We start from the raw sequence: 126,731 nt of genomic DNA, 5'->3' as shown, positions 1-126,731 counted from the left end.
AAAACTCCCAAAACATCTTTGGTTTATAGCTGGCTTCCATAAATCTTCTAACGTAAGTCTTTAGACTTTTCACCAATAATCTGAAGTACTGTAATAAATTAACCTGGAATTCAGTTCAAGTTGAAACACAACTTATATACCTTTCAAATTGATTTAAATAATATATTAAGTCTTTAGATTTTATAACAATGGAAAGACGATTATAGTCAATTAAGTTAGAGCAGCTAAGCGAATATTGAAAGCTATCTAATAATATTTTTTAATTAAATTATTATAAAACACCATTTCCCGTTTATCGCTTATTTACTAGTACTGTTTTCTTCGTTTTTTACATTTTTTAATGTTGCTTTCATTTATTTCCAATTGATTTGTGTCTATACAATTTTTAACAAAAGCTTGGAAAAATTTAACAGATTAAACTGGAGATAAATAAATGTTGAACATTAAAATATATATTATGTATACACTTTTTAATAATAGTTTAGATAGAGTACTGTTATCCATTAATCTGGCACTAATTCAAAATTGAAAATCAATTAATAACATTTTAATAAACTGCATTAAAACTCCCTAAACATCTTTGGTTTATAGCTGGCTTCCATAAATCTTCTAATGCAAGTCTTTAGACTTTTCACCAATAATCTGAAGTACTGTAATAAATTAACCTGGAATTCAGTTCAAGCTGAAACACAACTTATATACCTTTCAAATTGATTTAAATAATATATTAAGTCTTTAGACTTTTTACCAATGGAAAGACGATTATAGTCAATTAAGTTGAAGCAGCTAAGCGAATATTGAAAGCTATCTAATAATATTTTTTAATTAAATTGTTATAAAACACCAACATACTTTTGATTAATAACTAATCTCTTTAAATATAACCCTAAATTAGTCGTTTTCAACTGATTTAAGTCTTTGGACTTTTCACCAATAATTTGAAGTACTGTAATAAATTAACCTGGAGTTCAGTTCAAGCTGAAACACAACTTATATACCTTTCAAATTGATTTAAATAATATATTAAGTCTTCAGATTTTTTAACAATGGAAAGACGATTATAGTCAATTAAGTTGGAGCAGCTAAGCGAATATTGAAAGCTATCTAATAATATTTTTTAATTAAATTGTTATAAAACACCATTTCCCGTTTATCGCTTATTTACTAGTACTGTTTCGTTCGTTTTTTAGATTTTTTAATGTTGCTTTAATTTATTTCCAATTGATTTGTGTCTATACAATTTTTAACAAAAACTTGGAAAGGTTTAACAGATTAAACTGGAGATAAATAAATGTTGAACATTAAAATATATATTATGTATAGACTTTTTAATAATGGTTTAGGTGAGTACTGTTGCCCATTAATCTAGAACTAAGTCAAAATTGAAAATCAATTAGTAAAATTTTAATAAACTGCATTAAAACTCCCAAAACATCTTTGGTTTATAGCTGGCTTCCATAAATCTACTGATGTAAGTCTTTAGACTTTTCACCAATAATCTGAAGTACTGTAATAAATTAACCTGGAGTTCACTTTAACTTGACACACAACTTATATACGTTTCAAATTGATTTAAATGATATATTAAGTCTCTAAACTTTTTAACAATGAATAGACGATTGTAGTCAATTAAGTTGGAGCAGCTAAGCGAATATTGAAAGCTAACTAATAATATTTTTTAATCAAATTGTTCGACAACACCAAGACGCTCTTGATTAATAACTAATCTCTTTAAATCTAACCACAAATTAGTTCTTCATTTTTAATATTTCCAACTAATTCAAGTTTAAGTGAAACAACTTACATAACTTTCGAGTTGATTTAAATGATACATGAAGACTTTAGATATTTTAAAAATGAATAATCAATTAAGTTAGAGCAGCTAAGTGAAAGCTAACTAATATTTTTAATTTTAAATTGTTCTAAAACTCCAAAATACCCTTGACATAACTGTCCTCCTCAAAATGAAAACCTAAAATAGTCAATTTTTTAATGTAGCTTTAACATATTTTCAACTGGTATAAATTTTTAGACTTTTCACCAATAACTTAAGTAAATGTAGTACACATGTGTATGCGTATGTTAGTTGTGGGTGTACGTTGATTATTCACACATATTTCTTATAAATAACTTAAAGATCACGTTTTGTTAATAAAAATGAGGTCTATAATAAATTTTAAAATATAAAATTTTAATAACAATGTTCTTTATTCTTACTAAACATTAAATTTGATAAGGATTCTATCAATTTATTTTGTAGTTACCACGTTGACACGTATATATTGATAAGAATATGTATATACAAAAGATAAATATCACACTCCAATGTTATGCTTAACAAAACCAAATAACAATATATTTATTTTATTCATATTTAAATTACCGTAGTAAATAAAAGGAAGTGAGTAAGTCATGTCTTCTACTGAAAATTCTACTTGAAAGTTAAATTTTAAATTGCATTCAACAATAACAACAAAAATCATAATCATGGTGAATTTTGTACTGTTATACATCGTAGTAAGTACTTGAAAAACATCAAAAACTAGAACAGAAAGACGTTTGTCTATAGGTAATTGTACGTAAGTATTTTTTTAAACAACTATTGAAATCATATCTACATAATTATGTTTTATTCGTCTGAAAAAATTAAGTGGGGACTCACAGCTGACTAACACACTATCACACTGGGGGTATACAACAAAGTTAAGGGCCGTATCTGTAACATTTTCTAATCTACTGAGATAAGTCAACGATACGAGATTCGAATTTGAGATGATGCTTTAAAATTTTTTATCTTAACACCGATTTATAAATTCAAAAGTGAAAAATATTTATAATTGAGCCATAAAGTCAAAACAATAATTTTATTATAAACTGAATAAATTTAAAAACTAAATAATTTTACTTATTTTACTTAATTTGTTCATAAAGGTATTTTTTTACTAACTTGTGAAACTATTTTAAAAATATATTATTTTTTAAAATATGTGGTATTTTATTTAAATTGAATAATTAATAATAAATATTTTTTTATTTAAATTTGAATAATTGTTTTTGTTTATTTTTATTTAAATATATAAAATTACATATATAATATATATAATATTAACAAATTAAATAATTTTTAAAATTTGAATCATTTAGTTTCATTTATTAATTGTTAATAATTTTAAGAAGATATGTTTTCTTGAAAAAGTTTAATTTTTGAAATTTTATTTGTTTAACATTTATTTTTTATATATATATTATGTAATTATACGTTTATTTATATATTTAAAATATTTTTTTATTATAGTGATTTATAAGTCTAAGACAATTTTATACATTTAAATTTTTAGCTTTTACTTTCAGTGATTTAATTTTTTAATTAACTTTTTTGTTGATTAAAGTTAAATTATTTATCTTATGTTTTTAAAATTCTTTATAAAAAAACGTACTTTAAAAATATATTATTTTTTAAAATATGTGGTATTTTATTTAAAATGAATAATTTATAATAAATATTTTTATTTTTAAATTTAAATAATTGTTTGTTTTTGTTTATTTTTATTTAAATATATAAAATTACATAAAAAATTAACAAATTATATAATTTCTAAAATTTGAATCATTTAGTTTCATTTATTAATTGTTAATAATTTTAAGAAGATATGTTTTCTTGAAAAAGTTTAATTTTTAAAATTTTATTTGTTTAACATTTATATTTTATATATATTTTATGTAATTATACGTTTATTTCTATATGTAAAATATTTTTTTATTATAGTGATTTGTAAGTCTAAGACAATTTTATACATTTAAATTTTTAGCTTTTACTTTCAGTGATTTAATTTTTTAATTAACTTTTTTGTTGATGCAAGTTAAATCATTTATCTTATGTTTTTAAAATTCTTTAGAAAAAAAACTAAAAATTATAATAAAAATCAGTGTGAGTTAAATCATGATTATTTACCAATTATTATTAAATTTAAATAATAAGGAGAAAAAATGTATATTTAAGAAAATATATAAATAATTATGAAACAATTATTTGTATTATAATGATACTTTTTTTTGAAACAGTAATTTATAAACAAATATTTATTTGAATAAAAAAACTATCCATAACTAAACTCTGAATAAAGTCACATTTAAGACATTTTATATTTACAAATAGTTTTATATAAATTAAAAAAAAACTAACTTTGAAGATTAAATTTAAATTTAAAATTCATTGTCTAATTTTTTTGTTATTATTTTTATAGAAATTTTGTGAGTTTTTATGAAAATTTTGCCAATGCAAATAAAAAGTATAATACAGATTTTATTATAAAATAAAACAGTTATTAAATTAAAACATGTTAATAATTCACAAAACACTTCAAATAAAATTAATCTTTTGTAATATGTTGTCGAAATTCTATATTTTAGGAACCATTAATAACGTACAATAATTATTTTCACTATAGACTGTTGAAAAGGGAAATCCATAGTTATAGTGCACGACTGCAATAATTGTGCTTTAGATAGCAAGGGTGAGATCTTGGTGACTAGTGGGGCGATACACCAGGTGTTCGAAGCGAAGCCACTACTCAGTTGTATCGTACTCGAACACTCGCCAAGTGGAACAACCAAATGCAAGCATATATGGGGTAGTTGCATCAGGGCTGAAAATATATTCCCACCCTTAATACTAACGTCAAATTTCTCTTTTCATCATACATATTATTAGTTTACACTCTTGGTACTTCTTACTTATTTAATTTTTGTTATACTGATTTGTTTATTTTTTAAAGTCTGTTTCTTTTTTAGAAAAATGTGTCTATTGGACCAATAAAATTTAATATGGAACAGTTGTCCCGGGAACAAATAATACAACAGTTGAATTACGACCACCAGATCATCTGGCCCAACAAAACGTCTAGCAACACAAAAGTACCAGCACGAGTGTAAAAGGTGGAATAAGTTTTGACACCCATCTTTTTTGTTGGGCCTATGCACAGATGGATGGTAAGGCACACTGCACGCGTTCTTGGACAGGGTCGGACTGTTTCAGTGGCCAGAATCGTTCATAACCCAACCATATGGTATTTCCTTTGTTCCACTTTGATACCCCATACGTCGCTTGAATTCTTTCAAGCTGTTATCAGAAAATTTCACGGTGGCTTGTTGCAAATGTTCTTATACGTTAATTTTAGACGCCGCAAGACGCTGCCGGACTGATTATTTGTTGAATATTTATGTGGAAGGCACGGGCCACACGAAACATTTACATCTATGGCACGAGGCATGGTGTTGGTTATGAGGAGAAGCACATTTCATAGAAGACTTCGTTTTACTGAAACTCTACGAAATTAGAAGACCTTATTTTAAGTCGATTATTTACATTAAATTTACTTATGTTTATTTAGATTTTCTGATCTGTTTCGTTTACTTTTATAATTATTTACTTCTTAATAAACACAAAAGGCCTTTTATTAGAACAGATTGTTAAATAAATAACTTTCGCAACAATTAAAACAGTTGTAATCAAATTTAGTAGTAAAATATCTTAAATTTGGCAGGAATAATTTTTTTATTTCTATTTTTTACGAGTATTAATTATAGTTTTATTATTATTTATTTTTTAACAATTTTGACTTGTTAACAACTGAAAAGTGAGCCAAAAATTGTATCAAAGTATTAATTAATAATTACATATTAATATTTTTATTTACTTATTTTATTTTATTATTTATCAATTATTTACTTCCTAATAAAAATAAATTTATTTCAGTATTCAGTAATTTTAAATTTTTACTTTTTTTATTTCATTCTCATTTTTCATATTAAATAATAAATAAATATACATAAAATATTATAAATTTAGCATAAAGATTTTTTCTATTTAACTATTTTTTCATTTTGGGTTGACTTTAAATAATTATTTATTAACTATTTACTTCATAAAAAATTAGGCCATTCTTATTTTTATTCACTTTGTATATTCTTAGTTGAATTTAATCAATATTAGACAGTTAACTGAAAATCTCTTTAAATTATTAATATTATAAATCTTTTTATTGTTATATATCTTTTCATAACCGAATTAAAAATAAAATAAAAATTGAAATAAATAAAATTTTAAAAATGGAAAACAAAATTATTTTAATAATTTTAATTTCCATCATATTTCTTTTTGGAAATCAGTTTAAATAATTATTTATTAGTTATTTATTTTTTAATATTTTTTTTTCAATTTTATTCAATTTCTATATTCATAATTAAATTCAATACAAATTGGAATAAGAATTTATTTATTTAAATCGATATTACTTTCTACCATATAAAATTTTATTATACATTGTTTCAAAATTGAATTAAAATGAAATTTTAAAATACCTTAATGTTACCATTTAAAATTTTAAAAATATTAAATAATTAAATAAAAAAATAAAAAATATTATAAATTTGACATTATAAATCTTTTTCTATGTGACTAATTTTTATTTTTTTTTTGGAGGTCAGTTAATAATTATTTATTCCACAATAAATATATTTTTAAAATTTTACTCACTTTCTGTATTCATAATTAAATTCTATACATTAAACTAAAAATCTATTTAAATTATTAATATTACTTAAACTACATAAAACAAAAACAAAATGAAATTTTAAAATATCTTAATGTTACCATTTAAAATTTTTAAAATATTAAATAATTAATTAAAATACAAATATATAAAATATTATGTGACTAATTTTTATTTCTTTTTGGAGATCAGTTTAAATAATTATTTATTCCTTAATGAATATATATTTTTTTAATTTTATTCATTTTCTATATTCATAATTAAATTTAACACAGACTAAAATATATTTAAATTATTAAATAATAATAAAATAATTATTTTTATATTTTCTATAATTGAATTAAAATGAAATTTTAAAATATTTTAATGTTATCATTTAAAATTTTAAAAATATTATAAAATATATAATATATGTAAAAAATATAAATTTGATATAATTTTTTTCATTGATATATTTGTTTTTTTTTGGGGGGGGATCAGTATAAATAATTATTTATTATTTTTTCCTTAATTAATAAAACAATTTTTATTATTATTAAAAATAAATTTTAAAATGGTTTAATGTTACCATTTAAAATTTTATTAAAAATATTTTAATAATTTTGACTTTTTTTTGAGTAGTTTCTTTAAATATTTATTTGTTATTAAAATACTATATATACATTTTTCTCATATTTAATTAAAAATTAATAAAATATGAATTTAGGCTTATTAATTTGATTAATTTTTAATTTGATTGGGGGACGATTTTATATTATTATTTAATAATTATTTATTCCTTGATTAATAAATTTCTAAAAAATAAGTAATTATAAATTTATAATTTAATTAGAGTATATTTTAAAATTTACTCCTTAATAAATAATAAATAAAGTTTTTCTATTCTATTAGAATTTCAATTTTATTATTATTTTCTAATATTTTTTATAAAGGTATTAAAACAGGTATTTTAATATAAACAATGTAACTATTAAAAATTTAAAAATGTCTAAAAGTATTTTGATAATTGTCAATTTTAAAATATATAATTAAATTATATACAATTTAAAGTATTTTAAAGAATTTTATTATTATTTTCTATTATTATCATTTTTATTTTTTTTATAATTTTTTATAATGGAATTAAATAGAATTTAAATGTATTTTGATAATTTTCAATTTTAAAATATATAAATTTTTATTTTTATTGTAATTTTTCATAATTAAGTAAACAAAAAATAAATTTGGCACAGTGATTTTCCTTATTTATTGATTATTTATTCTTTAATAAATACAATCATTTTTATTTTTATTCAGTTTATTTAAGAACAATTAAATTCAATCAATATTGGCTTGAAAATCTATTGAAAATTGTTGTATGTTTGCGTAGGTAATAAATGAAAATCGGTTTAATGCATTAATTTATAAAATTAAAGAATAAATAAAATCAATAAATAAAGTCAATATATTTGTACTTCCAAATTAAAAATAAATATTTTCGTAGGTAGACGTTGTAAAATTTATTATAGCAATCAAAACTTCAATTCAATACTTCTTATATCCAATAAATGAACGAATTAAGTACTGCCAAGTTTCCGGTATTAAAAATAAACAATTACTATTAATTGTGACCGGCAAATTACTTAAATTGCTAATAAAAATGTTTTGAAAAAAAAAATATTATAATTGTATCTTTGAAGTACCTGATTTAGTACCCATCTAAGCCTATTATTACAAATTGAATAAGATAAATAATTAAAAACATCCCCCAACAATCGTTGCAGCATGTATTTTTTCAACGCTATCGGGCAAAGATACGAATGTCCACGTCCATTGTGCTGTGAGAATAGCGATTAAATCATTTTAGCTAACAGCTGCCGTTTTTCATTGTTACGGTCCTAGGTCGGAACCACCCCATTCAAAAAATTACGGCGACCGAACGCCGGCAAATAAATCTACGATAAATAGACAAGAGGTAGGTAGATAGCAGATTTGCATAAAATTTTTATCAGCGATGACACCAACCCTGCAACTATTTTCGTAGTGATTAGTACCACGGAACCCTCGTCGCGTTTCCTGTTGGATGTATTTGGTCTAGTGTTACGGCATTGTTTTACTTGCACTTCATGCCATGTGCGCCACTCTCATACAATTTTCGAACGTTGGGTTGAAAAACACACCTGTGTGTGTTTAGGCTCGTGCGCCACTGCCGAAGCTGAAGTTAAGGGTTATTGCACTGACGTGTGAAATACAGGAAAGCATGGCGCACATAAATATTTCAGGGATAACTCCTTAATTTACATGTTGGCTGATTAGATATGAGGTAATTCATCTATCAGCGAAACGTTCTTGTAAAAACAAAATCTTATGATGTTTAGGTTTACGGATTATGATCCGACGTGTTCTGGACCCGGTGGCTGATGAAATCTTAATCAAATTAAAAGTTTATGTCTTACACCAATTTTAATAGCAGTCTTCTAAAAATGATTTATTTTAGTTTATCCAAATAACTAATAAGAACTTTTACTGTGCTTTCTGAAAGCTTATTTCTAAGTGGTTTTAAGTACTAATTTTAATAGGTAATAATATTATTTTGTATTTTTTTATTTTATTTTTTTACCTTTAATTTGTAATGTACTTTTATACAATGTCTGTTTCATTTTTAAATAGTCAGGTGTATTTAAAATTTTTATGCGAAGTGAATTTTGAATTTATTAAACTAACTGAAGTTGAAATAAATATAATATATATATTTAAGAAGAAAATTAACTATTACATAAAAATAGTCAAGTTTTCTTTTCGTTCAGAAAAATAAACATTTTATACAAAGTTATAAACTATATCAGATTTAACTGGTTTAAATACACCAATTTCAATTTTATGTGAATTTAACCAACTAATAGAAATATATAATTTGCTTGTAAATTTGTGTTTGAAAATTAATTGTTTTAACTTTGTAAAAGATATTAGTTTTTATAAAAGGTTAAGGTATACTTTGGAAACTTATCCTATTGTAGAGTATGTATATTTTTATTCGATTTTGGTTAATTTTCTAGGTTTTATATATTTTATACATATTTTTATCATATCGTAATTTACCTATACAAAAAAGTAACTGGAGAAATTCTATAACAAATATAACATGTACAACATTAGAGTAGTTTTTAGAAAAGCTTAAGATGCTCATTGAAAACATACTCTATTTTTGAATAAGTACAGTTTTATTTGAATAATGGTTAATTTTAAAGTTTTTTATTTTATTCTCTTATCTACTATTCATATTTTTTACTATATATTAATTTGCCTATACAAAAAAAGTAACTGAAGACATTGTAAAACAAATATAAATGTATACAAGATTACAACATTAGAATAGTTTTGAGGAAAAGTTAAGATGCTGAATAATGATTTTGAAATTTTATTGTATTATTATACTTTTCTTATTTAGTGATTTACTTATATAAAAAAGTAACAGAAAAAATTGTGTAACAAATGTAAATGTGTATAATATTAGAATAGTTTTTAGGAAAGGTTAAGATACTCTTTGAAAACGTACTCTAATTTAGAATAAATATATTTTTATTTGAATAATGGTTACTTTTAAAATTGTCTACTATTCTACACTTCTTTTTTATCATTTCGTAAATTATCTATACAAAAAAATATATGGGGAAATTGTATAACAAGTATAGATGTATATAACATATACATACATTAGAATAGTTTTTAGGAGAGGTTAAGATACACTTTGAAAACATGATCTAATTTAAAGAAAGTATATTTTTATTTGAATAATGGTTAATTTTAAGGTTGTCTTTCTTATATTCTATACATATTTTTTATTATATGGTAAATTACCTACACAAAAAAGTAACTGGAGAAATTGTATAACAAGTATAGATGTATATAACATATACATACATTAGAATAGTTTTTAGGAGAGGTTAAGATATACTTTGAAAACATAATCTAATTTAAAGTAAGTATATTTTTATTTGAATAATGGTTAATTTTAAGGTTGTCTTATATTCTATACATATTTTTTATCATATCGTAAATTACCTATACAAAAAAGTAACTGGAGAAATTGTATAACAAGTATAGATGTATATACCATATACATACATTAGAATAGTATTTAGGAGAGGTTAAGATACACTTTGAAAACAATCTAATTTAAAGTAAGTATATTTTTATTTGAATAATGGTTAATTTTAAAGTTGTCTAATATTTTATACATATTTTTTATCATAAGTTACTTATACAAAAAAGTAACTGGAGAAATTGTATAATAAGTATAAATGTATATAACATACAAAACATTAGAACAGTTTTTAGGAGAGGTTAAGATACACTTTGAAAACATAATCTAATTTAAAGTAAGTATATTTTTATTTAAATAATTTTTAATATTAAAATTGTCTTATAATATATACCTATTATTGATCATATCGTAAATTACCTATACAAAAAAGTAACTGGAGAAATTGTATAACAAGTATAAATGTATATAACATATACATACATTAGAATAGTTTTTAGGAAAGGTTAAGATACACTTTGAAAGCATAATCTAATTTAAAGTAAGTATATTTTTATTTGAATAATGGTTAATATTAAAGTTGTCACATAATATATACCTATTTTTTATCATATCGTAAATTACCTATACAAAAAAGTAACTGGAGAAATTGTATAACAAGTATAGATGTATATAACATATACATACATTAGAATAGTTTTTAGGAGAGGTTAAGATACACTTTGAAAACATAATCTAATTTAAAGTAAGTAAGTATATTTTTATTTAAATAATGGTTAATATTAAAGTTGTCTTATAATATATACCTATTATTGATCATATCGTAAATTACCTATACAAAAAAGTAACTGGAGAAATTGTATAACAAGTATAGATGTATGTAACATATACTTACATTAGAATAGTTTTTAGTAGAGGTTAAGATACACTTTGAAAACAATCTAATTTAATGTAAGTATATTTTTATTTGAATAATGGTTAATATTAAAGTTATCTTAAAAAATATACCTATTTTTGATCATATCGTAAATTACCTATACAAAAAGTAACTGGAGAAATTGTATAACAAGTATAGATGTATATAATATATACATACATTAGAATAGTTTTTAGGAGAGGTTAAGATACACTTTGAAAACATAATCTAATTTAAAGTAAGTATATTTTTATTTAAATAATTTTTAATATTAAAATTGTCTTATAATATATACCTATTATTGATCATATCGTAAATTACCTATACAAAAAAGTAACTGGAGAAATTGTATAATAAGTATAAATGTATATAACATACAAAAAATTAGAACAGTTTTTAGGAGAGGTTAAGATACACTTTGAAAACATAGTCTAATTTAAAGTAAGTATATTTTTATTTAAATAATGGTTAATATTAAAATTGTCTTATAATATATACCTATTATTGATCATATCGTAAATTACCTATACAAAAAAGTAACTGGAGAAATTGTATAATAAGTATAAATGTATATAACATATACATACATTAGAATAGTTTTTAGGAAAGGTTAAGATACACTTTGAAGGCATAATCTAATTTAAAGTCAGTAAGTATATTTTTATTTAAATAATGGTTAATATTAAAGTTGTCGTATAATATATACCTATTATTGATCATATCGTAAATTACCTATACAAAAAAGTAACTGGAGAAATTGTATAACAAGTATAGATGTATATAACACATACTTACATTAGAATAGTTTTTAGTAGAGGTTAAGATACACTTTGAAAACAATCTAATTTAATGTAAGTATATTTTTATTTGAATAATGGTTAATTTTAAGGTTGTCTTATATTCTATACATATTTTTTATCATATCGTAAATTACCTATACAAAAAAAGTAACTGGAGAAATTGTATAACAAGTATAAATGTATATAACATATTAGAATAGTTTTTAGCAATGGTAAGATTCACTTTGAAAACATAATCTAATTTAGAGTAAGTATATTTTTATTTGAATAAATGTTGATTTTAAAGTTGTCTTATATAGATATTTTTATCATATCGTAAATTACCTATACAATAAAATTACTGAAAAAATTGTATAAAAAGTATAAATGTATATAACATGCACATACATTATTAATTAGTATTTTCTTTAACAACCTCGTAGCACCAAAAACAATTTCCGCTGTTTGAAAACGTGTAATATCCAAAATATTTCATACTTGTCAATCAATATCAATCTATAATAGTGTGCACATTGTTTGTTTCTTCTTTTTTCAATGTATACAAGAGGGAATATACACATAAATCCGATAAATTAAACATATATTGAACGGCTTGGAACATGTTGTTTAATGGTGGACGCGTTAGTGTACATGAATAGTTATTATGTCTAATTTCGTTATAAAAATAGATTTTGTGCAGTTGTCCTATGTTTGGGGAAGTAAAATGTGATTTGGCTACAGCTAATTCGTGTTCATTTTAATATGATTTTAAAAATCACATTTTCGTGCACGTTTATTTAATGTTTGGCTTAATGCCGTTACTAAACTTATTTTACAATCCATTATTTTATTAAGCCGATTAATAAACATAATACCGATCAATACTGGACAATGTGGTGTCTGAAAATGAGCAATTAGTGAACGTTTCAATCAGCAAAACGATTCTAATTCCGTAAAGTAACATTTCAAATGGGTCTAGAAATAAACTCTATATATCATATACTGATGTCTCAAAATGTACAAAAAATATGCTCCCCACAAACACTAACATATGTTTCGAATTCATCTCGGGTATCATTTCGATTTTTATTGTCGTATTTTGTTCTAATTATGTTGAAATTGTGCTAATTTTAAACGTTATTATTAAGGTTATCGACATTTTCGTTTATAAATAATTTATTGACTTGATTGTGACCTTTCAAATGTTTTTCCTAGTACGAATGTAATTGGGAAAATAAGGTGACCAAGGAAAATATTTCGTCAATTTGCCTCCAATTTTTTTCCTAGTTCAAACTTAATTGACAGAAGATCATTAAGGGAAGTGTTCCACCATTGAAAATACTTCAATTTGCAACTAAGCATACACAGGGAGGTCTTGAAGTGCCTCTCATAATGACGAGTGGGTAATAAATGAGCCTCATCGGTTTTTTTATTTAGTTTTTTTTTTTTTTGGCAGAATAATGTGCTTGTAAAATTTTTTTCAGTGGTCAAATATGTACAGAAATTGTCCAATTGATTACAGATGATTGTTATGCAAACGATGTTGATAGCACACATTTATCAATACTGTGTGTTTACACAAATCGAAGTCACCACTCGTTTTACCACATAATGGATAGGGAAATCTTTACAATCTTAAGTGCATGTCCATTTTCCAAATCGATTAAAGTACAAATACAGCACAAAAACAGTTTTATAAAGTAAAAGGCGTATGTTATAAATAACCGAACAAGTTACGTAAGTTAATTTTGTTGTAACTCGAAAAAACTACACGATATTTTGGGAGTGAAGAGGAAGTTGAATTGTTTTAAATCGTTTGCAACGTCTTCGATGGGAGATTTCAGAGTCTATTTTCGGTGTCCCTTAGTTAATAGTCACAGCTGTTGCATATTTATCAGATGTTGAACTGATTTTGTTACTTCTTCTAAATCGCGCTCATAGTTTATTTTCTGATCTACAATTTTTTTTATGCGACTATAATTAATTTTATTGTTTGGTCGGTGATGTACTGTGGATGATTTAGACTAATGCACCGGCGATTATTGAGGCTAATATTTCTCCGGATAATTTCGAAAATGTTACACTGTTCTGTTTTCGTATTTTGCGTGTGACATTTATTTTAGAAATTTCATCAAAGCAGGTCATCAAGTGAAAATTGACCAACTGATGATGTTCATGAGAGTGGCAATAAGGAAGGTTTCATGAAGCTTTGGACTGTCGTCACCTTTGGCTCTTTGCAATCTTGTACGACTCTAGTCCAAAACAATATTATTAAAACTAATTATCTATCTAATTCAATCAGTAACCAACCAGCGTCTAAGTTGGAAGTTAAAAATCCTCTGAAAATGATTTTTTTGAAATGTCAAGATGGATTTAAGCTTGTTCCTCCTAATGACATATTTTTAACCTTATTTTTATTTAAACATCAGTAAAGCAGCCAAATTAAAAGGAAGCACAATTCATAATTTAAAACTTTATTATTTGGAAAGCTTACTTTTCTATGATTCTTTTTTTAACATTTTTTTAAGGTTATTATTAGAGGATTGGGCTGCCCATTGAAGACATTTCATGTATAATATACACAAAATACTGTACAATGAACAATCAAAGCTCAATATTAAATACACATTATCCAATCAATAAAAATATCTAGCTCATCTATCGTTTAAATTATGAAATCAATTTATCATACATATACAGTGAGGGTCAAGGAAATGGCACAATTTTTTAAGATATTTCATAAAGGGATTGAATTGAAATTTTGTCGTCAGAATAAGAGATATATTTCAATATTCTATACGTTTTTTTTTTTTGCTTTTTTTGTCACACATCTAGTAAGTATTTAATAAAACTCTTAATAGTAAGAATTTATTCTTACAATTTTATTGAATAACTCACTTTCAGAAAGTAACGTAGCATTCCAGAAAAGAGGAAAATAATAATTAACATGAAAAATATTAAGATGCTCCTGAAAAATGGTTTACAATGTTATTAACGAATATGAAATAACACACTCAATTGAAAATACAATAAGAAAACGTGATAACAAAAAAGCAACTCCTTTTATAGACCGACAAACTGGAAGAATCAGTAAACGAAATCCTTTCTTGTCTTCTAGGCACATAAAAAATGAGTTAATTGAGTCATACAGTATCAGTGTGTCTTGTGAAACATTCAGACGTCGACTGAATGAACAAAAATTGTAAGGATGTATTTCAGTAAGGAGTCCATTGGTATCAATTTTTTAAAATTTTAAGACAAAACATTTTAAGAAGTTCTTTATAAAATTAAGATAGTTACGAAACGTTTAAAGAAATTCTCCATAAAAATGAGAAAGTTATTAAAGTTATTTTGTTCCAGACAATTATAAAACTTATTAAGATATTTTTTATAAAATTAAGACAGTTATTAAACTTTTTAAGCATGCTTTTAATTATGAGAGTTACGAAACAAGTTCTTAAAAAATTAATACAGTTACAAAACTTTTTAATCGAAAGTTGTGAAATTTTCTAAAAAGTTCTCTATAATATTGGGACAGTTATAAAACTTTTTAAGATATTATTTATAAAATTAAGATAATTAGGAAACTTTCTAAGAAGTTCTCTATAAAATTGAGAGTTGTGAAATTTTCTAAAAAGTTCTCTATAATTTTGGGACAGTTATGAAATTTTTAAGATATTATTTATAAAATTAAGATAGTTACGAAACTTTCTAAGAAGTTTTCTATAAAATTGAACCAGTTATGAAACTTTTAAACAAATTCTCTATAAAATTGAGAAAGTTAATAAGTTATCTTGTTTCAACCAGTTGTGAAACCTATAAAATTTTTTTTATAAAATTAAGACAGTTATAAAAATTATCTATAAAACTTATTAAGATACTTTGTATAAACAGTTATAAAACTTTAAGCAAGTTTGTGTAAAATTAAGTCAGTTACAAAACTTCTCTATAAAAGTGAGACTGAACTATAACTTTTTAAGAAGTTCTTTATAAAATTAAAATAGTTACAAAGCTTTTTAAGAAATTCTCAATACTTAATATAACGACACTCTATATTCGGACAAGACTAAAGTTTGCACAAAAATATATTAATTATCCTTTAGAATTTTGGTGAACAGTACTTTGAAATATACATATATTTTGGTAAAATATAGATATTTTTATTTTAAATAGTGATTTATTTATTTCACATAAGACATAAGAAATGTTTTCAAGAATTCTCTGTAATTGGTAACTCGCAGTACTACCCAGTTCTTACTACATCTGTTCCTCAGCAGCTTAAGTCAGCTACAAATCGTAAATATATATCATCCTTCAAAAGAAATAATGCTTGAAGACTCTTATCCAGAAGTACCAGTGCAGTCAACAATATCTCCAACCTTATTTTTGAATTCGTAAGAAGCAATCCCTGTAGAATCGAGTTTAAATGTGCCAAATGAGCTACTTATTTCCTGTAATTCTTATGAAGACCAGTAAGTGTGACTACCATGACTTTTATGAGTACACAACCAAGAGGCCTTAAAAAATGAGAAGGTGTACCACAACGAGAAGAAACAGAACAGAACAAGAACAAAAAGAGGCAAAACTGGAAGACTATGAGGAGTACGACTAACCCTCTTGATAACATGAAATGATGCCTAGGCAAGAAACGAAGGGTACTTTGAAGTACTCCATGTTCAGTAGAATAGGATCAGATGGTAAACAATACGTCGTCCTCTTAATAAAACACGGTGGAGGAAACGTTTTGGTTTGATTTTCCTTTTCTTGATATGGTAGAAAATTATCGGTAAAATCGACGTTTCATGTGTAAAAATATCATGAGAGATGTGATGAAATCATTTGCCATGATAATGATCCAAAGCATGAACGAAAGTTGTTCAAAACTTGTTGAAAGATAATCATGTTGATGTTCTCGATTGGCCAGAGCAAAATCCGAATCTAAATTCAATTGAAAACTTAGATTAAAAACCGAAAACCATCAAATTAAATGAATTGAGGTTATTAATTGAAGAGTAGTTTCAACGAATTAAGGATACTCAACAAAATGTTAACAATTTTTTTTAAGTTATGTATAAATTATTTAATAAGTATATATTTTTTAAATGTATAATATTTCTGTGAGGAGCCTCATTGGTCATTTATTTAACATTTAATTTAAGTATAAATTAATATTATTTAGGTTCAAAATGAATAATTATAGAAAGAATATAATGTAATTAAATATAAAATTGTTTCAATACATATAATTTTCTCTGGTCATTACTGTACATATAATTTTTGTAAAACCTTAACGATATTTACAACAAACTCGCGAATAAAATTATATTTATTTAACAACAAAACTTTGATACCAAAATACTGATAAGGAAATACTCAAACATTAACATAAAATATTCCACTGTTATGAATTATAGTAACAGTTAAATTTTTATAGATTGCAATTAGTCACATGGAAAAGGAAACCTAATATACAAATGCAATAGAAAATATGGGGTAGATAGAAAGAAGATACGGTTAAATTGCTGGATTTAACGTTGTCCTTTGGGACATTAGCGTAGAAAATGACATGAAAAAATAATTCAGAAGTAAATTTCCTGTTACACATCAAAGTTACCCATCATGGAACACTGGTTTTATATATAATTTATTTTGCTAAATTAGTTAATTGTTCTACAAACTAGCTTTTGTGATAAAATAATATAATTTTGTGGCCTGCTAAAATGACCTGAATTGAAGTTCAATTGGACGGCACTGGACATAGCATAGCCTCATAATGTTCATCCTATCTCTCATTTCGATCTACAATTAAGCACGATACACCTAGAGTATAAAAAGGCAGCAAACATAAAGCTTCGCATTTGAAATAATATTTTATTAAAATTACATTAGTAAATTTGCCCATGTGTTCAAAACCGTCTGGCTGGAAATTGTACCATTCAAGGTTGGCACAACAACAAAAAAGAATAATAATCACAATTTATTATTCATAATATTTATCCAATCAATATTCCTCGTACACTTCATTTTCGAAAATTGTGTTTTTATTTGCCTAATACTGATAGAATTGTGGGTCTGTTATTACTTCCATTCAGTTAATATAAATTATTCACTTGGACTTGTGTTTTCCCTGGGCGTTTAACGCGGACAAAAGAAATGTCACTTGTATAAATAAACAAAGGACTATCTGGAAATAAAACTTTGGCAAGCATCCTAAAAAAATCCGGCTCTGCCAGTTTTAGACCATTTGAGAACAAATATGTGATATATCATGCCAGCAGTTACACGATTATTATTAACACAAGCCCCGGAATAAAATCGCACTCGAAGCTGGCCATTCTTCCAAAATAATCGCTTGCATAATGCGACAATGCGACACGGGAGTATCAGTTACCACGAACGAAATAAACGGTGTGGTTTGCCCTCAAAAGCAATTATCCCCAATTAGCAGTAACGTGTGATGTGGCGTTGATTTTTATTCAAAGCAGCAAAGATAAAATTCGTGCAGGAAATATCCAACGCCATACGGAAATAATCAAGTTCCGACCCTAAATTCACACGCATTACATGAAAAATTCATCGTTGGGGTGGAATTAAAAGTTTTCTCCGGCACTTGGCTTGTTAACGTTGTAGGAAATTGGTGAGCACCATTAATGTAATAAAACAGCAATTAAGGCATTATTTATTAAAACCTCACGTTGCGTGCGTCAAACGTCGGATTGCTAGAAAATTTAAGAAACAATTCCACCCGCAATCGTCACCAATCATCACGTTACTTGTTGCGACATGCCGTTTTCTATCGGGCTTATTTTCGATTCGGTGTTTGTACACAAGGGACATTTTGTGCGTCTATAAATAAATTATTAAATTTAAATGAAGCTATACAACTGCCACTTTGTAATTTTTTTGAAAGTGCTGCGTAGGTTCTTATTTTATATCATCGTTTCTTGGCACCAATTTCCTGGCATTCTTGCAAATGTTTCAAAATCCCATGTGAAATAAATCACAATTCAAAATGAAAATATCTATGTTTTATCAAAGTGTATGCATATTTACAGACAATACAAACCCACACCAAGTGTTAATAAATTAATTAATAGTCAAATTAGTCTTTTAAAAATGTGATGTACTTCACTCAGATCATGAAGTTCTTGTACAATATCATTTCCACTAGCTACACTTTCGTACCAATCACTGTAAGCTGAGCCAGTTGGAGTACCGTAAGTTGTACGAATTTCTTCATTCCCATTCGATGGCCCAAAACCTAAAATATGTTAATATCACTTTTCGAACACATCTTAGACTAGATTCCAAAATTACTTAATTATTACTGGAGGAATTTGATATTGTATTAAAAACACAGTCCTTATACTCTTCGTTTAGTGGTAACAAAGTAACAAAAAATATCAGTACTTATCCTGTGGTATTACTAGGTGTAATATTTGAAGCAACAGTAGTACCATTCAGAATATTATTAGTCTGTGTAGTTGAACCACATAAGCTAGAAGTAGTTGTGGTGGTAGTTTCTTGTCTCGGCCTCATTTTATGTTATCAAAAGCATTAGTCATACTCATCATAGTCATCCAGTTCTGCCTATTCTTGTTTTTGTTCTTGTATCTGTTTCTTTTTTAAGGCCTCTTGGTTGTGTACTCATAAGAAACAAAAAATGTCAGTACTTTCCTTAACCTGTGGTGTTACTTGTTGTATTATTTAGAGCAACAGTAGTACCATTCACAATATTAATAATCGTTGTAGTCGAACCATATGTGCTAGAAGTAGTTGTTGTGGTAGTTTCTTCCTTAGACCTCATTTCATGTTATCGAAAGGGTTAGTTGTACTCATCCAATGCTGCCTCTTCTTGTTCTTTCCTGGCAAATGTTTCAAACTCCAATGTGAAATAAATCACAATTCAAAATGAAAATATCTATCAATATCAAAGTATATGCATATTTACAGACAATACCAAGTGTTAATAAATTAATTAATAATCAAATTAGTCTTTTAAAAATGTGATGGACTTCACTCAGATCATGAATTTCTTGTACAATATCATTTCCACTAGCTTCACTTTCGTACCAATCACTGTAAGCTGAGCCAGTTGGAGTACCGTAAGTTGTATGAATTTCTTCATTCCCATTCGATGGCCCAAAACCTAAAATACGTTAATATCACTTTTCGAACACATTTTAGGCTAGATTCCAAAATTACTTAATTATTACTGGACGAATTTGATATTGTATTAAAAACACAGTCCTTATACTCTTCGTTTAGTGGTAACGAAGTAACAAATAATATCAGTACTTATCCTGTGGTATTATTTGGTGTAATATTTGAAGCAACAGTAGTACCATTCAGAATATTATTAGTCTGTGTAGTTGAACCACATAAGCTAGAAGTAGTTGTGGTGGTAGTTTCTTGCCTTGGCCTCTTTTTATGTTATCAAAAGGATTAGTCGTACTCATCATAGTCATCCAGTTCTGCCTATTCTTGTTCTTGTTCTTGTATCTGTTTCTTTTCGTTGTGGCACATCTCATTTTTTAAGGCCTCTTGGTTGTATACTAATAAGTAACAAAAAACGTCAATACTTACCTTATCCTGTGGTGTTACTTGTTGTATTATTTGGAGCAACAGTAGTACCATTCACAATATTAATATTCAGTGTAGTCGAACCATATGTGCTAGAAGTAGTTGTGGTGGTAGTTTCTTCCTTAGACCTCATTTTATGTTATCGAAAGGGTTAGTCGTATTCATCCAATGCTGTCTCTCCTTGTTGTTTCCTGGCAAATGTTTCAAACTCCCATGTGAAATAAATCACAATTCAAAATGAAAATATCTATGTTTTATCAAAGTGTATATTTACAGACAATACAAACCCACACCAGGTGTTAATAAATTAATTAATAATCAAATTAGTCTTTTAAAAATGTGATGGATTTCGCTCAGGTCGTGAATTTCTTGTATAATGTCATTTCCACTAGCCTCACTTTCGTACCAATCACTTTAAACTAAGCCAGTTGGAGTACCTTAAGTTGTACTAATTTCTTTAATCTCATTCGATGGCCCAAAACCTAAAATACGTTAATATCACATTTGGAACACATTTTAGAATAGATTACAAAATTGCTTAATTATTATTGAAGGAATTTGATATTGTTATAAAAACACAATTCTTATACTCTTCGTTTAGTAGTAACAAAATAACAAAAAATATCAGTTCTTATTCTGTGGTGTTACTTGGTGTAATATTTGCAGCAACAGTAGTACCATTCACAATTCTAATAGTGTAGTCGAACCACATGAACTAGAAGTAGTTATGATGTAGTTTCTTGCCTTGGCCTCATTTTATGTTATCGAAAGGATTAGTCGTACTCATCATTGTTATCCAATTCTGCCCCTTCTTGTTCTTGTACCTGATTCTTTTCGTAGTGGTACACCTTCTCATTTTTAAGACTCCTTGGTTATATACTCATATGATTCATCGTAGTCACATTCACTGGCACTCTCTTCATAAAAACTTACAGGACTATTGGGCTGAAACTTTCTTTTGGGTTTTTTCATGATGTATTCCTCATAACTTTTGTAATAATCATCGGTGGTGGTGGTCTTTCTTATTTTGATTTATTTCATTTTATTTGAGTAATACTTTTACGTTTATCTTTTCTGGTACTTCTTTTCTGCTATCCTGTCTGAACTCATTGGTCACTTTTTGTCTTTTAACACAACCTGGATTCTACAGAAATTGGTTCTTACGAATTCCAAAATGAGGTTGGAGATATTTTTGACTACACTGGTACTATATATATATTTACAATTTGTAGCTGACTTGTTAAGGGTGTGGTGTATCTGAAGAGCAGATGTAGTCAAAACTGGGTAGTACTGCGAACTGAGTGTTACCAATTACTGGGAATTCTTGAAAACATTTTAGTCTTATGTGAAATAAATAAATCACGATTTAAAATAAAAATATCTATATTTTATCAAAATATATGCATATTTACAATATACAAACCCACACCATGTATTAATAAATTAATTAATAATCAAATTAGTCTTTAAAAAATGTGATGAACTCCAATCAGGTCATGCACCTTTTGGACAATGTCATTTCTAGTAGCCTCACTTTCATACCAATCACTGTAATGGGCGTGGTACTGCGGATAATTTGGTGGACCGTACGAAGGTCGTGGAGGACCATACGCTGCTCCATTTTGACCAGTTGGGGGACCATAAGTTATACTAATTCCTTCATTTCCATTCGATGGACCGTAACCTAAAATACATTAATACCATTTTTAAAGACAGTTTAGATTAATTAAACTACTCTAAAAGACTAGACATCTTAATTAGTACTGAAGGAATTCAAAATTTAATACTTATCAAAACAAACAATATCAGTACTTACCATACCCTGTGGTGTTGCTTGTTGCATTGTTTGGAGCAACAGTAGTACCGTTCATAATGTGAGTAGTTTGAGTAGTAGTCGAACTACTTGAGCTAGACGCAGCTGTGGTCGTAGTTGTAGTTTCCGTGGTAGTTTCTTGCCTAGGCCTTATATTAATGTTGTCGAAGGGGTTTCTGTAATTAAAACCGTAGTCGTACTCGTCGTAGTCATCCAGTTCTTGCCTCTTCTTGTTCTTGTTCTTGTATCTGTTCCTCCTCGTTGTGGTGCGCCTCCTCTTTTTGTACGGCCTTCTGGTGGTATACTCGTACGATTCCTCATAATCATAGTCGTATTCACTGGCACTGTCTTCGTACGAACTTACAGGGCGTTTCGGCTGTGATTTTCTTTTGGGCTTTTGCGTGGTGTACTCCTCGTAACTTTCGTAATAGTCTTCGGTTGTGGTGGTCTTCCTTCTTTTGTTGTTGTTGTATTTCTTCTTATTGGGATAGTATCTTTGGGTTCCTCTTTTCTGTTTCGGTCTGTAAGTTGTGGTAGTTCTTCTTTTGCTATTTTGTCTGAACTCCTTAGGCACTTTTTGTCTTCTAACACTTAAACTAGATTCAGCAGGGATTGGCTCTTGCAGATCAGGGAACGAGGTTGGTGGTATTGTTGACTGCACTGGTACTTCCGGATAAGAGTCTTCTATCACTACTTCATTTGAGGGATCGTGTATATTTACGATTTGTTGCTGACTTGCTAAGGGTTTGTCTAGGTGGTGATGGTGATGGTGTATCTGAGGGGCAGATGTTGTCAGAACTGGGTAGTACTGCGAGTTATCATAAGAACTGGGTTGCCAGTTACTGGGTTTGAAGTCTTCGTGACTGTAGTAGTTTTCATATCGATTCCAATAATTCGGTGGTTGATTGTAGGCTAATTTCAGGGAACCAGTTGGTGTGAATCTTGCTGTGATTGGAAGAGCTAGGAGGTTCGCTAGAAATGCACCCAACAATGGACCATAAAACTTTGGATGGCGATTGGACATTTGTTTATCAGTTGCTAGAAACATAAAATATGATCAATTTCAGTTGTTTTAAAGAGATTTTGACAAACTTAATCGGGTACTTAGTCCAAAATGCAAAATTTCCAAAGTACCACAAACTATAGTGATGAATAATATACTCACATGAATTGTTTAAATTAAGAGCAGCTGAAATTACTAGCATATTCACCAAAACCCAACTGACATTTTTCATGATTCTGTGTTTTAAAGAAAACTAAAACTGTTTGAAAGCGAAGTCGGGAAAGTAACGTCAATGCGGGTTCATTTGCAAATAGTACCCTTATGATTTTTGTTATTAAGCCATATTGAACCTATTTTCATAATATCGCATAATGAGCTAACTGCACTAGTTTTTATTTCATCTAGCGATTTGAAATTAAAACTTTTACATATGAAACGCTGTGCCATCTATGCGGAGAAACTGACACTATCAAAGCTTGTGCATAGTAAACTTTAATCTTGTCGATTATGCGAATGAACCAAATAATAGTGGTCCACACAAAGTATAGTATGGTACAAGTAAAACACATTTACTTATATAATTAATTATTAGTTGACATGAATTAATACATTTTTACTTAACGTTTAATTTTGTCTGTTTTACTGACAATAAGTACAATAAGTACTGTGAAATCCTTCGAGTTATTTTCAGTAATTTGATGTATTTCGATGTGCAGCAACCTAATAAGTCCCCTGAAAAGAAAATCAATCTTGATGCTTTTGTAAGACTAAGAGCATTTATAATCTTATAGAGGGAAAAGTATATTTTACACAGCAGTCGTACACTTTAGTATAAGGGAAAAGCCTTTATTAAAGGGTTAATTTTATTATCAACTCGCTGTCTATCTATGAGAAATTATTTAAAAGAATTCTTTGATCAGAACCGTCTTTTATGTCATACTTAGGAGCTTTTTAGATTCATTATACAGGTAAACGATTTGGCAAGATATCGATTGCTTTCAAAAAGAATTTTTCTTTTGTTGAAATTTAGAAGCGAAATTAGTCAGTAACTAAAGTGAGTGAGAGCCAGGATAACGTAATAAATAAATTACGGAGTTGTTTGTGATAAATTAATTAACTATCAAGTTTCTTAATTAGGTCCGTGATTGAATTGATGTAGTCTAGTAACCATAGATTAATTGAGTTATATGAATTCGATTTTCAGGATATTAATTATCCTTTGAAGCGTAAAAGTGCATCCCAATTAAAAGGACATGCCATTTAGTATGTTTGCTTTTTTCGGATAACCCCCTAAATGGAAATGAAATCAGCGAAATCCTTTTATCTCCTAATTCTATCCGCAACGTTGGGGTGAGACGACGACGGGAAACGCTCACCCCAACCGATAATGAAGTCATTCTCGACTTTTTGCTTATTATTGCTTTATACCAATGATATCACTCTGTACAGTCGTTTCTACAATTCGATAAGTATTATTGGTGTCTTTTAATGGTTTCAATTTTTCGCCCGACTATGTTTCCTCTTGCTTAAGATTTATTATTACGCACGGAAATTAACTGGTTTAAATATGACGATTTTTGCATTTATAGCAGTTTAACCGAGATACTATTAAGACTCTAATGGTATACATTTTAAAATACATTTGGATAATGTAATAGAAATTTATCCAATAATACATATAAAGAAATCTTTGGTTTAATTAACTTATTTGTACTCGTTTTGTTGTAAGAACAACCAACAATGTTATGTACAGGAGTGTTTTTTATAGAAATATATGCAGTGGTGACCACAGAAATAGACCACTAATTAATGTTAATTAGAAAATATGCACCACTAATTAAATGCATTTTATATTGTTTAAAATAATTACGTTATATTCTTTCTACAATTCTTAATTTTTTAACTAAACCAAAATAATTTCTACTTAAATTAAACAAAATAAATGACCAATATGGCTGCTCATAGAAATCACACACATATATAAAATATATTTATTAAATAATTTATTTTATAACATAAAAAAATTGTTAATATTTTGTTGAGATATCAACGATGATGGTTGGAAATTAACGGTCTATTTCACCAATAAGTTTTTCTAATGGTCCTATACCATGCCAAGAAAGGGAACCCCAAACCATAACGTTTCCTCCATCGTGTTTCAGTTTTTCTAACGTATCTAAGGTCCAAACTTTGATTTGCAGGACGACCAACGTAGTCGAACCACATGAGCTAGAAGTAGTTGTGGTGGTAGTTTCTTGTTTAAGCCTTATTTCATGTTATAGAAAGGGTTAGTCGTATTCATCAGTCATCCAATTATGCCTCTTCTTCTATACTTTCCTGGCATTCTTGCAAATGTTTCAAAAACCTATGTGAAATAAATTTCAATTCAAAATAATAATATCTATGTGTTATCAAAGTATATGCATATTTACAAACAATACAAACCCACACCAAGTGTTAATAAGTTAATTAATAATCAAATAAGTCTTTTAAAAATTTGATGAACTTCACCCAGGTCATGAATTTCTTGTACAATATCATTTCCACTAACATCACTTTCGTACCAATCATTGTAAGATGAGCCAGATGGAGTACCTTAATTTGTAGTAATTTCTTCATTCCCATTCGATGGCCTAAAACCTAAAATACGTTAATATCACTTTTCGAACATATTTTAGACTTTACAATCCAAAATTACTTAATTTTTACTGAAGAAATTTGATACTGTTATAAAAACACAGTTCTTATACTCTTCGTTTAGTGATAACAAAATAACAAAAAATATCAGTACTTATCCTGTGGTGTTACTTGGTGTAATATTTGGAGCAACAGTAGTACCATTCACAATATTAATAGTCTGTGTAGTCGAACCATATGAGCTAGAAGTAGTTCTGGTGATAGTTTCTTGCCTTGGCTTCATTTTATGTTATCGAAAGTATTAGTCGTACTTATCATAGTCATTCAGTTCTGGCTATTCTTGTTCTTGTTCTTGTATGTTTCTTTTCATTGTGGTACACCTTATTTTTAAGGCTTCTTGGTTGTATACTCGTCAGATTCATCGTAGTCACTTTCTTTTGGGCTTTTGAATGGTGTATTCCTCGTAATTTTCGTAATGATCAACGGTGGTGGTGGTCTTCCTTCTTTTGATGTTATTGTATTTCTTTTAATTTGAGTAATACGTTCCTCATTTCTATTTCGGTTGATACATTGTAGTACTTCTCCATTTGCTATTCTGTCTGAACTCATTGGTCACTTTTTGTCTTCTAATACAGAAACTGGATTCTACAGGGATTGGCTCTTACGAATTGGAAAACGAGGTTGGAGATATTGTTGACTGCACTGGTACTGCCGGATAAGAGTCTTTAATCATTATTTCATTTGAGGGATGATGTATATTTACTGTTTGTAGCTGACTTGTTAAGTATATGGTCTATTTGAGGAGCAGATGTAGTCAAAACTGGGTAGTACTGTGAGTTATCATAGGAGCTGAGAGTTACCAATTACTGAGAATTCTTGAAAGCATTTCAAAGTCTTATGTGAAATAAATAAATCACGATTTAAAATAAAAATATCTATATTTTATCAAAATATATACACATTCCAAAATACTATTCTTCAAAATTCTGGAGGATAATTAATATATTTTTCTGCAAACTTTAGTTTTATTCGAATATTCTCTTTTGATACCAATGGCTTCTTTATTGAAATACATCCTTGCACGCTTAGTTCATTCAGTAGACGTCTGATTGTTCTACTAGACTCACTGAGTTAATTTTTTATGTGCCTAGTAAACAAGAAAGGATTTTGTTTATTAATTCTTCCAAATTGTCTGTTTATTATTAAAGGAATTGATTTTTGTTAGGAAATTCCCTTATTGTATTTTCAATTAAGTGTGTGTTAATAACATTGTAAATCATTTTTTGGGAGTATTTTAAGTTTTTAGCAATGCCAAGAATAGAAACCTTGGTGTTTCATGTTAATAGTTTTTTCTCTCTTCTCTGGAGTGAAATGTTCCTTTCTTCCTCACTGAAAGTGAGTTATTCAACAAAACACTATAAATCCTTCTAAGAATATATTCTCACTCTTAAGAATATTATTAAATAGTGGGACATATAAATCAGCGTTATTTTTAAAGGGATGACAAAAAAGCAAAAAATAGATAGAAATATATTTTTTATATTGATTGGATAAAATTTCAATTAAATCTTTGTTATGCTATTTATCTGGTCATGTTAACACCCTTTTTATATAGAATTTTAATAAAAAAGGAGGCTTTAACATCAGAAGAAGAGGTAGACCCTTCTATAGATTAAAAAAAAAATAGGGTAGAAGTATTCCAGTCCCCTCAAATAAATCGACTGACTCATTCAAAAGTCAATAAAATGTTATTATAGATATAATATAATAGTTAGTTCATCTCTAAACACAATGTACACAACGAAAATGCGTGAACTAAAACGGTGTACCAGGAAAATCGTCTCGGATACGTCATGAACTAAATATACATATAATATACATGAGTTTACGATAAATTTTTATCTAATCGTAGAATTTCATCAGCAACTTCAGTACCTGCGAGGCAGTGCTCGTGTTCACACAAGATGATTCATCCCACCGCACTGTTACGAACCGACATCGATGAAGATTCACCGCAGTACACGTTCTGTGCACCGGCCGACGCCGCCAGGTCCACCGACCAGGTGGACTGCGGCCTGAAGATGTTTCCCAGCTGGGAAAAACGGCTGGAAAAGTTCGCGACGCCCGGTATTTTTGTGACGGTGCTCTCGATCGTCGCCTTCCTGCAAGGCATCGCGTGCCATTACTTCAGGAGCACGTCGGAAATTTGGGGGAGGCATTACAATATTGATGCAAACATTTTAGGTACGTGTGTTGTTTGTGTAGATAACATTTATCTTTTCTAACTAGGTTATTTTTTCCGTGCGTTGTTTATCAACATTATTTTTATGATCAACAGGATGATTGTAATATTTGGTGATAGAAAAACGTTTGCTCCCTCTGAGTCTGGTCTTTGTGTGGTGCAAGACTCAGACGGAGTAAACGCCCAACCTCTCCCAACTAGATTTTGAAACACAAAATTTATTGTCCAGCTCATTTAATCTACTTGAACGACGTACTGGTTGGAGTGTTTGCCTTAGCTGTAGCTTATTGGGGCAACAGAATTCACAGACCTGGCTGGATTGGAGTAATTGCAATTTTCCTATCAGTATCTGGACTGATAATATCAATACCAGAAATATATAGTCCTTTCACGTCGGATGATGTCAGCGACGTTATAGAGCCAGAACTATGCAAAGCATCCATGTTAAAACAAGTGAAAAAGCAGAAGGAATTTCATTTGATAGCATTCATTGTTATCATAGTTTACCAGATGAATTTTGCTATGTCTTCGATATCGCTTTTGTCTCATGGTGTCACTTACATAGACGACAACGTTTCCAGAAACCATAGCCCTGGATATATAGGTAAAAACCTTCTTTGTACAAGTTTTGTGATGGCCTAACATTAAAATGTTTAGGTTGTGCCTTGGCTTGCTTCGAGATAGGAAAACAAGTCGGAACATATTTGTCTTGGATACCTGTAGCACTGAATGAAACTAGTTACCACAGTATTTTTATGTCACCCGGTAAGACGTTAAGACAAAATATAATTTACAATACCTACAGTTCATTCCTTTATAGTTTGGCTTACAATATTGACATTAAATTTTATATTTGGGTTCCTACTGGTGTTATTCCCAAGGGTGCTACCGAATTTGCTCATTGCTAAGTTGTCGGCTTCGATGGCCAGCCTTGACACCGTAGACGACAGTGAATTCATTGTCATATCCAAGGATGGTAAGTGATTGATTTCAGCAACAACAATAAATTACACAAATTAAATTATTTTAGGATTCTTCACAACACTAAAGAGGTTACTAACAAATAAAATTTTGCTGCTAAACATCTTAATCATACTTATATTGCAATCAGTTCTTCTAAACTTCGAGATATTTGAAGACTTCTTCAACCAAACCAGATACTTATTCCCCCTGAAAAACGACTCCACAGGCTTCAGTGACCCTTCAATGATTCAATACACCACAAATTTACTGAAACAACCGTTTATATTTTTTACTTTGTTACTGACAGGAGTTTTATTGGCCAAATTGAAACCAAAAGTTAAACATTTACTGGTGTGCAATATTGTAATTTTGGCACTGTGTTTGGCAACTTTCGCCGCCACCAAAATGCAAAAATGCAACAACACCTTGCACAATGAACTTCCTAATGAGCTCGCCTTGTCAACTTGCAACGTAAAATGTAACTGTTCAAAAAATGAAGCCTTTAATCCCGTGTGCCTTGAAGGAAGAACATATTTCTCACCTTGCAGAGCCGGATGCGACAGTTACAACGACAATAACACCAATTTTATGGTAAAATTCTATTAACCCAATATACCTAGTGTGGTTAATTAATCACTTTTAGTTGTATCAAAATTGTCGATGTGGTCGCCAGACAACCATCGCCGAAGAAGGCCCCTGTACGGACACATACTGCAGGTTCATATTTGCTTTGTCTCAAGTGAACAACGTGGTTTCTGCAGCCCTTTTATCAACTGTCACGTTGAGCAACCTACTTGTGACGTTACGATGTGTCAAACCCCAGGATAAAGCCACAGCTATTGGCTTACAAGGAACGTTGTTTGGGCTTATTCCAAACATACCTGTACGGGTTGCTTACTTTTGTATTGTTGGTGAGTAACACCTTTACAACAAATTAAACTTAAAACTAATTTAACTATTTATTTAAGACATTTTCTGTAAGTTCAGAAACACTGACACTAACGAGTGCAAGTTTTACAAGCCTGAATTGGGAACATTTTTGTTTGGTGTGACCTTGGGAGGGATGGGACTTGCTTTAGTTTTATTGATAACATTACTATTTTGTATTGGTAACTTGGAGCTTTACACAAAGAAACGAAAGTCTAAATACGATGATAATGATGGATACCAGCAACGACAAGAGATGCAAGACATGACTCAATCTGGATCACTTTTGGCAATTAATCATAGGTCAGAAAGGGAGTCCGCTGGCTCCTCAGAGTCTTTAAGACACTTAGCAGACAACATAGGTGATGATTCCGGCAGCATAACAGAAACCGACTTCTGATTGTTGGTTTCTTAAGTTTTGAAGCTCTCTAAAAGTTTGTACATAAATATTATTTTTTGTACGTCTAGGTTAGGTAACAAGACAACGTAAATTAATAAATATGATCTGTTTTATTAGCTTAAAGATATATGACAAAGTAATATATGTATTTAAACTTGTATATAATTTATTATCTAATAAAAATGTGTATAACACATTTACTCAAACTGAAACGAGTTTTCTTAATTGGTGGTGAAGTTCTCGAGTTCTAATTCGACAGTTTCATCGAATATTTTGAGACCCTTGACAAAATACCACACTCCAGCGTCGAACAACGTACCAATGAGCACGAAGGTGGCAGCTGTGAAGTTCATCGAGTACCTCAAAGCTTCGCCATTGTAAAGCCAACAGTTACCGTTACCTGTGCAGGTCTTACCCCAAACCAAACAAGACTTGTCTGCAAATTAAAAAGCGTTACAACATTATTTGTTTATTGTTTTTGAGTTTACCTAGAATTGTACCAAAGAGGATCGGTGATGGCACGAAGGCACAGAGACTCATGAGCATCAACCCAAAGCCCATCGCCACCGGTTTGTCTTTTTCCTCGACACATCTTAAAGACAATCAATTAGTTCATTTTATTGTATTTGCATGAAATGAGTAATTTTAATTCTTGGTATTACTACAATGTGAGATAAGATAAATTTTTAATACGACGTTAAAGGTTTATGATTAATATATTAACTGTAAAACTGATAAGACCCGGTGATAAGGTTGCGAAGCATTTCAAAGGCGCAGTTCAATACTCAACGTCAGTTCTGTGAGTTTAATATCTTACCTTACTGTAACTAAAAAGTTAGATGCTCTTCCTGTAGCACCGCTGAATTTGAGAAGGCAGACGACAACTAAAAATATATAAAACTGATACAGACAATCGACTTGACAACTTCCCGACTTGGCGAAGCCGTGCTCCAGATAACCATGTTCTTTTATGAAAGACTTTTTCATTTGTATCGTTGCTTGCTGTTGAACAGTTTTATTTGTGGTTATACAGGAACAATCCGAAAATATATCAGTGCCATTGATTTTTCTAACTTGTGTACAGCCCGCATGGCAGGCTGATATGAAGCTTGTTTCACCGTCTTGAGAACACACCGGATTGTATTTTACATAATCGCAGTTGCAGTCTTGGTTGCATTTCCTTTCAACCTTCAACCTGAATTAATTAGCCCTTAATCAACAATGGGTGTCTTAAATCTATGTAGACTACTTACTGTCCGTCCGGAAGAAGCGGTGCCCTGTTATCGTTTTCAGCACACCCAAGATAGGCATAAGATATTATCCCCATTACAGATATCCCTCCAACGATGACGTTCCAAGCAGCTAAGTATCTAGCTCTTGGTTTGTATCTGGATATTATTAATCCGGACAATAGTATACCTACTGCTGAAAATAATAGTCCGGCACTACCTGTAATGAGGCTGGATGCTGAAGCTGATTGTCTATACTGAGTCTCTATGTATTTTGGTAGGAAGATCCAGTAAGGCATGTAACCCAGGAAGTAAAACACGGCAGCAAAGTTATTGAGCATCAATATGGGATTAGTTATCAGTCTTCGGAATGTTTTGACCATATCTACAAAGCAACTACTTATAGATTAAATATCTACTGTCCTGAAGTAGAGTTTTTGAAGAAACTCTTGAAAAATTAACCTTATGTTGTGATTAAATACCTTTAAATGAGGTTTTAATTTCTGGTTCTGGCTCACTCTTTTTTGACGCCTTAGAAATTTGTCTGAGTAGCTCTTTCCTGACGGCAGCTCTGGGCAACGTCTTTGGAAATAGAGCCAACAAAGTGGAAAAGAAAAACAGTAACACTCCAAGTATAATCCAACCTAGCCACCAAGCCCCAAGCCACCTGGGATCTTGATTGTTAATTGTAGGTGTCAACGTTGGTGATATGTAAAGCTTCAAACACACTGAAGCTAAGCCATAACCAATGGCAGGCCCCAACATCCGAATAAAATAAGAAAAACCTAAAATAACAAAAACTAAATGCAGCACAACGAAACCCCGACGAAGCACTTTAAACCGTGCTGGTAAAGTGAAATAAAGATGCATTTAAGTTAACACATTAAACAAATACGGACTTACTGAAGAGTGCCGGCGTCTTAGACCTTTTAATATTGTCATCCATATACGATACTCCCAGCGTGTAATAAAGTGGACCACCAATTCCAGATATAAATTGTGCAGCGAATAAAATTAATTGCGGGGAATAAGTGCCGCTTTCGGTTACACATTCTGAGTTTGTTGAATTTTTAGTGTGACACAGGGACTTTTTGCGTTGGTGTAGCAGAGCGTCGAAGGAGTCGTTGCCGTTAGTTCCGTGCTCGAATGTAAGGGATAATGCGTCGGTTCCAGGGCCGTACAAAAAATGTGGCAGGGCTGTGAGGAGACAGAACATAACCACCGTGTACATCCCCAGAGCCATCCATCGGGGCCTGTGACCTCTGCCCGCATAATAACTCAGTATTACGGAAAGCAGAAGCTGGCTTAAGTCATTGCCCACGGTGATGATTCCTGCAAATGGTGAAATGTTATGTCAAGGTTATAAGGGTGGTCGTAAAGTTGTAATATGTGATTTTGTATTGAATGTTGTTGTTGTAATTAATAAATAGATCAATCTGTTTATTCATATAGTGTTTGGCGCATCTTATTCAAGGTCATATTATAGATATGCTCAGCAATATTGATTCTCCTGTTCACAACCTAGTTGTAAAGTTGACACTTCTTAGGTTGATAAGAAAATTATCTACCATGAGTAAATTTACATAGTCAGTTTACCACCAAACATTTGTAATTTAAAAATTTTTATTACCTCTTACTAGATCAATTATTTTATTTCAATTCAACCTTACAAAATAAAAAATAATAAATTTTATATATTTTAATATTTTTACAAGGAAATAAAACATATAGCACCATATTTGCATAATTTCTTATCTTTTTATTTGAGCAATATGGTAATAGAAAAGTGAAATGGATCATTTTTAGTCAAAAATAAAAATATGTTTCCTGTCATAAATTGAATTTTAATAACAAATTATAACTTAAAATATATTTTTAAATATAGTATATTTATCAATTATTTAATGAATTAATTCAATAAATATAACATTGTAGATACATTTATTATAAATAAAATTATATTTTTATTTATAACAACAAGATTTACATTTAGAACATTTATTAAAAACACGATTCACAATTTAGAAAAATACATTTAATGTTTTATTAAATATTTTTAAAATTCTGAAAATAATAGTTTCTAAAAATCATAAATTTGTATTTAATTTGTACAAAAGAAAAAACGATGAATTAAAATTTAATTTACTGACTTTTAAAATTATTTATAATTAAATAATATAATAATATAATATAATATAATAATATAATTATAAATAATTAATTATTTATATTATATTTATTTATTATTATTATATTTATATATTTTTAGAATATTTAATATTTTTTATATTTCTTAATTATAAAAAATAATTTCAATTTTAATCTAACAATTTCTAAAAAATCATTAATTTAACAATATTTTTTATATAAAAACATTTTATCACAATAGATATGTAGATAAAAAAATGAGTTTACCAAATTTAAGTATTACGAACCAACAATTAAATAATAATTATAGATTACAAGAGTAAATCATTTTTTATATTTATGATTAATTATAAAAAATGATTATAAATAGAAAACACTTTATCATACGAGATATGTAGATAAAAATAAATGCTGTGCAATAAATTAACTTACGAAACTAATTATATAATTATGATGAAATTTAATTATGTTGAATTAAATATAAATAAATATATATGTGAAAAATAATAATAAAAGCTCCTTAAATCTGGTTACCATTGTAAATAATATACGAGACATTATTTATATGCTAATATAATATAAATTATTGTCAAGAACTTATATATACTACGTAAATAATAAATTAGATATTATTTATGAGTTAAGTAAGTACAACAATAAATTCAGAATTATTACTCTGAATACTATTTTTTGAAAGTTTATCTATTATAATAAACGAGTTGGTCATAAGTCTGTAATATAATTAGCGTAGAATAGAGAAAACATTTTCCACTAATAAAACGGTTGATGGTAGTATCCAATTTCATATAAACCAATTTAAATAATTGTCAATAACTAAATATTACATGTAAATAATAAGTCAGGTATTATTTATGTGGTAATATATAATAAATTCAGAATTAAGGAATACTCTAAAATTATCTTCAGTTGTATAAACATTGATCTGTACACCTATTTTTTGTAAAAATATCGAATGAATAGTATTGTTTGGAAGTTTATCTACTATATTAAATGTGTCGTTCATAAGTCTGTAACATAATTATCACGAAATAGAGAATAAAACATCTTCCTTTAAGGTAATGGCTGATACTGTTCATTTGGTATTGTTCAATTTGTCACAAACCAGCTTAAATTATTGTAAAGAATTATATATTACATGTAAATAATAAATGAGGCATTATTTATGTGCTAGTAACTATTGTAAGTACAACAATAAATTCAGAATTAAGGAACACTCTAAAATTGTCTTCAGTTGTATAAATATTGAACTGTACATCTATTTTTTTGTAAAAATATTGATTTTTTAGTAATAAACACTGAATAGTATTTTTTGGAAGTTTATCTACTATATTAAATGAGTCGTTCATAAGTCTGTAACATAATTACCATGAAATAGAGAATAAAACATCTTCCATTAAGGAAATGATTGATACTATCCATAAGATACTATCCAATTCGATTCAAACTTATTTAAATAATTGTCAACAACTATATATTATATGTAAATAACATATCAGGTATTATTTATGTGCTATTAAATATTGTAAGTACAACAATAAATTCAGAATTAAGGAAAACTCTAAAATTGTCTTCAGTTGTATAAATATTGACCTGTACATCTATTTTTTTTTTGTAAAAATATTGATTTTTTAGTAATAAACACTGAATAGTATTTTTTGGAAGTTTATCTACTATATTAAATTAGTCGCTCATAAGTCTGTAACATAATTACCATGAAATAGAGAATAAAGCCCCTTCCATTAAGGAAATTATTGAAACTATCCATATGGTACTTCCCAATTTGTCACAAACCAACTTAAATTATTGTCAAGAATTATATATTATATGTAAATAATAAATGAGACATTATTTATGTGCTAGAAACTATTGTAAGTACAACAATAAATTCAGAATTAAAGAATATTCTAAAATTATCTTCAGTTGTATAAATATTGATCTGTACACCTATTTTTTTTTTTGTAAAAATATCGTCTTTTTAGTAATAAACACTGAATAGTATTGTTTGAAAGTTTTCTTACAATATTAAATGAGTCGCTCATAAGTCTGTAACATAATTGCCATGAAATAGAAAATAAAACATCTTCCATTAAGGAAATGGCTGAGACTGTCCATATAGTACTGTCCTATTTGTCACACACCAGATTAAATTATTGTCATGAATTATATATTATATGTAAATAATAAATGAGACATTATTTATGTGCTAGTAACTATTGTAAGTAGAACATTAAATTCAGAATTAAGGAACTCTCTAAAATTGTATTCAGTTGTATAAATATTCATCGTACACCTATTTTTTTGTAAAAATATCGATTTTTTAGTAATAAACACAGAATAGTATTGTTTTGAAGTTTATCTACTATATTAAATGAGTTGTTCATAAGTCTGTAACATAATTACCATGAAATACAGAATAAAACATATTAAGGAAATGGCTTATATTGTCCATTGTCCATTGGTTTGGGACAAATTGGACAGTACCATACTGTCCAATTTGTCCCAAACCAGCTTAAATAATTGTCAAGAACTATACATAATAAGAAAATAATAAATAAGATATTATTTATGTACAGGTAACTATTGTAAAAACAATAATTCATAATTAAAGAACACTCTAAAATTGTCTTCAGTTGTCTAAATATTGGTCTGTGGTACCATTTTTTTGTAAATTGATGATATTGATTTGCTAATATTGATTTTTTTGGTTTAACGTTATAATAATTTTATAATCAAACTAACATTCAATAAATAAAAACTATATAAAAATAACTTCCACATATAATCCATGTGTGTGGATGTATTCAAACAATTAATTAATGTCATAAATAGGAGATGAATAAGAACATTTTATTTTTGGCACGAAAAACACATGACACGACAAATTCTCCTAGTATCTTACACATGTAGTGATTTAAAGGATTACACAATTGTACATAAATTCATTATTTGACGTGTTTTCAAACAAACCTCAATATTATTATATTATATTATTGATGTGCAAGTAAAACTTAAGGTAATATAACGTGATGGGTGGATGTAACGTTTGTTACCTGTGGTTCTGCTGGGTATCTTGAACCTCTTCTCCAACGTCGTTATGGTCCCATTAAAGTAGGCGTACGCAGCCGAAAATATACACCCAATTATGCCATACAAACACACGTATGCCTTCTTATTAGCGAACCTCTGTATATATTTCCCTTTCATGAACCAAAAGCCGCATGTGGTGTCTTCGTCCATCGTCACTTTCTGTTCATTCGGCAACAGCAAATCGGTTGCCGGTATCGTCTTCGACATGTCATTCGTAATGTTCGCGTCCATTTTACACGTGTTCATGAGAATGACACTATTGGCTCACACATGATGAATTTATGCGATGAATGAGATCTGGAAAATGTTTAAGAGAGTATTTAAAACGTTTTCGTATGGCTGGCTACGTACATTTTTTTGTTTGCTTTACATTTAAACGTTAATGATAACGGCATTGACGCAAAACATTCTGTCACAGATTAAAGACGTACCTGTGGACGTTCTAAAAGGGACTTACAATTTTTGTTTCCCGGCCCGATCAAATGAACATGATTACTTTTTCGGTGAGGTCACTGTGTAATACACGAAATGAATGAACTCTACGTGGATAAACATTTGCTCAATTACTCAATCCGACTGTGACCAGTAAAGACGCTTGATATTATTCAATTACTTCCTACTACACATAGCATTATTTTCAATTTATTTTCGTGTCTAATTGAAGAACCACCTAAACAATAATCTTGTATTATCAAAACACCACTTATTATCAGGCCGGACTGTTTTAAATCTTTGTTAAATGAACGTTTTTTTCTTGTTTGCGGTGTTTATCTCGTATCTGGATTTTGGGGATTAATTTTGGTGACTTTGATTTAAGGTGCAAGCGTATTTTCACGAGTTCTGGAGGTTAATTATCTTTGTTTCCTCGTGCTCACGCTTAAGATGAAAAAAATGTAAATAAACAAAACTGGGGGGTAAAGATAAGAGATAGCTTCAGCTGATAATAAAAAATATGAAAGCAGTTCTTATAAATATAAATAATATTTTTGTAAATGCAGGATTTGAATACAAATATTAACAATTATAAATATAAAAAAACATATACAGGGTGTCTCTGAAAGATCTGATGATTTGCCATAGTTTAATATTTGATTAAAATTGAAGTAAATACATCAATTTAAAATGGAAACTAACTGTAATAATTTTGAATATTAACAGCATAGAAGATCAGAAAACATTACGAAAATTGATATTTTTAGTAGTTCTTACACAAATTCTGAAGGTGAAAATAAATTGATTTGCCTTATATTATCTTAGTATAATATTTAATTAAAATTTAAATATACACAGTATGGTCAATATAAAATAGAAACCAACTGAATACTTTTTATTTATGATTCAATTTTGATGATTAAAAGCACAGAAAATTAATAAAAAAATACGAAAATTGATATTTTCTAATAAAAGTCTGTAACAAACTTAAAAATCAAATTTTTAAATAAATTTATTCCTGTAATTCAGAGGAATAAAATGTCAAAATTTTTTGAGAATATAAATAGAGCAGTATTAGTGCTTACACAAATTCTGGAGGTGAAAATAAATTAATTTGCCTTATCTCAATTTAGTTTAATATTTAATTTAAATTTAAATATATGGTCAATTTAAAATGGAAACCAACACTTTTTATTTATTGATTGAATTTTGATGATTAAAAGTACAGAAAGTCAATAAAAAATTACGAAAATTGATATTTTCTAATAAAAGTTTGTAACAAACTTAAAAATCAAATTTTTAAATAAATTTATTCCTGCAATTCAGTGGAATAAAATGTCAAAACTTTTTGAGAATATAAATAGAGCAGTATTAGTTCTTACACAAATTCTGGAGGTGAAAATAAATTTATTTGCCTTATTTTACCTTAGTTTAATATTTAATTAAAATTTAAATATACACAGCATGGACAATATAAAATGGAAACCAACCGCATACTTTTTATTTGTGATTCAATTTTGATGATTAAAAGCACAGAAAATCCATAAAAAATTAAGAAAATTGGTATTTTCTAGGAAAAGTCTGTGACAAACTTAAAAACCAAATTTTTAAATAAATTAATTCCTGCAATTCAGTGGAATAAAATGTCAAAACTTTTTGAGAATATAAATAGAAGCAGTATTAGTTCTTACACAAATTCTGGAAGTGAAAATAAATTGATTTGTCTTATCTTACCTTAATTTAATATTTAATTAAAATTTAAATATACACAGTATGGTCAATATAAAATGGAAACTAAATGTATACTTTTTATTTATGATTCAATTTTGAGGACAAAAAATCAATAAAAAATTAAGAAAATTGATATTTTCTAAGAAAAATCTGTGACAATCTTAAATGTCAAAATTTTCTGAGAATATAAATAGAGCAGTATTAGTTCTTACACAAATTCTGGAGGTGAAAATAAATTTATTTGCCTTATTTTACCTTAGTTTAATATTTAATTAAAATTTAAATATACACAGTATGGACAATATAAAATGGAAAACAACCACATACTTTTTATTTATGATTCAATTTCGATGGTTAAAAGCACAGAAAATAAATAAAAAATTAAGAAAATTGATATTTTTTAGGAAAAGTCTGTAGCAAACTTAAAAATCAAATTTTTAAATAAATTTATTCCTGTAATTCAGAGGAATAAAATGTCAAAATTTTTTGAGAATATAAATAGAGCAGTATTAGTGCTTACACAAATTCTGAAGGTGAAAATAAATTAATTTGCCTTATCTCACTTTAGTTTAATATTTAATTTAAATTTAAATATACACAGTATGGTCAATTTAAAATGGAAACCAACTATACACTTTTTATTTATTGATTGAATTTTGATGATTAAAAGTACAGAAAGTCAATAAAAAATTACGAAAATTGATATTTTCTAATAAAAGTCTGTAACTAACTTAAAAATCAAATTTTTGAATAAATTTATTCCTGGAATTGAATGCTTTAAGAAGTAAAATTTGGGTCTTGATCTTTTGATCTCTTGGTATATGTTAAATTCCATATGCAGCCTCTATAATGGTATATTCTTCGCAGTTTTATGTTGCATGAACATTTTACACGACATATTACTTAATTTCTCGACCTTGACGTTATTCATCTTCAATGCAATCATAGTCATTTTTAATTGAAACAAAAATGGTGACACTGAAAGAAAGAAGCTTTCAGATATTATATAAAACATTAAAATTATAGAAATAAACCAGCATATTGTAGCGGAAAAAGAGAAAGAAAGAGATGTAAATTTTGTAAGTTTAATGAAACGCAATTAATTTAATTGGATACGGTCCTGTCAATGGTAGCAAGAGTAGGCGACCCGTAAACCGAAACATTATAAGAATGCCGTTGGAATACATTAGGCGATCAAGGAAAGTAAAGGAAAGAGTTGGGAATCCAAGCTGGAAGAATTACACAACCATTATACGAGGATTAAGGCGAAATCACGAGCGCGTCCTTAAGAGGAGAGGACATGGCGGGGCGTTTTTCGGCGGGGCCGAGGGGTGTGTTGGCTTGAGCGTCGCTAGGAGTATTCCACTCGCAGCCAGCGTCGTCCTCATCGTCCTCCATCCTCCATCCTCCGTCCTTAGCTGTTCTTTCAAGCATTGTCTCGGACCGAGTCGTTTGGAAAAACGAATAAATATTCCCGACGAGATACCGAAATACTTCTGGCATACCGTCTAATTCCGCGCAATGTGCCATAAGACTATTAAAACTCTAAACGCAATGCGAGCCAGGCTTTCATTATTTGTAATCTAACGGGACTTATGGAAAAAGTTTCCATTTATTTTTAATTCCTTATATTCTACCCTTTTATTGAAAGACCAAGAATACATCTTACCTTAGGCCGCGGCATAAACCTCCCAAACACAACGAATTTAACGTCTTTTTAAGTGCGCCAAACCGCACCGATTCTCTATATTTATTCATTCCCTTTTTCTTTTATATTCAATTTTGTACATCCCAATTCAATTTCACCGATTCCGATTCCGACTCCCTATGTAAACGATAAAATATTATTATAATCTCCCACAAATCAAAATATAATTCGAACAAATTTCACTTTTGCAGCCGTACAACAACAGTTTAAAACCATTTTTAAATGTGCATTAATTAAAATTTATTATTTATGATCACAAATTTAATTTGTTAATTCATTAAAATCTAATAATAAAATTAATCCAACTCCAATCAAATCATACTTTAATCAATTGTTTATACAAATACAGGCCATCAAAATGATTTTTGATTTTCCAAAATTTCATGTATTAACTCTACTTTTAGGAAAAGGGTAAATGTTGGGGGCCACATTTTATATGTAAAATGTTGACAATTTGGAAAGGAAAGAAACAATCCCTACTTTCTTAGCATTGTTTAGTATTATAACTCTAATCTAAACTAATAACTCTTTAAAAATGGCTTATCTAGCATAGTTTAACATTAAATTAGCAGATCAGGATAAATGTTGGGCGCCACATTTTATATAAAAAATGTTGACAATTTGGAAAGGAAAGAAATATTCCCTAGTTTTTTTTTTTGCATTGTTTAGTATTATAACTCTAATCTAAACCACTAACTTTTTAAAAATGGTTTATCTAGCATACTTTGACATAAAATTAGTAGATCAGGATAAATCTTGGGCGCCACATTTTATATGTAAAATGTTGTCAATTTGGAAAGGAAAGAAACAATTCCTAGTTTTTTAGCATTGTTTAGTATTATAACTCTAATCTAAACTACTAACTCTTTAAAAATGGCTTATCTAGCAAACTTTGACATTAAATTAGCAGATCAGGACAAATGTTGGGCGCCATATTTTATATGTAAAATGTTGTCAATTTGGAAAGGAAAGAAACAATTCCTAGTTTTTTTGCCTTGTTTAGTATTAAAACACTAATCTAAACTACTAACTCTTTAAAAATGGCTTATCTAGCTTACTTTGACATTAAATAAGGAGATCAGTATAAATGTTGGGCGCCACATTTTATATGTAAAACGTTGACAATTTGGAAAACAAAGAAACAATGCCTAGTTTTTTAGCATTGTTTGGTATTGTAACTCTAATCTAAACTATTAACTCTTTAAAAATGACTTATGTAGCATACTTTGACGTTAAATTATGAGATTGGGATAAATGTTGGGCGCCACATTTCATATTTAAAATGTTGTAAATTCGGAAAAGAAAGAAACATTGCCTAGTTTTGTTAGTTTTGTTAGTGTTGTTTAGTATTAATCTCTAAAAAGGGTTTATTTAAAGTATTTTGACGTTAATTTAAGAGATAAGGATAAGTGTTGGGCGCCACATTTCATATGTAAAATGTTGAAAATTAGGAAAGTAAAGAAACATTGCCTAGTTTTTTAACATTGTTTAGCAATAAAATTCTAATATAAACTACACACTCTGTGAAAAGAGTTTATCAGCCATATTTTGACGTTAAATTAGGAGATAGAGTAAATGTTGGGCGCCACATTTCGTATGTAAAATATTGAATATTTGGGAAGAAAAGAAACTAGTTTTGAAGTACCATTGCTTTAAAGAAAACACAAAACAGTCATAATGATTATCAAATTTATTAATGGAAACAATAGACACAAACAGACATATCCTAATCTATGTTAGATTGGAGGATGGTTCAAAAACATCAACGTGTGATAAAGAAAAGAACAGTAACTTTGAAGCAATTTTAACAATTACTCAACGTTTTAATTAGTAAAAACTGGACAACCTCATAAGAGACCTGAACATTTCAAAATATTGATTTATAATATAAAATGAATAAAATAAACAAACTTTTATTTTGCAATATTTGGTTTAATAATAAAATAACTAATTACATTTAAATAGATAATGTGTAAAACAACAAAAACATAATTTTGGTAGAAATAACAATATAAAATATCATAAATACAAATAAATAAAATATAAACAACTGTTATTTACCTAATTTTACAAACAAATAAACATTGTTTTAACGTTTAACCAGAACTAATTATTAAGTTATTATAAATTAATTAAAATAGTACATTCAAATTTAATTTTAATACTTCCTCTTTTTATTTATTTATGTATTTTAAAATTTAATGTTATAAGATAATATTGTAATTATTAAAAAGCAAAAAATTATTACTAAAAATTATGTTTTTATATAATATATATAATTAAACACAGTGTACAATAAATTGTGAAACGTAATAACGGCACATACATCAATTAAAAATGCAATTAAAATGTTTAATTTGCATTTTTCCATTGAGACTCAATTCAGACAGCCGCCCCCGGGGTCGTTCTTAATCCTTTATTTGCAAGATTATTAGAAAAATAATGTAACGTTTCAGTTTTTAATTAAGATTTTGATGGTGAAAAAATCCTTATGCAAATTTCGAAAATTTTATCTGCTTGTCGAGGGTCAAAGCTCGAAGGCCCCTTACATTTAATCTCCCAAAGAAGGAGATTAAGCATCACTTTGTGTCCGTTACGACGAAGGAATATAAAAGGAGTATCACTAGAGAATTGCGATAGTCTGTATTAAAATACAATTGTAACATTTTATAATAATAATAATAGTAGTACACGTTTCTAAAATTATTATTTTTATATACAATTAATAATAATTATTATTTTCATAATTTGACATATTAACCAAACATTTTTACAAGATGAAACAATATAAATAAAAAAGTTACTATTAATATTTTATTTTTAATTGTGCTGGTTATTATTTAAAAAATTATTTAATACTTTTTTATTAATATTATTATATTTTAATAAATATATATTTTTGGTTAAATTATGAAAATATTAATATTATTAAATTTAATAACACAATTTTGTGTATAATTTAATAAATAGAATAATTAAAATGTTTATTTTTTATTATTATTCTTTTAATTTTGTTGATGAACTTATGTAGTAATAATAAAGTAGATGATGAATAATATTTTTTTTTTAATATTTTATTAAAATTATTTTTTAACTATTTTAATTTCAATAATTATATCAAAACAATATAACAAATTCAATAATTAAAGGATTATATTTAAGAATTTTGTCGAAAAACTTTAAATTTATATTTATTCAAACATTAAAATAAATCAAATTAAGGATAGTAAAAACATGACAATTCTAATTGTTCAGTAAAATTAGTGGATAATATTTAATATTGATTTTACGACCTTTGTAGGTTTTGAAAACATGCAATAACTCAAAGTTGTTTTTGTTTTTAATATCGCGTAGGTTGTCGCTTCTCCTACGCCACATTTCTAATTAATTAAAGCATCGGAAAAAGGATAATAAAAGGATTCTTAGTAATATCAAGAAATAAATACGGGGGTGTAGGGTAGGGTGAGGTTTTCCGATGGCTTTGCGAAAGTTGGTCGATTTGTTCCGGCTGCTTAACATTTTTAACGGACTCGCATTTAGACGCTGTATCAGGAGTCGAGGATTAAAATGTAATAACTTTGCTGCATGCTGAAATTACATTTTTAATTTGAATAACTTATTTTTCGTGTTGATTTAAGCATTTACCAAGCGGCAAGGCCGCTTAGACGTGCCAACGCGGTAAAAATTGCGATTCACCACTAAAGCTAAATGTATAATGGTGAAGATTGGAGCTTAAAAATTATAATGGGCTGAAAAGGGAGTTAAATAATGGTTGAAAGCCATTTACCCCAAACTCATTTGGGTCGTTCCAACAGAAAAATGTATTCACACACCAAATGACTATTCATAACCACCGCAAGATCTTGATGTCGTCACTCCTTCAAAGAGCGTGGCAATTAAGCACGAAAAAATATGGCCGACATCCTTTTCTTTCAATGCTTCAATTTATTGGTCCAGTTTAGTAAATTACTCATCTCTCCCCTTTATAATTCGTCACTCTTCCACTCTCAACAATTAGAGCACTAATTGTAAGCCAATAAAGTACATAAACAATTTTTTTCCTGCCCCGACAATGAAAAAAGGCAGAAGTGCAAAAAATCTTGGTCTGGAATGTCCCAGTTTTCAAGTGTAAAGCTTGGCCATCGCGGAACCCATCGGCTTGACTAACATCTGATCAAATCTAATCACGTTCTGTCTTTGATCTCGGCACGTAATGAAAAATTACACGTTCGTTATAGGAGCAAAAGGTGAACCGACCTGCTTACTCCTTCGTTTCAACGAGCCTCCTGAATTTCTCCTTAAGACGACAAGAATAAATGGCGTTCGTTTGCGATAACTTTCTTCAGCTTTTTTACACACCCACAAGGAAGCTTTCCATGTGTCCTTCAATCAAAACTGGATCTATTCATATTTATTTAGTTTTTTGTGTATATAAATTTGTTTTTATTTAAGCAATGATTAGATTTAATTTCTATTTTATTTGTTTTATAAATATGAATCAAATATTTTACTAAATAAGATTAATATTATTGAATAAGATTATTCTCAATTAAATCATAATAATGCAATTTTTACAACAAATACTGCACGTCAGATTCACAATACCTTTGGAGAAGATGCTGTAAGGGATGAAGATTTTGGTTTCGTCAGCTTAAGTGTGGAAATTAATGAATTGAAGATGAGCAACCTCAAGGTTGTCCTGAACCTTGTACTAAAGAAGAAATTAAGCAATATTTCGTGCAAAATCTTATTTGGAAATATTTCACTACTTACACAGTGAAGAAAGATGCTTCATACAATTGACAATTGTCAATTTTCTCATTGTACGCAACGCAAATGAGCTTTTTATTGATTTCATTGTTATTTGCGTCAAAAAGTGAGTTGATTAAGACAGTGTAGTAATGGATTGAAGCTTGTGAACCTAGTGGAGCTATCTTAAACTCAAAAACCAACCAAGAGGTTAAATGATCAATGCAACTGCCTACTGCTCACAAATAGACCAAATTTATGAAAAACTTCTTCGAAGGTTGTAAGATATAGGCATTATTTTTCTTCATGTCAAAGCAAGATCAAAATGTCGCATTAAAAACTTAAATAAAGCTTCAAAATGTCAAAATTGAAGTCCTAATTCATCCACCATATACTCCAGATATTTCTTTGTATTATTAATGTTTGCCACTGTCCAATATTTTACATTAATTCTGAAGAAGAGGTTGATGTTTTCTTCACTTCTTTTGTTATTTTAAATCTTATTTGATTAAATGATACTTTTGTTTGAATTCACTCTGTACATCTCAGATTAAAGAAATTTTGAAGGACATTTGTTAGTGGATTAATATCAATAAGACAAAAAAGCTTTAATGTTTAACTGGAGCTTTTGTAAATTTAAACTCTTCTTATCTTAGAAGCTTAAGAAACTTATGCAAATAAAAACACAAAAAAATTAAGTTAAAAAACTATTAATTGTGTGATTGCAATTATGAAATATTGTGTATAGTTTCCTATATTTAATAGCCCATAAAATTTGCCTGTGTATTGATATTAAGTTTCGGAATGATGGGCAGAGCGAGAGGGAGAGCCTTCAGTCAAGTCAGGATTAGGAGTAATGAGGAGGAAAAGCAACAGGAAGGAACCCGGACAGAAGTAAGAGGATAAAGGACATGATAAATATTTATTATTTGTATAATTGTGGTTAAACCGACTTGATGGATTTTATGAGACGAAAGAATAAACGACAAAAACAGTAACCCACTAAAGCACGGAATTATTTTTCGCAATCCCCGTTTTAGACTTTCGGTCTTTAACTTAGTGCCGTTCTAAATAAAAGTTAATTTGTAGTTCCGAAAAATAATTATCGACGTTTTGTTTCGTTAAAAATTTCGAAGAACGGCAACAACAAAAGACGGGGTTGGATATTTGTGTTTGTAAACCATTTAAACGATTGTGTGTCTGCCGTTCATCCCCTTTTCGGACTTATACAGCCAGGTGGGAGCGAGAGAGCTGTATGGAATAGCGTGCTCTATCCGCTCAATTACCAAAGTGGCTGCCGCATGATTGGATAGAGATCGGGATGGAGCTTTGATGCGGAGTTCAACAAGGAACATTTTTATTTCTCTCAAGTGGAAATTTTGTAATTTACTCATCAGCATCGGCTATATGAGTTAATGTCAACTAAACTCTAGCAAAGTAAATATTAGTCGTTGCATCATAGGACTTTATTAGTGAAATTAACCTACCATACCATCATACCAATTACTGGAGCATTACCAGATCAACCTACTGAAATGTTTAGTAAATAAACGTTTACCGACAAGAATGTTAGCTTAAAAATTAGCTTTTATGCGTCCCGGATTTTCATCGAAGCCATATCATTTATTTCCTTACTGTTTGCACAAACGGTTTATATAATTAATTTCGTTAAGTTCGTTCGTTATTTTATTCGCCCGCTTCCTTTTTCGTTTATTTTGTTATCCGTTCGTGCTTTTACTTTTATTCGCTCTTTTCAATACTTTATTTACATATTTTACTTCTTAATTATCCTTTCATAATTGATTTTTAATACTTCAGTGTTCTAATTGTTGGTTCTTTTTTACTATTATTACAATTAATTAAAAAAAAAAATGCTAAGATGTTCAAGTGAATTAAGTGAATGTTTCAAAATATATTATTATCTCTAATAAAACTGATGTCATCAAACTCCTCAGGAAATTTACAAGTCAAACTTAATTAAAATTAAACAGAAAAAACTATAAACCACTGTATTTTTTTTGTCAATACTTGGTTGGTCCCCTCTTGCTCTATGAAAAATTTCCACCCTCTTTGACTTACTCAAAATTAGTGAATGAATAAATTGTTACACTTTGTGAGACATTACACATTTGGACTATTTGTTGTTTTAAATCTTAATTATCCTTTCATAATTGATTTTTAATACTTCAGTGTTCTAATTGTTGGTTCTTTTTTGTTATTATTACAATTATTTTTAAAAAAAAGCTAAAGTGTTCAAGTGGATTAACTGAATGTTTCAAAAATCAATATATAAATGGCATTATATTATTACCTCTAATAAAACTGATGTCATCAAACTCCTCAGGAAATTTACAAGTCAAAATTAATTAAAATTAAAAAGAAAAAATTATAAACCACTATATTTTTCTTGTCAATACTTGGTTGGTCCCCCCTTGCTCTATGAACAACTTCCACCCTCTTTGACATACTCAAAATTAGTGAATGAATAAATTGTTACACTTTGTGAGACATTACACATTTGGACTATTTGTTGTTTTAAATCTCAGATAGTCATGTTCCGAAATTGTAATTATAGAGGCAAAATCTTCAGAAGAAAGTCTTCTTTGAGGTATTTTATGGTGCCAAACAACAGATAAATTAAAAATGAATCGAATAAGATGTGTTCAAATACTCAAAATGTGTTTTTTGGAAATAAAAATTGTACAAAGAATGAATTGTGGCTTTTTTTCGTGTCTATTAAATATATAAAAAGTAAAATAAATCTAAAATACTGATCGTCTAGATCTTCAAATATTCATATTAAATCTATTTAATCTGGGAAATTAAGGTGGTTAAATATTTTGAGTGTTGATTCATTTTAACAATTTTATAATTTAAATATTTTAAAGAAGTTGTTGAAGTGTTACTTCTTAATTCATAATTGATTTTTAATACTTCAGTGTTCTAATTTTTGATTATTATTACTATTATTACAATTATTTTTAAAAAATGCTAAAAAGTTCAAGTGGATTAATTGAAGGTTTCAAAAATCAATAAATAAATGGCATTATATTTTTACCTCTAATAAAACTGACGTCATCAAACTCCTTGAGATATTTACAAGTCAAAATTAATTAAAATTAAAAAGAAAAAACTATAAACCACTGTATTTTTCTTGTCAATAGTTGGTTGGCCCCCCTTGCTCTATGAACAACTTTCACCCTCTTTGACATACTCAAAATTAGTGAATGAATAAGTTGTTACACTTTGTGACACATTACACATTTGGACTACTTGTTGTTTTAAATCTCAGATAGTCATGTTCCAAAATTGTAATTATAGAGGCAAAATCTTCAGAAGAAAGACTTCTTTGAGGTATTTTATGGTGCCAAACAACAGATAAATTAAAAATGAATCGAATAAGATGTGTTCAAATACTCAAAATGTGTTTTTTGGAAATAAAAATTGTACAAAGAATGAAATTTTGCTTGTTTTCGTGTCTATTAAATATATAAAAAGTAAAATAAATCTAAAATACTGATCGTCTAGATCTTCAAATATTCATATTAAATCTATTTAATCTGGGAAATTAAGGTGGTTAAATATTTTGAGTGTTGATTCATTTTAACAATTTTATAATTTAAATATTTTAAAGAAGTTGTTGAAGTGTTACTTCTTAATTCATAATTGATTTTTAATACTTCAGTGTTCTAATTTTTGATTATTATTACTATTATTACAATTATTTTAAAAAAATGCTAAAAAGTTCAAATTCATTAATTGAATGTTTCAAAAATCAATAAATAAATGGCATTATATTATTACCTCTAATAAAACTGATGTCATCAAACTCCTTGGGAAATTTACAAGTCAAAATTAATTAAAATTAAAAAAGAAAAAACTATAAACCACTGTATTTTTCTTGTCAATACTTGGTTGTCCCCCCTTGCTCTATGAACAACTTCCACCCTCTTTGACATACTCAAAGTTAGTGAATGAATAAATTGTTACACTTTGTGAGACATTACACATTTGGGCTACTTGTTGTTTTAAATTTCAGATAGTCATGTTCCAAAATTGCAATCATAGAGTATTTTATGGTGCCAAACAACAGATAAATTAAAAATGAATCGAATAAGATGTGTTCAAATACACAAAATGTGTTTTTTGGACAAAAAATGAAATGTTGTTTGTTTTTGTGTCTATTAAATATATAAAAAGTAAAATAAATCTAAAATAATGAGCTTCAAATATTCATATTAATTAAATCTATTTAATCTGGGAAATTCAGATTATCCACACCTAAAGTTAGATACCTAATTTATTTAGAAAATGTAGTTAAATATTTTGAGTGTTGATTCATTTTAACAATTTTATAATTTAAGTATTTTAAAGAAGTTGTTGAAGTGTATAAATAATTCCGACAGACTAGACAACATCCTGTTTACCTTCAAGTGTGGTATCCGTATTTAGTAGATTGGAATTTATGGTGGAGGTGCCGGTTTTAGCCGGCGTAATCATAGTTGCGTTAAATTGTATAGGACACTTTATCAAAAACGTCGTGGTATTAAGTATGAACTTTCGTCGGAAGGGATTATATGTTAAGTAATTTTAAGCCGCAGCTTTTCTTATTAGCTAACTTTGTCTTAAACAGTTTACTGCAGTAATTCTGTTGTTTTTTGGCAGAAGTTTATCGATTAGTTAAGACTTTGATCAGTTTTAAGGCTGTCAGATAGTTGAGACCTTATCTGCATCCGATAATCCTCTTGCGGAGACGTTTGAACCGCGTCTAAGATGTACAGCGACACGAAACGGGTTAAGATAGAGTTTCAAGACAAGGTATGATCATGCTAATGCTTTTACTATGCTTCGGCACCACAAGGGAGAGAGAATTAATTCGGCTCAGCGCTGTATTATGTCTAATATGCGAAAACACATTTGGCTAATTCCAAAAAGACATGTAACGCCCCGCTCAACTCTCAGTAAATACGTTTGAGAAGAGCTCTCCGAACTCCACCTAGGATGAATTAGTTCATATTCCAGGTACGCCCTTTAATCTTTACTTATTCACTCTCACATGACAATGAACTTTAACTAAGCATCTGATGGAAATCCTAATAAGATTACGCTAAAGGGTTAAAAATTCTATCCGAACTTTCCCCGCCATATATCATCGTTCATCGTATTTCCCAGGGAGAATTTCTTAAAGGCCCCGCTAAACACTTTAAGTGGATTTCACGTAAAATATATCCTCTTACCCCGTTATCTATCGATATAACCGTACAATAAATTAATAATTTATGAACATTGTCCCCCACGTTGGCAAAACAAAATCGTTCCAAACGTTTGCATGATATATGCATCTTAAATCAGTGTCCATTCGTCGAAGATAGTTTACCCGTATATCATCCCCCTATATACATAATTTCTTATATTTATTGCCGAAGATTATCAACAGTGGAAAACTTCAACTGGGTGTCCTGCATGAATGCAAATGAACCTGGGATAGGGATATGATATGAAATTTGTGCTCCGACCAAAATCGATAAGAAACTTTATTTTTTGTTGTAGTGTTTTAATTTATCGCGGTGATATTTCAACTAAATTGAGACGCAGAAGAATTTTTAAGTGTCTGTAAATTTATTAAATAGCCTCCGTGAAATATGTAAGTGGTTAGCGGTTAGGGTTGTCTTTATGCCGAGGCGTGGACTTGAGTCTTGTGGAACAATTATTCTAACTACAGTATTAAAACCATTCTTTCCATGGCAGGGAGCGGTTAATGCAGAGGAACTGCTCGAAAATAGAGCAAATACAAAAGATTGGCATTATGCTGTCGTTTCCCGGGGCAGGAGAGTCCCTTGATGAGGATGAACGATAAATGCCTTCGCCCGAGAACAGGTGGTGATTTGGTGCCGTTACGTTTTGCATAACAATTGCTGGTTAAGTAGAGACGATTTCATCGTTTTCTTTTTACGTTATTTATGACGGAATATTAGAAAGCACTAAAGCTGTCACAGTCAAGACGACAACATAATCTTTAGACTTGGCCATTAAATCTTGCCACTGCAAAATAAATGAATTTAAGAAATTACTTTCTCCTTCTTTTATCTGAGGTTATTTCTCGTATACATTAAAGTTTTAAGCTCCCGAATCTCTTAAAATAAGCCGGAATAAAAGCTCAAGTCAAAGAGCAAATGCCATAAATTATGATACAGTACTTAAAAATACCCGGACTTTTTCAATTATTCATGGATTATTTTACTCGCTAATCCATTCATTACGATTCCATAACAACATTGATTTTATTCGTTTACCTTTTTTTAGCACAAAATTACCTCCAAATTCGATTTCAATTAGCTAATAAGATTTAAGTTTAATTTCTGTGGCTTTTGTGGGTAACTTAAATAGTGAAGCTCTTTTGGTACTATCCAAACTTTATTTTTTTATAATACTATTGATATTAAAATCTGTATATCCAAATTGAAGTTTTATTGACATTTCTGAGGTAATTTAAAGAAATCTGTGATATTAAAGAATTACCTTAATTCTTTAAACACTTTAAATTGTTTTAATAAGTCTGAGTTTTCTGAAATTTCTGAGGATTAATTCTTTTCCCAAATTCTATACTCACTTAACACACATCTTTTTATTATGTATCTTAAACTTCTTTAAAAAATTTTCTTTTCATTTGTGGTAGTGTTTAAATATAAACTTAAACTTTTAAGTAATAAGTGTTACTTATTACTTTTTATTCTTTGTAGTGACCATGAGGAGGTACTATCCAAACTACACACGTACTACAAGTTAAAATTTTATTAATGTGAACATTTTTATAGCGTACTTAACAAAAACTTTTGAGTATTAATTCTTTTTCGAAATTCTAAACTCAATTAACAAAACTCTTATAATTTCGGAAATTATTTAAGAATTTACTTATACTTTTTAGTAAATATCTTACTTAGCCTTGCAACAATAAGTAACTAGTTGAGTTAGTTGAGATAATTATTACTAATTATTTAATAAATAAATAATTCTCTAATCCTCTTAAGAAAACTATTTTTAAATATCAAATATGTCTTTCATTCAATTTTTAATAATTCTTTTGCCGTTTCAACTAAAACAATTTAAGAAAGAATTTTTGAAAAAAATATACATTGAAATTCGTCTAATTTAAGTTTTCCTCCTATTTCTGAGATTATTTAAAAGAGGAATCACTCAAGTATTTATTTATAATTTTCATTAAATATCTTACTTAACATTATAATAATAAGTAATTATTCAGTTGAATTAATCGAAATTCTATAAATAATTTAATAATAATTTTATTTCTCTAATCCTCTAATAGTATTAATAATAATCATAAAATCTGTATATTCATATTCAAGTTTTCTTGACATTTCTGAGGTACTTTAAAGAAATCTGTGATATTAAAGATTTGTCTTAATACTTTAAAGTCTTTAATTCAGTTTGAGATATTCATATTGAGTTTTCTGAAATTTCTGAGGATCAATTTTTTCCCAAATTCTAAACTCACTTAACATATCTTAAAGTTCTTTAATAAATTTTAAATATTTCATTATATTTTGAATGCTTGGTCTTTGTTTAAACTTAGGATATTCATCGGAAGTACTTAACAAAAGCTTTTAAGTATTAATTATTTCAATTATTATTAATAAATAAGTAATTCTTTAATCCTCTTGAGGAATCTGAGTTAAATACTTTAACTTTTCTAACATTACTGTTTTTAACTATCGTATATTTCTTTAAGAAATCAAAAATTCGTTCAATTTTTCATAATTATTTTGTATTTTTACTTCAAAAATTTTAGTAAGAACTTTTGAAAAATCTGTAAATTGAAATTCGTCTAATTTAAAAGTTTTCTTCTTATTTCTGATATTATTTATGGGAGTAATCATTCAAGAATTTATCTATAATTTTCATCAAATATCTTTCTACATTATAATAATAAGTAACTATTTAATCGAATTAATCGAAATTCTATCAATAATTTAATAAATAATTTTAATTCTGTAATGCTATTAACATTAATCACAAAATCTGTATATTTAAATTCAAATTTTATTAACATTCTGAGGTACTTTAAATAAATCTGAGATATTAAAAAATTGCCTTCATTCTTTAAATACTTTAAATTGTTTAAATCTGAGATATTCATTTGAAGCTTTCTGAAATTTCTGAGGATTATTCTTTTGTCAAATACTAAACTCACTTAACGCACATCTTTTTATTATATATCTTAAACTTCTTTAAGAAATTTTCATTATTTCATTATATTTTGAATATTTGATCCTCTTTTAAACTTAGGGTATTCACCAGCTACTTTAAACTCGTCAAATTTATGTAAGAGATGCATTGAAACATTTAAACATTGATATTGAAATTCTTCCAGTTTTTTAAAAGTTTTCTTCTCATTTGTGGGAGTGTTTAATAATATAAATTTTATTACTTTCTTTAAGAAAATTAAAATAATTCATATTTTGAATACTAGATCCTCATTTAAACTTGAAAAATCTAAATATTAATTCAAATTCTTACAATTTTTTTAAAGTTGTTTAAAGATATAATTGTTCAATTCAATAATTGCCTAATATTCTGAATATTTTTTATACAATACAATGTTTATGTTATATGACAATGAAAATGACAATGAGGTATTCTAAAACATTAGTTTACCTCGAAAGGTGAAATGTATACATGATATATACACGTATAAGGTCCGCATCTGTATAAGAGAGCGGTGCAACCGATTCCCTTAGGTATTCACTGAACTCGTGCTTTGAAGGGATTATTTAATTGCAACTAGGCAAATTTCCTTAATACGATAGTTAGACATGGAACATAAAGGAGGCTGTCTTACCCTTACTTTATAACCATTAACATCTAATATTTCCGTAGCGGAGCGTTTTAAAATCGATCAATACGTCTATTATAACGAGAGTCTCAGTAGAGAGGAACCGATAATTGATCTAAAATTTTGCGAGCTTCTGCAGACAAAACATAACCGCTTTATTTGTGACTTAACCGAACTACTGCCATTAACAATTCTAATACCACAAGGCGCAATGTTCGCCTTTACATTGAGTTATAGCATTGGGAATTTACTCGTTGCTTTTTCCTTTATATTATCTTTCTTAAAAAGTTTTCTTTTTATAAAGAATAACATTTTTTAGACACTGAAATGTTAAATATTTGTTGTATAATTTATGTTAAATATTTTAAGTTAAAATAAATAAATAATTTTTTATATATTTTTTTAATTTTAATAAGTTCTTAAAGATTTTTTTTATAAATTCTTAAATCTCTTAACCTTTTTTCTTTTAAGAAACTGAAATAATTCAATACATTTTGAACACTTAGTTCTTTTGTATCTTATTTTTATTTAAGAAATTATTTAAGAATTTATTTATAATTTTTATTAAATATCTTTCTTAGCATTGTAATAATAAGCAACTATTTTGTTGAGTTAATGGAAATCCTATTAATAATTTAATAAATAGTTAATTTTCGAATAGTATTATGAAATCTGAGATAATTACTTTAGCTTTTCTGACATTGCTATTTTTAAATATCGCAGATTTCTGCAATAGTTCAAAAATTGATTCAATTTTTAATAATATTTTTTGTATTTTCATTATAAAAAATCAAGTAAGAATTTTTGAAAAAATATTTTTTTAAATTTAATATAAATGTTTTCTTCTTATTTCTGAAATTATTTAAAGATGGAATCATTTAAGAATTTATTTACAATTTTCATACAAATTCATACAAATATCTATTTGGTTGAATTAATCGAAATTCTATTAAAAATTTAATAAATAATTTAAATAATAATTTTTCACTACAAAAACTGAAGTAAAGATTTTTGAAAAATCTATAAAATTGAAATTTGTCTAATTTAAAAGTTTTCTTCTTATTTCTGAAATTATTTAAAGAAGGAATCACTCAAGAATTTGTTTATAATTTTCATTAAATATCTTACTTAGCATTATATTAATAAGTATCTATTTATTTGAATTAATTGGAATTCTATTAATAATTTAATAAATAATTAATTCTTTAATCATCTTAAGAAATCTGAGTTAATTACTTTATCTTTTCTGACTATTTTTAAATATTTCTTTAAGAAATCAAAAATTCATTCAATTTATAATAATTCTTTTGTATTTTCACTACAAAAATTTAAGAAATAATTTTTGAAAAAATATACATTGAAACTCCTTTAATTTAAAAATGTTTTTCTTATTTCTAAAATTATTCAGAGAATTCATTCAAGAATTTATTTATAATTTTCATTAAATATTTTACGTAACATTATAGCAATAAGTAACTATTTAGTTAAATTAATCGAAATTCTATTAATAATTTAGGAAATGATTAATTCTCTAATCCCCTTAAGAAATCTGAGTTAATAACTATAGGTATTCTGACATTACTATTTTGAAATATCGCAGATTTCTTCAAGAAATCAAAAATTGATTCAATTTGTAATATATTTGTATTTTCACTACAAAAATTGTGTAAAAAATATACATTGAAATTCGTCTAATTTAAAAGTTTTCTTTCTATTTCTGAGATTATTTAAAGGAGAGAACAGAAATTATTTATACTTTTCATAATGTATCTTACTTAACATTATAATAATAAGTGACTATTTAGATAAATTAATCGAAATTCTATTAATAATTTAATGAATAATTAATTCTTTATCCTTTTAAGAAATCTGAGTTAATAATTTACTATTTTTAAATATCTTAGATTTCTTTAAGAAATCAAAAATTTATTCAATTTTTAATAATTCTTTTGTATTCTCTCTACTCAGCATTATATTAATAAGTAACTATTTAGTTGAATTCGTCAAAATTCTATTAATAATTTAATAAATAATTAATTCTTTAATCCTTTAAAGGAATCTGAGTTGATTAATTTAGCTTTTCTGACATTACTATTTTGAAATATCGCAGATTTCTTCAAGAAATCAAAAATTGATTCAATTTTTAATATATTTGTATTTTCACTACAAAAATTGTGTAAAAAATATACATTGAAATTCGTCTAATTTAAAAGTTTTCTTTCTATTTCTGAGATTATTTAAAGGAGAGAACAGAAATTATTTATACTTTTCATAATGTATCTTACTTAACATTATAATAATAAGTGACTATTCAGATAAATTAATCGAAATTCTATTAATAATTTAATGAATAATTAATTCTTTATCCTTTTAAGAAATCTGAGTTAATAATTTACTATTTTTAAATATCTTAGATTTCTTTAAGAAAACAAAAATTTATTCAATTTTTAATAATTCTTTTGTATTCTCTCTACTCAGCATTATATTAATAAGTAACTATTTAGTTGAATTCGTCAAAATTCTATTAATAATTTAATAAATAATTAATTCTTTAATCCTTTAAAGGAATCTGAGTTGATTAATTTAGCTTTTCTGACATTACTGTTTTTAAATATCGCAGATTTCTTTAAGAAATCAAAAATTTCTTTGAATTTTTAATAATTCTTTTATATTTTCACTATAAAAAATTTAGTAGTAATTTTGGAAATATACATACAATGAAATTCGACTAATTTAAAAGTTTTCTTCCTATTTCTGCGAATATTTAAAGAACGGATCGTTCAAGAATTTATTTATTTTCATTAAATATCTATTTGGTTGAATTAATTGAAATTCTATTAAAAATTTAATAAATAATTAATTCTCTAACCATCTTAAGAAATCTGAGTTAATTACTTTAGCTTTTGTGACATTACTATTTCTAAATATCACCAATTATTAAATTATTATTAAATTGTTTTTTTTATTTTCACCAGAAAAATTTAAGTAAGAATTTTGGAAAAATCTATGCATTGAAATTCGTCTGATTTAAAAGTTTTCTACCTATTTCTGAAAATAATTCTTACTATAAATAATAACAATTAGTTGTGTTAATCGATCTTTAATCCTTTTAAAGATTGTGTCATAATAACTTAAGCTCCTCTGACAAATATTATATATTAAATAATTATTCATTTTCTTTTCAATTAAACTGAAATAAATCTGATATAAATAGTATTTAAAAGCTATGTTTAAGTGGAAATTCGATTTTTATTAACAATTGTTTCAAAAATAATCAAGAGTTTTAATACGCTATTGCAGTTTTAGTGATTTTACAACAGCCACTGATCACAATAACCCAGTTATTCAGAATACTGTTTAGTATATTTCATGAAAACAGCTCGGCAAAATGCAATATCCAAACAAATCGTATATCACGCAGCTTTACAGGTACGCTCATGATCCGGTATGCAACCCCAGCAACAGAAAACTTATCGCGCTTGCATACACTTATTAGGGTGTTTGCTTGGAACGAAGAGGAGGAAAGAAAGTCAATTAAATGAAATATATTATCTTCCTGGATGATGTCTTAAGTAAATAGACCGTTAGGATTTGGTAAACGGCAATTTCATTGATTTATGTTTTATGAAGATGCGTATCGATGTCAGGAGCTTGTTTGTGTATTTTATTATATTAGAGGACCCCTTCTGCTACCTTACTTTATACTCCGCCACTATATGCGGTCTGTGTTTACTTATTAATACCTAATCAAGGATATTAATCAATTAATTAATTTGCTTTTTCTTTATGTTCCTCCTTTGGAATTGTTACTAATCATTTAATTTTCCTTGAAGATTAAAATTCATTCTTGGAAAAATAATTACACAAATTATGTCAATACTAAAGATATCTATTTCGGTTAAAATTTTGATAACATCTTAACAAGACAAACCGATTAGTGAAATCAATTGTTGATCATTGATTATAATATTAGCATGTTGATAATCCTATTAATTTTAATTAAAATTACTTGCATCAAAAAAATAGAGATTAGTCTAAATAAAGTACTTGTTCAATATCAGATAGACTGCCGTATTGCAAAATTAAAAGTACATATTTCAAAGTATAAGCGAGTGGATAAGAGATTAAGTTTAGATAAATACTTACAAGAGAAAACGATTAGTAAAATTAATTTCGAGATTATTTGAGAAAATATTTCGATTACTTCTCTTGAATGTGATAAAAAAATATGCTAGGATAAGAGGGTGTTTGTGAGAAACTATAATAACAATCAAATTTATGTACTACAATGTAATAAATAAAATATTTGTAACTGGTATCAACTTTATTGTATTTATATTTATTATATTTATGCTGATGTAGGTGATGAAGATGAACAAGGTCAAGGTCATCCTGAAACAAACACCAAAGAGGAAATTAAGCAATGTCTTCCTTATGTCACATGTTTGGAATATGATCATGCAATGTTTGGTGGACTTGACTAGCTACAAAGAAGCCAAAGAATCAATACAAAATAATCAAGTTCATGAAAAACTTAATCTTTAGTCAATAGAAAAGCTTCTTCATGACTAGACAAGACCACATGTCGCATCAGAGACTCAGAGGAAGCTCCAAAATGATAAATGAGGAGTCCTACCTCATCCACTATAAACATAAGTTAATATGAGCAACTCTACTGAGTACTTCTAAAGAAATTCCACCCTCTTACACAACCACATTCAATGGCAACAGTAGGAACCACGTTTTGCTCATGATATCTTTCACCACGTTCATGCCACGTCCAGATGCAGCTATCAGAATGACATTCTGTGTACCTAGACTCATCTGGGGGTGATTAACAGAGGGTGTCGAAGACATCTGCTGGCTCTAAAACCAGCTTCATGCAACCTTCTGGTGGTAGACAGATTTACAGTGATTCCAACGTCTGCATGAAGCCTGAATGTAGAGGATGTACGATTTCTTCTAGCATAAATAATCAGAAAACATTCCTGTCTTCGTAGTTTGTTGTCGACCACCACCATGTCGTATATTAACATTACCAGTTTGATGATAACTATCCAAGTAGGACTTTGATATATATTATACATTTGGACTACTTGTTGTTGTCTTAGATTGCCATGTTCCCAAATTGCCATTATATTGAGCAAAATATTCAGAAGAAAGTCTTTTATAATATATGGAATGTTGTTTATTCTAATGACCATTAGTAGTAGTAAAATACTGATACTGATCCAAATAAAACATTATTAATATGTTTTCTTATAGTCAGCTACAGCAGTTCTATTTTGAAACAAATCATCCAGTTGGTGCACGTTAATATTACAAAGAGAAGCCCCATTCAATAAAAATGTTACACGAAATTGGTGGAACATTACACTAAACTAAATAATACGTAGTTAAATTTTTACCATTTGAAAACAGTAAAGTGGTTTCCCTTAACACATGGGGTCACGCTATATAAAAGGATATTTAGCCCGGTTGTAGTTTAAGTATTCTCCTGGGTGTGAGCCTCGTTTCTATTTCTCGGCGAAATGGCTTGTATAAACAGAATTGTGACGGTAATATTTCAAAACGGCAAATCAATTCGATCCCACAAAATCCATAATGGGTATAACATCGAATGTATATTGAGTCAAGTAAGTTACATTTCTGGAAAGGAGCAGTATCTTGTGCAATAATGAGGAAGACATGCGGGAGAATTGATATGGGATGTAAAAAATTCTTTTATGGGTTTACGAAGGAAAATCCTCAAATATCGGCAACATGATTTCATTACAACGTGCACGATTCGGTGGGTTGACGGGTGCTTGGTTTGCTGGTGATTTTTCCTTTAAAAATTTTTAATACGGCGAAACAAAATTCAAAATAAAACCGCCGTTGGAAAAAGCAAAATAAAACGGGGACGCAAAGAATCGAAATATTAATTAAAATTGAATAAGATTAATAAGCTTATGGTGAAAAGAGGACGGTCATTTAGAATGTCTAGGTGTTTGTAAACGTTCTTTGCAAAAGCGTAATGGGTAATTATGCGATATTAAAAGAGTATCGAGAGATTAAGTACTGAATGTATTTTTTCTGAAAAGAAAATCGGATTGTGAATACTTTAAATTAGAAATATAAAATGACAAAGTGCAGTGAACTGAAATCTTAGCAATTAGTTCTTTTCAAAGAAATTCGTTTACGCTTTCAATCCTTACTGAGATTTTTCTGATTCGCACAGGCATATCATTAGTAAGGTTTATCACTGATTATTTGGCGTACTTTGATGTTATAAAGAAGGTATTTGTGTTACGAGACGAAGACTGCACAGGGCTCTGACTCCTTACAGACTTTCGTGAAAAAAAAAAAAGAAACATTTTACAAGACCGTTACATTAAAGAACAAAGATAAGTAAGTAGGTGCTCATTTGTAGCAGTGAAACGTCACATAAAGCACTTTTTATTTGGTAAATTAATTTTAATTAATAAGCCCCATGCAAAGATTGACTTAATAAAGGCGGACATCCCCGTAATATTGGGGAGTAATCAGTAGCTTTGAGGTTTTAATGTAGTTAAGACATCTGAAATGGGCCGTGGCATCGATCGTTGGCGATAGAGCGAATATGAGGTAGTGTATAACTGTCCTTTGGAGTCAATTTCAGAAGTGAGCGCCGAAGACAGTAGACAAGTCAATTCAACCCTTCTTAAAATCCATTAGCCTTCAATAATAATGTCCGAAGTCTATCACAAAGAGCGATTCGGGCTGTCTAAGAGCCCTAGCGGGGACTTATTATCGCTATACGCTATGCAACAATTAACTGGGTAGGCTAAGTATATTACTCACTACTTACCTAAGGGCTTTAAACTACTACTAAATTCAATTTTCCGCTTTGATATTCATGCATACTGTTTGTTCATTCTTTATGTGTGAATTAAACTTTCACGAATTCGGATGTCCAATTACAACTAGGAGGTATGGGTTATGGTTACCCATACTCTTAATATAAGGCTTTTATCCATTTATATAACAATGTTTTTTGTTACGATAAGCCTATTTATAAAATTCCATACAATTTGCTTTATTTATAGTTGATATATAAAATGTATTATGTATTTATTAATTTGTTAATTTTAAAATTCCATTATAGACAACAAATATTATTGTCATTTTGTTTCATTTTTTTTTTAATTTTAACGTACAAAATGTATAAATTAATATATTTTAAAACATATTTTCAAATATTTATAAACTTCAACTTTCAAGTTTTCTCATTCTTAAAATAATACATACATATATACAACTCTGTAATAAATAAATAAATTGGTAATTTGTTATATAATACCCAATATTAATATTTCTGAATATTTTTTATAATTTTTAATATCATACAAAATTTATTTTTTATACTGTACATCTACAAAAAATATTCTTATCAATTTTTCTTAAATTTTTAATTTATTCGTCCTGATTCAACACAATTTATGGATTCTATAGATTTGTTTGTTATCCAATATTTGAGGAGTTATTTTTATACAAAAAAATATTTTGTGCCATTTTTTGAAATTATTTTATTCTGGAATAACTTTCTTAATTTTCTTTTCAATTTACCACAGACACTTAAAATATAAATATATAAAATAAAAAAAATTACAATTTTTTACCATAAAGAAATGATGTGACCATTTGGAAAATATTGAAAACAATTTTTAAGACCTCCGTAGAATTATTTATTGTCCATTTTTTAGATATTATTCATTAGAGTCGATAAATAAAAAAAAATTCCGGAAATGTTTCTATTTTAAACGGACATATATTAAAATTATTTTAAAATCAATTAATTTTCTGTTTATTTATAATTTGTTATTATTATATTATTTGATTTATTTAAGTACTTGTTAACCTCGAAAAAAAAAAGGTTCATTCAAATATTCAATTAAATAAATCCAACTTATAATTAGTTCATTCTAAAAATTATTTTAATATTTACAGTGTGGCCCATATAAAGAAAAATTGAAAAACGATAAGAGAAAAACTATAGAAAGAAATAATTGTAATATATACATTGTATTCCATTTAAGATAGAAAAGTTAAAATAATAAAAACATCCTGTATATATAATTTTTAATATTTACAGGGCCACGCAAAAATAAATAGAAACATATCTACACCTTTTTTACTTACAAATAAATACTCTTTAAATGGGCCACTCTGTATATATATTTTTTAATTATTTTCTACTTTATTAATATATTTTTAAGCGAAATAATATTTTTTCTTTCATTGTTCTAATTATGATACATAATTTTTTAATAATTTTTTGTCTTTGTTATAATTTTTGTATTTAATAAGTATTTATATATATAATATAATATAATATAATTATAATAAAAAATTAAAGATAAAAAGAAAAATTGAAAAACGACAAGAGAAAAATCTCTAAAAATAATTTTAATATATACAGTTTATTTCATTTAAGATAGAAAAGTTACGGATAAAAACACCCTGTATATGTAATTTTTAATTTATTTTCAAATTAGTAAAATATTTTTATGTTAAATGGTTTTTTCTTCAATTCTTTCAAAATTGTTCATTTTTTTTTTTTTTGTTTTTAAGATTGTTTTTTTTATAATTGTTTTATACCACAAGTACTTAAATAAATAATATATTACAAACACATTAATTAAGCTACAGATAAAAAGAAATAATTGGAAAATGTATACGGAAAATATTTATAGAAAGTTGGGCCACACTCTAAAAATAATTTTAATATTTACAGTGTGGCCCATTTAAAACCTCTACAACTTTTTTACTACAAATAAACACTCCTTAAATGGGCTTCTCTGTATATAACATAATTTTAAATTATTTTCTACTTTATTAATATATTTTTAAACTAAATAATATTTTTTCTTACGTTGTTTCAATCATATAAGTTTTTAATCATTTTTTTGTAATTTTTGTATTTAATAAATATTTTTAATATAATTATAATGAAAAATTGGAGATAAAAAGAAAATCGAAAAATGATTCCATTTAAGTTACAGATAAAAAATACCTTTTATATACAATATTTAATTAATTTTCATTTTAGTAAAATATTTTTATATTAAATAATTTTTTTTATTTTTAAGATTGTCTTATAATTATTATGTACCACAAGTACTTAAATAAATAATATACAACAAGTACATTAATTACCCTACAGATAAAAAGAAATAATAGGACAATGCATACAGAAAATCTTTAAAAATAATTTTAATATATTCAGTGTGTCTTATTTAAGACAGAAATGTTACAGATAAAAACACCCTGTGAATATAATTTTTAATTCATTTCAGAAAAATATGCTAAATAATTTTGTTTCTTATATGTTTTCAGTAATGCCATTTTATTATTTTTTCATATTTTTTTCACTTTTATGTATTTTTAACTATATTTTCTTAGTATTATAGGACGTATGACATATATGAGTGTAGTTTATCTTTTGTATTAATTGTAAAATAATTCATCCAACAATTTTCCCTCTGCTAAGCCAAAGCTCGTACGTAATGACGTTGCCAACCATTTTTCAGGAACACTAATAACTTGTAAAAGGCAATAAAACAAATGACCCTTTTCAAAGTTAATACCCTTTTAATTTTTTTTACACCAAACTAACAACTAATTAGCTGGACGATCCTTTGGTAGAATTAACATTATTAAAATACGTACTATCTGGATTAGCATCGTACCCTGATTGATAAAAATATGAAATCGTCCGGTAACTTCACGTATTGAATGTTTGATTTTAGATAACTTATATGCATTAATTTATCTATATCAAAAATGCCAACAGTGATCTGATACTTTTGTAATCATCATTTTAAAACTAAAATCCACGTTTAATTGATTATAACGACGATTAGATTAATATAATGAGCTCTTGATATAATAAATATTAATCTGTACTTTGATGTTGACCGGTTTCAAATCATTATCTTGATCGTGCTCTTCAAATTATGAATGAACCAGAATAACAATTCGACATTATTTATATAAATATTAATGTGGGGCTGCCACAGGGAATTATTAATTAATATTATGAACACCTATTTACGATGGTAATTAACCCTTAGTCCCACATTTAATAGGTGATATATGAATGGAAAGACATATAACAACCAACGACTTATGTCTATGATATTTAACGCGCAATTTGAATTTTTAGTACCTCCCAATTCAATGGTCATTTTATTGACCTATCAATTATAAGTCCCATAATGTGCATTAATAAAAAAACATTATCCAATTGAGACGAAGCAGTAAATGATCTGAGGTAGTAATCAATATGATTTTAAGTACAATGTTTCTAGTTCACGGCCAAGGATAAATCACCGTTTAAGATAACCGAAACGACGACGAATATGGCAAGACGAAATCCGGTGCCGGCTTCATTTTAGATTATTCAAAAACGTAGATGTGTAACGAAATCTAAGATTAACATCTGTGGGATTTGTTATTTGTAAATATAAAATCCTCAACTTTGTTTCCGGATCTCTTCTTAGTCTTTAATAATAATACAATAAATTCATGGGTATTATTCTGGACCATATCCGTTAATGCCATAGGCGGAACACAAACAGATTATAAACACTGGGCTGTTTTGCCACAAACATGCAACTAATTATGACTGATTTATGCATGCAGTTTTCTCTACTTAACACCGTGTTGAAAATTAACATTACGTATAAATAAATGTAACGTAACCAGATGTTCTAGTGCTAAACTCAGGATGTTATAATTTATTAAAACGCCACTGCACTTTTATGAAATCCAAAGAAGAATGTACAACGCTGTCTTCAGCATAGTAAGAGGATTATCCTTAGATAGTTGTGAGCTATAGAGGTTTTACCTGACTTTAAGCATCCATCAAAAGTTAATAGTCATAATTCTTTTAATACCGTCCATAATCTTCCAATAAATTTGTATCAAAGTTTAAAAAATAAATGCAAAAACAAAGTATCCGTATAGTAATGCCAAAAATAATTTATCTTCCTATAATCGGGTTTTAGGTGATAAAAAACAATATAATATTTGCTGGGTATTGTTTATTATTATTATTATTATTACTAGAAATTTTTACTGTTATCTTTGTTTTTCCTGAAAACTAATCTTAATTGAATTTCAAACAAAAGAAACATAAATAAATGAATGTTTGTTTTATTTTTCCTATATTATTTGTTGCATTGTTTTTTTATCTTGTATTGAGACACTAGTTAATTACCAACAAACATTTGAATCAAGCTGTTTTAAATAATTGTGAATGAGGTAGAATCTAATAAGATGATAAATTCCGAAATAGGAGAAGATTCTTAGCTTAACTTAAACTGATCATGGAAACATATTGAAATCTATTATTTATATGGTAAGTTACCAATAAATAAAGACCGCTGATTATAATTATTAATTGATTCCATATATAATAGAATTAACTTATTAATTAATATAGAGATTTTTAACTAATTAGAATATCAAATCTTTATTTTATCTTCAATCTTTTTAAAATAAAAAATTACACAATGGTAAATGTACTAAGATCTGACGACAACATATTTAAATAAATTATAGTAAACTAAGTATTTTTGATTAATTAGAACTAATATAAATAATTATATTAGTTAACACAGTTTATTTTACTTTAACATATATTGACAATTTTAAAAACAGTTACAGTAACAATACTATCCATGTGAAATTTGTTAAATTTAAATAAACATGTGTTAATAAATAAATGAAGACAAAAATAAATCTTATAAATTTTAAAATTAACAGGAAATTGATAGCTTTACTTAATCTAATCTTGACAAATGTGTGTGTGGGAATTATTAGTTGATACAGTATAAGAACAATTATCCAGATGGTCAGTTAAACTAATAATAAATAAATTTATTAAATGCAAATTATTCACTTTAAAATGTCATTGCAGATTAAATATTTTTTACAAGTTAGAACGTATCTTATAAAACCACTTCAGATGGTCAAGACTGTTGATTTTATATTCAGTATCTTTTAAAATAGAAGATATTTAAATAATGGTCAATATTATTATTAATTTAAATATGCATAAATAAATGACAACAAAAATAAATATTTTATTGAGAAAATTCAGAGGTTAACTTAAATTAATCCACACAAATGTGTATGTTGAAATTAATAGTTGTAACAGCATACAAACAATTATCTATATGGTCAATTAAATAAATAATAAATAAAGTTATTAAATGGATATGATAATTATTATTTAGTTTCATGTAGCTAATGATTAATTTAAGATGTTATTGCAAAATAAACATTTTTAACCAATTAAAACTTGTTTTAAAAAAGTTCAATTAGTCAAGAAGTTTTACTTTACTTTATCTCTAGTACTCTAGAGGTTTAAAATTAGGAAAAAATTGAGAAACTAATTCAGACCAATGTATAACAATTGTTGAAGCAACACCAAACCAATTATCTAAATATTTAATATAATCATAAATAAAGTTATTAAATGCTGATGATAATTATTGTACAGTTTCACCTATCTAATGATTACTTTAAGATGTCATTGAGACCAAAACATTTTTAACCAATGGAACATGTAATAAAAAAGTCACATTGGTCAAGACATTTTACTTTACTTTATCTCTAGTGTTTTAAATGCAGTAGAAGTTTAAAATTAGGAGTAAATTAAGAACTTAGTTTAAACTAATTCAGACCAATGTGTATATTTAAACTAATAGTTGAAACAATTTCATTAAATTATTATAATATGTCCTGGTTAATAATTAGTTTAAGATGTCACTGCAAACTAAACATTTTTAACCAATTAGAATGTGTACTATAAATGTTAAATTGGTCAAAATATTTTACTTTACTTCGACTCTAGTGTTTTAAACCTAATAGAGCTTTAAAATCAAGAGAAAATTGAGAATTTAACTTAAATTAGTCCAGACAAATGTGCTACAAAAGTTAAATTGGTCAAGACATTTTATTTTACTCTGACTCTAGTGTGCCAAATGTAATAAAGGTTTAAATTGAGAACTTAGCTTAAACCAATCAAGACCAATGACTATCTTCAAATTAATAGTTGAAGCAGCACCAAACTAATTACATAGACTGTTAATTAGACTAATAATAAATAAAGTTATTAAATGTTGATGATAATTATTGTATAGTTTCATCTATTTGTTGATTAGTTTAATACGTCATTGCAAACTAAATATTTTAACCAATTAGAATATGTACTAGAAATATTAAATTGGTCATGACATTTTACTTTACTTTGTCTCTAGTGTTTTAAATCTAATAGAGGCTTAAAACCCAGAGAAAATTGGGAACTTAACTTAAACTAATCCAGACCAATGTGCTACAAAAATTAAATTGGTCAAGACATTTTACTTTACTTTATCTCTAGTGTTTTCAACCTAATAGAGGTTTAAAATCAAGAGAAAATTGAGAACTTAATTTAAACTAATCCAGACCAACGTGCTACAAAAGTTAAATTGGTCAAGACATTTTACTTTACTTTGGCTCTGTTTCAATATAATAAAAGTTTAAATTGGGAACTTAGCTTAAACTAATCCAGACCAATGTTTATGTTCGAACTAATAGTTGAAGCAGTACCAAACTAATTACTTAGACTATTAATTAAACTAATAATAAATAAAGTTATTCAATGTTGATGATAATTATTGCATAATTTCATCTATTTGTTGATTAGTTTAATATATCATTGCACTAAACATTTTAACCAATTAGAACGTGTACTAGAAATGTTAAATTGGTCAAGACATTTTACTTTACTTTGTCTCTAGTGTTCTAAACCTAATAAAGGTTTAAAATCAAGAGACAATTGAGACCTTAGCTTAAACTAATTAAGACCAATGTGTATATTCAAACTAATAGTTGAAGCAGCAGCAAACCAATTATCTAAATAATTCATTAAATTAATAATAAATAAAGTTATTAAATGTTGATGAGTATTATTGTATAGTTTTGCCTATTTAATGATTAGTTTAAGATGTCATTGTAAACTAGACATTTTTAACCAATTAGAATGTGTACTAGAAATGTTAAATTGGTCAAGACATTTCCCTTTACTTTGTCTCCAGTGTTTCAAACGTAACAGAGGTTTAAAATCAGGAGTAAATTATTAAATTGTGATGATAATTATTGTATAGTTTCACCTATTTAATGAGTAGTTTAAGATGTCGTTGCAAATTAAACTTTTTAAACCAATTAGAATATGTAATAGAAAAGCTAAATTGGTCAAGACATTTTACTTAACTTTGTCTCCAATATTTTATTAATAGTAGATGTTTAGATAAAGATAAAAATGACAAATTTTAACGTTAAAATGTACCTAGAAAAATATTAAAAAATATGTAAATACATTATGAATAAAGTTATTTCTAAAAGCAGGAAATTGTGAGCTTAACTTAAACTAATCCAGACGAACTAATAGTTGAAACATCATAACAGTTATCCAGATGGTCAATTAAACTAATAAAAAATAAAATCATTAATACTTGTTGTTGATGTTTAAAAAAAAACATCCAATTGGTCAAGGCGAAGTTTTATTAACAGCGACATCTTTAGTATTCTTAACATAAGTGTAATACAGGTACCATCTGTAAAATAATCTACGTTCAGTTTGGGTCGTGCGACTCCTATACCCGGCAATAAAAATCTGGCGAAACTGTATCAATTTCGTCGTATGTGTTGTGCACATGTAACCAGTGATTACACCAAAATTCTACCGTTCCCATCTCGTACAAAATTAACATAGGAAACACATAACGTGTGTACGAGTGAAGACCCAGAGTGGGAGAGAGAGGGCGCGTAAAACTAAAAAGAAAAAAAAAAAAAACAAATTAAATAAATAAAATAAACGTTGTAAGTCCCGACACGAGAAAATTCAAATGCATGTGGGACCCGTCTATACATCAGTTTATTTTATTTTATGCGGAAATCTGTAGGGATGAATAAGTTGCCGGTTACTTGTGGGTTGATACCTGAACCGGGATCCGCCTTCTGGACTGCACCGCTCCGCCTACGTGTCTACTCATTTGAGCGTCTCGACGCTCGGGCGCAAGCGCCCCCGTCCGCCGAAAACTCGGACCGTTTTCGAAGTTTTCGCCTGGACCGGCGGCCGCACCGAATTCACCCCGGCTCCGGTCGCGCGAAAAACCAAAAGAAACTGGCCCGACGGCGAATGGACGTCCGTTACGGCCGTGCGGGCATCGATTCCGGTTAGGACGGGTGCCGGAGGCGACTTCGCCAGCGCGACGGGCTTAAAGGCTCGAAGGGGGCAGGCGCTTCGTTAAGAAAAAAACTGTATGCAGCGATCGTTTTTTGCGGGACGAAGACGTCTCGGGCGGTGCGGTGGCGCATCGGAAAGGGGTGGCGCGTTAAGTGCGGGAGCGGCGGCGTCGTCGTGTGCCACCCGTGGAACGCCGCCGCCGCCGGTGTCGCGTTTGGCCGGTACGCGAGGCGTTTTGGTTTCGCGTGTTCGGGCGCCAACGGTTCAGTCGTCGTGAAGCAACCGTCCGAGGTGGTTGCTGCGCCGCGGTACACCACAGGCCGACAGTCACGTTGTTGTCGTCGTTGTCGTCGTCGACATGCTACACTAGAACGATTTTTTTTTTTTTTCGTGTGTTTAACGGCTTCGATTTTTCGAACGACTTTTTATTTTCGGTTGGGTTTCGCATATTTTATTAGCTCGACGACGTTTCCAATAAATGACGATGGACTTTCAGAGTGCAATGGAAACGTTCGCCGAGGCTTGGGTTGCTGCTAACACCAAAGGTGCACCCCTTTCCGACATAGCCACACAGGTACTGTCGAAACTATCACATTTATTACTTAATTTAATATTTTTATGTATTCATCCACTTATATACGTGTGTAAATATAAATTAATTAATATTTATTATTATATTATTTTGCCCCCCTCGACTGTTTTGGCTCATATATTCAAAATCCCATAAGAATGTGTCAAAATTTAAACAATTATAATAGTTAAGCCTATAAAATTTATCTAGAAATTCATAACACGAAGCCCCCTTCTCAACTAAACTAAAACATTTTTATTAATTGATATTATTTATAATTAAATTTGATTTAATATATAAAATAATAAATTTGTTATCTAATATTTGTGTAACAACGTTAAGTTAACATATATTTTTTTTAAATATTACATTTGTGGCATAATTTATTTTTATATAAATTTATTATATATTAATTAATTTTTAGTAATAATATTTACTATGACAAAAAATTAAATTATTTTTTTATCTGCAGATTAAATATGTTTGTATTATTCATAAAATTTTAATGTGCTTTTATCATAATACCATAAAGCCAATTTTAAAATTTCATTGTTAAAATATTCTTTATAATTATTCAAAATATCTTGTGTGTAATTAAACATTATTAAGCTATATTTTTATTGTTTAAGAAATGCAGTCAGTGCTTTTTATTTTGTTTCATTTTAGTGTTTTCTAAAATATTCCATCCAAAATTGAAGTTTAACTTTCGATAATTATGTTTAATAGGATCTAGAATATTTTCGATTTATATTATATGTTGTTCATAAATTTAAGTTTAAATATAATAAATTGTTTTAAAAATATTTTGTCCAAATTAATTCCAAAATTTTAGAATATGTTATTATCAAAAAATATTTGGTACCCCCTATTTTTTTAAAAAAAATATACAGTAATTTTTCATTTATAATAAAAGTCCAGACTTTTTAACATATTTAGCACGTAATTGCTCAAATTTCATTTTGTTATTCCTTTTTATATTTTCGAAAATATTTTTTTTATATAATTATTATATAAATTTCTATTTGTGCTGTAGAAAAATTATTAATATAATGTAGAAGATGTTTTTAATAGCTTAACAAATACTGTTATTTATAAAATTTAAATGTATTTTGTCATAATACCACAAAGTCAATTTTTTTTACCATGTCAAAACAAATTCCACAATTCCATATTCCATATTCGTGTTAATTTATTAATAAAATGTAAAATATATTTTTTTTGTATTTATATTCTAAGATTTGTTCAATTATTCATAAAATTTGATGGTAATTGTCATGATGTCAATTTCCAAGTCATTTTTAAAATTGTGTTGTCAAAATAAATTTTCAAAAATATATTATATAAAATTAAAAATTAGTAACATAATCTTTTAATTCTAAAATATGAAGACATTTTTTATTCCAAATTCTACTCATACAATTCAATAATATTTCCATATTTATTATTAAAAATTTGTTAATTTCTATTAAAAATTCTATTCTAAATTCTAAAATATTTCTCTATTTATAATGTAGTTTAAAAATTTTTATTTTATATTATTGATAAAACTTGAATATAATGTCAAAAAAATCAGTTTTAAAATTATATTGTCAAAGTAAATTCTCCAAAATATCTTAAATAAAATTAATAGTTTATAATTCTTTATATTTATTTAGATCTTTTAATTTTTTTATTATTTGGTTAATAATCAAATATGATTTTTTGTTTTCCAAAATATTCAATTCTGTAAGTCTGTATGTTTTATATTTTGTCCTTTTTTTCTATTTCTATAAATATTTAGATTAAAAATAAAATTATTAAATAAATTCACATATTTTTTTAAAAAATGTATTTATAAAGTCTAAATTAATAAAAAATAATTGAAATATTATTTATTAAACAAATTATTTGGAATACAATATTGTTACAAAAGTACGGTATTAAAAATTAAAATGTAGGATTATTTTAAAGATATTTATTAAATATTCTTAACTATTTGAATTTATTCTCAAATATTTGAATAAAATTAGATAATATTTTAGAGACATTATTTAAAAATTTCAAATTTACTTCTAAGTTTATATTATTGAATATATCAAGAAAATATTTATTTATTTGAATATTTAATATTTTTTCAAAATATTCTATACTCTTGAATCATCAAGTCGATTAACAAAAGAATTAATTATAATTGAAATTTTTAACATTAACTATTTTTGGATATATTTCAATTTTTTTATAAATTTACACAATTATTATTATTTTTAGTAGTATTTAAGAAAATAATTACAATTGGAAGAACACATTATTTCGAAAAATTTTTTCTATAATATTAAAAAATATATAAATAAATGTAAAATTAAAATATATTTAATATAATCTAATCTATAGATTAACATAAACTATGGATTACAGTTGGATTAATGAAATTATTTAGAGACGTTTAATTTTTTAATCTAAATCATATTTCACATGTTTGGTTCAATTTACACATTTATTTTAAGATGTATAATATTTTTAATATAAATTTCTTTCTTGAGTTTATTTCTTATAATAATTTATTTAAAAAAAATATTTTTAATATAATTTTGATTCAAAAACGAAAATTTGAACAATTTAATAAAATAAATTATATTAATTATATAATAATAATCACAATAATATTTTTAAATTAACAATTAAATTAAAATATGTACTTTTAACAGTCCGGTTAATGGTAACACACTTAGATCATTTATATAAAAAAAATAAATTGTTTCGTGACAGACCGTTTTCTATTGCCGACAAATTATAATTATTCGCCTTTATCTGATTAAGACGTACGTACGTGCAAAGTGCAACTGAATTCATTTAAAAACAGTCTCGATTACCGCAATTTTACACTTACAATATATATTGTAAAATATAAATTAACAAAAAAAAAAAAATAAAAATAAAAAAAAATTAAATCACCTATGCCCGTAAAATAGAGTACATAATCCCAATACCAATGATGTCCATTATTTCAGCATAATACCGCCAAATGGAATTCCATCTATTTCGTACCAAATCCCGGATTTCCGTAATCTCTCGGATTAGTAAAAGCGGATATCCGTTAATCCAGAAATCGATTGAAAATGACCAACTTATACCGGACTGCATTCACCTGCATTCAATGTCACTGATCAATCATTATTGGAGGGTGCTGTTCGACGTTTACACATACGCGACACTTCACATGCATCACATCCGCTTGAGTTATTGTTTTTGATTTTTAGTTGTTTGTTTATATATGTGTATCTTGGCCAAACTCGTTTTGCAGTTTGAATATGGTATCACTATTGTTTTTTTTTTTTTGCTGTTTGCACCCTCTAACGTTAAGAAACACTCCCCGTTTATTGACGGGACGTTTATTTACTTATAACTTATCTGTGCTTGCTTATGGAAGTATGTAAGTTAATATAAACATTGAACTTACACCTAATACACGGTGATATACTGCAGTTCCAATTTTACGTTCAATGTTGGTCTTTAGTGATGAATTTTGCGTACTTGTTTTCATGACATCTTTGAGATAAAACATTAATTTAATTATGACTGTTTAACTAGTCTACATACAGTAAGTATTAAATGACCAGTCAACCATAATCAACTGTATGACCAAATTTATTTCTCATATTTATTTTATAAAACACCCACTGTTGTAAGTAAAATTAATTATACAAAAAATTAAAGTTGTCCAGAAAAATGCATCATCAGCACATTTACTATAAATTATATTAGTTCAATTTTATTTTCTATTTTCCTTTATTAGTATTGTTACAATACTCTTACTTAATGATACTAACTTTAGACACACAAATAGTATTTTCATTTTCATAGTGATAAAACCGGAGTTAAATAATCTAATAATTTAAATATTATTTTATATTTTACCCACATTCATTTAGTTTTAATCAATTTTTTATATTTTAAGTAGTGCTAACTTTATTAATTAGGTTAGTTTAATACGTAATTTGTGAATTATATACTTCAAATAATTCATTTTTACTTGATATTGATAATGCAGGTTAAAAAAGTATCAAAATAATTTCCACTGTTTTGAAATAAAACTAATAATTTAAAATTATGGTTATCATGAACAATGTATCATCAAAATTTTATAGTCTGCATACTTTTTCTATAAATAATATAAGAATTTAAATTTTATTCTATTTTTTACCTCGTTTATTTAATTTTAATAGTTTTTTTTATAACTTTTGTAGCCCTTTTGTCATTCTAAACTTGAGCAAAATCGTTCTATTAATCGTGCTAACTTTATTGATTCAAGGCTACTTTACTACGAAATTTGTGAATCATATACTTCAAACAATTCATTTTTATTTGATATTGATAATACAGATTAAAAAAACATCAAAATAATTTCCTCTGATTGAAGTAGAATTAATAATATATTTTGGTTATCAAGAAGAATGTACCATTAAAATTTCATAGTATGCATACTTTTCTGTATATAATATAAGAATTTAAGTTTTATTCTATTTTTTACCTCATTCATTTAGTTTTAATTGATTTTTTATAATTTACGTGTCACTTTTGGTGTTGCCATTCTAAACTTTGAGCAAAATTGTTCTTATAATGGTGCTTCTTTTATTAATTGATTTCAGGCTACTTTAACACGCAATTTGTGAATTACATACTTCAAATAATTCATTTTTATCTGATATTGATAATAACTTCCACTGTTTTGAAATAAAATTAATAATATAAAATTATGGTTATCAAGAATAATGTACCATCAAAATTTTATAGTGTGCACCCTTTTTTTATAAACAATGTAAGAATTTATTCTTTTTTTTACTTCGTTTATTTAGTTTTAAAAGTTTTTTATAATTTTTGTAGCACTTTTGGTCTTGCTATTTTAAACTCAAGGCAAAAATGTTCTACTAATGGTGCTAACTTTATTAAATGATTTAAGGCTATTTTAATATCTAATTTGTGAATTATATACTTTAAATAATTCATTTTTATTTGGTATTGATAATACAGATTAAAAAATATCAAAATAATTTCCACTGTTTTAAAATAAAATTAATAAAATAAAATTATGGTTATCAAGAACAATGTACCATCAAAATTTTATAGTTTGCACACTTTTTACTAGAGATTTTACTCTATTTTTACCATATTTATTTAGTTTTAATAGATTTATTCTAATTTTTGTAGCACATTTGGTCTTATCAGTCTAAACTTAAGGCAAAAATGTTCTACTAATGGTGCTAACTTTATTGATCCATTTAAGGCTACTTTAATTCGTAATTTGTGAATTATAACTTCAAATAATTAATTTTTATTTGATATTAATAATACAATTTAAGAAAATTTCAGAATAATTCCCACTGTTTGAAGTAAAATTAATAATACAGAATTATGGTTATTAAGAACAATGTACCATCAAAATTTTATAGTCTACACACATTCTTTATAAATAATATAATAATTTAAATATTATTCTATTTTTTATCTCAGTCATTTAGTTTTAATGGTTTTTTTTATAATTTTTATAGCACTTTTGGTCTTGTCATTCTAAAGTTAAGACAAAAATGTTCTACTACAAACTTTATTGATTGATTGAAAACATATCAAAATAATTAAATAAATTATAATAAAAATTATAGTTAACAAGAACACTTAAATATTATTCAATTTTTTGCCTCCATCATTTAGTTTTAATCGTATATATTGGTAATATAGATTAAAAAAATATCCCTCTGTTTGAAATAAAATTAATAATATATAATTATGGTTAACAAGAACATTTTATATTTTGCACATTATTTTTTTATAAGTAATATAAGTACTTAAATATTATTCTATTTTTCCTCCATCATTTAGTTTTATCATTTTTATAGCACTTTTGGTCTTGTAATTCTAGACTTATTAATTATATACTTCAAACAATTATTTGTGATTATCTTGGCCAAACTCGTTTTGAAGTTTGAATTTGGTATGACTACTATTTTTTCCATTTACACCCTTTACGGTCAAGAAACACTCCATGATCATTGACGGGTCATTTATTTACTTATAACTCATCTTTGCTTGCTTACAGAAGTAAGTAAGTTAATATAAATATTAAACTTACACTAACAACATACTGCAGTTCCAATGTGGGTCTTTAGTGATGAATTTTGCGTACTTGTTGTCATGTTATGGTTGAGATAAAACATTAGTTTAACTAAGACTATATAACTAGTCTAATATAACGTAAAGTAAGTATCAAGTGACTAGTCACTCAATCAATTGTTAACACAAAAAAAAAAACACAACGTTGATAACGGATTTTACGTATAAACGTATAATATATTTGTGTATCATTTTAATCAGTGATCCATGGATAATGACACATCCACGGTTTGCTACTTAACCACCGTCTACAAAACGCCGGCGATTCCAATAATCCGCCGGCAGTAAAAATTCGTTATTATCGTCATTAGAATCGAACGAAATTGCACAGTTATGTGAGGGAGGTTTGCCTCTTTTTTTTTAACCACTCCACAGGTGAGGGAATTCTTTTCGTAACAGGTAGAGACAATACGTTTTCCCCTCGGTTACGGTTGAAAAAATTACACCCGTTCTGTGCGTTCGACAGTTGCTGCCTACTGGTCATTTCGTGAAATTGTTTTACAACAATATCAATTGTCGCGGCAGGCACGAGGGTTGAGCGAGGAAATGAGCATATAATTAGATGGGAACTGAATTTTTTTTTTTTTTTACGTATTTTATTTTCCGCTCGCACGTTAAAATAGGTTTGTTTGTACTTCGTGTGGTTTAGAGCGATTTAAAATTCGAAATCGGTGAACACACACACAAGACCGGTGCGTATTACAATTTGTAACGGTGCTAAATTCGTCCTCTTCTGAAATAGTTTAAATCGTTCGTATTAGAGAAACGTGGACGTTAAAAAATAATAGTAAATAACTATACTAGTTTAGAATTGATTTAAGTACTTGAGAACCGGCAAAAGCACAATTAGTAATGGTGCTAAATTAAGAACGCGCTACATTTTGTCTACTGTCCTTACTAGAGTTATTTTGAACTGACATTTTTATTTATTTTATTAAGTTTGATTGGTATTAAATAATATACGTTATTTTATTAATAAAGAAACATTGTAATTGTTAATGGTTTGTTGTACTTAATAAGCAATGGTGCTAACTTCTAATTTTTAGTAATATTGATAAGCATAATAATTGATTTAAAGAATTTGATACAATATGATCAATGATTTTATCCAATAAAATACGCTAAATATTGATAATATATATATAAATTATTACTTGCTTATTTTAGAGAATATAAAAAATGTGTTTTTATAATTCTATTGTATATATTTTTTTAATTAAATAATTTTTTGAATACTATTTTATTTTTACACTACACTTTTTATAATCTAGCAGTAGAAACATAGTAATTGTTAATTGTTTATTGTTTTTAATAAGCAATGGTGCTAACTTTAAATTTTTAGTAATATTGATAAATATAATAATTGATTTTAGAATTTGTTACAACATGGTCTATCATTTTTTTTTTTCAATAAAAAACACTAAATATTGATAATATATATATATATAAATTATTACTTTCTTATTTTAGATATTATTATAAAAAATGTGTTATTATAATTATATTGTATATATTTTTTAATCAAATATTTTTTTGAATACAATTTTAGTTTTAATTTACATTTTTTATAATCTAGCAGTTTTGGTTTTATTATCCTAAATTTATAGCCAGCCAAATGGTTCTAAATAATAGTTAGCTAATGGTGCTAATTTATTAATTCGTTTTAAACCTCCTACACTGTTATTTACATTTTTTAAAAAATGGTTGATCTCCATTAACTACAGATTATACTAGGTTAAACAAAATATCAAAATTTTCACAATAGCTTTTTAAATAAATAAAGTTGCTTCTAATGGTGCTAAACAACAAATTTTTTTACAATTTAGTTTGGCAATAATATTTTTCAACTATTCAATTTTTATTTAATATTGTTCATACAGGTAACAAGTATGGAAATAATACATTTTGTTTTAAATAAAATTAATGTTATAAAATTAAGGTTACCCAGAAAAATGTATCATCAGAATTTTATACTCTACAGACATTTTCTATAATAATATAATAAATTTTAAATAATATAAGAATTTTAAATATTCTATTTTTGTCTCATTTATTCAGTTTTAATCATTTTTTATAACTTATGTAGCACATTTTATTTTGTCATTCTATTCTTTGGGCAAAATTGTTCTGCTAATGGTGCTAACTTTGTTAACTGTTTTAAGACTACTTTAGTATGTAATTTGTGAATTATATACTTCAATAATCATTTTTTTTTATTTGATATTAATAATACAGATTAAAAAAATATCAAAATAATTCCCACTGTTTGAAATAATATAAAATTATGGTTATCAAGAAAAATGTACCATCAAAATTTTATAATCTGCGACTTTTTTAATAAATAATATAAGGACTTTAAATATTGTTCTATTTTTACTTTATTTATTTAGTTTTAATCGATATTTTATAATTTATGTAGCACATTTTTTATTGTTATTCTTAACTTAGAGCTAAATTTGTCTACTAATGGTGCTAACTTTATTAATTGATTTAAGGCTACTTTAATACGTAATTTTTGAATCATATCCTTCAAATATTTTTTTATTTATTATTGGTAACACAAATTAAAAAATATCAAAATAATTTCCTCTGTTTGGAGTAAAATTAATAATATAAAATAATGGTTATCAAGAGCAATGTACCATTAAAATTTTAACGTCTACAGACTTTTTTATGAATAATATAAGAATTTAAATATTATTTTATTTTTATCTCATTCATTTAGTTTTAATCAATTTTTTATAATTTTTGTAGCATTTTTGGCCTCATACTAAAGTTAAGGCAATAATATTCTACTAATGATGCTAACTTTATTAATTGAATTAAGGCTACTTTAATACGTAATTTATGAAATATATCCTTCAAATAATTTATTTTTATTTAATATTGATAATACAGATTGTGAATCATATACTTCAAATAATTCTTTTATATTCAATATTAAAAATATATCAAAATAATTCCCTCTGTTTTGAAGCAAAATTAATAATAGCACTTTTGGTCTTATCATTCTAAAGTTAAGGCAATAATGTTCTACTAATGGTGCTATCTTTATTAATTGATTTAAGGCTACTTTAATACGTAATTTATGTATGTATGTTACCATCAAATTTTTTCTATAAATAATATAAGAAATTTAGATATTATTCTATTCTTACCTCATTCATTTAGTCGAATTTTTATAATTTATGTAGCACTTTTGGTATTGTTATTCTAAGAAAATTTTACTATGGTGATAACTTTATTAATTGGCTTAAGACTACTTTACCATATAATTAGTATTTCAAATAATAGTTTTTCTTGAGATATAGTAAAATAGATTAAACAAAACTATTTTTTAAGTAAAATTAAGGTTTCCAAAAACAGGGTGCCATAGAAATTTTATAATCTGCAAATTTGTATATGTATAAATATATAATTTATTTGTATATAATTTTATATTCTCTCTTATTCATTTAATGGTATTATTACACCAGTATTTAATGGTATTATTTAAATTACCAATGTTTAATTTTTTATAACGTATATAGATAGCACTTTGGTCTTATTATTCTAAACTTAACTCAAATTAGTTGTGGTGCTAAATTTATTATTGGTTTAAGTCAGGGATAAATGAAATTCCCAAATAGTCTCTAGTTTTATTAGTTAATATCATAAAATTATAGTAACTGAACAGGTTAAAAGGTTATAACCTGCAGATTCTTAATATATTAAATATTATTTTATTTTTTATCGCGTAATACATCTTTTCTTATCCTAAATTTGCTGAAAATGCAATGGTGCTAATATTGTTATAGATTTAAGTCCAAAATGTTCTCCAGTCTCTTAATTAAAAATGCCTGTATCGTAGTAAATTTTAGGAAAGAAACAAAAATGATGTTTAAAGTATTTAATGTTCAAATATATTATAAAAGTATATAAAGATTCATGACTATTTTAAAAAATAATATATATATTATTTGATAAATCTTTAATTGAGTTGCTTTAGAATGTTTTTTATAACTATCAAATAAGATATGGTTAAACTATATTTAGCAATTACGAATAAATTACCTTAAAATATATATTTCAATATCAATCTACCAAAATAGTTAAAAAATACAGTTTAAATATATATTTTCATAACTATTTTGAAGATAAGTCTTTTTATAGCTATGTTAAAGATAATTTATTATTTTTTTATCGCGTAATACATCTTTTCTTATCCTAAATTTGCTGAAAATGCAATGGTGCTAATTTTGTTATAGATTTAAGTCCAAAATGTTCTCCAGTCTCTTAATTAAAATTAAATTAAACTTACATAAAAGTTGAAACCTGTACATTTTTTATATATATAAATTGTATAATTATTTGATTATTTAATTTTTCACCTGAGTCATTTAAATTGTACATTTTTTTATAATTTAGCAAAATTTTAAGAACATTGCTGACACTCTCCAATACGAAAATATAAATGCAGAAGAACCATACAACAAAAAGTGCAGAATTTTAAATAAAACTGTAACCCTAAACTGTTTATTTTCCTTATTGATGAATTAACATCACTTAGGTAAAACTAAACCCATTAACTCCTAGCTACATAATAGTTTAAAGTTCATCAAATAATGTGTTGTATTTACAACGTACCTTGTGTTCATGACAAACAAACACAGCGGCAACAAATAACGATATTCAATAATATAATCTATAAAAAATTAATGACACCCGTCCATACGTTATTGACTGCCCCGGCGACACGTTTTGTGTTGCACACAATTTTTTGTCGCATCTCAGTTACGTACGGATTTTAAATCGGACCGATAAATAATCAATATTTAAATAGACCAAATCAAAGCACAAATACGTAGATACACAAAAATTGTTATCAAACCTCTGTACGATTTGCCGCTATCGATAAATCGGACCGAATTGAAAAGATAATGTTTTCAAATATTTGTTTTTATATTTTGGTAGTTCTTATGCAGAAACACTAAAAAAACGGATTGGTTTTAATTTATGGAACTTGACGAGGAAACGGGGCAATGGAAAATGTTGTTAACGATTACCTTACATAAGTTTTTCATTTTTACCATTGCCTATTATCAGCTTTGACCTCAAGAAGACAGTTTTTCAACGACCCTGGTTTTAAAGGGCATTGATTAAACAAATAATGGTAAATATATTGTATTGTTTTTTTATTGTTGGGGATAATATTGCGTGCACATAGAAGTAAACTCATTAGACATAATATGTTGCAAATTGTAATTATAAAGTTGTGTGTAAATTGCTTTTTAAACGTCAGATATCTATTTTTATACTATACGCATGTACATTAATTATTACTATTTACTAATTAATTATATTTCTTATGGTAATGCAAAGTTAAGTAGAAATGGAATAAACGTTAATTATCTAGCACCATAACCCCAAACTAATCGTTTGTACTTTATTCATATCTTGGTGGAAACTTTTATTGTATCCTTGAAATATTGTGTCAAATTCATCAAATTGAAGTAATCATCAACCAATAAATAAACGTTTGTTGATAAAGAATATTTATTTCTATTTTAATTAATGGTCGCAGTCGACTATTAATTTTGAGTTACCATTAAAGTTCCACAAGACGTTACGTTACAAGACCACGTTCTGTAACCGCTGCTAATTTTAAACACACTCAATCAATGAATGGTGATTTTTGGTGAAATCCCAATTTGTCAATAAATTAGTCATTTTACGGGTTATTTAACGTTGTAACATAATTTGTTTTTCTCAGTTCTATATATAGTGTTTCTAATGTATATTTATCAATTAGAAAGCGGGAAAATTTTTAACCGACGTTTAAATTTTCAATTATGTTAAACTCGAGTGAATTTTAATCTTTATTATTATATATCGACTGTTACACACGGACTAATTAAATCGCGCCTTAGGCTCGTTTTTGATATGCCAAGTCCAAATCCGCCTATAGATCATATTTAGCACTGCATTATGGTTGCCTTAAAACTATTTTCCATTTTTTTCCGCACATTAAACCATTTTAATTTATTACAAACGGATTAACGTTGGCACAAACAAAAATGCGAACGTTTTTCGTTTTATTTTCTAGACAATTTAGTGTCAAAAGTCAGGTATCAGGTACCCCACATTGCAGTTTTAAATCTCGTAACCTTCAACAGGTATTTGAGATGGTTTTGTTCGTGTCAGCATGATGTTAGGTCATTTTTTCCTTATTTATATCCGTCCTCTTAAGCAGGTAATAAGATTAAAGGCTAATCGCTAAACTTTTTAAGTTTTCCTTAAGCGTTCGGCCGCACAGAATTGTATTACGTAAATTTCGGCCTTCGGTTGATACAAGGGATAAGTCGCCGGGTGGAACTGGCAAATATCCGATTTATTTACTTTTCGAATTCATTAAAAATTTTAAAAAATGCCTGTATCGTAGTAAATTTTAGGAAAGAAACAAAAATGATGTTTTAACTATTTAATGTTCAAATATATTATAAAAGTATAGATAGATTCATGACTATCTTAAAAAATAATATATATTATTTGATAAATTTTTAATTGGTTAAACTATATTTAGCAATTATAAATAAATTACCTTAAAATATATATTTCAATATCAATCTACCTTCAAAATAGTTAAAAAATACAGTTTAAATATATATTTTCATAACGTAATTTATGAAATACATCCTTCAAATAATTCATTTTTATTTAATATTGATAATATAGATTATAGAAATATCAAAATATCAATGTTTAATTATTCTATTTTTACCTCATTCATTTAGTCGAATTTTTATAATTTATGTAACACTTTTGGTATAGTTATTCTAAGAAAACTTTACTAGTAATGGTGCTAACTTTATTAATTGATTTAAGACTATTTTACCACATAATTAACATTTCAAATAATAATTTTTCTTAAGATATAGTAAAATAAGTTAAACAAAACTATTTATTTAAGTAAAATTAAGGTTTCCAAAAACAGGGTGCCATAAAAATTTTATAATCTGCAAATTTGTGACTAAAAATATATAATTTGTTATTTGTATATAATTTTATATTCTCTCTTATTCATTTAATAGTATTATTACACCAGTATTTAATGGTATTATTTAAATTACCAATGTTTAATTTTTTATAACGTATATAGATAGCACTTTGGTCTTATTATTCTAAACTTAACTCAAATTAGTTGTGGTGCTAAATTTATTATTGGTTTAAGTCAGGGATAAATGAAATTCCCAAATAGTCTCTAGTTTTATTAGTTAATATCATAAAATTATAGTAACTGCACAGGTTAAAAGGTTATAACTTGCAGATTCTTAATATATTAAATATTATTTTATTTTTTCACATAATACATCTTTTCTTATCCTAAATTTGCTGAAAATGCAATGGTGCTAATATTGTTATAGATTTAAGTCCAAAATGTTCTCCAGTTTCTTCATTAAAAATGCCTGTATCGTAGTAAATTTTAAGAAAGAAACAAAAATGATGTTGTAACTATGTAATGTTCAAATATATTATAAAAGTATAGATAGATTCATGCCTATTTTAAAAAATAATATATATTATTTGATAAATCTTTAATTGAGTTGCTTTAGAATGTTTTTTATAACTATTAAATAAGATATGGAATAAATTATCTTAAAATATATATTTCAATATCAATCTACCTTCAAAATAGTTAAAAAATACAGTTTAAATATATATTTTCATAACTATTTTGAAGATAAATATTTTTATAGCTATGTTAAAGATAATTTGTTTACTATTGTCAATCCACACATGTTCATGTTTTATTTAACTTCATTAGCAATATCTAATTGTTTTTTATTCATATTATCAACAACTTGCCTTCAAAATAAATAAAAAATATAATTTAAATATATTTTAATTTATATTGTATTTTGAAGATAAAATACATGTTTAGATATATTAAATAAGATATGGGGAAACTACCATATAGCTACTAACATAGTAAATAATATAATAATAAATTTTGATTTGACAACTTTTGGTGAATTGAATGAAATATACTCAAATTATACTACATAGTTCACAATTCTCCAAAATAGATATTACTACTAATTTAAATACATGTTCCAATAGCTATTTTGAAGTATTTCTTCGTAGCTATGTTGAAGATAATTTGTCTATGATTGTTATTCCTTCACACACGATGTTTAAAATTTCAAAAAAGTTGTTTAATCTCATTGCTAATATCCAAGTGACTTTTTTATAAATATCATGAATACTATACGTCCAAAATAGATAAAAAAAATTAATTAAAATAGATATTTCTATTTTGAAGACAATTTTAGAAGGTAAAACCCATCTTTAAAAGAATTACATGAGATGGTTAAAATATATCTTACATTTAACAATTGATTACTTAAATATAAATATAATTTATACATATTTCAATAATTATTTTGAAGGTAAGTATTTATAGTAGTATATGTTATAGCTATACTAAAAATTACATACCATATATTTTTTTATTCATCAATTATTTACCTTCAAAGTAGATAAAAATATTTTTATAACTATATAGTTAAGATAGATATTTATACATTAATATAATTTGAGGTATTTTTTAATTGAAGATATGGTTATACCACAATTAACAATGACAAACAACTTTCCTCTAATATAAATATTTGGAAGGTAAGATTATTTATAGATATATTGAAGATAATAATAATTTATTTACTGCTACTTTTCTCATCTCTCATCATATACGTAACATATCCAAAAATTAAAAAAAATAACCTTATAACCAATATGGAATTATTTATTTATTAATATATTTTTTCTAACTGTTTTGAAGTTAACTTTAGATATCTTTGGGCATATTTAATGAGTAGTATTCAAGTTACCCTCAAAATAGATATTTTAATATTTTCAAAATTGATATAAAAATATGATTAAAACACATATTTTGAATTCAACAAATTTTTATAGCAACGTTAAAGATAATAAGAAAAAAGATAAGGTATTGAGGTAATGTTAAAGCATTTTTTAGACCTTTCGAACACAATATGATATGGTTAATAATCGTAAAATTCAAAATGACCATAACTTACCTTCAAAATAATGTCATTTCAATAACTATTTTGAAGGTAAGTATTTTTTTTATATCTATGCTAAACATTATGCATATACTATATATATATATATATATTTTAATTCATCAATAATTTTCTTCCAAGATAGATAAAAATATACTTAATATGGAATTTTAAAATATATATTTTGAGATATTTTGTAATTGAAGATAATTTTAGAAGTTTAAATACATCTTATACTATGGTTAATAATCATAAACAATTTTCCTTCACAATAACTTTAAATATCTTTAGGCATATGTAATGAGAAGTATACAACTTACCCTCAAAATAGATCTTTTAATATCTATCTATGTTACCTTCAAAATAGATATAGAAACATAATTTAAATACATATTTTATTCTCGTTTGAAGACAAAATTTTTTTATCGCTACATTAAAGATAATAAGAAAAAAGATAAGGTATGAGGTAAGGTTAAAACATTTTTTAAACGTTTTGACCACGGTTGGTATGGTTAATAATTGTAAAAATTCAAAATGACCATTTAACTTACCTTCAAAATAGATATTAAAAAATTTATTTTGAAGGTAAGCTTATCATATTTACTACTGTTAACTATACAGTATAATTTAACCATATTTTATTTAAAACATAAAAAATACATTCAACCTTCTAAAACAAAAAAAAATTATTTATCAATAATAACATTCAACATTCGTATGTGATTTATTGATGACATAACATTTACTTATAACTTTTTATTTTATTAAATTACTACCTAAATATAAAAACAAGTATTTGAAATTATTTCACAAATTATCTTATTAATTATTAATTTATTACTTGTAAATTTCTTATTTTGCTGTATAAAAAGGCTAGTAACATATTTTTTGTTTCTTATTTTTTATTATTGTTAGCAGTTGTAAACAGCAGACATTTAGAAGAGTGATTTGTAAATTTCTGTTTGATTATTCATCAAATATTTATAAATAATAAATACGAGATATAAAAATCTCAGGTGACACATGTTTATTATTTTTATAAAGATAATTTTCATACTGAGCTTTCATTTTATATTTTAAAAATGGATCATAAAATTTGTTTTTAAAAAACATCATTATTATTTACACAAAAATATTATATCATTTGTCGTTGTTTTAGAATATATATTCCCTTTTTTTTTGTTTTGAAGGATTTATAAATTTTAAAAACTACCGCACACAGGTTAACAATTGTCACTAAAAATAGTCAACAAATGTTTGTTTATTACGTTTAAGAATAAGTTGTTTTGTGAACTTTTCCTTTAAATCTTTTATTAAAAAAAGTTGACGTAACAATTAAATTTTTGTTTCACATTGTAATTAAATTAAGACTAGTTGTTTTTGGGGATGGTGTGTACACACATTAAAACAAACACATATTTTATGAAAATAGTAACAAATAATAAAATATGTATTATATTAAGCTGACCATTTGTTCATATATTTGCATACTGCAATGTTTAATAATTTATTTAAAATATTAATGGTAGTAAATGGCTATTTCATTATTTGTTTTATAGGATAAATGATTTGTGTAAAATTGTTTTAAATATTATAATACATTTGTCGGACCTGATGTATGAGTTAAAAATGTTATACAGCCAGATTTACGAAGATTTATTGCCTTTGTTTGTACATTGTTCTCAAAGAAAAATTAACAATCAAAAAACTGTTTACTATTGTCTACGGATAATTTCGGATAAAATGATTACGAAAACCCTCTGATAACATAATTATAAAATAATTTTAACCTTGAGCTTTTCAAACACCGTTTTTTAATTTAATTAAAAACGTGGATAGAAAAATGATAATTTTTTGACCAAACTTCAGTGTTAATCTGGATTATCCGTAATCAGCAAACGCATCCTGTGAGGTCATTTCCTTTTCACAATTAGATATCGAAACAAGTAAAAGTGAACAAGACAAATAAATAAAAGAATAATTAATTTAGTCGTGTATAAAATTACTCTAAATACTGGTAGCCCGTTTTATTAACATTATTAAAACTAAACCAAGTTCGTTTCAGTTATCTTTAAGACAATATATTAATCTAACTACTGTTTAACGCTTATCTTGACTTGTTTCAAACAGATTTAAATTTACTATGTTAACAGACTTATCCTTAAGCATTATATCATTTATGGTAAGCCTAATAACGAAATGTTTTAATTACGTGAAGAAGCCGTGTCTATGTTAGATTTGGGATGTATCACAGTTGTTGTTATCATTAATTATTTGGTTAAGAAACGATCGCAGGAATGCACATCTCGCCAGCCATTTAAGATAATGGAAACTATGCCATTGTAATAGAAATATTTTACGGCTGGGATGTACGAACGTAACATATTCCTTTGCACATCCTAACTGTAAAAACTATCAATTTTCTAATCAATCGAATCATATATTTTGACAGTTGTATTGCTATTTATTATTATAAGCATTAATATAACCGATAAATATCATTCCGCGGCCCATTCAACGAAAACATATTTTTCTTTTGTGTGATTCCTCAAAGAATTCATTATCTTATAATTAATAATTAAATAAAAATATTGTTATTTTCCATGCAATTATGCTCAGGTGCCTCATCTTCATTTATATTTTAATAATACAAATCTTAATTTAAGACTCGGAATACGCCTCACGTAAATTCCTTCACACCACAATAAATTACTTAAAAAAAATCTAAAAACCGATGGTTAATTAATTGTTTGACGGTTCGGCTGATATCCGAAAATTATGTATTTTCTGCGCAGCGGGCGATCTTTCACTAATTATTTTTTACGTGTCGTTCCTAAACAGTTTTTAAAAATTTAAAAACTATTAACTTACCTCTTTAATTACACTGAAACACTGAAGAATGACATCAACGGGTATAAATAATTCTTCATTGGGAACGTTAGTCAAATAAATAACGACAAAACACGATTGTAAGATAAAAAAAATTAATTTGTTGTTGTTTGTGTGTCCCCTAGGACTGCAATAATTTTTGTTTTTTATTTATCGTTAACACATTGACTGGTGGATTTAATGATGTGTGATCAGGTATTGTGTTTGGTGATATTATTAATTGGGCGTCATTCCTTGTAAGAATCAACTATTAGATAAGTTTGGAGGTGTCCATCGACACTTTATGTTATTATTTATTGAAAGGCTTAAAAATATTACGTTACAAATCATCGGAAATTATAATCTGGCCGCAAATTAGAAATATTCATATGAATGACTTTGGGAAAATTATTAATTAGACTTCATTACATGTAAGAACAAGCTATTTGATTAATTTATAACTGTTTATCGACATATTGGGATATTGTTTGGTAAAAGATTAAAATATTCTGTCAAAAACAATGAAAATAATAATCAGGCCTCAAATTGCAAATATTCACATGAATGCCTTTATACACTTACAAGTTTACGGTTTATTTTCAAAACTATCCTTAAAGATTAATCTGCCGTTTGGACCTCCTGTAAGACTGCAATAATTTTACGTTTTATTTATCATTAATAATTTGTGTGCAGGCTTTAATGATGTGTGATCAGGTATTGACTTTGGTGAAATTATTAATTAGACTTCATTACATGTAAGAACGAGCTATTAGACAAATTTATTGATGTTTATCAACACATTGGGATATTGTTTAGTAAAGATGAAAATATTGTGTAAAAAATCAATGAAAATAATAATCAGACCTCAAATTACAAATATTCATATGAATGCCTTTATATACTTACAAGTTTACGAAGTATTTTCAAAACTATCCTTAAAGAGTAATCAGCTGTTTGGACCTCCTGTAAGACTGCAATAATTTTACGTTTTATCATTTACAATTTTGTGTGCAGGCTTTAATGATGTGTGACCAGGTATTGACTTTGATGAAATCATTAATTAGACTTTATTACATGTTAGAACGAGCTATTAGACAAATTTATTGATGTTTATCAACACATTGGGATATTATTTAGTAAAGATTAAAATATTCTGCCAAAAAATAATGAAAATTATAATCAGGCCTCAAATTACAAATATTCATATGAATGCATTTATATACTTACAAGTTTCCGAAGTATTTTCAAAACTATCCTTAAAGATTAATCTGCCGTTTGGACCTCCTGTAAGACTGCAATAATTTTACGTTTTATTTATCATTAACAATTTGTGTGCAGGCTTTAATGATGCGTGACCACGTATTGACTTTGGTGAAATTATTAATTAGACTTCATTACATGTAAGAACGAGCTATTAGACAAATTTATTGATGTTTATCAACACATTGGGATATTATTTAGTAAAGATTAAAATATTCTGCCAAAAAATAATGAAAATTATAATCAGGCCTCAAATTACAAATATTCATATGAATGCATTTATATACTTACAAGTTTCCGAAGTATTTTCAAAACTATCCTTAAAGATTAATCTGCCGTTTAGACCTCCTGTAAGACTGCAATAATTTTACGTTTTATTTATCATTAATAATTTGTGTGCAGGCTTTAATGATGTGTGATCAGATATTGACTTTGGTGAAATTATTAATTAGACTTGATTACATGTAAGAACGAGCTATTAGACAAATTTATTGATGTTTATCAACACATTGGGATATTATTTAGTAAAGATAAAAATATTCTGCCAAAAAATAATGAAAATTATAATCAGGCCTCAAATTACAAATATTCATATGAATGCCTTTATATACTTACAAGTTTCCGAAGTATTTTCAAAACTATCCTTAAAGATTAATCTGCCGTTTAGACCTCTTGTAAGACTGCAATAATTTTACGTTTTATTTATCATTAATAATTTGTGTGCAGGCTTTAATGATGTGTGATCAGATATTGACTTTGGTGAAATTATTAATTAGACTTCATTACCTGTAAGAACGAACTATTAGACAAATTTATTTATGGTTATCAACACATTGGGATATTGTTTAGTAAAGAATAAAATATTGTGTAAAAAATCAATGAAAATAATAATCAGACCTCAAATTACAAATATTCATATGAATGTCTTTATATACTTATAAGTTTACGAAGTATTTTCAAAACTATCCTTAAAGATTAATCTGCGTTTGAACCTCATGTAAGACTGCAATAATTTTACGTTTTATTTATCATTAACAATTTGTGTGCAGGCTTTAATGATGTGTGACCAGGTATTGACTTTGATGAAATCATTAATTAGACTTTATTACATGTAAGAACGAGCTATTAGACAAATTTATTGATGTTTATCAACACATTGGGATATTGTTTAGTAAAGATTAAAATATTCTATCAAAAAACAATGAAAATAATAATCAGGCCTCAAATTACAAATATTCATATGAATGCCTTTATATACTTACAAGTTTACAAAGTTTTTCAAAACTATCTTTAAAGATTAATCTGCCGTTTGGTGAAATTATTAATTCATTACACGTAAGAACGGCCTACTGGATAAATTTATAAATGTTTATCGACACATAAGGATATTATTTATGAAAAGATAAAAATATTACGTTACAAATCATTGAAAACAATAATTCGGCATCGAATTACAAATATTCAAACGAGTGCTTCGATTTGCTTGATAAAATAAAACGTGTTCATCGATATTTCAGACCATTATTTATTTGAAAACTTAAAAACATTACACCACAACTGATCGAAAACAATAATCCGGGCCAAATTACGAATATTCACACGAACACCGTTATTTGCATACAAGTATACGAAGTATTTTTAACGAAATTAGCCCACAATCGACCGTCGCAAAATAAAAATGTGTGCCATCCGAGACAGGAAAACAATGCTTTAATTCATTATAGACATTAAATTGCGGGTATATTTAAAGGTCTTTTGTCGGAGCAGGGTTTCGGCAAGTGGAATCTGGATTAACGTGTGACACGTAGTCCATATTTCAAATTCTACGAATCAATGTGCAAAAAGTGTCGGCGGGTCGCTTTTACTTTGGCATGGCCCTTAGCTTAGATCATCGACCTGCCAAATCGCGTTCAAGTGCCGAACTGGCAGAATATTGCGTATGTGAATGCCAAACGCACATTGGGACCAAATCGACTGAGCAAGGGGCCGTTTTGAAAATGTTCATCAATGAAATACGTTAATTTATTCAGGTTTTTTTCGTATTATAAATTATTCCTGCTTAAAACAAAACACATTTATGCATAATTTATTATGCAGCGACGTTTGGAACAACTATTTTATTACTTATGTATGTATATATAAATTTATTTGAATACAACCGAATGTTTTTATGTATTAGATTTTGGATAAGATTAGAATATTCAAAAGGCATAACATTTCATTTATAATATTTCTGTCATATGTTCGGTTTTTTTTTTCTAAATTTGATATTAAAATGATGTGTTTTAAACTTTTCTTTATTAGTCTTTCAAATTGATTATTATATGTTTTAATTAGAAAACTGTACATGTTTAGTCACATACGTGTTTAATCACTAATTACTTCTGATTTCTTTGCTGCCTTTACATAAAAACAATTAATTAATAAATACAATTTTTGTTTATTTACACGATATGTGTGAACGACTCAATTTTTAAAAATTGTTTGTTTTATGGAAAACTATTTTGTGACTTATATCATCGAAATATTAATTATTAATTAAAAATTAAAATTTTAATTGATGAAAATAAATATAGAATTAATATAAAAAATATTCAAATTTTATGAGAATAATAAAAAATTATATTATGTAATTTTTAAAAAATTATATTTTTTATATTTTATTTAAAAAATTCAATTTTTAAGCAGTATAATAATTTATATTTCTAAATAGTTTTATTAATTATTGAAAATTTAAAAAATAGTATTTAATACATTGAGAAAAGACAATTTCATTATTTATGTACACCATATTTGTTGTTTAATAAATTACATTTCTGATAATATCTATTATTTAGAAAATATAAAATAATTATGTCTAATAATTATTAAAAAAATAGTTTACTACAAAAAAACATTTTTATTGTATTTTTTATTATTTATTTATTCTGAATATTTAAAAAATAGTCTATTTAAATATTTTTTTAATACAGTGTGGTTCATTGGAAACATCAAAAACATAAACATATAATTTTTACTTTTGACTAAGTCTTATTGGCAGACAAATTTTTCAGTTTTAAATATTTTTGTTTATCTACAGAATATTTGTTAAATTATTAAAATATTAAAATACTTTTATAGGACGACAATTAAATTAGAAGTGGATGTAAAAATAAATCTAATATATATTTTATAGATATATAAAAAATAATATTTTGTAAATTACTAAATATAATATTTTTGATAATATAAAATCTTAAATAATAAAAATAATAAGATTTTGCCAAAATTGAATTTATAAATGTATAATTCAATAATTATTCAAGAATTAATTACAAAAAAAAAATCAACATTTTTTATTGTATTTAATTGTGCATTTAAATATTTTTTATATACATTGTGGCTCATTGGAAACACCAAAAAGAGAAAAACGTGATATTTTCTTTTAATTAGTTCTTATGAGAACTTAAATTTTTCAATTTTTTAAATATTTTTCTTTATCTATAGAATATTTATTAATTTAAAAATATTAAGTTACTTCTATAAAATGACAATTAAATTAAAAATGGATATAAAAATAATATTAATATACATTTAATAGAAATAAAAAAATAGTATTTTATAAATTATTAAAAATAATATTTTTCATATACAGTGTGGCTCATTAGAAACTCCAAAAACAGGAAAACGTAATATTCTCTTTCAAGTGGTTCTGAATATTTGAAAAGTGGTGTACATAAATATTTTTTATATACAATGTGGCTCATTTCAAACACCAGAAACTCAAAAAAATATATATTTAAAATATAATACCAATTTCGAAGAAGAACTTATTAATAAATCGTTTTTATTTTTTGAATTACATCACCTCTGGCAGACTTTGCCATTTGTTAAAATCTAATTACAATACTATTTTTTGAATAAAATCTGTCAAATTTAATAAACTTTTAATGAATTTACAAGTTTTATATTTTTGGTATTAAAATATGTTTATTTATTGTCTTCGTAAATTCTGTTGCATTTTATTTACTTTAATTTAATACATATATTAAACAACTTGGATGGTTACAATAAAACTGTTGCCTGTTGACAGTAATTGAAAAAACGAGAGTTTATGAAGGCTAATCATGACCGATGCATATCCTTTCTATTTTTGGTTTAATCCAGGCACTGGTATTTTTTTTAAGGGTTAAGGTTTATGACTGGGCTTTTACACCCGTTGTTATGACAACAGATCTTAATCCTAATCTTTAACTGAATAATATAATATAATTAAAGTTTATGACAGGGTTTTTTTCCACATCCTGTCATAACATTTTATAAGATACAAAACCGATTTTAAAAATTGGAAATAATATATTTGGACTACAAAAAGCTGTTTACAATATATATTTTGTAAGTCATATTTGAAGCATTTTACAATTTTTGATAATTAGAATTATATTAAGTACTGAAAAAGATAACGACTTTGATTAATGGTTTATTTGAATATATTTTTATATTACATTTTACACTTTTGTTTTAAATTGTGCATAATACTTCTTTAAACCTTTTTTTTTTGGGTTCAAAATTCAGCTCAAAGTAACATATGACAATTGAATAACGTCATGATTGTTGTGAAACCTCTGTACCATTGAAGAAATGAGGAATGTGTCGTAAAATTTAATAAAAATCTTATCCCAAGAAAGACTTTAATGTCTGTGGGAGGAATTTTATATATTTACTAACTTCCAAGAGACCAAACAATCAATAAAACTTTCTGCTACTCCAAAATGGGCAAAGGTAATGGAAAAAACTAGATTTTTTAGTGTATAGAAAAGTTCCTCTGTTTCTTCATGTCAATCCAAAACCACATGTCACATTAGATGCTCAAAGAAAGCTTTATAATGTTAATGTCCCTATGTCCACTATTTATTTTCTCGTGAATTTGTTTATTTTATTGAATAAAACAAATTTTAAATGAAGGTCTGTTGTTTTAAGAAATGTTTAACGTTGAATACATGACAAAATTATTTATTACCAGCATGTAACAAAAGAAATATTGTAAATCCGGATTAAAAATTATAATAATAATAGGTTATAAAACAACTACAAAAATTTTATCACCTTTTTTAAATTAACCTTGGTTAATAAAAATCAAACAAGTACTTATTCCATCATACCTTCTATTTTTAAAATGCACACACGTCAAACAAATAATTCAAACTACTGTTTAACACTTAATAAAGTAATAAATAATTGAGTCTCCCAACGTGCGTAATTAGGTCTGACGTCTTACCCCAACATCGAACACCTTACACTCAATGGGGATGAAGCCGCTGATGCTGTAAAGGACGAATCCCGCATCCCGCATGTTAATGTAATCGTTGCACGCGTGTGTCCCGCAAAACAGACGACACGCTAAACTTTCAATGTCTCCGCTTCAGTTTATCCGTGTTCTTCGTGCTGAAGTACGTTTGTTTTTGTGTCAGCGCCAACGTAATTCGATTACAGTCATTAGAAATGAAAAATTTTAATGCACGCGACAACCGTGTGGAAAATTGCCTTTGATTGGTTGTTAATACAATTGGTTTTGGTCTTAGAAGGCGATGATGTTGAAAAGCAAAAAGTACGGAGCAATCACATATGGAAAACTATCAAATAAAAAACAAAGAGTGCGATATAAATAAGTGGTAATCATATTTACGCGTATCCTTTATTAAGAGCGTTATGTATGCCCATTAGTAAAGATTAAGGATTAATTTAAAAAAAGATTTCGTTCTTAATTTGTCATTTATAAATTTAATCCCTGGGAGTATACGCGTATTCTTTTTGTAAGTATGTTGTAGCGTAGAGGTTGATGAGCTTATTTAGTTTTAAAGACTAAGAACACGGCTTAAAAAACAAGTACACAAATGCTTGTTATATACGGATTAACTGAATTATGAGTCATGCAGATTTAGTATAGATCTTCTTATTTATCTGAGCTCGCCTGCTAGCAGGAGAAAGCTGGCATTATAACTGGAGGGGGAGTTTAAGAAAACAATGATAGGGTTATGGACTTCTAAACTTCCACCCCAGCGCACTCCTATTTAAAACAATGTACTCTTTCCTTTAATAACGACATTCTTTTTCAAGGGTCATAACCATATTTTACCATCCTCTCCATCCCAATCCCAAACAATTTTATCGCTTGATTTATCTTATTATTTCACGCTGTCTTACTGATTTTAATCCCACGCGCAGGGAACATTTTCAATCTCGAAAGCCTTTCCTTGAATTTACTTTGATTTACTACAATTATATTGTAACATTTTTTTTTTATTTTTCCCATTGGACGCATTTAACAAGTGTTAATTTTAAAGGAGGAATTTTTAAATTTGAGTAAAATTTTCAGTAATGCTAATCCTTGTTAATTGAAACTATTTTATAAATTTTAATATCATTTAAAAGTGAAATTATTACTCTAAGAACGTTTCTTTAAGTTTATTTTATTTAATACAAAATTACTTTAAATCAAAAATTTTATAATAATATATTCAAGATGAGTTAATCAGATTGATTAAAGCTTTACAGACATGTTAATTTATTTTTAAAATTATGTAAGCTATAGTTTTTCTAATTTTAAACATTTTAGTTATTTTTTATAATATTATGTATAAAATTTTAAAGATAATTACAAATTTTGAAGTGTATTTCATCATTTCAAGACTCTTTAATTTTAACCCCGTGTAAAGGTGACATTCTTATTCTAAAAACATTTCCTTAACTTTATTTTATTTAAAATCATTAGTTACATCAAAAATTTTATAATAATATAATTAAAAAGAGTTAGTTAATCAGAAAGAGAAAACTTTCAGATTGATGAAAGCTTTACAGAAATGAAATTCCTAATTTTGAATATTTTGGTTATTTTTTATAACTTTTTGGAGTCTATTTCATTAATAATTTTAGATGATATTTTTATTCAAAAACTTTTCTTTAAATTTATTTTATTTAAAACCTTTAGTTTATATCAAAAATTTTATAATAATTAAGTTATGTTAAGAAGAGTTAATTAGAAATTTTAGAGTCAATTTAATTACTTCATAGTTTTTTTATTAATTTTAACCCCATATTAAGGTGACATTCTTATTTTAAAAATTTTTCTTTTAGTTTATTTTATTTAAAATCATTAGTTTATGTCAAAAATTTTATAATAATATAGGTAATACAGGTTAATCAGAGAGAGAAAACGTTCATATTGATAAAAGCTTTACAGAAATGTTTTTCTAGTTCCTAATTTTGAATATTTTGGTTATTTTTTATAAATTTAAAGTTTTAAAGATAAAGTTAAATTTTGGAGTCATTTTCATTAATTCAAAGTTTTTTTAATAATTTTAACCCTATTTAAAGGTGACGTTTTTATTTTGAATAAGAATGTCACCTTTTCTTTAAGCTTATTTTATATAAAACCATTAGCTTATATCAAAAGATTTATAATAACATAGTTAAGAAGAGTTAATCAGTAAGAGAAGATAAAACTTTCAGATTAATGAATGTTTTACAGAAATATTAATTAACTTTCTGAAATTATTATTTTTTACAAATGTTATTTTTGAAATTATATAAGCTATAGTGTTTCTAATTCTTAATTTTGAATATTTTGGTTATTTTTATAATTTTAAAGTTTTATAGATAGTTACAAATTTTGGAGTCTATTTCATTAATTCAAAGTTTTTAAGAATTTTAATCCCATTTCAAAGTGTTATTCTAACTCAAAAACTTTTCTTTAAGTTTATTTTATTTAAAACCATTAACTTATATCAAAAAAATTATAATAAAATAGTTAAGAAGAGTTAATCATAAAGAGAAGAAAAAACTTTCAGATTAATGAACGTTTTACAGAAGTGTTAATTAACTTTTTGAAATTATTACTTTTCTAGAAATGTTATTTTTGAAATTATATTAGCTATAGTTTTTCTAATTCTTAATTTTGAATACTTTGGTTATTTTTATAACTTTAAAGTTTTATAGATAGTTATAAATTTTGGAGTCTATTTCATTAATTCAAAGTTTTTAATAATTTTAACCCCATTTCAAGGTGTTATTCTTATTCAAAAACTTCTTTAAATTTATTTTATTTAAAACCATTAGCTTATATCAAAAAGTTTATAATATTATAGTTAAGTAGAGTTAATCAGAAAGAGAAAACTTTCATATTGATTAGAGCTCTACATAATGTTAATTCATTTTTGAAATTATTTAAGTTTTTCTAATTCCTAATTTTGAATATTTTAGTTATTTTTTATAATTTTTAAATTTTAAATATAGCTATAAATTTCTGAATTTTTCAATAGAAAAAAATAGTAATTTATTTAAGTAAGTAATAATACATATATATATATTTTAATGAAATATCTTTTGTATAGTCTAAACAAAATTTCGAAAATTTTCGTAATAAATTGTGTGTGATTTCAAAAAAATATATGTGCACATAAGTAAAAATTAATTAATTAATTTTAATTAATTTTAAATATTCGTAAAATAAGAAAAGGAGTTATTGTTTATAAATAATTTTTACTAATTTAAATACTAATTTTAATTATATTAAATAAATTAATTTATTAATTATTAAGTTATTCATTAAAAAGGTATATTTTTTCTAATAGGTTTTCAATTTAAGGTAAAAACTTTTTTGTATTCTATCATAAAATTTGTTCATTAATTAATTTTGAGATATTTAAAGAAAATTATTGGCAGATTTGCAGATATACAAAAAAAATACATATTTAGTAATTTTGTATTACTTTAACTTTATAAATTTTGAATATGCTCAAAAAATATAAGGACATATATTATTAACAGTTTAATTTAATTAAAACTACAATTAATGGAATATAATTTTATTATTAATTAATTTTTTCTTAAAACTGTACAAAACTTTTATTAAATATATAAAAAATTGTATTTATTTTTAAAAATTCAATTAAATTTATCAAATTTTTTATATTCATAAGTTTGTTTTATTAATTAATATTGATGTATTTAAAATAATAATAATTATTATTATTATTTTATTAATAATAATTTAATAATAAAATATTAGATAAAAAAATGCATGTATGTAAAAAATTACATATATAGTAATTTGCTGCTTTGAGCTTGCTAACTATAAATATTTTTAACAATTTGTAGGAATTAATTTATTAATACACATTGCGTGACATGACACCATTGGCGAAAACAAAAGCAGATTTTCCATATAAATCAGTCAAAATAATTCACGAGTGCGTTAATTGACGGGTGGCACTAAAGATTGTGTTCCTAATTATGATGTTTCTGATCTGATAAATGGAGCGTTCAGGAATTCTGCCGCTTTTTGACCTCACTTAACCCAGATTAGGCGCGTTTGCAATAGACGTAGATCGCCACCAGATTTGTAAATTCACGTTGCCGGAGCTAATCATTGATTAATTTATTTATTCGTTCTGTATGTGTGTGTGTGTGTGTGTTATGCTGACTATTTATAGCGTCCACATTCGGTTACAGAATCAGGCATTGGCGCTGACCAGAAATTGCAAGACCGAAAGGGCCTCGACGCCCGCCCCGCCGCACAGTTCCACTGACACACAGACTCCGATTGATAATACGGGATCGCCTCCATCGGTCAAAGAGGATTTCGACAGCTCCAAATCATCATCAGGTTAGTAGCTAATTCTAAGCCAATTATGGGATGACGATGATCGTGGAACGGTATGGATATTGCTGGTACTGGGTTCATACCGAAAATTGGCGGTGGGAGTGGTGATGAGACATTGCATAAAATAAAATTGGTGCGTAATGTAAATTAAACGGTGTCGTCAATGGTCTAAATGTAATTATATCTGTCGTTAACAGCGGTAGTATTTTAATAATCCAATTTCATTATAAAGCGATTATTAATATTTTTAGGTTCGATTGATTTTGTAATAAATTTAATTTAAATGACGGTAATCGTTATGTAATTTTTGAAATAATAATATTTTATTAAATATTGCAAATAAATTTATCACCAGGAATTCAATGGAATATTCGTAGTTCTTGTTTGAAAGAATATTTTACACCCATTTTATTTGCATTAACTAATTCGAGAGGTGTTTTGTAAAAACAATTTTAATACATACATATTTATCATGTAAAATATTATTTTATGTCGAACGTTGCCATTGATATTTTTAATTCTGTTAATGTATTTTAATTTTAATTAATTACGTTTGAATTATACATTTAAATGTAATCAATTTTCGAAATAATAATATTTCAATAAAATAAATATTATAAATAATAATAGTAACCAATTATTTACAATTTTAGAAAAGTTGTCCATGTGTTATTATTATTAATCATAATCATAAAATTAATCTTATATCATTGTCAGTAGGAAATGGAAAATAGTGAAATCAGTTTATAATAATTAAAACTATAATAAGTAGAATATAAATCTTTACAATTTTATTGATTATGTAAATTATGACTGAACTTATATTATTAAATAAGTAAAAATTTAATTTCACAAATTCAAAAGAACATTTTTATGTTCTGCTTATAATTAATTAATCTTGATGTATTTAAAAATTTATTTAAAAACTAAATGCATGAACCTCGTATAATTCAAATTGACAGTTTACAATTTTAAATTTAAATAAGTAGAATAGAATCCTTTAAAATTTTATTGTTAATCAAATCTTACTTTTGATTTCTGCACAGAGAAGTTTCTGCCAAATAATTTTATAAACTAATTAAAAATATATTTATTTTAATTATTTTAAACAAGTTAATTTAACAAAAATAAATAGATGGACGAATTATAATTCAAATAAACTATTACAATAATTAAAAATACAATAACTATTAAGTTATTCATTAAAAAGATCGACAGAAGTATTTTTTTAAAATAAGTATATATTTTTTCTAATAAGTTTTCAATTTACGGTAAAATCTTTTTTGTTTAAAATTTATATATTAATTATTTTGAGATATTTAAAGAAAATTATTGGTTGATTTGCACATATTTAGTAATTTTTTATTACTTTAACTTTTATTACTTTATTTTATTATCAATTAATAATTTCTTAAAGTTGTACAAAAATTTTATTATATATATATATATATATATATATATATATATATATATATATATATATATATATATATATATATATATATAAAAATATTTCTGTTGTATTTATTCTTTAAGATTCAGTTAAATTTATCAAATTTTTAATATTCATAAGCTCGATTTATTAATTAATATTGATGTATTTAAAAAAATAATAAAATATTATATAAAAAATTCCATGTAAGTAAAAAATTACATACATCGTAATTTTAAGTGAGTTTGATATGTAAAATTATTTTGTATATTTGAAAATATCATTTAATTTAGATAAGACTATATCAATTAAATTTTTAATTACTCATTATATTTATTTAATTATTTTAATTGCTTTAAATAAATTTATATCAACAGTGCTTAATATTTACACTGTTAAAAAGTCACATGGACATTGTATAATTCAAATTAACAGTTTACAGTAATTAAAATTACAATAAGTACAATATTATCATATAAAATTTTATTGTTAATTAAATTTTACTTGATTACTACAGGAGTTTTATTAAATAAGCAAACAATGATTTCTGATAAATTCTCGTTTATTTTCATAAATTTAATTTGAGATAAAATTTTTTTCATATTTTACTATATTCATAAAATAAATTTATTAATTAATTTTAACATACTGACAGAAAATTTCTGGCAATTTTTAAATTAGTTTAATATATAAAATTATATAGAATGGATGAAAAAAATTATTAAATTTAGATAAAAATTTTAATTACACTTGATTATTTTAAATTTAAATATTTATTTTAAGGTAAAAACTATAATCGATTTGATTTTTTCTTATTTAAAGATACTAAAATATTCCAAAAAAAAAATCCAGTTTAAATTAATTTAATCTTTAAAAAATCATAAAATTTACATAAAAAATTTTTTTTTTTATTCATTTAAAATAATTTAATAGTAGTAATTTTATTATTTAAAATTATATTGGTTGAAATATTCATTAAATTTAAATAAAAATATGTTTATTTTAATTATTTAATTAATTATTAAATACATTTATTTTAAATTTAAAACATTTTAAAATTAAACGTGAAAAGTTTGTTTTGGTTAAATTATACCCATGTAATGTCCTATTTTAAAATAACTGACACAAAAATTATAAGTAATATTTACTCTACATGGACATTGTAGAATTCAAATTAACAATTTACCATTTATTCTAATTAATTTGTACATTGTATATTTTTATTTACAAAATAAATGTGTCAAGTATGTTTAATTTAAATTAACTATGAAATGTTAATATGTTTAATTATCAATGTTAATAGTACTTTTTTTAATATTCTTTACTTTTACACATATAGAGAAATTTTAATTTTATATTAAAAATGTTTGACATATTTGATGAATCCGTTAGATTTGGAAAAATATATATTTGACGTGATCAACTCATAAATTCATAAATTAAATGAACTTTGTATAATGGTACTTAAAGTGGGTCAAATTTGTTTAATTTAAATAACACCTCTGAAATGTCAAGATGTCAGAAGCTATTTATATTCTCAAAAATTTATATAAGTAAGAAACCATAATGATCTTACCATTTTAAAAGCTTAATCTTATTTAAAAATGTTGAAACATCCTTGAGGTCTTTCGAAGAATTCAACATGAATTCTTTTCTTATTGGAATTACTGATTAATATTTAAAAGTTAAAATATTAATTTGTATGTTTGAGCATTTTCCTGACTTTATAAGACATGTTTGTTTGGGGCAGTTACAACATGTTATAATGCCTAATTGATCAATAGGAAATCTTGTGTAATCAATTCTCTATAAACTATGAAGCCACCAAATCAATCAACTAAAATACAAACTTTAAAAGAGCACCCATCCAAAACCGCCAATAATACCTGATTAATTCCTCGAAACGTTATAATTTTCCATGGTGGATATGATTTCGTCCGGCCGAGTCGAATGTTTTTGGTTCGGGATGTACAGGGTGCAGTAGTTTCATCAATCATGAGCAGATAATCTGCTTAACGCCGCACAATCCGCTCCAATCCGTCCCTGGGGATGGAGGGGAGGTGAACGGACCCGTATGGCGAACCTGGCCACATAGCGGATAAGCCGCTATCCAATACCGGGGAATTCGAACCTAAATATTATATACCGGGCGTCAACCGAACGTTCTGCCACATTAATATTGCGCAACAGTTGTATGCTCTTCCGGTGTTGTCCCAAAAGAAAAAAGGATAAAAAAAGTGGCCCAGCACTCATCTGGGGTAAGGTGAAGGCCGAAACATGATTTTTGCCACCCTCATTTCTAGTTTTGGTAAATAAATTCAATAATTGAAATGGACCAATTAGCTATCAAAGTATGTATCCTGGAAAACGAGTCCCGCCAAATAAACAGGATCAGATTCAATAACCAAAGCCTATGCTGATCCCGTAACATTCCTGCCCATTCAAATCATTGAAATACGTGTACGTGTGAATGGTGTGTTTATGCGTCAGACTGTATTTAGAAGTTATGTTTTCAATTTTTCTTTTATATTTGATCCCCCGTGAATGTTAATCTCGAGCAGAGCATAATCCTCCACATCCCGTCTCAGAGCCGGGAGGAGGCCACGGTCCCTCTAATCCCGGCTTCCTCTAATTCCCTACCTTCAGCATAATCCAGCTTAAACTGGCCTACCAATGTTTCTCACTACTATTTCTATCAACATTGTTTGCTATCGTGCATTCGATGACATGTAGGTACAAAATATTACGACGCAATATTTAAATGATGTGTTTTTATTAATGGTTCTTAAATTTATTCACGGATGGGGCTTTTTTTAAATATACGTCACCGATATATCATTTAGTTGTGCGTTAATAGCAATGACATTTTTCTTTTTCAAACACATTAGATTTCTTCCTCAAACAAGTAACTTAATAAGTTCCAGAAACTTTTCGTGTTTGTATTTTCAATTATATTATTTTATTATTTATTGACGCGGCGAGAGCAATAAGGTAAATTTTTTGTATCAGGTGTTAAGTTCTTAAGCTATCCCTGACCATATTTAATAATAAAAAACGAAATTTATATTGATTAATGGTTTCCTGCAATTTATTAAGAGTTTGATTAAAATGTTAGTTTCTTCATCTTCTTCTTTTAGCTTTATGGATGAAATAAAATTGATCTATTACGACTAAAACTTATTAGTTACGATCAATATTAATTGTTTTGTTATTAAAAATATATCGTCTACTAAAATATAAAAAAAAAACTTGATCTAATGATAAATTTCTTTACAAACAACTGGATATAATTAATTTTACCTTTTAATCTTTTTTGTCTTGCTTCATTTATAGAGACAAAAATGTTTAAAAAATATTTGTTTTTACTATTTCAATTACTGATTAAACTTGTATAAGTATAAATATAAATTAAAAGTGTGTAATATAATTTCTTTATCTTTTTTTAGCTTAATGAGCGTTACAAAATTGACCTATTACAACTAAAATTTATTACTTACCGTCAATATTAATTGTTATGTTATTATCTATTATAATACAAAAAACTTGATGTAATATTTTTTTAAAAACATGTATCATTATGTAATTAATTTTATACAGCCATCTTCTTCTAGGTTTTGCTACAATTATAATAACAAAATATTTTTCACAATATTAATAATAAAATAATTTCATTTCTTTTTATAATTTAAATTTAAAATAATTTACAACTTTATTAACTGTTGAATATTTAGTATAAATATTTAGTTGGCCCCCAACAAAAATTCAATTAAAATCATTAATTACTCAAAATACACTAAAATTTCTAATACAAAAATAGTAACATGTATAGTATAAGATATTTAATATTTTCACTAATATATGTTTATTGAATTATGGATTTTGACTAAATAATTATCCAAAATTCGTATATAATTTCTGCACTGGAAATATACTGTGATACAATTTTTATTGTTATTAATTTCCTGTAGCATGTTTAAACCACAAACTAACTATAACAATTTAAAAAGTCTGAGAAGATAAAGAAATAATATCTAATATATTTAGTATAAAATTTCTTTAAATGAATATTTAATTGGCGCCCAACAAAAATTCAATTAAATTTATTAATTACCCAAAATACACTGAAATTTGTATATAATAATATACACAGTATAATATATTTATTATTTTCAAGAATATATGTTTATTGAACTAATTATCCAAAATTCATACATAATAATTTCTATTCTAGAAATAAACTATGATATAATTTTTATTGTCACTAATTTCCTACAGCATATTTAAACAATAAATTTTACAATAGTATTGTAAGTATAATTTGTGTAATCTAAATGTTAAAAAAGGTTTGGGATTGGGAAAATAAAGAAATAGTGCCTAATGAATTTATTATACAATTTCTTTAAATACCTATTTGGCGCCCAACGAAAATTCAATTAAATTCCTTAATTATACTAAAATGGGTAATACAAAAATATTAACATATGTAATATAATATATTTATTACTTTTAATAATATGTCTAATAAATTGTCAAGGTAAACTCATTAATTACCCAAAATATACATATAAATACTACACAAAAAAAATAAATGTGACAATTTTTATTATTATTAAGTTCCTACAGCATATTTAATAAGTGCAATTAATATTAATATTGTAAGGACAGGTTGTATAATATGAATATTAAAAAAGTTTTGAGAAAATATAGTTAATATATGTATTATACAATTTTTTTTAATTATATATATATTTATTTGGCGCCCAACAAAAATTCAATTAAATTTGTTAATTACCCAAAATACACTAAAATTTGTAATATAATAATAATATATGTAGTATATAAAAATATACTTTTATAGAATTATATTTATGGAATTAGACTCATTAATTATCCAAAATTCGTATATAATTTCTATGCTGGAAATAAACAGTGATATAATTTTTATTGTTACTAATTTCTTACAGCATATTTAAACCATAAATTAACTATAAATATTAAACAAAATTTGAGAAAATAAATAATATCTAATATATTTAGTTTAAAATTTCTTTAAATGAATATATATTTAATTGGCGCCCAACAAAAATTCAATTAAATTCATTAATTAACCAAAATACATTAAAATTTGTAATATAAAAATAATCACATTACTAATGATCCAAATTGTGGTTAAAATAATTAAATAATTTCATTATCTATTTTTTACATTATATAATATTAGTACTATAAAAACTTGTTAACTTGTCATTAATTTTTAATATACATAAAATAGTATTATTTAACAAGCATATAACGATTGTTATTATTTGATAATATACACCATTCACCTAAATAAGGGAATAATAGTTTTTTGAATCAATAAGTTCTTTACACATTTCACATTTAAATCATATAATTATAAAATAACACCACACCAGCAAATCGGTTGGGTTTATTTTTGAAAAGTTATTTTTATTAATTTACATTAAAACACGATAAAATATTAATAAATAAAATGGAAACGAATTAATATTCAAAACCATGCGTACAACGATTAGCGAACAAATATTGTTTAACATTTCGACACCTTCGTTTAATATTTTTCCGATGTAGTGGATTTCAAATTAATTAAAAGGATTTAATAAATCCCCAACCGATTCGAAATTGTTTAAATAAAATAGCGGTCGATCACGCAAACATCAAACTTACGTGGCGAAAAACCGCATCATTTCTTTTTTATATATATTTCTGTGTATAAAATGATAAAAACTGAAGGGTCGGTTTTATTGGTTTATCTGATTGCTGTTGAGACAGTCGGCTAATCCAGGCATGGAGATCGCGTTACTAAAGCGATCGTGGAAGGATAGAAAGGGACAGATGAGTGATTCGGACAGATAAGCACGCACAGATAGATTAAGGACTCTGCACAGACATAGCCGAGCTTCCGTAGATAGTTTGTTTTCCACTGCTGAATATGAGGATAAGTGAATTAAGGTATTAACAGGTGAACATTCGTCTTGTTTTAATCGATAATTTGATGCTTCTAATGAATTCACTAATTTACACAAAGGTATATAAAGCACTATTTTGATTTGAATTTTATTAAAATGGGCCTTAAAAGCAATAATTCACCCCTCATTAAGTTTTCCAACGGTGTTGCGGATGTATTAGGTATCGCTTACATGCGGGTTTTACCCTCACAATTTCAAGTGCTTTGGGAAATATTAAAATGCGCAGTAACAATGTTTTTACAACACACATAATTCCGCAGTAATATTCCTAATTATTTTGAATTAAAATTCATTACAGTTTAAATTATTTAATTTAAAGTTTTAAAGAGATTTTAGCAGCCATACGAATCCATTTTACATCAAATTAATTTCTATCATACACAAATTAAATTGTAAAAATAAAAGGGGGAAATAAAATGGAGATTGATTGACTAATATTTATTTTAAAATATACATAAATTTACTATAGGAAAATATTAACGTATTGTGGGTAATTAATTTAAGTTTAATTCGACAATTCAACTAATGTATATTCTTAAAAATAATGTATTATACTACACATATTATTTTCATATTACAAATATTATGAGTATTTTGGATACTTAATGAATTTAATTGATTTTTGGTTGGGCGCCAAATAATATTTTAAAAACCTTTTTTTAACATTTCTAATCTACAACTTATACTTATAACTTATACTATTACAAAATTCAAAATTTAAATATGCTGTAGGAAATTAGTAATAATAAAAATTACATCGCAGTTTATTTTCGGTATAGTAATTATATACGTATTTTTGATAATTAGTGAGTTTACTCGACAATTTAGTAAATGTAAAATATTATTATTAAATTTGTTTTAAATATGCAGTAGAAAATTATTAACAATAAAAATTATGTATTATATTTAAGGTAATTAGTGAGTTTAACTCGATAATTCAGTAAACATATATTATTAAAAGTAATGAATATATTGTTAATATTTTTATCTTACACATTTTAGTGTATTTTGGGTAATTAATGAATTTAATTGAATTTTTGTTGGGCGCCAATTAAATAGATATTCACTTAATTAATTTTTTTTCTAAATATATAGGATATTATTACTTCATTTTCTCAAACTTTTTTTAATATTTATAGTTATGGTTTAAATATGTTGTAGGAAATCAGTAACAATAAAAATTATATCACAGTGTAGAAATTATATAAGAATTTTGGATAATTAGTGAGTTTAATCCACAATTCAATAAAAGTATATTCTAGTATATTCTTGAAAATAATAAATATATTATACTACATATGTTATTATTTTGATATTACTATTTTAGTGTATTTTGGATAACTAATGAATTTAATTGAATTTTTGTTGGGCGCCAAATAAATATATATTTAATTAAAAAAATTGTATAATAAATATATTAACTATATTTTCTCAAAACTTTTTTAATATTTATATTATACAACAGATCCTTAAAATATTAATATTAAATGTACTTGTTAAAAATGCTGTAGGAAGTTAATAACAATAAAAATTGTCACATTTATTTTTTTTTTTATATAGTATTTATATGTATATTTTGGGTAATTAGTGAGTTTAACTTGACAACTTAATTGGCATATATTATTAAAAGTGCTAAATATATTATATTAGATAAGTTAATATTTTAATATTACACATTTTAGTGTACTTAATGAATTTAATTGAATTTTCGTGGGGCGCCAAATAAATAAACATTTAAATAAATTATATAATTAGACATAATTTCTTTATTTTCCTAAACCTTTTTAACATTTACATTACATAAATTATACTTACAATACTATAGTAAAATTTATGGTTTTAGATGTGCTATACGAAATTAGTAACAATAAAAATTATTTCGTTTTTTATTGGTGAGTTTAACTGTACAATTCAATAAATAAATATATAGGCCTAAAACAATAAATATATTATACCACATATGTTATAGTTTTTGTACTATAAATGTTATGTGTATATTGGGTAATTAATAAATTTAATTAAATTTTTGTTGGACTTCAAATAAATAGATATTCATTTAAAGGAATTGTATTCTAAATACATTAAATACTATTTCTGTATTCTCCCAATTTTTTTTAACATATATTTATAAAATTTGTAATTTAATTATATTATAAAACAATAAAAATTATATCACACATTATTATCGGTATAATAATTATATGCGTATTTTGCGTAATTAATGAGTTTAACTCATTCAATAAATATATATTATTAAGCATAATAAATATATTACACAATGTTATTATTTTTATTTAACAAGTTTTACATTATATATAGATTTTGGGTAATTAATAAATTTAATTAAATCTTTTGTTGGACGTCCAATAAATTAATAAATATATTATTACGTACTAATTCTTTATTTTCACAAACTCTTTTTAACCTTGATAATAAACAACCAATACTTAAAATATTATTGTAAAATGTGTGATTTAACAGTATTTATAAATAGTGGGAATTAGCAAGGCCTGAATACAATTTATTTAATTTGATGCGCAGTTAAATTGAAAAACCTTAGTGACACATTCAGTCGTATTCCTGACTTTAACCAGTGCAACGGGATTCCATGGGATCAACTACGGAAGTAGATAAATACTGTGGGGAAGATATTGGGCTGGATTACCAACAATGATAATGTGCATCCGCCTTTACACTGATATTATTTCATTAAATGTTTTTTTTCAATTTGAATATCACGTCGTATCTGCTTCAACGTTTACAATAAATGTTGATTATTTGTTGGTTTTGTCATTTAGTAAATGTCGACGATAATTTACGTAAATTGATAAATTAATTCCTCATAAAAAGAAAATTATTTACTTTAATTATTTATTGATTATTAAAAATGTTGTGTGAACAAGTTATTGTACCCGATGGTATAATTATCGTCACTTAAAAAAAGTCAAAAGCGACAAAAAACCTGACAAATCCATTTCTAGGATTAAAGCTGATTAGTGTCCACTAAAAAGTCGGTTTTCTTTTAAGGTTATTACATTTTTAATACGGCTTCTCGAAGGTATATCATTAATACAAATATCGCAAATGATAAAAGAAATTAAGTCCCTTAAGATTTATTTCTAAGGCTAATATGATTATTAATTTATATGGCTTATTACCAAAAATCCGATTATGCATAATGCGTTCTTTTGTTTCTTTTAGTAATTTAGTGGCCCCCGGATTTATATCGGGGTATTTTAAAATGTGGCTCCCGAGATCGTTATTAAATGATCAAGGGGAATAAAACTCGAACATAAAAACTTTTTACTTTTGCTGCTTAAAACAAAATTATTTGGCGTTTAGTCTCTATATATTTTTAATTAACAGTTATTTAATTTTACATTTCCTTATAAAAAAATAAATTAATTAATTGAAGCTTTATATGTTTCAAATTTTGTTTGTAATTTTTAACTTTTTCGGCCAATAAAATTGCCATATTTTAGAAAATAAACTGTGGAAATTGTTTAGTTATTAAACAGATTTACTTTATTGTTGTGTTGGGTCTTTTTTACTATGTTCATATTATTATGGTTAGTTCAAAGTCTTGTAAACATCATAATAATCCCCTAAAACACTTGAATTTACTGAAGTACTATAATCTTTATCTAGATGTACTGTAAAAAATCTTGAGAAGGTTTTCTTGGACATTCACTCTCAGATACTTCCCAATTTCCTCTCATTCTCAAACAACCATTAAAAATTTTGTTCAGGGACTCCTTGAACCAAAAAGACACACCCCTCGTCACTGAGAGGTTTAGAAAAAGCAAAGGTTAGTTGGGCACCTGACATTTTTCTATGATATTGTGAGTTCCATCACTCTCAGTTACTTCTCTATGATGGACCTATTCCCTCACTCTCAGATATTTTTCTATGATGAATCAATTATCTCTCTTCTATCCTCATTCCTGAAGTTGGAAATAATTCCTACATGCTCCGTTTTAGTTATTTTTTGAAGATTACAACTGAGATACTCTTTTATGTTCATTGTTCCTTATTCTAAAATTTGTAACAACTATATCAATAACTACAAAAAATTGTAATAACCAACTACCAGAGTAAATGAATATTTTTAATTAAATAATTTACCAAAAATATTGGATCCAATATGCTCCAAAACAGTCACTGATCACTATCCCATAATAATAAATTAAAGAATGAAGTATAAATAAGATGTATGACAGAGTCTTTAGCATAGTATCTAAAACATCGAATAAAATTAAGGGTTGAGTAGATGGCGTGTGGCCGGCGAAAGCCAGCAGGACAGACAGAACGACTTGATGTCGGTCCAGTAATAAAGCCAGCTAACGGGAAGGTATTAAACCAGCCGGCCACCCTGTCTATGATAATCTTGTTAGGTTAAGAAGGTTTCTGCATATTACAGAGCTTTAACTGAAATAACCTAGACCTAGCTAGCATAGTGTCTTAAGGATTAGTTGAGTTGACTTGAGCTTAGTTACATGGACGCCTCACAAAACACCAAAGCTGATGACGTAGCACAACTCTAATTATATAATAAAATGTCCCAATTAAATTTTACGCTTACCCCGTAGATGTGTGGTCAACGGCTTATTTCTGGAAAACGGCGATAACACGCACCAACGGCTAAAACTTAATCCTTAATCACTATATTATTGGGATTTAATAAGCGGATCGAACTGGTTTATATGGTTGTGTTCGTCATGTGGCGGCGTCGCATAACCTCAGCATTTCGTTCGATTAGTGAGAACGTCTGATCCTGGCTCAGCTCAAAGCCAGGACTGTTTCCAAGGTGATCTTCCACCTTTATTTCTATAACTCTGACTAAATAATGCGGTAAACTCGATGTCGCCCGGCTCAGCTGGATTATGGGATTCGCGACAGACGAATTGAAATATAAAAAGGTCTTAGAAAATCACATAATGCGCAGCAAAACCACAATAAATTTATAGCTGGGGACTCTCATCTTAAACCATTAGATGGAGTTTAAATTAATTAAGTGATTATGGAGCCACCTGAAGTGGTTTCTTGCACAATTTGATAAATGGCTAAAATAAATTATTTTCTGAAGTGGGTCTTCTCATAAAGAAACAACCTTAAAATTGGCAGTCTTGATTGCCACGTAGTGAATTAGACAACTATATTAAAATTGCACATGACATGATATTGCTTGTATTGTTCACTTTTCTTCTAACAACACAATATAATTTTAATTAAAGGTCATTACTTACTTATTGGTTTAAAACACCACAGCTTTCACCTGTCCAGCAAATTAATAAGCACCAGCAAGTCTCAATGATGACCAATTTAATTTAAAAATAAACACATGAACAACAAAGGTAAGAGGGTGGTGGCGTGTGTGTATCGTTAAGAGGTCTTAATTTCTAAGTCGGCGGTGTTACTTTCGTTTTATTAAGGCGTAGCGGGCGATCGTGGCGGGTCTTATGATGCAGATGCGGCCAGCGGAGAGAGTAGTAACACGGCGTAGACCGCCTAACCGAGCGACTCGGGGCTAAATCTCGGGGATCCGGCTCCAGGATCCGGTCTGGTCCTAATCCTGTCGGCTTACCGCGCTCTGTATAGTCCACTAGTCGCTAATCCCACCGGCTCTAATCCAGGCAGGCTGACCAGCGTCTTAACTGAAGCTCATATTGCCTTCCGGTCCTTTGTTTCTAGCCAGGGCCTGATCAATAATGCAGCCTTATAAATAATAAGACCAACTATAATAACTATGTTATAGAAGGGAAAGGAATATTCCATCTCTCTGTGGTGTACTGGATAATTGTGGCTTATTCCCTCTTCCCTTTCAACGTTCTACTTAACGGTAAATCTCGTTCCTCTTATTTCCACTATTATTACTCCAATAATCTAATTCATCTTCGCCTTCATCCCATTCAATTACTTTATTATATTGACTAGTTTTAAAGGTATGATGCTATACTATATGTTAGTGAAGCAGTTATATTAATTATATTTATAATATTTTCTTAATAAATCTCTAAAATCTTTTAAAAACAGATCAAAAGAACTATTAACTCATCTCTAAAGTAGGTAGATAGGTAGAAGATAAAAAAAATTCTTATATAGACCTCTGAGTGAGTCACTTTATTCTTATTTGGAAAGATGACCAAGACTTATCTCTTAATTAAGATGATGGTAAATACAACATAGATAAATTCATTTCTGTTTTATATATTTACTTTTTCTTTAATGAAAAGAAATTTTTATATAGATTACTATTAGACCCCAATTTGAATAGTCCAAAAAAATACACATATGTTAACATTATTTGTGAAACTGACTGACACAGCAGTGTAAAGATCTATAATAAGTCAGCACATTTCAATTTATTCTTATTTCTTTCCATGAATAGAAATTTTTGACTGATACTACAACCTAATTCCTTTAGTAAAAGAAATTTAGACTTTTGGAAAGCTGACCAAGACTTATATAAAATAAATAGATAGGTACGACATAGATAAGTTCATTTCTGTTTTATTTATTTACTTTTTCTTTGATGAAAAGAATTTTTTGTATAGACTACTATTAGGCCCCAATTTTAATAGTCCAAAAAAATTCACATATGTTAACATTATTTGTGAAACTGACTCAATCAGCAGTGTAAAAATCTATAATAAGACAACATATTTCAGTTTACTCTTTTTTCCATGAAAAGAAATTTTTGACTTCTATTAGCTCGCAATCTTAATTGTCCAAAAAATACACGATGTTAACATCATTTATGAAACTGACTGACTCAGCAGTCAAAAAATCTATAAAAGGTCGTCAGCACATTTCAGTTTATTCTTATAATTATTATTATTATTATTTTTTTTTTTTTTTTTTTTCAATGAAAAGAAATTTTTGACTGATATTACGATCCAATTCCTTTATTAAATGAATTTTAGACTTTTGGAAAGCTGACTAAGACTCTCTCTTATTTAAGTTGATGGTAAATACGACATAGATAACTTCATTTGTTTTATTTAATTACTTTTCCTTTAATGAAAAAAATTTTTTGTATACATTACTATTAGGCCCCAATTTTAATTGTCCAAAAAATACACAGATGTTAACATAATTTGTGAAACTGACTGAGTCAGCAGAGTGAGGATTTATCTATAATAAGTCAGCATATTTCAGTTTACTCTTTTTTTTTCATGAAAAGAAATTTTTAACTGATATTACGACCTACGTCCTTTATTAAAAGAAATTTAGACTTTTGGAAAGCTGACCAAGACTTATGTCTCTTAAATAAGTAAATGGTAGATGGTAGATACGACATAGATAAGTTCATTTCTGTTTTATTTATTTACTTTTTCTTTAATGAAAAGAAATTTTTGTATAGATTACTATTAGGCCCCAATTTTAATAGTCCAAAAAAATACACAGATGTTAACATCATTTGTGAAACTGACTGACTCAGCAGTGTAAAGTTCTATAATAAGTTAGTACATTTCAGTTAATTCTTATTTTTTCAGTGAAAAGAAATTTTTGGCTGAAATTACGACCCAATTCTTTTATTAAAACAAAATTAGACTTTTGGAAAGCTGACCAAGACATATCTAAAATAAATAGATGGTAGATAGTAAATAAGACATAGATAAGTTCATTTCTGTTTTATTTATTTACTTTTCCTTTGATGAAAATAATTTTTTGTATAGATTACTATTAGGTCCCAATTTTAATGGTCCAAAAAATACACAGATGTAACATCATTTGTGAAACTGTCTGAGTCAGCAGTGTAAAGATCTATCTATAATAAGTCAGCTATTTCAGTTTATTATTCTTATTTTCTTCCATGAAAAGAAAATTTTTGCCTGATATTACGACCTAATTCCTTTATTAAAAGAAATTTTGACTTTTGGAAAGCTGACCAAGACTTATACCTCTTAAATAAGTAGATAGTAAATACGACATAGATAAGTTCATTTCTGTTTTATTTATTTACTTTTCCTTTGATAAAAAGAATTTTTTGTATAGATTACTATTAAGTCCCAATTTTAATTTTCCAAAAAATACACAAATGTTAACATCATTTGTGAAACTGACTCAGTCAGCAGTGTAAAGATCTATCTATAATAAGTCAGCTATTTCAGTTTATTCTTATTTTCTTCCATGAAAATAAATTTTTGACTGATATTACGATCTAATTCCTTTATTAAAAGAAATTTTGACATTGGGAAAGCTGACCAAGACTTATACCTTTTAAATAAGTAGATGGTAAATACGACATAGATAAGTTCAATTTTTGTATATACTATTAGGCTCCAATTTTAATTGTCCAAAAAAATACACAAATGTTATTCATCATTTGTGAAACTGACTCAGCAGTGTAAAGATCTATAAGTCAGCACATTTCAGTTTATTCTTATTTTTTTCAATGAAAGGAAGAAAACATAGATAAGTTTATTTCTGTTTTATTTATTTACTTTTTATTTAATGAAAATGAATGATGAATGATATTCAGTTTAATTCCATTGTTTATAGACATTTGGAAAACTGACCAATACACCAATAGTTTATCTGTAAAGCAGTGACCAAATCGTAACTTAATATCTAAAATAGGTTAGCATATTTCCACTTTTTATTACTTTCACTTCTGAATGATAAGAAAATTTTGTTTAGGCTGGTTATTAAGTCCCATTTTTAATCGCCAGATAAATTAATTTATAGATGTCAACTGATGTAAAACAAAACATCAATAAATCATTAAGATAAACAAAAAACCTTAGCCGAATTTAATTTAGTAGCAGAATTTTTGAGGAAGTTGTAAATTTTCTCTAACACGATTTAATAAAATAGACATGCAATTCCGCACAAATCATTGTAATTTTATCACAAATATGAAAACAACAAGCCACAACAAAACAGATAAAATTATTATCAGAAACAGGGATATTTATCAACATTCGGGCAGTGATTGTATAATATGTATTGTAGTCAGGAGAATGCCACCTGTTGTCCATGTTAGCGAATTGGAATTTAATATTTGACCTGGATTAACAGTAATACCAAGCGGCCATGGAATGACGTAATTAAACAAACCCCAGCAGTAAAAGGGAGAGAAACGTGGGGGTCCGGACAATTTCGTGATACGCCGACTGCCGCGTGTATTCTTAAACATGTGAGAGACTGTTGAATACACATCGAAGACGCTGAGAAATCCAAGTGGCTCCTTTAAATCCTTATCTCAAATCCAGCGTGAAATCGTATTAGCTCGAGTAAAGGAACAGGGCAGAGGACTTATTGTAAACAGTATTGCGGGTTCGAAGACCCTTTACACTCTCAAAACTTAACTGTCTATACAGCGCCTCAACGTTAGACTCTTTACAACTTGTGCGAATTAAAACTTTGGACTAACAAGACTTACGCTAATAAGAAAGTGGATTGAAATAAGCTGTTGTGTAAGATGCTTTGGCTTCACTTTTACGTTAATTCGACCACTGCCATTTACCACCGCATACTCCACACAACGTTTGGCCCCGTTTAAAAAACTCCACTACTGTCCCAAACAAAAACTGGATGTGGATTATACTAAACAATAAGGAGTTCTAATCCGCCACGAGCGTTTTGCCCTTTGTACGGGGATTACGTAATTTTTTTCATAATCCCGAATAAGTGCCCTTTAGAACCAGAAAATGACCTGATTATACAAACATAAAATGCCTGAAATGCAGGTCCTCCTTACCTTCAATTGGTGGCCAATTATGTCGTTTAGTTACCGGGAGTAAATCAATATGAAGGGGATGTGAGAAGGGATTAACTTTGGTTTAGGATTTATCAAATTGCTCTGGACACTCATTCTGAGTAAGAACACATCACAACGCTTTCAAAACATTGAATGGAACATCTAGAATAATACTTGGGTCCATCTTTCCATCTTGTATTGATTACCCTCTCTATTGAGCAGAGGGAGTTAATCACGGCAAGTATTTATTTCCACCCAGGTAATCGTGGCATGCGATCAACATTTCGTGGTGAATAAGTGCGTTATCAAGTAAAATAGGAAAACCACCAAACAAACTTGTTCATCTTTAAGGTGGAAAGGAAATGAAGAACTCCTTAGTATAACGGTACATTAACTGTCATCTGTTCGGCGCTATCAATTGATCTGTCTGTCTCTCTTATCATTGGATACTTTTCCGCCTTATACACTTACATTAAATTCACCATGGCTCACGAGATCGCCCCCTACAAATATAGCGATCATCTGCCCTGTTGGCCTTTGCTTACTTCCCTTTTCCAGCCCTCCCTCTCTCTCGTTTTCCAGTTCCAGTTTATCTCTCCATCACATTTTTAAGTTGGGATGACGGATCATTTGCTAAACTCCGATACGACGTGTTTTTGATGCCTGACACGCCATTAATGCCGCAATCTGGACTTAATAATAAATGATTCACAATTTCTGTATTGTTCCAGGCAAATCTATACCGGTGCATTGCATCGTGGAGGCGATATGTTCCTTGGACGAGACCCGGACGCTGCACCAAGCAAGCTGGACACGGAGACCTCAGATCGAAACGGACAGTTACGTGATCATCCCCATCGGCACCCCGTTCCACAACTTGGTGCAGGTGGCACTGCTGCGTCTCGGCTACCCGGGTGAATGCATGGCCGCAGCCAAAGGGGCCATCGTCATCAAGAACTGGAAGGCGTTGAATTTCGATCAAATAAGCGACGATCCGCTGATCACCGTAGGTGACATACTGGGCGAGCTGTCCACCGTCGCCACGTTGAGGATCCAGGTGTTCAGGGGCAAGCCGAGCAACCTGACCGACGTCAAAGACAAGCTGCTGAGGTTCCTGCTGCTGCAGAGCCACGGACTGCTCATCTCCTCCGGCTGCCCTCTGGATGAGGTAAGATTAGTTTTTAAAACCAGCAAAACAAGCATATTTTAATTGGAAACAGGAAACGATTATCTTAATCAATTTTATCGGAGTAAATACACGAAACTTCAATTTGTGTGTTGTAAATCAAAAACAGACAGCACGTGATAAAGCAAATGATCGCAAATATTTTAATCAATTAGAATATAAAATGCAAAAAAAAAACGTATCAATAGAAATATTCCTAATAAGTCTATAAATAAATTTAAATCTGACGATGAGCAACAAACTACAATTAAAAGTTATAAATTGTGGGTGTTATCGTAGGGGCAGATAATGTTATTGATATGCATTAATATACCAGGGATTATCCAAAATGTTATTACGTAATTTAAGTCGTGTGTAAACAAAAACCAATATACGTTTATCACATCACAAGTTGGCCGAAAAGATTTATATGAGTATTAATTATTGTCTATAGGAAAATCCCGTATATACACAAAATATGTTAATATTTAAATTAGAATCACAGCTTTGAACAATATTCATTTATCAATAAGTATTAATAAATACAGGAAATAATCCCACATATTAATGTTTTATGTTGTATTACCTCAACGAAATTTGTCATGAACGTAATAAAACACAATGTCTGTTTTAAACAATGTTTAACTGCAAACATAAAGTTTCGAGTTTGTTCAAGTGCTTTTCGAGCAACGTCTTAAAAATTAAACGGGAATAAATGTATTAAGGGTGCAGAGAATGGCTGTAACCTCGCTTTTAATAAGATTATGTAGCATTATTTCGTTGTATTAATGAGATCAAAAGCCTTTTACATCATACGGCATTGAGTAGATCCCAAAAATCCCCGTTTCAAAATACACAAACCTCTGCAATTAATAAAAGATGAGCTCGAGCTTGTTAAAATCATAAATATATATATTTTTTTTATTTAGTGTTTTGTGTAGTGTAAATGTAAGAATGTATTTAATGTAATTAACTTACAATTCTTATCTATTTATTTGTCATGTTTTATCTATTTTATGGGAGCAAAAAATATTTTAAAAATCATTATTTACAATTTGAACTAATTAATTTGAAACATTGTGCAAACTTATTTTTGTAGTTTTAATGAAAAAAATGATTCAATTTATTTTGATTTTTAAATTTTAAATAAAGATTTAGAAATATAAAACATAAATTTGAAATTTTTTAATTTTTTTGTATACTTTATTTGTCAACGCATTTATAATTCCAACAAAATAAAGATTTGAAAATGATGAAAAATAGAAAATAGTGCCAATCAAAAATTAAATATTTACAGAAGATGGTCCTACAGGCATAATTTTAATTTATTTTATTCTAAAATGTTGTAAAGGTACGAAACTAAAGATTGTGCCAAATTTTTTCGTGTGCCTTTATTATTTCTAATAAAAATTATTAAATTAAATTAATTTTCGAATTTACTTGTTTTAAATAATTAAATTCAGAGAATATTTTCTTTAATCATACTTTATATTTTAATTTTTATAAATTTATTAGATATTTAGAAAAGATACAAAAAGATCATTTTACAAATCAGTAGATTTTAATTTATTTTATTCTAAAATGTTGTAAAGTTATTATTTCTAATAAAAAATTATTAAATTAAATTAATTTTCGAATTTAAAACAAGTAATTAATTAAATTCAGAGAATGTTTTCTTTTAATTTTTAAAATTTAAGCAGATATTTACAAATATAAAAATTAAATTTATTAAATATTTTTGAATTTTTTTCATTATTTGTGAACTTTATTTGTCAAAACATTTATAATTCCAACAAAAGAAATATTTTAAAGTGATGAAAAGGGAAAAATAGTGCCAGTCAAAAATAATATTTAAACTTGGGACCTCTGAAACTAAAAATATAAAATATTAAATTTTTACAAAAAGATAATTTTACAGGTCTGTAAATTTTAATTTATTTTATTCTAAATGTAGGAAACTAAAGATTGTACCGAATTTTTTCGTGTGTCTATTATTTCTAATAAAAAATTATTAAATTAAATCAATTTTCGAATTTAAAACAAGTAAATAATTAAATTCAAAGAATTTTTTCTTTAATCATATTTTATATTTTAATTTTTAAAAAATTATCAGATATTTAGATATTTAAAAATTAAATTTATTAAACGTTTTTGAATTTGTTTTATTATTTGTAAACTTTTTTCGTCAAAACATTTATAATTCCAACAAAAGAAATATTTTAAAGTGATGAAAGTGAAAAAATAGTGCGAGTCAAAAACGATATTTAAACTTGGGACCCCTGAAACTCTTTTAAATTTTATTTATTTTATTCTAAAATGTTGTAAATGTAGGAAACTAAAGACTGTACCAAACTGTTTCGTGTGTCATTATTTCTAATAAAAAAATATTAAATTAAATTAATTTTTGAATTTAAAACAAGTAAATAATTAAATTTAGTGAATTTTTTCTTTAATCATACTTTATATTTTAATTTTTAAATTTTAAACAGATATTTACAATTATAAACACTAAATTTATTAAATGTTTTTAAATTTTTTTCATTTTTTGTGAACTTTAGTTGTCAAAATATTTATAATTCCAACAAAAAAATATTTTAAAATGATGAAAAGAAAAAAACAGTGCCAGTCAAAAACGACATTTGAACTTGGGACCTCTGGACCACTTTTAAATATTTAATATTTACAAGAGATAATCTTACAGGCCTGTACAATTTTAATTTACTTTATTCTAAAATATTTTAAAGGTAGAAAACTAAAGATTGTGTCAAATTTTTTCGTGTGTCTATTATTTTTAATAAAAAATTATTAAATTAAATTAATTTTCAAAGTTAAAACAAGTAAATAACTAAATTCAAAGAATTTTTTCTTTAATCAAACTTAATTTTTAATTTTTTTATTATTTTATCCTAATAAAAAATTATTAAATTCAATTAAAGGTTGAATTTAAAACAAGTAAATAATTAAATGCACGATATTTGAACTTAAGACCTCTGGAACACTCTTAAATATTAAATATTTACAAAAGATAATTCTACAGATCTATAAATTTTAATTTATTTTGTTTTAAAATAGTGCAGAGTAGGAAGTGTTATTTATTTTGAAAAGTAAATGTAGTTTATTAGACACAAAGTAAAAAGAAATGAACGAAATATTTTGTTAAAATTGTAAAATGGCATTTAAATTAATCCCCTATAACTCACCACAAACAAAATTAACAATGCAAATGTATTGAGAAGTTGATATTTAATCTTTGGGGATATAAAAGGGCGATTACACTTTATGTAATGATGTCAGGAAACAGGGAATAATGCGAAGCATATATTAGCAAATGTTTGTGATTGTGGAGGTTTTTAGAGCCAGATTAGGGTACTTTAACACAGACGTTGTAGCTCTATTCCGCGGATTTATCTCAGGTTCAGCTAAATTCAAATGAAACGAGCTAGTGTTATGATTTATAAGCTCGTCGTTAGCCCCTGCGCAACGCGGGGCTTTGCTTTTCCGGTTTCGTACTTATTTTTGATTCAGAAGTTTGCTTTTGTGGACAGGCATAGATGCTAAACTTATGAGCGGGGCATAACTCTAATCCGATGTTAATAAATACGGGAGCAGCCTTTCATTTTCATATTTACTAAACAGCACCGCTTTTAAATGCTTCGGGATAACTATTAAATCTGATTGCCTTACAGTTTCATGGACAAATTTATTTAATGTTATATTTTAAGCAGTTGATTTATTTAACTGTTGCTCAGCAGCTGAAACTTATCTGTTTCTTAATTTAGATAATCAAACCCAATCACTTATTATATGATAAGGTGACATTGGACACCAGAAAAAGTAATTTTAACGTTTAACTTTAAAATAAATAACTGGGTCTTTGGGAATGATCAACCGCAGTTTGGATCTCCTTGTCAGAATTAAACCAAATGGGACAATGACAAAAGTAAATAATACTCACATGGAGTAATGTCTGGACTCTATAGTGGTGAGGTAGAACATCTCATTTAACTTTTTAAAGCTTCCTTTGAGTTTCTAATGTGACAGGTGGTCTACTTCCTAAAGAAGCTCATTTTTGAGCATTTCATGAAATTGGCCAATTTTCTACCATTAGACAGTTGCATTGTTAGTTCAGCTTCTTGATAGATAATCAACATGTATAATTCCATGAGGAAAGAACCATACAGTTACCAAAATCTTTCTTAGGTTACGACTAGTTTTAAGAACTATTTTATTAGGCCATTCATCACCAACAGTATCTTTACCAAATTCATATTTAGTGCCTCATCTGACTTTTGAAGCAAATTTTGGTCAATTATACCACTTGAATGCCCCATTTTTAACTCAAAAAATATTTTAAATACAACGTAGGATAAAACTAAATTGGATGATGACAAAAACTTTCAAATATAGTTTCAAATTTAACTAAAATCTTACAAATTAACGGAAATATCATTTGCCAGCCATCATAAATTGGTATTCCTTGAAGAAACTTTTCCTAATTGATAATGGCTGATAACCATCGTCCAAATCACTTATTTAATTATTGCTGCAATTAAAAATATGTTTAAACTATTGTTAAACTTTAACACGACAACTAAATTCGTCATAGTCGTATGTTACATAAAAACATGCGATTTGTTGCAAAACAATATTTAGCGTAAATTAAAACTACTGTACGTAAATTATTTTAGACATATTGCTATTATAATAATTGCATAACAAGTATATTAACTTTAAATATGCTACATCAGTCGATAATGATAATCGTTAATATCGAAACTCAATAATACAAACTCCATTAACTTATTATAATAGATATGTAATAAATAATTACAGAATGTTTTTGTTTGTCATCTTTGAAGCGAATTAGTTTTTCAAGTTGAAAGTGCAAAATGAAAAAACTCTTATTAATAGACGCACTTCGTAACATGATCGATCAAAACAAACAAAACAAAACGAAGCATTTCTCCACACAAACAAAAGTTCTCCTTGTTCCAGGGCATGGTGTCCCAGATTTGCAGGAACAGCCCCTCCCATCCCGGTTCAATACCAGAGATCCCCGAAGAGAAGCTCCGCAAGTTTGATCAATGGTGGTCCTCGCAACAGTTCAGTCTCCAATCCCCCGTGGGACGTTCACAATTCGTGCCCACTTATCCCAACCAGTATTCGGTACCACCCCAACCTCCGACGCCCATGGATCGTACGTTGTCAGAGTCGGAGTGTAAGCACCCCGCCATGCAGACCGTGCACAACCAGTTCCCCACACAGAAAACCAGAATGCGTACCAGCTTCGATCCGGAGCTGGAGCTCCCCAAGCTGCAGAGATGGTTCACGGAGAACCAGCACCCGAGCAGACAACAGATACAGCAGTACGTCAAGGAGCTGAACAGTCTCGAATCTCGACGCGGCAGGAAGCCGTTGGACGTGAACAACGTGGTGTACTGGTTCAAGAACGCAAGGGCCGCACAAAAACGGGCCGAAATCCGGAACACGCCCAACCTACCCTGTCACTTGGCGGTCAACGGCTACAACAACCACAGTCCGACTAACGGAAGTGGATTTCTCCTGTCGAACGGGTATTTGAATTCCGAAAGATTGGTGGACCACAGGATGAAGCCGTTCGAGAAGAAGGAACCACACAACTCACACACCTCGGACGAGTTCTCCAACGCTGGCTCGGACCTGGATGATGAGGACATGGGAGATGGGCCGCCACAGAGCCCTTCGTTACCCTTGTCGTTGACCACCAGGAAGGACTCACGGGAGAACAGTCCACGATCCACTAGTCCTCCACCACCTCCTGATATACAAGTAAGTAATTCGGTCTTTTGTGGCAAGAATATAAGTTTATGGGGACACAGTTTTGGTCTCGCCCACGAGTTTAAAAACAATTTGAATGTAAATGTCTTGTTTTACAGTGTAAACTAGCGTTTGAACGACGTATAATAAGGACAGCGTTTCACCCTTCATATTAGGGGTTGTGCGGTCTGAACAGCCACCCCAAACATAATCACGTTGCGATAGGGAAACAAAAGCAGCGCGTGCCAGCCGAAGCCTTCTTTTTAATGGGGCGAATCAGATTCGCAAACTTACATCTTTTTAAAGTGAACGTTTGGCGTTTTAATTATGTTTGATTAACTGACATGTTTTATTACAAAAAGGCCATTACTGTTGAAAATATTTGAATATGAACTTATATTCTTGCCAAACGAGAAGGCCCCTTTAGCATAACACTAATAAAGCCGTTTGCTTCAGGTTGATCAGTGCAAAGAAGAACCCAAAGAAGATCAGCCCGTTAGTTACACGCCGGGCGATCACATCAACAACAACAAGTGTCACGAGTCAGATATGGAGGATGAAGAGGGCGAAGCCGAGAACGACGCAAAGAGTCACATCGACGGCGCCTCAATGGCTTCGCCTTCAAGTAGGTCTTTGTCTCAACGTTTCTGTAATTCCCCAGAAGAAAACCAACTGCTGCCTCGTGACGGTTTGGAAAGGATTGCCGCTGCTGGTTTCCCTCTGGTACCAAACTCTATGTTTAGCCATAGTATAATGTATATGAGTCATTACATTCCCGGCTTGTCACATTCCGCTGCTTCTCCACCTAGTTCTAGTGCATTAGGTATAGCTGGCTTAACTGCGGATGAGCGCAGGAAAAGGAATCGTACATTCATTGACCCGGTCACTGAAGTACCGCGATTGGAACAATGGTTCTCGGTAAATACTCATCCCTCTCACAACCTCATTTTAAAATACACCGAGGAATTAAACTGCATGGCTTACAGGCAGAAATTCCCGAGGCTTGAACCCAAAAACGTCCAGTTTTGGTTTAAGAACCGCAGGGCCAAGTGCAAGAGGCTTAAGATGTCGCTGTTTGACAGTCAAACGGCCAGTCAGTACCACCACGCAGAACGTGATTAATTCTTAACAAAAAAAAAAACGTACTTAAGCCTGATTTTTCCTCATGTCTGATTAGCGCCGGGCTTGACCTATTTTTGGTGATACCTTTCCGTACTAATTAAAAGAGGATATAAAAGACTTACGTGTGATCTGTTTTATTGGTCTTGTTCGCGTATGAATAAGTGAATAGGAAGACTGAAAAACAATATTCAAAGCTCTCGAACTACCGTTGTTTTTTTCGTGCTTGAAAATTGGTTGCTGAGAACTAGTCGAAGTTTTGAAAGCTGTTATTGCTTTTCATTGGGTGTGAGGAAAAATTACACACGTACACTTGGGGTCGTACATATTTTTTTGTCTCGAATGTGCCTCGGTGGAAAAGTACTGCGACCCTTGGTACTAAACCATTGTTTATTAGATAGTTTTCAATAAAATTTTTAAGAGGGTGTGAATTATTGTAGTGTTAAGACAATAAATGAGTCTCAAAGTAACATTCCACTTTCGAAATTTGTACAGGAAACGTAACAATTCGACAGTAGAATATGATTATTAGAGGAATATTTTTTGAAACTGTAGTGGTACTTTGAAGGGCGTTTTTTAACAGGTTATATTGCCCCATTTTTTGTTAAATTTAATTTAGTCGGTAGTAGAAGATCAAGTCCATGGGTACTATGTGAATAATTAAATAATTTATATTAATTTAAAAACTCGATGTGATTTAGTTGTATGCAACCCATATAACTTATTAGAATAATTGTATATACACCAGCATATTTCATTTATTTTAATACAATTACATTTCTGAACCGTCTTCCTTAATAATATTTATATGGCATTACATTTTCAGTGGTTTAAACCCGGTGTTGTCTGCATTAAAATAAATGAAACAGTTGTTGGCTAATTTATTATATAAATGTAAACAGTCCCTTTTAAAAATTTTATAGCGATACACAGATGTACCAAAGATTGTTAAAATTACTGATTTGTAAAGTTGTCCAAATACGTTATGTTTATTAAAATGGGCATATCTATTATACCCCTGAAAAATAATGTATTATTCTGCATAATAATTGTTGTGTCGTAGTATGTGGCCATGTCTTTGTGAATGCAATGTATATGATACTCTGTTTTTGAATATTTTTGTTGAAATTTAACTTCTATGTTTACAAAAAATGTATGTATGTACATAAAACAAATAAATTTCTTTTCCCAAACCCCACATCTTTTATTTTAACACCCACAAAACCTAAAATCACCACCAAAAAACTAAAAGGTAAGTAAGCCAAAATAAAAAGGTAAGTAACATTATTATTAAAAATTTTGGAGACACGTCTTTGATTTACCAAGATCATAATTATACGAACTGAGAGAGCATCGTCGACATTAAGTGGTTTCAAGCCCACGGTTGCTAATGAATTACTTACGTTACTAATTTTCGGATTAAGTCTGATTTATATTTGCCACTTCACTGTAATATTCAGAATTATGTTACACGTAACAATAAATCTGAATTGTGCATATATTTCAGTGTGAAATTTTCATATAGACCTACAAGTATGTATGTAAAAATGGTTTAAGCACATACGTATGTTCTAAATTCTTAAACACGTCTATATTTAATCTGGAAAATTGTTAGGCAAGTTGTCAAAATTGACTACTCCAACAGAAAATTACAATAAATACATACATATTATAAGAGCAGAATGGTACCTCAAATAATTTAAAAGTGATTTAACTTCTTAAAAAATGGGACAACATTTAAGATATTGCTTATAATTAATAAATTCTAAATAACAAAGTGTTACTAATTAGTTGTCATTTTAAAAAGTAATATTTAGAGATTTAAAATACAAATTTTTTATCATTAATATAAATAACATATACAGTATGAAAAAGGTTTGGGCCGTCTGAATTTTTGAGAGAGACCTCTACAGGGCAAACTAGAGACT

The 126,731-nt window shown here is 27.1% G+C and overlaps 4 protein-coding genes across 6 annotated transcripts; 2 read left to right on the top strand and 2 right to left on the bottom strand.

The window, feature by feature from the left end:
- Positions 1 to 22,316: 22,316 nt before the first annotated feature.
- On the bottom strand, positions 22,317 to 23,956 carry LOC126264325 (uncharacterized). Its single transcript, XM_049961818.1, has 3 exons — positions 23,829 to 23,956; positions 22,667 to 23,701; positions 22,317 to 22,534 (listed from the first exon to the last, which is right to left on the bottom strand). Exons 1-3 carry the CDS (start codon positions 23,866 to 23,868, stop codon positions 22,317 to 22,319), a joined length of 1,293 nt encoding a protein of 430 aa, XP_049817775.1. The 5' UTR covers positions 23,869 to 23,956.
- Positions 23,957 to 28,262: 4,306 nt separating this feature from the next.
- LOC109597157 (solute carrier organic anion transporter family member 1A4-like) lies at positions 28,263 to 31,041 on the top strand. The gene is made up of 7 exons (XM_020012793.2): positions 28,263 to 28,547; positions 28,775 to 29,149; positions 29,203 to 29,310; positions 29,366 to 29,521; positions 29,576 to 30,099; positions 30,152 to 30,419; positions 30,477 to 31,041. Exons 1-7 carry the CDS (start codon positions 28,268 to 28,270, stop codon positions 30,833 to 30,835), a joined length of 2,070 nt encoding a protein of 689 aa, XP_019868352.2. The 5' UTR covers positions 28,263 to 28,267; the 3' UTR covers positions 30,836 to 31,041.
- Positions 30,943 to 37,935, bottom strand: LOC109597162 (solute carrier organic anion transporter family member 74D). Of its 3 annotated transcripts, none has more exons than XM_020012801.2 (8): positions 37,778 to 37,935; positions 37,284 to 37,617; positions 32,968 to 33,396; positions 32,547 to 32,849; positions 32,089 to 32,449; positions 31,653 to 32,030; positions 31,324 to 31,427; positions 30,943 to 31,271 (listed from the first exon to the last, which is right to left on the bottom strand). In XM_020012801.2, the coding sequence occupies exons 2-8, from the start codon at positions 37,564 to 37,566 to the stop codon at positions 31,057 to 31,059; spliced, it is 2,073 nt and encodes a 690-aa protein (XP_019868360.1). In that variant the 5' UTR covers positions 37,567 to 37,617; positions 37,778 to 37,935; the 3' UTR covers positions 30,943 to 31,056. The 3 variants fall into 3 exon arrangements, with proteins under 3 accessions (XP_019868360.1, XP_049817076.1, XP_049817077.1); XM_049961119.1 differs by having other exon boundaries at positions 31,049 to 31,271; positions 37,752 to 37,935; XM_049961120.1 differs by lacking the exon at positions 37,778 to 37,935 and adding an exon at positions 37,672 to 37,686 and having other exon boundaries at positions 31,049 to 31,271.
- A 32,408-nt stretch (positions 37,936 to 70,343) lies between these two features.
- Positions 70,344 to 125,996, top strand: LOC109597156 (homeobox protein dve-1). The gene is made up of 5 exons (XM_020012792.2): positions 70,344 to 70,624; positions 99,445 to 99,598; positions 117,455 to 117,891; positions 122,884 to 123,696; positions 124,141 to 125,996. Exons 1-5 carry the CDS (start codon positions 70,529 to 70,531, stop codon positions 124,804 to 124,806), a joined length of 2,166 nt encoding a protein of 721 aa, XP_019868351.2. The 5' UTR covers positions 70,344 to 70,528; the 3' UTR covers positions 124,807 to 125,996.
- The last annotated feature ends 735 nt before the right edge of the window (positions 125,997 to 126,731 follow it).

This window comes from Aethina tumida, chromosome 1 (genome assembly GCF_024364675.1).
Source record: "Aethina tumida isolate Nest 87 chromosome 1, icAetTumi1.1, whole genome shotgun sequence".
NCBI classification, from domain to species: Eukaryota; Metazoa; Arthropoda; class Insecta; order Coleoptera; family Nitidulidae; genus Aethina; species Aethina tumida.
This window is presented reverse-complemented; position numbering and strand designations above follow the sequence as displayed.

What these genes read in the sequence shown, in the direction of transcription:
- LOC126264325 (XM_049961818.1), bottom strand. Translation starts at nt 23,868, where the DNA reads ATGCTAGTAATTTCAGCTGCTCTTAATTTAAACAATTCAT. An exon ending in TCTTAATTTAAACAATTCAT is followed by an intron (nt 23,702 to 23,828) that starts GTGAGTATATTA and finishes TTATGTTTCTAG; the next exon opens with CAACTGATAAACAAATGTCC. An exon ending in AAGCAACACCACAGGGTATG is followed by an intron (nt 22,535 to 22,666) that starts GTAAGTACTGAT and finishes AATGTATTTTAG; the next exon opens with GTTACGGTCCATCGAATGGA.
- LOC109597157 (XM_020012793.2), top strand. Translation starts at nt 28,268, where the DNA reads ATGATTCATCCCACCGCACTGTTACGAACCGACATCGATGAAGATTCA. An exon ending in ACAATAACACCAATTTTATG is followed by an intron (nt 30,100 to 30,151) that starts GTAAAATTCTAT and finishes AATCACTTTTAG; the next exon opens with TTGTATCAAAATTGTCGATG. An exon ending in TGCTTACTTTTGTATTGTTG is followed by an intron (nt 30,420 to 30,476) that starts GTGAGTAACACC and finishes TATTTATTTAAG; the next exon opens with ACATTTTCTGTAAGTTCAGA.
- LOC109597162 (XM_020012801.2), bottom strand. Translation starts at nt 37,566, where the DNA reads ATGAACACGTGTAAAATGGACGCGAACATTACGAATGACATGTCGAAG. An exon ending in GATACCCAGCAGAACCACAG is followed by an intron (nt 33,397 to 37,283) that starts GTAACAAACGTT and finishes CACCATTTGCAG; the next exon opens with GAATCATCACCGTGGGCAAT. An exon ending in AACTTTTTAGTTACAGTAAG is followed by an intron (nt 31,428 to 31,652) that starts GTAAGATATTAA and finishes ATTGTCTTTAAG; the next exon opens with ATGTGTCGAGGAAAAAGACA.
- LOC109597156 (XM_020012792.2), top strand. Translation starts at nt 70,529, where the DNA reads ATGACGATGGACTTTCAGAGTGCAATGGAAACGTTCGCCGAGGCTTGG. An exon ending in CCGGCTGCCCTCTGGATGAG is followed by an intron (nt 117,892 to 122,883) that starts GTAAGATTAGTT and finishes TCCTTGTTCCAG; the next exon opens with GGCATGGTGTCCCAGATTTG. An exon ending in CACCACCTCCTGATATACAA is followed by an intron (nt 123,697 to 124,140) that starts GTAAGTAATTCG and finishes CGTTTGCTTCAG; the next exon opens with GTTGATCAGTGCAAAGAAGA.